Source organism: Cydia pomonella, chromosome 24 (assembly GCF_033807575.1).
Source record: "Cydia pomonella isolate Wapato2018A chromosome 24, ilCydPomo1, whole genome shotgun sequence".
Lineage (NCBI taxonomy): Eukaryota > Metazoa > Arthropoda > Insecta > Lepidoptera > Tortricidae > Cydia > Cydia pomonella.
Window position 1 is genome coordinate 6,960,852 of NC_084726.1, and position 142,007 is coordinate 7,102,858.

At 36.6% G+C, this 142,007-nt stretch overlaps 4 protein-coding genes across 8 annotated transcripts; all 4 read right to left on the reverse strand.

Annotated features, from left to right (window-relative positions):
- Nucleotides 1-380: 380 nt before the first annotated feature.
- Nucleotides 381-61,183, reverse strand: LOC133530898 (homeobox protein OTX1-like). Its single transcript, XM_061868967.1, has 5 exons — nt 60,784-61,183; nt 32,902-33,214; nt 8,623-8,777; nt 3,471-4,217; nt 381-2,303 (listed from the first exon to the last, which is right to left on the reverse strand). Exons 2-5 carry the CDS (start codon nt 33,131-33,133, stop codon nt 2,013-2,015), a joined length of 1,425 nt encoding a protein of 474 aa, XP_061724951.1. The 5' UTR covers nt 33,134-33,214; nt 60,784-61,183; the 3' UTR covers nt 381-2,012.
- A 17,643-nt stretch (nt 61,184-78,826) lies between these two features.
- On the reverse strand, nt 78,827-83,953 carry LOC133530870 (uncharacterized). Its single transcript, XM_061868927.1, has 2 exons — nt 83,450-83,953; nt 78,827-82,920 (listed from the first exon to the last, which is right to left on the reverse strand). Exon 2 carries the CDS (start codon nt 82,703-82,705, stop codon nt 78,827-78,829), a length of 3,879 nt encoding a protein of 1,292 aa, XP_061724911.1. The 5' UTR covers nt 82,706-82,920; nt 83,450-83,953.
- On the reverse strand, nt 82,794-85,836 carry LOC133530871 (uncharacterized). The gene is made up of 3 exons (XM_061868928.1): nt 84,885-85,836; nt 83,794-83,929; nt 82,794-82,920 (listed from the first exon to the last, which is right to left on the reverse strand). The coding sequence occupies exons 1-3, from the start codon at nt 85,834-85,836 to the stop codon at nt 82,794-82,796; spliced, it is 1,215 nt and encodes a 404-aa protein (XP_061724912.1).
- A 36,198-nt stretch (nt 85,837-122,034) lies between these two features.
- LOC133531208 (uncharacterized) lies at nt 122,035-131,229 on the reverse strand. Of its 5 annotated transcripts, XM_061869345.1 has the most exons (9): nt 130,871-131,144; nt 128,249-130,438; nt 126,810-127,018; nt 125,693-126,048; nt 125,245-125,376; nt 123,633-123,889; nt 123,374-123,545; nt 123,101-123,197; nt 122,035-122,832 (listed from the first exon to the last, which is right to left on the reverse strand). In XM_061869345.1, the coding sequence occupies exons 4-9, from the start codon at nt 125,808-125,810 to the stop codon at nt 122,805-122,807; spliced, it is 804 nt and encodes a 267-aa protein (XP_061725329.1). In that variant the 5' UTR covers nt 125,811-126,048; nt 126,810-127,018; nt 128,249-130,438; nt 130,871-131,144; the 3' UTR covers nt 122,035-122,804. The 5 variants fall into 5 exon arrangements, 2 of the variants coding, with proteins under 2 accessions (XP_061725329.1, XP_061725330.1); XM_061869346.1 differs by lacking the exons at nt 128,249-130,438; nt 130,871-131,144 and having other exon boundaries at nt 126,940-127,018; XR_009801500.1 differs by lacking the exons at nt 122,035-122,832; nt 123,101-123,197; nt 123,374-123,545; nt 123,633-123,889; nt 125,245-125,376 and having other exon boundaries at nt 125,962-126,048; nt 130,919-131,229.
- Between the last annotated feature and the right edge of the window lie 10,778 nt (nt 131,230-142,007).

Genomic DNA, 142,007 nt, shown 5'->3' on the forward strand with positions numbered 1-142,007 from the left:
TTATTGTAGAAGGGGTAGCCAAAGCCCTTTTATTGTTATCACTCCCCTGTTGAAACATTAAGCTGAATATCGACAATTGTCCCAAACTCGAATTTCTGTTGCAGTTAAATAGGTACGACTACTAACTGCGGCGGTATCATGGTCGCATTTTTATCACTTGTCATGTCATGCGTCACTTTCGCACTTACATACTAGTTAGAACGTGGCAGGCATGGTGACGGATGATAAAAAACCGACCATCTTAGCTCTAGGAGGCTGGGGAATACAGAAAACACTAATCGAATATAAAACGCGGGTAGGAAGATGCTGCTTTGTATAATGTGTATTGCTACTCCACTGCTAAACCACTATTGACAATGTTAGGAAATAAAACAAGAGGATTGTATTTTTATATGCATATATTCGGATTCAATATTTCAATAGCTATTTAATTCATACAACTTAACTTAAAAAAAAAAATACACTGACTCGTATGCACCTAACTTAGCTATGTCCAAGCTTAATACCAACACTATAAATTACAATTCATTACATTATAACTACAAATTTGAAATTAATTTCAATTGTTTCATCAACTAATAATCTCTTTGTGATTAATTTCATATTAAATGCGAATTGGATCACTAAAAGTGATTTAAATTAAATATAATATAAGTAAGGAATGTTCATGATATTTTTGGTGTGATGTTTAAGGCAAAATACACAGTACTGCGCTGTCAAGCGCCATACACAGTACTGCGCTGTCAAGCGCCATACAGAGTTACGGAACTAAGGAGCACCGAACGATGAACGCGGCACTGTGTGTTTTGAGCTTAACAATTAAAATACAACAAAAAACTTAATAAAGTTTCCGGTATTGCTTTCTTCACAAAATTTGCAGTAAACGTTTTCCATTTAGATTTAAAAGTTTAAAAAGTTAAACTTTCAATCTTTCCATCAAATGTTGACAGTCTACTCAATAAAAATTAAGTACGATTACTTTGCAATAAAGATTGAGAACATAATAATTCATATTATCATCTCTATTTGCCCAAAGTAATAAATTAGGAGTATTTAAGTATTAGACAATCACAGTTGTCCACTGGTCATAAAAATAAATCTTAAATTTAATCTAAACTATATAAGTCACATATACATCCGGAGCACACACATTTACAAATTGTCTTTAAAAATAAAACTCTTAACTTATTTACAGGATTAAAACTATATTTATTTTATTTAGCGAGTTCTGTACTAACATAGCCTATTTTCTTTAAATATAATAAGTGATATGACTCAGGTTATTTTTACATAGGAAGGAGGCAAGTATATGAAAATGAAATCTCTATACATTAAACTAAAGTAGATGGGTAATAAAAACAATATGGCAAATTTCGATACAATATCAATTAGGCCTTGTGATAACCAGGGTTTTTATTTCGTTGATTCTCGTTATTTGGTAATTTTTATTTAAGCACTTTTAAATTTATTAGTAAATTATTGTTCAAGCGAGAATTGAGATTATCGCTGACCAGAAAGGTGTAATTTTAGTTCCAAATTTAGCGGTACTTCTAAGGAAATTAACAGTGTCTGTAATATAAATAAAGTATCTCGTTAATTTAAGAAAAAGTAACGCAAAAGTTGTCGTTTTAAGTTGATTAATGTGAGAATATTTAAGTAAGCGCAAAACGTAATCCCTCCCTCGCTCGAAACTTTAACTTACAAAAGAAACTTCGTCTCAATTTCAGCGCCGCCGGAAAACCGCGCGGCTCCGCTCCGAGTTACCGAAAACGTTATTTTTGTTAACAATGATATGTCCTATAAACGTATATTCAAAACTCCTTAAAAGCTACTCAATATCCTGTTAAAAGAAATAATTTAGAACACGCTCACGAATATTGAATACCATTTTAAAGTTTAATGAAAATACGCGTCGAAAACAAAAAATAACGGGAATTTCCGCAAGCGCGCTCGTTTTTCCGGCGGCTAACACAATATATATTTACAAAATAACCTAGGAAAGACTAGATACACTAAACCATGTTGATACCGTATTTTTCCGGCGCGAAGTAACTGTTACCAGTGTTCGAGAAATTGGTGATTTGTGAAGCTTGAAGCATGCTCAGGTGTGGGGAGTTCTGTGACTGGTTCTCTGGGGATTCCGGGCCAGAGGAGAGTATGTTGTGGTGCGAGGGCCAGGCGGCGGGGGGCGAGGGGTTGCCGAAGGACACCTGGTTGTAGAGCTGGTTGCCGTTGGTGGTCAGGTTGTGGCCGTGGTGGCTGCCGTGCGACTGGTTGACGGAGGAACCGTTGAAGTATTCCATCTGTGAATTAAAGTGGACTTTAGAATTTTTACTCTTCTACAACTTCTACTAAACATAGTGAGATAGTTTCCAAGTTTTTCGGTATAATATCTTATAACGAACGGCAAATAATATGACACACTCACGTGACTATATAAATATGATTATGCCAGATATTTTTGCGAGATAAGTTATGCAAAATATGTTAAATTACTGGTTTTTCATTGGGAAAATGTTTTGAATAAATAAAATAACTTAAAATTACTCTTCAATTATTAAGTAAAGTCACTTTCCAAATAAGTTGGTACCTAATAGTAATATTTAATTTAAAACAGATAATTTTGATAATTTACTACCGTTTTATTGATTTTCAGCTCTAAGAATAAATCTACTAAGGTGATAAATCATTTAGTATGCAAAGTCTATTAAAAATAAATTTAAGAACTAGTTATTTTACGATTCCTGCGGTTAACTTGAAATTAGCGAAAACCAGTAGCAGATTTTAAAGCAATCTTTTATTTATTACTGTAGTTAAGAAGATTTTTTATTGTTCGACGATAAGAAAGCTATTTTATATTTATATTTATTTATTCCTTAAATTAACACTTACAGTCAAGCTACACATGTTAAAAGGAGTGACATTATATACGTATTGATACTAACAATTTACTTACTGCTAAGTATACATTGATTGAGCTTGGCGTCGTTATTGACTCTAGGTATCGGCTACTAACTGCCAAAAAACTAGCTTCAGTGCATTGGAATATATCTAGTTTGCTGTCGCTGTCCAATATATCATTCAAGAGAGACAATGCGCGGTGCAGCGGTGAGTGAGATAATGAGTGAGATAATGCAATTGAAATTCCTGTGGGTATAAATTAGAAGACAAAATTTCCATTTAAAGTAAAAACACAGGCAGAATTTTAGATTTACTAAACTGAAACATCGTAGATATCCTACAAGTAAAAGTTTTTGTGAATAAGGTAAACATTTAAATTTCAAGAAATTTTGTGTAATCGTCTAATCCTTGGACCAATCAAATCTTAGAATTATTGTTTTTATTTTCTATGTAGGTATAACTTGATCAAGATTTTTAAATGGCCAAATGTACTCTTTAGGTCTCCAAGCTAACAGTGGATGGTTTCATGGTTATCTATATAATAATTTATTATAACATGTAATTCTTACCTGACTGGGATAATACGGGGAGTTATAGGCGCCCTGCCCATACCCCTGATGATGATGCGACGACGAATAACTTCTTATATAATCCGAACTGCCCGGCCAATGGAAACTGTTGTAGCTGTCCGGGTGGTACACGTTCCCTGGCCCATTCAGGCTTTGGGGGGTGATGGGAGGGGAGGGGGTGGTCATTATAGAGGAATTCGACCCTAAAGGCGTTAGGTTCCCGGTTAATCTCGAGCTGTACTGGTCTTTAACCAAGCTGCTACCGAAGGATTTCTCCGAATAGTCCACTTTTCCCGAGTAGTCCAGTCTTTTCGGGCTGGAGTATAATTCCTGTTTCGGAGTGACTCCGTATCCGTGGACGTTTGAGTCATCTTTTCCGCTTAATCGTAAAGCGTCGTTGGAGTAATGGTGGCTTATAGACGATAGTGTGTTGTTTTTGGTGGATGAGTCGTAGTTTGGCGCGGACTCTTTCTTGCAAATGACATTTATTGGGGGACTCACAGAAGTAGTAGGGGTTATAGGAAGGTTTGGTGATGATGTAGCTATACTGGATGTGTTTGTAGTGAGACTGTTGCTTGAGCTCGTTAAGGACTTGGAGGTAGTGATTTTTGAGGAGGAAGAGGTGTTGGAGGATTTGAGGCTAGAGGAAATGGAGGTTTTGGAACTGGATGATTTGCTGGAGATCTGCGTGTTGGTCTGCTGCTGCAGCTGCTGCCGGCATTTTGCTCTTCGGTTCTTGAACCAGACCTGTTGGCAAAATGTTTTGTTAGGAAATAATAGGCTTGTTTTGTATTACTCTAAGTGCTCTTAACTCCTGATAAAAAGCCAAAGTCAAATAATTGTTTTATTATATATCATATATATGTATGTTGTTTATATGAAAAATAATTTCTGTTTAAATGTTATTCCGTTATTCCATCTACGCGTAAAACAAAGTAGTTTTGCATTATCTGGCATTCTTAGGCGGAAAAAGTCTACCAGCAGCGGTATCATGGTCGCATTTTTATCACCTGTCATGTCATGCATTACTTTTGCACTCACATACTTGTTAGAACGTGACAGGCACGGTGACAAATAATAAAAAGCCGACCATCTTAGCCCTACGTCTACATAAAAGTAAAAGTTTATTGTTATGTTACACTGTTACATAGATTTAAATTCTTATTTATCTTTTAATTTACACAGCTTAAAGGCGGAACTTAGGCTACAATATTCTTGGAATATCTTTATTTTTCTGCGTGTTTTATAAATTTAATCTGCAGCACTCGGTACGTCTCGTTAAGGTGCAAATAATAATCGTTTAGTTGTAATTCGTGCTGCAAATTGGACAATATTAGCATATGTGCACAATCTTTAACAAATAGCAACTTCGGTCGCCGATCGTACAAATGTGGTGCAAATTAAACAAACTACCGCCCTAACTCACGCACTTCTCGCCTCATGAATCAGTCGCAAATCGCTGCGCAAACAGGGGCGAGTAATTGATACGTGCTACCGAGGACCGAGGGCACTCGGGTCACGTTAATTGGTTTACTCTTTAACTAATGCAGTTGAAAAAAGCGAACAAATACGAACGAGATATACCTATTTTATAATTTGATCGCAGTCAAATTATGGCATTTCTGTGAGGCTCAAAACAGAGCAAAGGGCTAGAGGGTAAGTAGGATAAGAAGTCTTGTTACATAATATAACTTTTTACAGGAAAAATTTACAGGATAAATACATTAAATACTTTCTCCCGAGGGTACTCGGGTCACGCTAATTAGTATATTGTTTAACAATTGCAGTTGAAGAAGCAAGAGCGACGTGAGGAATTCAAACGGAATGTATATATCATTTGAATTTTTAATTTCACCAGCCCAACACAAGTGCATCTGATATTAACTCTATACCTACCTACATGGTTCGCAATCAAACTTAAAATAGTTATGTTATATTATGTAATTTGTCTTGTTTTTGTTTACGAGTAGTTGAATAAACATCTGCGTAATATAGTTATAATCCTAAAAATGCTGAACTAACTTCAACATCAAGCCGATCGGTTCCGAACCTCCCTCAGGTTACATGTCATAACATGTAATTCGGTGGTGCTATGGCATAAGCTTCATGAGAATCATGAGGGACATTTGATAAATTTCGCTCAAGGGAGCATTTTTTATTTTGATGTCGTTTTTTTAATTTTTCTTAGATTTCGATAAAATTCGGTGGATAGGATGGTGGTGAGATCCTTCTTCTGTTAAACATAAGCGCAATTTCACCGTTTGTCCTAAAAAATCTTCCACTAAGTTACGGAAGACGATAGGAATTTTCCGTAACTCAATGGGAATTTTCATACATTGTTTTTAAATTTTATCCCACATTTGGATTTCGTGTTTTTATTCTGATCAGAATAAGGCGCTTTTCAAAACTAACATTTTTTATCAAAATCTAAAAAAAAATGTTAAAAAATTGGCCGTAAAAAGTGTGCCCTCGTTTTGAGAAGTATTTAAAGTATTTTTGTTAGGTCCTCCTAAAAAAACAAGTTAAAGTGTGAGGGTAGAATAAGTTTTGTAATAGGGAATATTTTCTATTTAGTCAGCATAGAACATATTTTAAGGCATTGTTTATGTATGTATATAATACCTACCTAGGAATTATAATAATAATTTAAAGTGCCCATATTAGTGAAATGGTAATCCTTCCGCCCCGATTCAAATAAAACTTTCAATCATTTGCTCTTTTCGTAAAAATTACTTCTTTAGTCATTCAGCTGCCACAATGGGTACAATGGGGTACAAATGTGCACAATGGGTACAAGTTTGGGGCACTAATCCGTTCGGGCCGTGGTGGAGCACGGATGGAAACGATCTTTGGCGTGATTCGGGTTTTTTGGAGGTTAGGTTTCGATAGCTAGTCGTAAACGTTCAACGAGTATTCGTAACTAGCGCGTTGAAATAGCTATTGCCTTGGGCCTTGCCAAGATGTCAATAGAAAACGTCAATCGAAACTTAAATAGGTAGAAATATTGACGTGACTTTTTGTAGAATTTATCAACCCGATATAGGTATATTTTCTTTTGTTTTGCGTTTGTCGATTTGAAAGTTTGTGATTAGATAAATAGCCGTGACAGAACACCATATAACTTGTGGTAGTTCAGGTAGTATCGGTAATTATTGACAGAAAAAGGTCATATAGTACGAACCTGCTTCTTTTTTCTAAATCTAATAATGGCTGTGATGGTGACGACGACATACTATTGTTTGTAGAAAACAACAAATATTTATAAGGATTTGAGAGCGTTAATTAATTAATCAAGTATAATAATTTTTCAGTCAATCTTTTTTTTATATTATAATATAATTTGTGCTGCGTTTATGTTTATGCTGTAAGTTTATATTCTGTAGGTATATAGGTTCAAACTTTCTTGCTATCTCTGCTACATAAATAGTAAAACTAAGTTCAAGAAAATTTCCGAGCTAATAAGTACTACAGAGGGGCCCTAATCTTTTATCCAACAACAATAACTACAAAAGACTGCACTATGACTCACAAGATCGTTATAAAAATAATTAAACTCATGTTTGTCCAATTATGTTGTCGATTAGATCTTCTATCGTCATCTTATCTCGCTAACGAGGCGCTGTCGGCGGCCATTTTGTATTGTTTGTTATGTTGGCTGAAATGAAAAGCTGCGCGCTTTGTATTAGACTATGGTTTTACTTGTCGACTGAACGAAGTCAACTAATGGGCTCCACAGCCGTCACCGATAATTGCATGCGATTTGCGATAGGTACATTATAAAAATAATATGATTTGTTGCAAGCTTTGTGGAGCTCTTAAGGGTGGAAATCAGGTTTAGAAAGTTTGGGTTACGTGTACTTGGTAAACGCGTAATATGAATAACATAATGTTTAAGTACTAACACATTCCACATTCCAACGGGTTATGAACATAGTACTAGTAGTCTAGTAGTAGGCTCAAACATCACGCTCAAGCTCAACCGACAGTGGGTTTAATACAACAGTCGCACCCCTTTAGAAGCAAGTTTAATTACTCTAGAAGATCAGAAAATTTGGAGTGAACTCCGCGGTCATAAACATCTTAACATGAATTTATTGCCAAAACGTTAAATGACATGGGTTATTTTATTTAAAGTTGTACACTATACTATCTTTTTGTCAAATTTGTGATTTATACGTTATTTCTAACTCAGGATCATGAGCTCTTTCGATCCTAATAGGTGAAAAAAATTGTCCCAAAATTTCCGTAAATCTTTTGATCTTTTCATTCCGTTACCGTCATACAAAGTCTATAAAAAATGGTAACGGACTGGAAATAAAAACCTTGAGATACTTTTTTCACATGTTCAGATATTTTAAAGTATTTCTAGTATATCTGTGAGTATGTTTATTGATACAGTTCGATGCTACGCGAGAGGGCCGTGACTATCTCAGCATGTAAGAGCCAATCCGGTTACCTCACTTTATGGGTGGTTTCCCATTATACCGGATTATACTTTTTATCTACAGGCTATCTTAACTTAATTGAGAATATCGAAAGAATACAGACAGGGACCGTAAGTGAAAGCTATAAGGGCTGTTTTGGAACTAGCCTACTTAAAGTAGGGGGGATTTAACGACTCACCACACTCTCGGTATTTTAACGTTATTATCTATAATTATCGGAGTAAATAAGCTACCGTTTGAAGCTTCTTGGTTTATCGATTGGGATGAGATTTAAGAGATAATCTTAATAGTGTAGATAGAGTTCTTGGCTTTCAACATGTCTCGTAGGAAATTAGATTTAACATATTTTAAATTAACATTCAGTTTCAAATTTGAGAAGTTCTATACTTTTTTTTTAATTTGATACTATTGTTTGGCAAGCCATTTCAGTTAGTAGAAAATGGCGAAAAATTAAAAAATATACGCGCGAAAGGTTGTCATCCCATAGAAAATCCATACGTCAAAAAATTCCGTAAGATTCGATATGGATTGGATATGTTTGTGTCAAAAGTCACGTTTTTATTTGAAGAAACGTAACTTATGACACAGATATGTAATCCATGTCGTATCTTTAGCAAATGTTTGACATATATTAAAGTTCGAATCAGGCCGCTATTTCGCAAACTGAAATTACGAAAGTAAAACTTTTATAGTTTTTAGACAGTTACCTGAACTCTAGACTCTGGCAGGTTGATCTTGAGCGCCACCTCTTCCCTCATAAAGATGTCGGGGTACCTCGTCTTCCCAAATAACGCCTCCAAAACGTCGAGTTGCGCGCGTGTGAACGTCGTTCGCTCGCGCCGCTGCTTTCGGGGATTCACTCCTGAGAAAAGGAGACATATTTATTATTATTTATAAATCAAAATATGGATAAATAGAACTAAAAGTGATTTGCTGTGATACGATAAGTATAAAATTTTTATGAATTTTGGGTAAAGACGGTTAAACAGGCAGACAGACATGATGAAACTACAAAGTTTTTATTGTTGACTTTGGGTCTGACTTACGGCTTATGGGTACCTATGGGACCCTACAAAGGTACGTCAACCAATTTGATTCCTAGGCCACTATAGAACCATGCCATAATGACTTCTACGACAATGCTTATTGAGTGATGCGTGTCAAGTATCTAGTAGTTAAAGCGACAAGGTTCTATAGTGGCCTAGGATTCTAATTCGTTGACTGTACAGAAGCTCGGTAGCAAACTTGCGAAACAGCTTAAATAGGTATGACTTGCTTGAAGTGTTTGAAATGGATTACAGCAAAATTATGAAGTCTTGTCGTATCTTTTGTACCTACTAAGCTAACTATTGTGCATACGATATATTCTGGCTTTCTCTTTTTATAGTAAAGGCAATTTATCAAGCTAAACAAACAAGCTACCAAAACTTATTGAGTGCTTGTAAACGTGTAATCTTGACAAACAATAACATTCCTTAACTGAAAATGAAAAAGAATTAGTCTATGGCATAGACTCTATACTCTATGGTACACAAAAGTCGAGACAAGCAGTCTGTCTTTGACCATACATTCAACGTGCATAGACAAAATTAATCTTTTTAAACGTAGTTTCTAGTTGTAGAGATGTCGATTTTTTCTAAGTTTGGATGTAATTTGAGTTTGAAATATGATGGTATAGTTTTTAATTGTGGGTAGGATTACATGTATTAACATATGACCCGCTTTCGAGTCTGTTTTGTTGTGTGAATAATGACAGATAAATTCCTAAGTTGAATTGAAAGACATTTTTGTTACGAGTAGGTCGGAGATTTAGTATGTATACAAAACTAAGACGAGACACATGCGTCTAGCAACAGTAGACCTTTTGTCTATGGTTTTAGAGTTTTGCGAGGTATGGTAAAATGTTGGTAGGGCTTTACACAAGGCACGAGCGAAGATTGCGTTGCGCGTATACTTTGTCAGTTATAAAATGAAAGTGCTACCAAAGGAATGTCTGTGATAAATTAAAGCATTATGGTTCTATAGAGTTTAATAAACTTTAATAGTGTACCTAATAGGTAGATTGCAAAAGTGTGTCCATTTTAATTTGATCAACAACAAGTTACTTATTTGAAATAGCCGACGTAAACGAAGAAAAAGTTGTGACATAAAGATGAAGAGTAACAAAAGCATGAATCTAATATTTAGTATGGATTGGGCTTGGGCATGAGTGGTGGGGGGAACTGACAGAACTTCCTTTCTGTCTGCTTCTTAAAAGTCCTAAGTGACGTAGACGTTTTTTGTTGCCCACCGTTTTTATGGTGGGCAACAAATAACTCGACCAAATTATATAGGTTGTTTTTGGTATGTTGTTAGGAATGCTAAAACGAGTTTTTAATTTTGTCACATTGCGTATGTTCTGTCACGGCGGTATACTTGTAGCACATCTATACGATCCCAACATCTATGAACAACAACGATCAACATTATATTATTTGAGGAAAGTTTTAAATGTTAAAATTTAAAAATTAAATAGCGTAAAATTAACCGCACATGGCGTTGGGCATTCCACAAAACGGTCTTCTGTAGGTAACAAATAAGTGTTTATTTTGTTTGTGTTTGTTTAAGTATGTATATACTTATATGTATACTTAGAAAACACCCATGACTCAGGAACAAATATCCCTGTTCATCACACAAATAAATGTCCTTACCGGGATTCGAACCCAGGAATATCGCCTTTCATATATAGGCAAGGTCACTATCCACTAGGCCAGACCGGTCATCACTATGTCGGGGGCGTGAGTAGTATGACAGCTACCTACCGTTAAATTTAAAGCTAAGGTTATCAAACGTTATCATACCAAATTACGGCTTCTTATTGTTAGCTTTATGAGAAGCGTTAATAAATACGACACATTGCAGTTGTTTGATACTTTCAGTCGTTTCAGCTCTAGCTTCCATTTAGGCAAGTTCCATGTTTGGATATTTGTTAATAATAAAAAAACAAGACAGAATATACTATTGTTTTTACAAATTTCTTCCTCGCGTTGTCCCGGTATTTTGCCACGTCTCATGGGAGCCTGGGGTCTGCTTGACAACTAATCCCAAGATTTGGAGTAGGCACTAGTTTTTACGAAAGCGACTGCCATCTGACCTTCCAACCCAGAGGGTAAACTAGGCTTGGTTGGGATTAGTCCGGTTTCCTCACGATGTTTCCCTTCACCGAAAAGCGACTGGTAAATATCAAATAATATTTCATACATAAGTTCCGAAACACTCATTGGTACGAGCCGGGTTTGAACCAAATGCAATTCAAATGCTCTTACCACTAGGCCACCAGCGCTTTTCTTAAAGAATATACTATTGTTAAAGCTACTAAATTATATATATAAAAATTGATTATACGACTAAATATCAAATTACAAAGGCTTTTTAGTCAGTTACAAAGATATCAGTAAGTTCAAATTAGATTCTTATTTATGCAGTTTGAACACGACAGGTACTTAGTTTACGTACTACAGACATGACTTTTTTGGATTAAAACAGTTTGATTAAATACAATCTATGGGTTTTTAACCCCGTTGCTGATAGTCTGCAATAGTATTTTAACACATAAAATAAGTTGTAAATTCTAAAATTAATGTGTGATTCGTAACACAGTAGAGGAATTCGGTCCGTTTTATTATAACTATAACAATAAAATGGAGAATCCGAATACGCACAAATATCCATATTTTAGTAAACATGAAATTAATAATATTCATCGAAAACTGGTTATAGTGTGATGTAGTCAATTGGAAGTCATTAATTATGATTAGTTTTTTAACAACTTAGTGTGTAGCGTTTTTTGTTAGGTTATGGTAATTTGCCAATGTCAATGTTGTTAAAACATAATATGTCATAGACAAGAAACGGTTACATGTGTCTTAGCTTTACTATTACTTTCAGAAGAGCGTTGATCGAAGCGGCGAGGTAATATTGGAACACCAACACTATAGAGTCAGACCAACCCAACTTTACACAGACTGGAAGTTTGACCATAAAATAAATGTCAAGCTTCTATTAAATTACAGTGGCACTATTGCTACTTAGACGGGCCGGTAAAATCAAGATACCAGATAAGTGAGAATTGTGAGAGATGTAATAAACTAATTATATGTAGAAAAACAATAAATATAACCAATTAATTCAACAACGAAAGTGACATTTCGATTATGAAGACTAAATACTCGATAATTTTAACACAATTCTCCAAAACTGGAAAGGTGAACGACCTAAGCTAATTTATGAGTGACAGCGTAATAATGTCATCTTGGTTGCCTAATAGAGGATAGAGGCAAAGATCAAGTAAGTTATGATCATTTTACGATCACTTTCGCACGTCGTCGATTATCTAATGGGCTACTTAATGTGTGAACTTGGGCTGATGGCACACTTGACTTACGTTGGTAGTTTTAATTATGGAAGGTAGACGCAAGGAACAGAATCTCCTTAGGCAGAACTGTTGCAAAAGTGTCCAGCTGTCAGCTATAAATAATAGTTCCAAATCTCTCTAGAGTAGCGCTAGAGTAGCTAAGAACCTAGGCGTTATTGACGTAGTGAAGTGCGCTGTCTAGAATTAGATTTTTTTCTCAAGTATTCTAGGTATTCTAGCGCCACCTATTTATGGCTTTTGCCGGACACTTTTTGGTATATGGAGATTCGGTTCCTTGCCTCTACCTTCCATAGTTTTAATGGGGACCTTTATAATGTTGCCTTGACATTCTTGGACTGAAAAGAAAACCAACGAAGAGGTTTTACATATAGTAGGAGATAGGAGGAGTTTGTTTAGAACTATAGATATAGAAGAGGAAAGAAGCTTGAACACTTGTTACGACACGACGAATTTATCAAAAACATATTTGAAGGGAGAATTGAAGCAAAAAGGAAGAAGGGGAGACTAAGGAGAGGTACTTACATGAATCAAATAAAGGACAAACTCAACGTCGTGTCACATCAGGCTGTCAAAGACCGACACACATTGAAATTGTTGCACCTACAAGAGACTCTTAAATGAATGAAAGACGACTAGACCTGCCGGCCTAGTGGGTAGTGACCCTGCATATCAAGGCGATGGTCCCGGGTTTGAATCCCGGTGAGGGCATTTATTTGTGCGATGATCACGGATATTTGTTCCTGAGTCATGGGTGTTTTCTATGTATGTATATGTACATTTTTAGGCGTAGAGTGGACTCACTTTTAGGATGGCATAAGCAAGTAGACCAAGTCACAAACAAGCTTAGTAGTGCCTGCTATGCTTTAGAAATTCTTTCAAGTACGTATAAGTATGTATATACATACTTATACGTACTGTATTGTCGCCTTGTACCCATATTACGCTTTGCTTAGTTTAGTCGAGATCGACCTGGATCGATACACAGATGTGTATGATTGCCCAAATATAAAATAAAAGTAGGATGATGATGATTCTTCGTTAAATCAGAATAGTCCTCTTAATCATCGAAGCCCATGAAAGTAGTAGGTTTTTAGAGCAGATGTTGAGCGGTAGATTGCTTTGAAATAAGTTGATAATAGGCTTTAGGGCGTCTTCGGTTACCGCTCATGAAATAAAACTATGTTTATGAATCGGTCTACAACATTAAATAACTTCATTCACTCGTTTACCAATCGTATATTTATAATTTGCCCTCTAAATCGCATTAAACGGTGCTACTCCTAATCCTAACTACGAAACTACATCTTTGCAAGCTTTTTAAACTGACAGGCTTACCATTTAAACTCAGCCTACACCTCGAGTCTATGGAGCGTGAAATTGTTAAGATTTGCATACACGGCGTGTGGGTTTGTTTATCGTAAACCGATTCCGTGTTTGGATAATTGATAGATTAATTACAATTTGCATTTATGATTTAACATTTAGAAAAGGTCTAAATTTAGCATTTTAGCGATGCTGCCAGAGTCTGCTCAACTCTTTAAGCGTCGAACGATTAACATATCGAGTTTTGAGTTTGGATAATTCATAGATTATTCATATTTGTATTACCTGCAATTTTATGATGTACAGTCAGCCAAACTATTAGCTTAGCACCCCTGCATATAAATGGGTATTTATTTTATTTATTTAATCTTTATTGTACAAAAGAAAAACAATCTTATAATACAAAAGGCGGACTTAATGCCACGAGGTATTCTCTACCAGTCAACCTTAAGGCTAAGCAGAGAGATTGTGAGCGGTGCTACAGTTACAACAGCAAAAACAAATCAAACAAAAATACATATAATAACATATACATACAAATATTATATATATAAGAGGCGATACATATGAACCTACTAAATAAATACATTAAGGGTATGAATGGGTGCCAAGCGAATAACTTTGCTGATTACCTATATACCTACCTGCTTCTTATTTTATAAACAAAATATTGAAATACAATAGTTTGGTGATGACACAAGGTGCGATCTGGGCCCTGAACAATATTTTCCATATATACATGACTAGTAGTTGTACTAGTAGTGTGTGCTGTACTGTATTGTACTACAGTTAGTTCAATAGTTTCTTTGCTGGGACCTCTTAGAATCAATGTATTTATCCTACGTTTGGATAATGGCAAAGAGGCAATTCAGCTACAATAAATATTTGTTTTACTCGTAGAATGTAGTGAAACTCTCAGTAAAGGCGTCAACATCAGATACCGATTCGAGCTCTTTGTCCGCCGTATGACAACCATTTTAAAATTAGCCTATCAGCCAATCTCCCAATAACCAAACACGATGGAGAAATTCGACCCAAAGCGAAACCACCATATTATCGGCTCCATCGCTTTCGTAACGAGACACGAATATACCATTAGCACCATAGACAACCCCGCCGTAAACAAGCGGTAGCTATCAGAAATCGGGCATAGAGATAAAAATCTAAAAAAAAACTACGTCATGTCATGAGGATTAGCCCCTATTGTGAGCTACGACAATTGAAATACATCCGTCCTTTTCCGACCCACGTCAGATTTGAAGTTAGAGAGGGACAGATGTCAGTCTATTTATTTTCACTTCTCTATGGCTAGGTAATGTGACAGTTTCGTATGAAATGTTTGTTTGGACGTCGTTTGAATGGACGGTTCGGTTGTATTATTCGATTTTAATCCCGTATCGGTCTTGTAACGATTTTTCGATGCGCGCGCTTGGTACGAGCTCGCCAGCTCGGAGGTATGCGAGGGAAATTGTTTCAGGAAAATGCGGTTTGCGGTTTCGATATTTTGAATACATTTCACTGTTACGTCAGTGCTCTAATAGGCTAGCATTCGTTTGTTACTTTACGAAAGAATACGAGCGACGAATACAGCAGACTATTAGTTTCCCATACATGTTTAAGATATTATGTATAACGGCCGATCTTTTCAGTTTATCATTAAATTAACTTTAATGAACATCTCCATTCATTAAAAAAAAGAAACAGCAATTTAAGGTTTGAATCATGGAAATAAATTCATTGGCCATATCATGCATCATCAAACATGTTTAAAATCATAAAAATAAACAACGCAGTAAGCATAATTAACTATTGCACATTGTAAATTACATTATAATATACCAAACAGCTTATTTTATACTAATATGTGTACGCACTTAAATCCGTTTAAGTTGACCAAATATAGCAAAAATGTATAGATATTATACCCACAAATCTAGTAGGTATCTATATCTACCCATTAAAAAAACTTTTAAAGTCATGACCATTAACTCCAAAAATCTACAGCACGCGCCATCACCACCTATTAGCATCGGCAAACACATTATCTCCCGTTTTTCACGGAGTTTGACCGACCCTCCCTATCTGCTAATGATGTGTAAAATATTCTCAAACGCCCTCACAATAAGACCCGCGATTTGAACAGTTTTAGACCTTAATACTACATGAATAAGAATGTTGATAGGCGAATTTAAGAAACAAACTTAAATGCACCTGTTTTGGAGATTTTAAACTTTAAAATTAGCTAAATAAGGGTGTTGATAGGCGTTTCAAAAGTTTGTATCCGCACAGCTGCAATCGCTGACATCCGCCATTTTGAGCTCTAATGTCATGGACAACTTTTTATAGAGGGAACGTCAACTGTCAGTTTGACAGTCTTGAAAGGGTGATGGTCGTTTGTTTTTAATCCGGGATTGTTGTTTTAGATCAGGGAGTTGCCAGGATATTTTAAATTAGCTGATTAAGATTTTGCATCAGATTAGAATTCACTTTGGTCCGAATAATTGGACTGTTGAATGCATCTGCTGTTAATCTCTGTGCATTTTATAATTGATAGTGAATATAATACAAACAAATCTTTTAGGCACGATTAATCATTGCTTACAGATTGAAATTATACCTATAGTCTGTCAAGCAATTTCCGTCAGTAGGAAAGAGCGGCAAATTCACGAAGTATTAGTCTTCGCAAAAAAAATGAATGTTGCGCCTTTTTCTACTGACAAAGTTGATTAACAGATAAATAATAAACCTAGGACCTACTGACTTTTAAAAATATTTTCTTAAATTAAATTTCTCATTCCTTTAAACCAACCCATTACAATGGAATTTAAGTGAGAAAAATATGAACATAGGTGGTTATACTTAATTCAATTCAATTACAATTACATGTTATCATAAAATTCAATCAAAATTTAAAAAAAAATTGCCACTGTGCTATGGAGCTGAATCCATCGCCACAGTATCGGGGGATTACCTCCTGAATCATCGATTTCCTACGGGCTTGAAAGGAACAGTCCCTAGATATACTTAAGGTGATACAAAATATCTAATCAAGCTCTCTATCTAACGATAGGTAGAGACGTGTTAAAATATTTGTGACTCTGTACAGGCATTCACATATTAAACATATTTAAAAAAAAGTCAATTTTATTATAACATACCAAATTTGACGTTTCATGTAGCAGTGCCGTCTGCAATATTACCTACTGCTAATGTATTACAGTGTAGCACTGGTACAGGAAATGTCAATATCAATGATGGTGCCTGTATTTCTGATATTTGCTGCTGCAATGCATTCGGCAGTAATACTGCACCAGTATCTAACGTTAGTCCAGTTTCCATCCGTTTGTTACATTTAAGCCGATAATTATCAAAAGGAAGGAGTCCGTCTATAAATTAACTTGAATAGGACAAAGTGAGGGAGTGCCATTTTAGTTAAGACTAAGTTAAGTTGGCAGCGTTTTTGATAGCCCAGACTGTGCAAGTGTTAAGTAAACGTCATAATTTCATAGGAGCTTGACGTTTAAAATAACTCTTGCACAGTCTGGGCTATCAAAAACGCTGCCTACTTAGCTTGATCTGGCTCTAGTAATTTCTATTTCCATTCAGTTCACTTAAAGTTCAATATAAACAACAGATTTCAGCCTATGAGAATCGCCCCAGGTGCTACCTAGTGCCCACGCCAGCGTAAACGTACTCCCAAAATACATAGCCATTTATCCAAGCTACACCCACCGAGGGTTGCCAGCCTATAAATCATGTTAACACATAAATTGCGTTGGCAACACAGCCCTAGGGGACGCGACAAGTTGTGACAGATTAGCAAACGAAAATAACCAAAACTCCTGCGAAACTCAACCGTGTTTTCGGGTCAATAAAGTTGATTTTTGGTTAAGTGTTCAGGTTGGGATACTAGGTTTTATTACCATCATAATGTTGCCAGTGTTAGGGCTCTAACTGAATTGGTGAATTGAAATTTATCTAATAAATTATTGCTTATTTGTTGTAGCGGGGGTAATGTGTGGAAGCATTAGATTATTCTGGGTTACATGTTAATGGAGGTGTTTGCTCGGTTTCGGTGAGAGTCATTGGTTGGGGAGGATTTTTAAGACGGGACGTTATGTTTTCTGTTTCAGTTTAGTTCAAGGGGGAGCTCCAGTCAGCGTTTCCTGCTGCAAGAACTAGGAACAGGAGATTACTTAGAGTGACAGAGAAAAATGCCCGCAATTGACGAACTTCGATTTTCGCGGTTATAGCCCAGATGCTAAGTCAAAGTATGCACGCAAACCAGCTCATAAAGCAGCGACCTCTGCCACTCTGTTATGTGTTTTCTGTTGAAAAAAATCATTAAATGATATAAAAAAACTCATACATTAACCTCTTTTCTGTGTATGATAAGGATACTGCCGAATTTTTAGTTATATTTTTGCATTTTTTACTCTATACAGCAGAAGTCCAAACCGAGATTTGAGCCCACGATTGTAGACCACCACACACATAATATGTATGTAGGTTAATTCTAAAATATCTAACGATATCTGAAGGGCTAAGATGGTCCGCTCTTTATCATTTGTCACCATGCCTGTTACGTTCTATGTTCTAATAAGTATGTAAGTGCGAAAGTGACACATGACATGACAGGTGATAAAAATGCAACAATGATACCGCTGCTGCAGTTATTCATATTGTGAACTACTAAGTTCACAAACACCCGTGATATCAAAATTTTGATTCAGTTTAGTGTAATGGATCGTAATTACTACTATTATCTTACTTAGCTAATTACGCACTATACTTAAAGAAATAAAACTATTATTGAAACGGTTGGTTCCTAAATAAAGGTTTTTAATATGACTTATACGTGCACCTCACGGAATAGTAATCTAGTAGTATAGATAAGGGTTGAAATACACTTAACATGCAGCCAACAATTTCAAGTGCAATGTGAAAGTATCTATGTTTATCTTCACGCCCCACGCCGCACGTGCCGGCGCGTGCCTCGACTTTATCAGGTAGTGCACTTCGGCCAATTATGGATGATAATAAGAGCTACTGTAGGGCATTATGATGATTTTATTATGGTGAAACGACGTCGCCCACTCTTAGTTCTTAATAAGTTTTTGCCAAATATTTCAAGCTTTTATCGCTGACGGTACTTTTCTTTTCACAGGCAACAGGCACAGCACAGGCACACACACACACATCACAGAGTTTTTTTCGTTGAAAAAATCCTAAAAACCCCAAATACAATTTGTGTACGTTGTTTTATCACAGAGTTCCTAAGGCTACCTCCTGTCTCAATCGTCAGATCAGCTCGATGGTACCCGACTCACATATATATGTATGCAAAATTTCAGCTCAATCGGAAACCGGGAAGTGGGTCAAATTTAACTTGCAAGATTTGATTACAGACAGACAACGGGACAGCTGAAACTAAATAAAAACTTGTAAAAATGGCGACCTACTAGCTCTCCGAAATATGTCACGACTACGACACGACACGAAGCGAAACCATCATATATTCAAATTCAAAATTATTGTACGTCTTGATATTTAAGTTCGTAGATTTCCTATGATTACCTCGATAAGGCATACATGTAAAGCACCAGTTATCACAGTCAAGTTATTTAGGTGAAATGTGATACAAAACAAAACCTTTTACATATATTTTACTCATATTTTCAAGGTTCTATTCCTTCTCATTTAATACAAAACACCTGAAGCGTATTAGACTGCTGTTAACTCTATGCGATTCTGAATACGATCCTCACTTTCACCCCTATAAAATCTGACTACCATCCCTACCAGCCACACTAACACCATCTAACACCTACCCTCACGCTCCACAAACATACCATGTTGACTTTACAATCACTAGCCTGTAGCGGTGGAAATGAGAAAATAGGCATGTAAAATCTACAGGCTTTCCACTTCCCATGCTCTCTATTTCTGGTTGGTTCCTAGCTGATTGAAAAAACACTTGCGAAAATAGAAATCAAGTTTTAGAGGCAGTGTAAAAAAATATCGAAAAAACATCGTGGACGTTTGCAAGTCCCAAGGTGAGCGTAGACGAGTTGATGGTGGTCTTTTAAAAACATGTAGGTAAAATATTTTGTTGAAAATTGTTAATGATTAAATTGACTGTACCTCTCGAGTGCCGCGATTTATTTTTCAAATAATTTCCTCGTACGCGGATCCGCGTTATACGAGCGCTTAATACAGCCATAAATGATAAGAAAGAGAATCTTCAGGTACGATATAGCCAAGAAGAAGAAGCTAACAGTATTGTATAAAAGTGTGACATAGCATGTATAATAATTATAATAACATTACTTATAAGCGCCTTGGTTTATTAGACTGTAAGCTTATTTGCGAATAAAATCGAAAAAGAAAAAAAAAAACAAGCTTTATGCTATGCTTGATAAAACAAACTAATCAATCCATGACCATCGTAGCTATACTTGGCGCAAAACTAAGTGGCGAGTCAGGTCATAATGCCATCTCTTTCACTCTTGGTTGGTCTTAACAAAGGTAAAGGAGATAGCATTATGATCAGTGGCCAGTTAGTTTTGCGGCAAGTATAGTAAAACTGGACAAATGCTAATGCTGTTTATTTACAATACACTACACTACAGTGCTGCAAGCTTTTTACAGAGTCAGCCTTTATTTTTTCACACTTCAGTGTTGCAAGCTTTTTGCAAAGTCAACTAACATTTTTACTTTTTACACTCGAGTGTTGCCAGCGTTTTTACCATTAACCGTGCGCGTGCCGCGGCCTTTCTACAAACATCGCACTCGGGGACTAATGGGGCAAACAATGGTGCTCAAAATAAACAGGGCACTGACTCGACGTTTGAGAGGTGTGAATTTATTTGGAGTAGCAATTTGCAATATACATGAAACTGAATTACAAAGCTGTTTTATGAAGCCTGCCACGGGATAGAATTTGTATGTTATAGTTATTTAGTTTAAAATAAGAATCAAGGGCCAATATCAGAATATTCAGAACCTATCTAGTTCTCTTTTAAAGTGTATCTAAATATTATTAAGCGTTCATTAAAATATGTATTTATTGAAACAGTTTTTAAATTAATTGTATTAGCTATTGTACCTAACCTACTAACATGTAAATCAGTGATATTTAAAAAAATTGTGAACGCCTTGCAGAGATGTAGTATTAAATATTGTTATTTAAGGGTTCGTCACATTTTAATTTTGTTGACTAATGAAATGTTTTAATGTCATAATAACAATATACATAATACAAAATATACAGATGATTACTATAACTAGCTTATATGTAAAATAGGCCCTTGAGGCATTGTACCAAGGATGCTGGCGGCATTTCCTCGTTGTATCGCAATACTGATACGTTGTGCGAGGAAGCCGCCAGCTCTTCGGTCACCAGTTACGTCAACCAGACGTTTCGCGATTTCTCCAAAAAGCTTGTGCGTGCTGGGACCCCATGGACCTAGAGTTTCAACGCCAAATGGTACAAAAAATGTTGACTAATTAGAACTAGGACAGGTTGATTGCAAAAAAAATTCGTTTGATTAGAGTGTGTGAATTTCCATATTGTCATGATAAGTGAAATCTTGCAAGTTTGCTTTCACTCACTTCAGGACAGGTGATTGATTTGTAATTGGACATGCGCAATAGCGCATGTTGCGTGCGAGTGTCAATCAGTGCAACAATCAATAAGTCAATTAATAAATTGACTTTGATTAACTGATGTATTGAAAAAAAACCTACTTACTAGATTGTAACTCAGCAGTAAGTACATTTCGTATTTGTTGATTTTAGAAAATTACATTTCACAGCACGGAAAGGCCCATTTTCAGCAGTTACCATCACACAAACATGGTTTATCCTAAGGACATAAGTACAATTACGTAGGTTTATCCTTTTTGTATTGAATAGTGTAGAACCTGTTATAAGCTACATAATTTTAGAGTTGCTGGAGCTTTAACTTACTGTCAATTAAATAAATTTCCAATAGATATTGACTGGGACTGGAGACTGGGTCGCAGTAACATAATAGTAGGTTATAAAAACTTTGGGAGGTAAGATAGATGCACTCAAGGACTGGAATAGTCTACATGTGGCAGCAACAGATGTTGAGAAATGGTGGATCTACATTGCCCTTTTATTTCATTTTTTTACCCATTTGTGTTATCTATCTTGATGTGTATGCGTCTATTAAATTATTTGTAAATAGTATGTTACTAACCTTATCTAATTTTAAGATTTTTTGTACTCTACTAACACTATATGGATCTCCCAGATTCGAACTAAATAAATAATTGAATTGAATGAATGCTGGGATTAACCTAATTTTACGGTTTCAACTCACGTGTTTTTAAAATAAGTTTAACGTTATTATGTCCTACGATATTGCATTGCATTTCGATTAATGCTGGGAGTTTACCACCTGAAAACCGTATTGTAACCGTTAAAGTTGGGATTTCAGATATTAACTATACAAACCACCTTACAGTATTTATACAGTAAGAAGTTTGCTTTAAAATAATATTTATATACTTTAACCACGTTATAGCTATTTAAAACTATTTTGAGATTCACGTCAGACATTACATTCGAAATCAAACACACACATATAAGCCACATTTTCCACCCTCCCTTTCTCTTTGTTTATACTCTAATCAAAATGCACAATCGGTAATCAATTGAAAACAAACTCGGAGCGTAACACGAAAAACGAATCAAGTGAAAATTGCGCTGACAAAACATTGTCACTTCGGGGGCAAATGGCAACAGGGGCACAGGGTAACCTGCGGCAGCGGGAGGGTTCCCACGGTATCTTACTGATACATGAAGTGTTTAGAATGGGTGATGGAAACACAAACGTTTACTATTTATGTTTATCTTGTTAGAGAAAATAGTGTTGTCTAATTGTAAGGTGATTTTTATCACGTCTAGCGTAAACGTGCACAAACGGTGAAAATGTCTGATAAAGTTTTTTGTTTGCTTGTAAAAACACAGAATTAGAATAAATAGTTAAGAGTCGTTGATATTTGTTTGTTCGTAGCGTAACTACGTAGTTACGCTCCCATTTTAAAACGACTAGTTAGATTGCTTTGATAATATCTGATTGTTAGATAAGGTTAGCAAAACTTGTGTTTGCTGTATTTCGTTTGTTTTATAAGCTATACAATAAACTAAATTAGTTAATAATAATACTTATACCTCATGTCATTGTATGTCCAAAGTTTCATTACAATCCAACATGTAGTTTTAATTCCGTTCGTTGTATGGGAAGGTGAAATTCAGCCGAGCTTGCTGCGGACGTAGAATTGATTTTAGGATTGAAGAGTAGGCTATATTTAGGTCGCCCGTTGATGTCTAATTCATTCATAATATTAACAATAATTTTAAACCTAATATGGAGTCCGTCTAACTAGGTTAAATCTGCAGCGACTCTGCGACGTTGACGTCATCATTTTTTGACATTTAATGGTGTCACTTCCATACTCTGCCGCTTGTCAAATTGCCACAGAGTTACCTTGGACTGACTCTACAACTATACTCTTTTCAATGATAATTTTTATTAATATCTATTTCATTTTTTATATATTATATTAAAAGTACCGACCCACAAGCGAATCGATTCATTTCACCAACATGACAAGCCTTAACATTATTTGCATCAACTATTGTAATTAATATGCGAATCCGAAAGATAAATATAAGGTAAGATAAGTTAATTGGAACAGGAGGCATTAATCCATAATCGTGTGTCCGCGGCGGATGCTAATCGGTCATGTTCTCGATGTGTCTGTATGTCTGTCTTAGCGGCTGTAACTGTAGGTTGATGCTGTGGGAAAAAGGGGGTAATGTATTTTGACGAATTAGGGTAGGGGGTAGACTATAGTCAGACGCTTATTGTGTTTTAAACAATGGCTTTTTATCCGACATATACATAGAAGGGTTGAGATTTAAGTAGTATGTGTCTGTATGTACTTATCTAAGTTTTTGTGGTATATAGCGTAAATGTAACCTATAGAACTGACTTTTATAAATCAGTGTTTTTTTTTCTAAAACACTTTATTTATTAATCAGTAACATTAATAATTAATCAATAAATGTGTGCGTCAATTTATTTGTAAAAATTGTGTATGTATTTGTGTTTTTTCTTACAAATATATCGGGAATAGAAAATATATGTGTAATGATCGGAAAAGTTTTCGTTTTTGGTATACATATTTAAGTATCTCTGAACCAGAAGTGTTTATTTCTACAATATTGTTACCGATAAGGATAGGATTGGAGAACAAAACACGTAACGTATGACTCATCTCACGAAATTTCATTATCCCTGAATACCATATTTTTTATTCAACCAAAAAAATCCTTTTAAGCTACTAAAACGCGGCTTTTTAACTGACCACATTAAAATTGTTTATCAAGCCGGTAGCGAAAACTTTTTCCAATAAATATCTCATAAAACTGACGTTTGAAGATAACGGCTGACGGTGACAGGGCCGTTGCATTAATGTAAAAAAAAACAAAACAAACATGGCGGCGCAAGATGGCCGTCAAAGGTGCCGCCGGTAGCGGTATTCGTAAATGATAAATTTAATATTTTTATACCGTTCGGAGAGGTTGTGATGCCACTGGGTTGGTTTGGTGTGACAATTTTTATGACTTGTAAATCGCATCGTACTAAATATTGAGATTAGTAAACGAGTGCACTGACCATCTGATAATAATATACATTGGCAAGTTTGGTGGAGTAGGTACTAGCTAAAAATGCAGTTATGAAATCTGTATATCTTCGTAAATATGCAAGTTTATGTACGAGTTTCAACTGTGGTTACCTACTCAAAGGGTACGTCTGAATGTCCGCCAACTTCAACAACGGCTGATCCATTGGCTAGATATATGTGAAGTGTGCGGTGAGTTAAATACAAGCAACAATAACTAAACGCGTGGGAAAAGTGACCTTTCATAGCTTGAACAGCAGAACTTATTTGACAGCAGTCAAATAACTATGTTCCATACCCGCCAGGGCGGCGCCACAGTCACCGAGCTAACAACTAATATGTTTTAGCGGTAGTATCAACTCCAAACTGTCCCCAAAACAGAAAATGTGGTCCGGCCGTGCCGCGATTTCACGCATGACACTTACTTTCAATTATTATAATATTCATTTGTCAATCCTAAAGTTCGATGGCACAGTTCCAAAGGTAACTTTGTACGGTGTTTTCTATAACAAGTCAAGGTAATTGAGCGTTTGAATTGAACTACTGTACGGATGCTACACTTCATAGACTGTTGCAAATTTGTAACTTTATTTCAATGACGTTAAGATCGAATATTGGTTAACTCGCGTGTTCTGCTTATGAACTCGATTAAATATAGTTTGACCCCAAAACTCATAGGAATTATTTAAAGGGACGGGTCAGAAACAGCTGGCAGTGTACATGGTCATCCCATGGTCGCTAATCTTATTTGGTAAACAAACTATGGTTCAAAGAGCAAGATAATAAAGTAGCGATTTAATTTGTAATAAAAAAGTTACGCAATGGTATCTCAGTGTGCTATATGTAAGGAGTAATGAATATCCCATCAAAAATATTAATTAGAATGTAAGAGCAATAATCTATATTAAGAATAGCTTTGCTTTTGAATTCACCGACCAAACTATTTGAGTTTTAAATCGGATGTCAAGTTTAAATATACAATTTGAGGAGAATGAGGAGGGTGAAGGAATGACACTCTGGTTTCTTTTCTTGTAATTGGCTTACTACCGCATGTTTAGGCAATTTTTGGACTACATAATATAAATAGTTCACTAGACTTTCAAATGATTTCAAGGCTACATAAATATGTTGTTTGAAATTGACAAACTTACAAACTTTGAGTAAAGGTATTAGGTACACAAATATTATCTTTAACTATAGGGATATTGTCCCATATGAATACATTTACGTTACAAAACATACTTTAAAAGACATAGCGATATCTTGCAGCAAAGAAACCCGGTAGCTTCGTATCGATCGGAATCCCGCCAAGTGTAATCCGGCGGTCGGTGTGTGTTACCGTTTGTGTCAACGCAGGACGGTTCACGCTTTCACGTGCAAAGGTGAGCCACCTACCATCGCCCACACTTACCACATCGGTGGACCTTATTACAAAAGGCATAAGGTCCACTGATGGACAATTAACAGTGTTGCTGTTTGTACAACGAAATATACCATGTTTTTGAACCATTTATTTACGTTCTTATAAGTATACTTTGAAATCTCTGTTAAATTTTGTCAATATCTATTAACAAACACAAATGTCAGGCAAGATGACAGAGAAGAAAAAATACAAATGGTAAAAGGCATACTCTACCGGTCAATTATTGGGACAAACAGAGACTTATGTTGTTGCAGGAAAGATTCAATTTCTAGGAGATACTTTAACCATGCTTAGGTGGATAATAAAAGTTACAGGTCACACTGAACGTCTTTCGGGACCCTGAAATCGCTAAATCAGTTATGCCGAACCCCGAACTGATCTTATAACTTTTTCGTGAACCTAATTTGGAAGGAAATATTAAAAAAAGGCATTAGTTAATAATTAATATAAAAGTTAATAAAATTACCATTTGTTTTTGGTATGTTATCAGGAATATGTGTGTGTGTCAGAAACGTGTTTTTAATTGTGTCGCATTGCGTATGTTCTGTTCCTCACGGGCGCACGCGGTACCTATAGCACAGCTATACGATCCTATCATCTATGGAATAGCCACAATCAAATACAAAACCACCTTGAAATTTAACCCAAGCCACACATAGCTAGAATCTTTTGTCATAATCTGTCATTTTGACTTATGTTTTCGTAAGAACGGGATAAAACATAATTAAATGAAATGGTCTTATTCATAAACGTCTGTCAAGTCTAACAAGCCGTTGATAATCGTTTGTGTTTGACAGAAAACACAATTTAATAAAGATTCCCTTAGTTTTATTAATAAGGGCGTAAGTATATGGGGATAAGTGTTATAAAGCACGACCAACTCACAGGTCTCATGGTAGAATTTTTATCATTTGTTATGTCATGCCTCCCTTTCGCACTTACATACTAGTTAGAACGTGGCAGGCATCATGACAGATGATAAAAAAATTGACCATCTTAGCAGGCCCGCTTATCATTATCTTGCTAGGCCTTGTTCCAATTTATACCTGGGGTAGGCCTTCCCTGTTCTTCTCTTCCATTCTGCACGATTGAGTGCAAGGTTGGCGTCTATATTGAGATCTTTCAGGTCTCGCTGAACCGTCGTCAGCCTGGTGGCAGGTCGTCTTCCACTTCCTAGCTTCGTCGTTGGAATCTCGAGGGCTACTTTAACCATGTAGTCTTCTGGATGCCTCTGTACATGACCATACCACCTGAGACGTTCTGCAGCCCCGCTTAGTTAGTGCATAATATAGGCTCGTGTCGAAAAGAGCGTTATCGGGCGAATGACACCGGGGCCGAAACTAGGGCAGTATGCTACAAGCGAAGACAGAGAAGCCCTACTACCTAAGGCGATTAGGCCCATTAGGGAGCGTTTGGCAGATATCAAGGAATTTTGACAATTACATCAAAGCGTGAAAATGTGACAAATAATGACAAATTTCTACAGCGTGTATTTTTGATACGAATACATAATCAAAGGGCAGTTAGTTTAGGCCTTAATGAACACACTTTCATAGGTTTTATAAAAAATGGATGACCTTTATTTTTCGATGTAAAATAATTTAGCAAACAATGTATCACTACTTTATTTAACTCAAAACGTCGCGTTTAATGGCGCGACGTCACAACTGTCACAAGTAGGGTTGCCAACCTTAGTGCACAGTTTTGCGGTACATTTGCGATCAATTTGCGGGACTCCTTCGCCCGGCTTAAGTGGGAAAGGTATACCTATTGGCCGTCAACGTATTGAAAGGCATGAAAAATAGAACCAAGGTAACTTTCTAAATATTTTTAGCACACTAGCATATAAATTTTATGGCATAAACAATAAAGAAAATAGTTTAGGTTTTAGTATAGATCGGTTTAATCCCTGAAGATTTCTAATTAAAATCACGCGCTGGTGCAAACCGTACCTCCGTTTCAGTGCTTATAATCTAGTCTAGCCAGAAAACGGGACAATCGGCGTCCCGCACAGACCCTTTCCCCTCCCTTCCCTGTCCCTTTGTGGGACGCGTACTTTAGGGCTCCAGAAACGGGACGTCCCGCGTGTTGCGGGACGGTTGGCAACCCTAGTCACAAATGACCATGATGTACGGAATACATTGCCGCTCGAAAAAAAAGAAAAAAAAAATGAATTATAAGTATTCTGGTACTTAAGACTAAATTAAAACAATGTACGTATAGTTCAAGTTTGTGGTTAAATCAAAAATACACACTGTATGAAAATATGACGTGTCTAATGACACCTTACTTTGTGCTATCTAAGATGGTGCAGCTGGTGATGGTGATGGTTCGTGTCATCCACGATTTGTCAAATCGAAATCTAACCTTTAATAACATGATATTACGAATCAAGGCAGGCGTCTTCGTGAATGACACGATATATGGACTCTAACGGTAATATTTCTGCTGTTTTCTATCTACTGTCACTTAAATTCAGTTATCTACAATTCTATTTTATCAACACATTATCAATGTGGTACATTGTATCGAAAAAAAATCAATTTATCTCGACATTTGGAAGTCACACACACACGGTAAACCTTGGATGAGAGAGATTAGAGAGAGTGTTTTGAAGAGCAGGAATGTTTACTTCTGTCAGTTGCCCAAGAAACTCTAGGCCCATTTTTTATACTACGTCGGTGGTAAAGAAGCATACGGCCCGCTTGATGGTAAGCAGTCTCCGTAGCTTATGTACGCCTGCAACTGCAGAGGAGTTACATGTGCGTTGCCGACCCTAACACTCCGCACCCTCGTTGAGCTTTGGCAACCTTGCTCACCGGCAGGAACACAATGCTATGTATTTCGTTTAGCAATATCGGGCTTTAGAAATCTCTTAAGAGCAATTCCTAGCTGAGCAACTTTTCAAAGATATGTTTCTGTCGCGCTGCGGTGCGCGGGAGTGCGTGCGTGCGATAAGGACAACTGCACCTCGGATTGTCATATTTGTATACTGCGCCTTTTTTGCTATTTCCGAGGCGCTGTAAGCTTATTCAAAATAAAATAATCCAAAAAAAGCAAAACATAGCGGTACAGATATTGATGATATTGATCTTATTTGAAAAAGAAAAAACATTGCTCTTGGTTAAAAATCCAGGGAGGAAACAGTTGAGAGCGTTTGCATGGAAAATCGCAACTAGGAATTCCTCTTAACGTTGTATTACCTGCAGACAAACTGTATAGGCTTCATCTTTCAAGCTACAATCGTACATCTATACATCATCTTAATAAAGTTCCTGGACTCATTCTGAAAATACTTACATCTACGAAAAAAAGATACGAGACAGTAGCGTTCGTAAATTATGACTAATAAAAATATATCCGACCGGAACGATCATAAATTCACAATAAAAACTAGCAGCGGCTACTTTTTATTTACGGTATTGTGTAAAAGTAAACAAATAATACTTTTCATTTCATATCAAATTGATTTAAATTAGTTAAAAAGCACCCCCGATGCGATAAAATGTATATTATAGTATAATCAATTAATTTCATTCCGCCCAAGAGATTAAAAAAGCAACTGGCCGTATAAAATTCTAAGGGATGCCAATATACAATGAGGAAAAAATAAATTTCGAAAAAAGAACGCCCAGCTGCCAACGTAGCGCGAAAGAGACGACAATGGGAAATAATGGGGGCGAAAAGGACGAGTATACGGATTAAAAAAAGTCCGCGGATTAATTTTATTCCCGTATTAAAATGTGTATTCAGTTTTTAAATGGAAAAAATGGCGAGCCGTTAATTTAGTTCGGTGATTTACAGCGGACTCTGGAATTTGGAGGTTTGAGGAAAATTCAAATGTTTTCTTTTTAATTATGATTTGTAAAATTTACCTTGGCAACATTGCTTCTAACATCTGACACAAATTCCTATCTCTCAAAGACAAGATTTCAAACAAAAAGATGTCAAAAAATAAACGGTTATTGTACTCTCAGCGTAAAAAACGCACCCGTCGATTTAAAAATATCACAGTTTTCCATAAAGCAACCCTTTTTGGGATTAAGCCCCACTTTTTATGGGTTCTGACAGTACCTATAGATAATAAAACATGTACCATAAATTCTTGGTAACGTATTGCAAAGGGCCTAATTTTGCAAAACTGGAAAAAACGACGAGGATGTGTCAGTCAGGTTAGAAGCTCTAACCACTACAATATTTACTGGAGATATAATTATAGTCAATAATCGTTTTACTACGTTTAGTACCACGTACCATTACCCCCCTACCGTACCGTTGTCGTTACCAGTAACATTGTTCTTCGTAAAAAATAAAATATCCGAGCATAAAAGCCTTCCCGATTATTGGTTCAATATCCTTCGCACTCTTCTGATATATTTTTTGTACCGTTTATTTATGTGGACATATACAAGATTTACCTTTACATGAACACATATACATGTATATATGTAGAGAATAACACTAATAATTATGTTTGTTTTATGGATACACAGTTCAAAAATACCTTTTAATGTTGCCAGCACAAATATCAATATGTCCAATTAAAATTCTCTACTGTAGATTTTGAATACACACATAAAAAGAATTATAATTTTAAAACAACAATTACAGTCTCATGTTTGTTCACGACTGTTGTGTGAGTGGCGTCTCCTGACGACTACCACCATACCTTCTCATCACCGCCACCCACCACCATATCTTCTCATATCCTGACTACGACCATTAACTACATATTCTATCATTGATTGTTTAATTTCTTTCGTAAGTTTAACAAGTACCTACAGTACAATCAGCTGCAGAAATGAATTTCTGACCCAAAACAGAAGTGTGTACGCAGGGAGGTTTCGTTGCAACTGATTATTTGTGTACCTACCTAGAAAACCTAACAAATAAAACATGGTTAGAAATGATGATAACCGAATAATGTCGTCACTGCACCTGTTAAACCAACGAAAGGGAACGATTTGAATTTTTAAAAGCGTTTCAATACGGGGAGCCTAAAGGAGGATTAGAGCCCTTCGCGGAACGGCACGGTTTGCGGCGGTCGATTATTTGTGCATAGAGAATAGAACGCTTGTACCACTATGTAGTAGTTATATCCTGGCAAACCAATTTTATCAGTAACTGTAGACTAAAATACTAAACTCATTCTTTTTTTTGGGGTTATATACCTAATAGCATTCAAAATTACAGTACCCTACCCTCTTAGTCTATGCTCTACTGACAAGCCACTTTTACCAAACTAGGTGAAGAAACAACTTGCTGGGATATATATAAAAAAACTCTATAATACCTAAATACATTCGACCAAAACTGTTTAATCAAATATGGCTGACTTTCTATATAAATCATAACCTGAAAATCTTATTTATGTAAATAAAAAAGTATCACTTAATCTATGTTCGGCCTTCAAGTACGGAATAAAAAGAAATTACGAAAGTTTTAGTTTTTTTTACAATTACAGCCAAATATTTTAGCTACTCGTTTAGATAATATACTTTTTCATTAGTAGGGTAAAAAGCTATAATATTTGACCCTCACTAATCTATAACCCAAATAATTTATTACAAGCATGATTATGTAACAACATTTATGCTTATTTCTCTCTGACTCCGCCTTATTTATCGTATATTTACGTTAAAAATACTACACTACGTAAATACCCACGCAACTAACGTAACAATATCAAAAATAACAAACACAACGCTGCTAATTAAGGCCAAGTAACTTCCTCCGTTTCCCCACATTTCGGGGGGGAGGGGAAACTGGCAACACTCAGGAGGGGGGATAAGCGGCTTACGCGGGGCTGTTTTGATTATTCCGAAGGATGTCTTCTTGAAACGTAAATTATGCAATGCTCTCCCGGTTGTTTTCGCTTGTCATGTCGGTGTTGCCATAGGGAATGCTAATGGTACCCCTACGAGTTTTTAGTTCCGTGAAATTTGGGAGTCTAAGATGGCTAACGATTTAGGTTAGGTTAGAAATTCTTAATGGATTAAAGTTTATTATATTCAATGCGAGTTGCATTCAACAGAATGTATTAGGGATTATAGTTTGCAAACGATATCAGACTACATCAATATTTAAAGTAGATAGGTAAAACAAGAGTTTATTCGTTATGCGGAAGATCTTAATCCTATTAACCCACATTCATCTACCAGGTGATACAACACCGATATTTTTTGTTTTATATGGATAATTTACAAAATATAAATAATCATGAAAATAAGATTTTTTAGTTTAGGCTTAATGTCAATGCACGAATTCATTATTTTTTACTTGAATGAGTTCTTTGTGCATTCGAGTACTTATTACGATATCAAAAATATGAGAAAATCATTTGTGCCACCAGAAAGTACTTAATGAAGAAACACATTGCTTCTATTTCTTATTAATATAATTAAATACGCAATACATGTTGTACACGAAATCTGGCCATCAATGTGAAAAAAAATATTCCCAAAAATAATTTTAAGCACTCAATCCTAAAGAAATCACTTAAATTTTAAATCACGCAACTCACTAATAAACTAATGCTAATCTTATTGTACCAGTCATAAATCCTACCATTTCTACTAAGCACGTTTGATTTACAAGCCTCCTTCGAGCCTCGAGCTGGCAACAGCGGAAGGTGTCGCCATATAAATGGTTGTAAAACCTTAAAGGATTGTAAACTGACGTGGTTTGCTGTAACATAGGAACGCTTTCAACAAATTGCTCGTTTCTAGTGGATGTGGTTTTTGAGATTGAGTAAATTAGGTTCGTATGTAAGGTATCAGGTTAATATCTTATATATGTACGTAGTGTGTAGAATGCCAAGATGTGAGATATAAGTTCCATTTACTTGTTACAGTTACCAAAGAACATAAACGCGATCAGTCTCATTATGTAGAAGGCTACAAGGATGTTCCTGACGGTGTTGTAGTACCTACGCTGCACACAGTGTCAGTATATTTATATAGGATACAATGATTAAGGTCTTCCCTCTAAGTTCACTTTTAAGTTGTTGGGAGATATGTTGTTATCGTATCGTCCAATGAAATGTGAGGCACTCGTCAGCCAGAGATGGTGGCCTAAAGATTAAAACAATTGCAGCACTCACCTTGAGGAAACCCAACAGCCTCAAGCCCATGATGCGTCAGCCCAAACGGGCCTAGCCCGCCCAACGGTCCAGGTCCCATCCCCATATGGTGCGCGCTCGTATGATGAGCGTAAGGGTTCTGCGCCAGCGGCGACGGCTGCTTCAAATAATGGAAGTAGTGGTGAAGCGGCGTGGCAGGGTGCGCTTGCGACGCCGAGGCGCTAGGCTGCGTCGAGTTGGTGAGCAGCGCCATCTGTCGTTTTGTAGTCACCGTTGCCGCGCGCGCGTTTGTGGCATTTTTGGGCGTTTATTGGCGGTCTGCCATTTTTTCGATCTGGAAAAAGGTGAATCGCGTTACAAAAATTTTTGAAGGAAAGATCAATGTAGGTAATGGGCTTTCAAAAGTAGACTAGGCGCATATTTTAAATAAATAAATAAATATAATAGGACATTTATTACACAAATTGACTAAGTCCCACAGTAAGCTCAATAAGGCTTGTGTTGAGGGTTTAGAGCTTTAAAGAGTGCAAAAGAAATACAAGTGCCGCAACAACTCCAAGAGCTGCTAAATATTAAATTCGCGACATCTACTGACAAATTGGTTTGCTAGACTATAGTACAATTAACCGAGTTCGTACGAGTCTACTTACTTGGTTAGCTAAAAGTCTCTATTAATCTAAAAATAACCTAACAGCAATATTAAAAGCAAATATTTATTTCTAACAAGGCAACGTAATTATATTCCAATAAAGACCAATTTTTCACGGCTCATACACACGACATTGAAATTACACGTTCGATTGAACACATCAATTTCAATTGCATTTTTTCCATAACTCCACAATTGCCCTTAATTTTTTCTGCATTGCAACACAAAGGTCTAAAAGTCAAACACGTGGGACGTTAAAGATTGAAAAACGCCTCATTCGTCACGATTTCGGCGTTCCAAATTCAAAAATTGCAACTCTGTAAAGGTTTTTTTGGGAGTAGGTACATGTTTGCCGACATTCTGTCACGTCTTTTTTGTAGTTACCTGGTCTTGGGTAGTACGAGGGGTTGTATTGTCAGAGAGTGTGCTGACATACGAGATGTAAGCGATGAAAGGTGGGCATGATACTCGTACTAATCGAGGTCTACCTATTCATAATGTTTCTAATGGTCCCTCTGTGTATAATACATTCCGTAGTGTATAGTTAAAATAGCTTGGAAGGAGTGAGAGTCCGCTTACAAGTAAATAAATTAAGTTCGTTACGGTTAGGAGTTATTAGAACAATACAAAGTAAATTAGTTTATTTCCTGGTACGTTATTTCATAAACTGAGTAGTGAACAACAAACTTTAGACCTGGCAACACTTAACACTTTATTATTTATGCTGACGGTGCGTTTATAATGCTTGGTAAGCCTAGGCTAGGCCATTTACTGGAAGTACTTCTTTGGTTACTAGGTAGGCTAGGAGTCTAAGACAGATGTAGGATTCTTCATAGCATTTCATCAAACTAACAGATTGCAAAGATCATCAGGTACCAGGTACCTGTACAACTAGTCCATATATACTATCCTAAATGAGTCGTGTATTTCTAAAAGATTTTCAGAAAACTAAATTATAATGAAAGATTTACATCGGGATCACCAATTAGTTTCTTTAGGGATCCGGTTTTTAGGATAAAATGACCATCGTGGTCCGTTTCTACTTGAGTTTATTAAATTAGCAAAAAAATTGAATAGGTCCGGATCCAGAACTAAATTTAAAAAAAGACAAAATAAAAACTTAAGCTTAGAATACATTTAAAAGTAGACAAAAAAAATAGATAAAATTTAAAAAAAGTTTTTTTTTTTTCTGAGCTCAAAAGCAACGGTCGCAGACGTTTCTGTTTTGTAATTTTTTTTTATATCATAGTTTCTGCTAAGTCTGAGTAATGAAAATTTGTATCACCATAACACGGCAATTCATTAGTAATTCTCTGCTTCCTTTTCGCAACAACCGCGTGACTGTCGCCAACATGTTCCCAGAAACCACATTGTCACCACGGCACCTTGAATTATCAACAAAAGATTATCCTAAACCAATCCCGGACAAAAGCTTCCACGAGCACGCAAATATCGTTCCTTAAGTTTATACGTTCAAGATATAGAATCGCTTGGGCGTTTATGAAGGATTTCTGCTCTGGTGAAATTTGGCAGATCTCAAGGTGTTCATTTGTTAACGCTAAACCCGAATGGCGGTGAGTTTGAAGTGTTTTCACGTCACTGGACTTTCTTTTTTAGGTTGACTCACTTCTAAGGAAAGTGGTTTTCGTGTACAGGTACGATGGTTTTGTAAACACACATTTTTTCTCATTGGTCTGGATTCCGTGAATATTTAGTATATGGATGACTTACCTACGCACATAAGGTAAACGTCCTAGAGTTTGACAGCCTAATCTAAAAGTTGACAGTCCGTTTGTCACCTTTACTGCTTGAAATTAAAGTGAAGTCCAGACGGGACATTTTTTCGACAATCTGATTAAATTGTCCCGTCCGGACTCCACTTAAGATAGGAGGAGGCCATTGGGTCAGTGTCCAGTAGGTATTAGGTACTGAGATATTTACATTAGTGTCCCTACTTCAAAATATTAAATTATACCCAACATACCTGCTTTAAAGGAATTGACTTTCATTGCTTTTCAGTATGGGCACGAATCTTATTAAATGACGACTCACGCTAGAACGGTCCGGGTGGAGGCGTCCGACACTTCATTTTCTATGATGGATGAGCGGTGATCACTGATCAGTGATCAGGTGATGCTTTCTTTAGAAAAAGAAGTGTCGGATGCCTCTGCCCGGCACGGACCCGGACCGTTCGCATAAAAAACCTTACAGTACATATGGTGCTACTTTACCGCACTAGTGCGATAATTAGCACATTACGTAACTACATATGTCGAAAATTGAAAGGGTCATGTTGTACTGTAAAATGTACAGTCAGCATCAATAGTAGCGGATGAAACAACGCGCCAAAAGTATCTGATATTCCGGATAACTTTTCCAAATATAGATAAATCTCTCATATTTACGTTCAAAAGTAAGTCATTTATAGTCTTAATTGTTCTACATATAGAACTATCACTTTTTGTTAAACTGTTACAGAATGGTAGATACTTTTGAAACCTTGTTTGATCCGCTACTTTTGATGCTGAATGTACTACCTATAATGCAGAATTAACATGGACCGTAAAATTCACATTACGTGTATAAATAATCTTTGTCTAAACTACATTGTTCAATTCAGATTTGCAGTAAAGTTCTGAACTTGCACTAGTATAAGTATTCATAGCCTAGACTAGACATAACTTGTAACTTTTATCTACTATAGGTAGTATCCGTATATTTTACGACGTTTCTAATATAATCGAAGAGCAATCAAATCGCTTGGCTTAAGCTCAAATCGTTAAAACTGCCTATAACATTTTATGACGTATGATATTTATGTGATGGCTCGTTTGATATGACTCGAGTCTCGAGTTAAATAGTCTAGCTGAAAGAAACTGTAATAAAATGAAGAAGACATTTCTAAAATGAATCTACTTAAATACGCACACTGCAAATGTACATTGGGCCTTTAGAATATAAAAGGAATGTTTAAATTTTAAATCTATGTTTATATTATAAAGGAAAATTTTAAGTCTGTGATATAAAGTTTAAAACTACTCTCCGATTACTTAATTCCCTCTTTTACTTTAGTAACAAAACAATCGAACGCTGACAATTATTAAAGAAAAAACACTATCAATTCTCCCCCACACAAAAGGTGTCAATGGCGAAAATCTATTTGTCAAAAACGCAACGCGTCATAAATATCGCGGGCAAACATTCGCCATATTGTTTAAAAACAAACATTTCGCGCCCTTCGCTGATGTCTTGTTTGCGCAGTTGGTAGCTCCGCGCAAGGTCTTTTTTGGGGGTGCATTTTGAGACATCGAGATAAAAATTGCTGCAATGATGTGGGATAAGCTACGTCATTTGCACTAACCGAACTGAACTGGAGTCGGGTATTAATGTTAATTTAATTATCTAACTTACCTATTTAATCTGCGAATATCTTATTTATTTTTAATTTTTACAATCGTACGCCAGCCTCGACGCATGCGACTAGTGACATTGTGAAATTACATGGAACTTACCGACAGGCAGTCGCTTGTCAGTTACAATAATTTCTAAAACTGCTAATATTTGAGTTACCGTTACCAAGACTTACTTTAAGCAAGTGGATATGACGCAGGCAGAGAAAATTGGAAATCTTTACATTTGGTCACTAAAGCGTACGTAGTATATAGGTGATGTTAATTTAGACTTTTCTTTTTTTATCAGTGTAATTTTCCAAATAAATGGTACTCAGTAGGAATGTTTTCAGTGATAGAAACGTTATCTATGGCATGGCACATCACTACCCCAAAACTGCGTAAAACCGTCGTTGTTATGACAAAAACGTTAATTTCGGGCGTGATAATTGCCCACTGGGACGCCATTGTCAAGGATTTCTCGCTTCGGAGGACACTATTAACTATTTGTAAGGATTTTTTTTTATTTCCGAATAACTATTTGTCACAGGGGACCCTTTCGGCACTTTTTGTGCGACGCAATGAATGGGTTTGGGAAATGTGGTTTGAGGGAAAATTTGAATCGAATGAGGTTTTAAGGTAGCTTTTGCGTCACTTTTTTTTAACGCTTAATAGGAACAATGGCTCATCCATCACGGTGGTCGTTAAGATTCAGGAAAATAATGAAATTAATGTGCATATTGAAAGAGTTTAAGTAAACGATTCAGTTCAGCGGTAGGCAGTAAAGATTAGTATGTATGATGAATCGCTCAAGTCCCTAGAAAAAATCCTCAAGAATGCAAATTAAATTTTGGCAACCGTATTATTTTCTAAAAAAGCGGTACGTTTTTTCCGAAAACTTCGCTCTTTGAACCTACGGCACTTTAAGTTAAACAAAGACCTAGTCCACAAACTAAGACAAACAAGAAAGTACCTAATCGATCGCTCGCCCTTGTCCCAATTATTTAGTATAGCTGAAGGCTTCTAACACTTAGCACAGATGGCATGCGTTTTTAGACAAGAATTCAATCGATCGATCAAATGCCGTAATGTAATGCAATCTTATGCAATTATCGGTGACGTTTGTCAAGAAGCCATTACTTCACATTCATTTATCATCTCATCACAGTCTGGGCTCATTTTACTCAAAGGAAACATTCCTTTATTTTTAACTCTTAGAATATCATAACTGCATGAAATTTTTTGTATTCGCCTGTCTCGCCCGAGAGTCAAACCGACTAAAAATTTCAAAAAATAAGCACTCGCTATTTTATTCAGTTAGTCGATACACTTGTCAAATGTTAAAATTTCTCTAAGAAACATAAGGTATTACACTCGTCCGTTGTACAAAATATCCATAAAATGTGTCGTTTCCAAGCAAAAAGGCCCGCTTTGTCGCTTGCCATAAGGACGCTTTGACAGGTTATTCGTATAAAGATACAAGCAAATTTCTTCCTTATGATGGTAAGCAACAAAGTGGAACCTTTGACTTGACTTCACCACAAACAGAATATTTAATACACAAGAATATTTTAGACAAGCAAATAGTAAAAAATATTTGAATACAGTTTTGTTTCTTTTTAAAAATAAAAGATTTTTTAAGTAAAATGAGCTAGCTTAAGGTTTTAAAGCACTTTCCCTCCAGGGCCCATTAATAATTTCCAACCTGTATCGTGTCTTACGTTAGTAGTGATAGTACAGTACGTAAGTAGTCATTTCCTTGCTCTACAATATTCTCCTGGGTCGTACGACAAGAACATTAAAAGATGGGACACACTCCTGTCAGAAACAAGATGAAAAGATAAAATGTTTCTTCACAAAATAAAATATTCTTCTCAAAACAAATATGAATTTATATTCTACCAAATATCAAGAATCCAAATTAAACAGCAACTAAACACTTTTTTGTAAGAAATAAAATGTTATTGGACACGAATTTGGGGTGCGTTCATATCATGACCATTGTTGCCCCTGACAGTTCACTAAACACCTCGGAATCCCATTCAAATTTTGAAATTGGAACATCTCTGTTCGAATTTCAAAGTGACAATTTTATTGTGTCGCTAGTTTTTTGCCGTCGTAAGAAATATGCCCCAATACAAATGTACAGCTAATCAAATAAAGCTGACATATTAATGACATGTTAATCAATATGACATTTAAAAATTACGTACATGTTATTAAGCTGTAATTACATTAAAAGACAAGTACACATTTTTTATGTTTCTTGTTATCTAAGGTCCATAATTACACCGGTCAAATTGAGGTCTTTTACAATCAAACAAAACTAAATGGGGTGGCGTAATGGAAATAATTCCCAAAAGATTCATTCGGAGAATAAACAATTAGTTGTAGGAGGGAATCTAATATTCAACCAGACAAAATACTAAAAGTAAATCAGTTGACTCCCCTGGGAGGCAACCCGATGCCTCATTAGGGGCAATGGTACAAATGATTATGTTGGCAGAATTGATGGGGGTTTGGCGGGAAGTGTGCGAGAAATAGCGGGAAGGAAAACAGTTCAGAGATTGCTTTTCTACGCGCGAGTATCTTTAGAAACAATTTATTTTTATGCATCATCTACTTTTGAAATATAATTATCAAAGATTCATTGTTACCTGTATCAGCTCGATTTTTGTAAACCAAGGTGAAAATAACATTTTTCTACTTGTCGACTGTAATGGTTGAATTAAGATTTCGTGTATATGGTTTCCTGGCCAGGGACTGTCTAATTTCAAACATACTTTATTAGGATCATACTGTCTTTGTCTTACACTAGTATTAACACAAAAAAAGGGATGAGTTTTTTTCTTCTTATTTACTGACAAATTGGGGTTGCTAGATTATAACTATTCCTATTCAATTTTTTTCGTAGGTGTAAATTGTAAAAGTGTATTTACAAAACTTGTTCAAAGATTATTTGAACTTGAACTACTAATAGGTATTATAAACATACCCCGGGGTTTTCGGTGCGGGAATGTTTTACACTAGCCAAAAAACAGGTTAAAACTATAAAAACCAATACTATTTTAATATTTCACAGCGCATTTGAAGCTTAACTTCTATTTTTAATTCATAGTTTGGTTATTATTTTACAATAGACAGTTATAAATACAAGAAAACATTCCCGCACCGAAAACCCCGGTGTATGATTATAAATAAATAAATATCATAGGACATTTTTACACAAATTGACTAAGAAGGCTTGTATTGTGGGTACTCAGACAACATAGGTATATATAATATAAATACATAGAAAACTACCATTTTTTTTAACCATGACTCAGGAACGAATATCTGTGCTCACCACACAAATAATTGCCTTTATCGGGTTTCGAACCCGGGACCATCGGCTGCATTGAGATCATAGGCAGGGTCACTACCCACTATGCGATTAATTATAAATGTATTATTGTGGATTATGAATGCGATAGTTACTCACTGGCCAATTCGAATGTACACTTTAGTTTCCGTGCGTCACGCTCGCGTCAATACATGTACGGACATACATGTGAAATGCACGAAGACTAAATAATGACATCAAATGTCATTCTGAATTCAGTGTACTTACTTTCGAATTGGCCTGTTTGTCTGTCAGTTACTTCTTCATGCTTAAACCGCTGAACTGAATTCAATTAGGTAGATTTAATTTTGTATCGAGATAATTTGGAGTCCCGGGAAAGGACATAGTTATTATATTATTGGAGAGGTGAAAAAGGGAGAAGGAATTTATTATGGAAAAAGATGGAAGTACTAATTCCGCGTAGAGAAAGTCGCGGGCGGAAGGTAAAGCTAGTTCCAACTAAGTATTTTTATTACTTAAATCTGTTCAAAGATCAAGCATGATAAACTGAGACCTTCCCTCCCTTTTAGCATGTCTCGAGGGTTGGTAGTCCCAGGAGGTCTTTAATGTAATGGCCGCTAACAGCCTGTGGTTACGGAGCCATAGGTTTTGTAATAAATTATTCGATATTTTATCGCCATACTTTCCTGACCAAACGCTTGAGACCAATTCCTAGCTGAGTAACTTTTCAAATCTCAATTTTTTTAAGCTATGTATGTTTTTGACGCGCTGCGGTGGACTAAAATTTACGCATAAAAGCTCAAAAATCGAGGTTTCGCTTTCGACTGTTTCCTCCTCCAAAACGCATCCAATCATTATGAAATTTTGGAAACTGCAAGAGGAAGAAATAATCTATGCTGCTATGTTTTGATTTTTTGAATATTTGTTGTCATATTTGTATACTGCGCCTTTTTTGCAGCCAATTCAATTGAGCCGTTATTGCGATTTTTGAGGCGCTGTAAGTTTCTTCAAAAAAAAAAACAAAAAGCAAAACATAGCGGCACATATATTGATGACATTGATCTTATTTGAAAATATCATTGCTCTAGGTTAAAAATCCAGGTATACCTATAACAGTCGAGAGCGTTTGTATGGAAAAATTACAACTAGGAATTCCTCTTAAAACTGTTATACTGTTACAGTTACGCTGAATAGGAATAAAAGGTATGATTTGGTAAGATAGGTAATTGTTATGAAGTAGTCAAATTGGAATTACCAGAGATTATCCCGAAAACAGATCTGATAAAAGTAGGTAAAGTACTTACTGCATTTCAAAATGAAATTACTTAGCTCGTAGGTGTTAATGCGATATATTTTAACAGTAGGTAGGCAGATAATCTAGCCAAGTGAATTTTATGCCTTCGTAGGTTTAAAAGTGAAGGAGTTACGATTCAAGTGAAATTATGAACTTTATGAAGACGTTTACACAATGGGTAGGAACTAAAATCTTTTAGAATATCTTGTTTGCCGTCCTCTAGATTTTCGGCAGAACGCTGTACGAAAGATACTCATTGTAAATATTAAATGTAATTTTTCTCTAAGTAAAAACTTTTGAGATCTCTTCCTACTATTACTTAATTTTTTTAAAGTTAGATATTTTCATCGCAACACAGTTTATTACCAAGAAGTTTATAGACTGAAAATCATTTTTGACGTGACATCAGGGCCTAGGTGTTCTCATTCAGCCGACCGTTCATTTTCCCCCGCTTATAATACAAAACTAATCGCCATCCAATGTAGCCAACATAAGGCTTCTAATTCACTTCGCATATTCAATTTATTAGCTCCCCCATGTTGGTACTGGCACAATGGGCACGCGCCTTGGCCATTCGTGCTCTAATTGAGAGTTTTCGAGTTTTCGTCTATGGTGCGCGGAGATAAATGGAATAAGTTATTGTTTATGGTTTGCGAGGGTCGGATATTGCTACTTTTGTAATTGCTACATGTGGGCATGAAATTTGTCGATGATTGGCATTGCACAGATAAAGTTATGAATGTTATGATGGCCAATTCGAAATCTTTTATTGCTTATAGTTAATGTCTAATTTATTTCTTTGTGTTACCTATAGCGCGGTTAATTTGATTTCTATTAAAAACATTTTATTTATTTATCTTCTAAACAAAAATAGTACAGTTTAAATTTGTATTAGTTTCGCCAAATGGTACATTTAACGGTGAAACCATTTACCTCATTACGTAGGTATCTACTATGATACAAAAAAGTTTTGAAGCACATAGTAACGATACCAATTATACCAGTTAATTAATAAAATTGGATGCGTGTTAAAATAAATATGTCCTAATACCTAGTCATGTTTTCGACGTGTTTAACGAAAAATACGTACTATTACATATTAGTTCAACATAACTAATTAAAATAAAAGTAATATAAGATGACAAAAAGTTTAGAAGCATATAGGTGTGTACTATTTTAGTGAGTAGATTGTACTAGATATAAGGTATAGGTAATTATGATTTATCAGAGCTGACTCCAAAATCGTCGTATAGGCATCAGAGTTCCTAACTCGGTGAAACATGATTTCTGGATCTAGGTCGCGTACTGTGCGGTTCAAGAGGAATTTCCTCCCTCGGACGCTCCGGGTATGGAATGAGCTCCCTTCCGAGGTTTTCCCGAGGGTCTACAGTATGGGGTTCTTTAAAAAAGATGTGTACAGGTTTTTAAAGGGTCGGCAACGCGCATGTAACACCTCTGAAGTTGCAGGGGTCCATAGGCTGCGGTGACTGCTTATGATCAGGCGGGCCGTATGCTTGTTTACCACCGTCGTGGTATTAAAAAAAAACAGGTATCTGTTTAGTTTAGCTTTGTAGGTAGGTATGTAAAGAAAAGCTGGCTATGTTCTATAATTATAGGTAGTATATTATGAAGGATAAACTAGTCAAGGTGATTTTTAGGGTTCCGTACCCACAGGGTAAATAAAAACGGGACCCTATTACTAAGACTCCACTGTCCGTCTGTCTGTCTCTCATCAGGCTGTATCTCATGAACCGTGATAGCTAGACAGTTGAAATTTTCACAGATGATGTATTTCTGTTACCGCTATAAGTAACAACAAATTCTAAAAACACAATAAAATAAAAACAAACTTGATATTTTTGCCGTTTTTTTGCGAAATGGTACGGAACCCTTCGTGCGCGCACTTGGCCGGGATTTTTAATGTATTTTTGAATGTTAATTTAGGTTCATACATTTTAAATTTTTAAATAAATAGAAAATGTTTTAACATAGAGGCCATTGTTTGTTACCATTGCAAAATGGATTTAAAAAATGCGTAATGCTTGCTAGTATTAAATAATAAAGAGTAAATAGGTTTATCGTAGACAAACTTCAAAACAAATTTTATTTCAACTCTTTATCACAAATTTATATCTACGGACGATTGCTCTTTAATCCTCATTTCAACATGCTCTTCGTTTTTTTTATTTATAGTAATTGCACTATAAAATACCCAACAAAAAAGGCTGGCAGCACATAAATCTAGTTGCAATTACAACTCTCCCGCGTAAAGTCAACACGCGATACCAAGAAATATTCGAAAAGCGAACACTGGCGGCATTCAACCAAGTAAACAACATGAAAAAACGAAAATCGATACCAACCGTCAGCGCGACGCAACATACGCTTTACACGAGAAAGAACAGGATAGAAGAACTTACAGAGGGTGTTGCAAGGCGTGGCTTTAAAATCACCCGCCTAGCAAACAAAAAGAGATAGCTGCTTTTAAGTTAGCCGCTTCCTAAGTGGGAGCAAGATGGGTATAGATGGGTGTTTTATTGGGTTTTCGAGTGATTCTGGAAATCTAGACTCGATAAGTTTAAATAATGCAAGAGCTTTGGATCTTTAGATACATTTGACGTACCTATATTAAAACGACGTCGAACATTTTCTTACTTTACGACTAACTCGTAGTGAAATACTTAAGTTTAAGATGTCACTGATGTTGAATAAAATATTATATGGGCCTATTTGAAATAAATTACAGCTTGCTAATAAATTGTCACCGAAAATATCAGATGGAATTTCGAATTTGATTTTAATGTTGCCTCGACGTGACTTTTTAAAAAGCTGTGAATACAATAGGTATTTTATCGGGTGAGTTTCGCATGCATGAATGCAAGTGGAACGTGATAGCAACAAATAGTAACGCGCGATTGTGTACAATAAAGAACCTACCTATTCATCTGTAATTTATAGCGTCGTGTGTGGGCGGTATATTTAATTGTACGAGATGTGGTCCGCTTTAACAACCTAAATTTAATGCCAACCTACGAGAAAAAATAAATGAATGTTTTTATGACGCTTGATCGCAATTATAATTTCAAATAAAAAGTACCTATGCCGTAACAAGATAAGCATTTTATGGCCGTGCTGTAAATGAATAAATACCTATACAACTGGGATATTTACTATTTAGTAGGTATTTACAGCTATATTATAAAACAGTATTTAAGTGTCAGCATCCAATTTTAATGTGTAGGGGAGAGTCGGATATATCGTACCAGTTTTACATGAAATTGGATATTTTGCTTTTGGAGGTAGTTACAAAGTGTTTTACTGTGCATATAAAAGTTCAGTTCCCTGGCTATATTCATTATGAAGGTGAGCATTCTGAGATTAAATGAACAAAGTCAAAATGCATTTCTTCGGAAGCACTGCCATCGGTACGATTTACCCGACGAGTTGGTTAAATCGTACCAGCCAGAATAAAATGCCAGAATGCTATATTACGATTTCAACAACTAGCTATTTTTATTAAATAATCAGTGTAAATAACCAAAGTATAAAACTAGCCAATTTTTAACACCTACGCAATTAAACCGTTTATATGTATGTATATACTGTTAATTTGGTTTTTTTTTATCTTGATCATAAGTTATGGTACTACAAACACACATTAAAAGTTAGATCAATTCCAACGAAAAAAATATTTCTTCTCTCTTTTGTTCGATGGTAGTCATATGCTATATCTGATTAGATTATAGAGCTTAATTCCATTAAAACACTGGTGCATTATGTGTAAATAAAGTAAGTTGTTTAGTGGGAAAACTAAAGGTACGGTTAACCGGGCGGGGGTACGATATATTAGCCGACTCTCCCTTAACCTAAATGTTGGTTTAAGATTTCCTTTTTTTTCTATAACATCACAAACTGCAGACTAAATTCTGAAATCTAACGAAAAATCGGAAAGAATCCTTTTTTACTTGACTTTCGTTGACTTTACTTTCTTCACTAAAATAGAAAATATAAACTTTTGGAAAACAAGGGTACCTAAGTAAATTAATTTTTATGGGGCTACTTGTCTTTTGAGATACAGCATTACTTACCTACATTCAGAAACAGAAGCCCTACCGCGAACCACGTTTGACGTGTTGCCTCCCTGTCACACTTACCTACGTACGAATTTACAAGTGCGACAGAGAGGCAACACGTCGAATGTGGTTCGCGGTAGGCCCTCAGATACCTAATGTGACATCTGTTACGTGTTGTCTTTTTTTAGGATTTCTTTTTGGAATACTTTTTTTACCTATGCCTATAGCCTACCTACCTATTTATAGTGTAAGACTAAGACAACTCGGCAGTGATTTTGATAGTTAGCACAGACAGTGCGACATAATTTTGATAGTTAACACAGACAGTGCGACATAATTTTGATAGTTAGCACAGACAGTGCGACATAATTTTGATAGTTAGCACAGACAGTGCGACATAATTTTGATAGTTAGCACAGACAGTGCGACATAATTTTGATAGTTAGCACAGACAGTGTGACATAATTTCATAGAATATTTGACGTTTAAAATAACACTTGCACAGTCTGTGCTATATAAATCGCTGCCGAGCTAGCTTGGTCTAACTCTAAAACCAATGCCGGATTTATAACTGCTACAGTAATTCTCACAAAAGGTCATCTATATCTACTTAAATTAGGATTTTGTTAGAAATATACGATTGCCCATCTTTTGTAAAGATTATTAATTTGCTTTTACTCCTTATTTTATTTGTACCATCTACTTTTGAGTTGTTAGTACTTACATTACTTCAATTTTATAGACTCGTGATGTCAACATAAAAAAACCATATAAATAACATCCTAGTTTCATAGAAACCGACCAAACCACTGCCATCTACCCTCACCAGAATGGTGACTTTTTTTAAAAGGGCGGCTAATCCGCAAGGGCCGTGAAAGGGCGTACCACTAATTATTATTATTTCCCAACAAACACATAAACATCATTGGCAGTATGCGCTCGAACATCTGCCTCTTGTGAAATAAAAAAGGTCATTGTCTATGGGCGGTTATTTTTTTCAAGTTGGCACTGTTTTGTTTTGCAAATTGCGCACAGTAGGAGGAAGGTCTCTTTATAGTCTTTATTTATTGTGTGTCATAAAAATTACCAAGTCATAATAGACGTAAATATATTTTGAAATTTGAAATAATAGAAAGTGTAAATATACTTAATATAAATAAAATATGATCATAAATTGTAATAATGATAAAATGTAATGATAAAACAGTGTACTTGTATTTATTTTTAGTCAAAATAACGGCTATTTATTCATATTTCAATAAAAATATTAGAACCTAGTAATCTCAAGTAATAACCAATTTTGTGCTATTTGCTTACGTTCCTTTTTAAATTAAGGTACCTACTGTAGTCCTAATTAGGTAGGTATGTAATCGTATAATAATTAAATACATATATCACGATGAGAATAATGAAGACATGACAATTGCAGTGCAATTATCAAAGCGCAATGTTCAGTTATCATCTTACAGTTACGTAACTTTGTTGTGGGTTGGGTTGGCTACAGTTGCTACCTAATATGTTTACGTCTCTCTGTAGGTAGGTAAAAGTGGGTATGTATGAAAAACTAAGTTATCGCTAAACTATGCACGTAGTTTAATTAAAAAAAAAAATTAAATCCATTGTCATTTATATCCATATTTCTTAAGTTAGTATAAATAGTAGGATGACTGATTTTACAAGTAGATCAAACTATGTGTTGCACGTATATGTTATTGTCCAGTTAATTATTGAAAGTGAAAAATGCACAGGCACTGATAAATTATCTATCTACCAAAATAAGTATTTATAAAGTTTAAACCTAATAATATATCTAAATTCTCCGTATTAACCAATAATCTGGCAATACAGTCGCATTACGCGTGTTTCATACCGAATCACGACTTTTTTTATCAAACAAAGATTCGTTATTATGATAACAAGACAAAATTAGCAACAATGGTACAATAAGAAACAAAATAATACATAAAACGAACTAATTTCAATCCAGTAATCCATGCCACAGATATTAAATTTGAATGAATTAGTTTTGACATGTATCTTTTTTAATGTTTCTTTTTAATATAGATTAAGGTAGGTAATGAAGTAAACGTTCTAGCCACAGATAAGATACGAAAGTGTCAAGAAGTGGATTTTTATCAGATTGATGAGTTTTTGTAATCAAGTTACGAAATGTAATCGGTTTTTTGGGGTGTAATGTTCAATAGGATGTGTGTATTACTATCTGATTTACTCAACATTTTATTATTATATTCTCGTCATGTTAATAATCTGTAATGTAAATACGCTATAAATAGATTTGAAAGTTTTGTGCATATTACCTAAATATGTACCTACGTAAACGTATCCTAATGATTGACAAGCCTTTTCCGTCAGTAAAAAAGGGCAAATATAAAAAGATGCGTTTTTTTTACTAAGCGAGTTTGCCAGAGTATATAATTAAAAATAAAGCATGTAAATGCTTGAGTGATAGTTTAATTCGTTAGTAGGTAGGTATGTACTGGTTATATCATTGCTAGTCTACTTACTTAATTTAAATTTATCTGACATTAAACTTAATTCTTGGGTCCGGCATATTTTTAACCAACCTGTTATTTAAGTATTGTTATCTACGGCACCTTGCCGAGGGGTGAATTTTTATTTTAGTTTAGGTTTTCCTAAAAAAAATTATTATGTTGTATTGTATATTGTAATTACATAAATAAATATAAAAAAAAGTAAGAGATACCTATCATTTCAAAGATAGTCGAGAAACAATAGTTGACAACATTGATTTTTTTCAAATGGGCGATTTTTATTTATCGTGTTTTAATTTCACCTGAAAACCAATTTTTCATTTAAATATCAAATCTAAAAGTAGCGAATTCCAAATGGTCGTAAGTGTACTATGGCATCACTACTATGGCGGGAAAGCTAAAATAATATTTTACTGAAAGAAAGAGCCCGCAAAGAAACGCAAAACACAGAAACGTGACAACTGACAATGGCATTTGAAATTAATGACAGTCTATACAACCGGACCCAATTCAAATTTTATACATAAAATATTTTATCTTATACAGCCAAAGTAATGACGTCACACTTCTAGTTTACATTATTTCTCGACTTTCTAAGAAATTAATGGAAAAAAATTATTACCTACACACAAAAAGCATATTTACCGCATTGGTTTTCGATTTATCCTACTTTACAAGTTTTTTAGATATGTTGTTAATCGTTACAAGAAAATACCTGATGTATTAGATATAGCTAACGTAAGTACTTATCCAGCAATGTGTTTTATACAATTTTACAAATTGCATGAAATACCATTTTTAATTATTCAACCTAATAAAGCGGGAAAAGTGTTCTAAATTATCAATATCTACTACTTTATCATAAAACGGTAAAAAGCACTACAGTTCACTACACTAACACAACATTGCATTCATTAAACAACATTTATTTGTTTCGGACTTCAAATAAGACTCGTAATAACGATAAACTTCTGAATTCAAACAGATGACTATCACCCCGCATCTAAAAAGCGATCTCCGGATCTGCTCGTTACGACTAATGATGTGCAGGTAATTGGCACTGCACCGGTCTGAGGTATGATATAATCATGGTGCGGTATGATATAATCCAAGCTGACGAATATTTTTTTATACGCTGTAGCATACGATTCAGGGATTGGGGAAAAACTAAAAAACTTTAGTTTTAAAATACGGACAGTAAGAATTAATTTTTTTTTTATTTAATTAAAAAAAATGTGACAAGCAAATTTTATTAGAAGGCACTGTTAGCAGGCTGTTGCTTTACTGTTGCCAGTCTAACCTACAGTTGGGATATATACTACGTGTATTTTTGATTCGACCGCATCAATCAAAGGGTAGTTAGTTTGGGCTTTGGGTTGATTTTTCTTTCATAGTTTTTATAAAAAATGGACGAATTTTATTTTTCCATATAAAATAATTCAGCAAGCAATGTATCACTACTTTGTTTTAACCCTTTTCCAGGCATAGTACGATTTATCGACCACATACGCGCCATTAAAATTTCAACTTTAGCATTCCGATTTAAGGTGCAAATTAGATTAAAGTTTCAGGAAATGTATGTCTTCAAATGAATCAACAAAGCTGGATTAATTGGAATATATTTGGATTTTTTTGGAAAACCTTGTAGATTGGTGCGGCCTGGAAAAGGGTTAACTCAGAACGTTGCACGTTGCATTTAATGACGCGACGTCACCAATGTCACAGTGACTATGATGTACGAAATGCATTGCCGCTCGAAAAAAATCAAAAATTAATTATGCTCTGGTAGTTAAGACTAAATAATAAAAAAAAAACAGAATTGTTTATAGCACAAAAACCTACGTCTAGTTTAATTTTGCGGTTATATAGTAAAAATAGACACCGTATACTTAGAATGAGGGTCTGAATAAGTAATTAATAGTGTTCGGTACGCAAAAATGGATGTCAAGACATAATTTTGAATCATAATAAGGTTTTAAATCCTATTTAAGAACTTGTATCTGGTCTATTTGGACTTAATAACGCATCTCTATATCTTTAACTTTCTGTACATAATTGGGTTCGAACGTTTGTTCTGAATAATTTTTGAGGACATGGGCACATTTTTATTGGCGTCCTGTCCTTGGGAGGAAATTTATTACTTGGTTCTTGGTTATTACTTACTTATTACCTTAATATTATTACTCTAGACATAGTCACAAAAACATTCATTATTTTTCTTTTAAAAATAAAATTATATGTAGGTATTTAATCAATAAATTTTTAGTAAATAATCAATCCGGCATTTTAAACGGTCTTTCACAACCAAATAGTAATAAAGTAACATCATATTGATCTACAAAGTTCTATTTGCAGGTAGTCTACTTCCCTGTATTGCATTTTTCTATACTACGAAAAACCTATAACTATCTACATTCCTTTCGCGCTGGTAAAACATAAAAAATATAAATTGAAAATTAAATTATTTGTAAATGAATAAATAGTTAGGTACTCGTAACTGACAAAAACATAACTCTGTTTCGCGCTAGTAAAAGAAACCGTTAAATAGCGAACAATAAATATAAAAAAACACGTAAAGCAACACCCAAGCTAGTTTATTAATTAAATATAGAATGACGTACAGCCGGTTACAAAACCAACATGGCGCCTGCGGCTATGAAACGGTGATTAACTTGCGCTCGCGCATGGGAAACTCTTAATTGATGTTTTATCGTCACGATGACGACTACTGTGATATATTAGCGCTGGATGAGCGTTGAGCACGATATATGGGTTACATATTCGTTTATGATGCCCGATTTTGCTTATAGAATATCTACGTATGTATCTAAATATCTCATATTGATTGATTGGTTAATTGAATGATTATTTATTTATCAATGGTGGGCTTAAAAGAGATTTTAATACTATTTAAAATATGTAAGAACATAAGATCTCCACATTGTGCCTTCTTACTGGCAAACAAATGTAAGTCCATTTGGCATAACATCTGACAAACAAAAATATTTGGAGACACTATTTTTCTCGTATTAGGATCGAAAGAGCTTGTGATTTTGATTGAAAATAACATAAAAAATCCATAGACTCAGACTAAGACAAGTCGGCGACGATGTCGATAGCACACGCAGTGCAAGTGTTATTTTAAACGTCAACATCTATGAAATTATGACGTATGAAGTATAAATAACACCTGCACTGCGTGTGCTATCAAAATCGCTGCAGACTTATCTTGGTCTAACTCTAGTAACCTTAAATGCAAGTTTTACCCCCAAAACTTGAAATGGAAAAGCCAACGCACCTTGTGAAAAAGTTAGCTTTAAAAAAGAGTTATACAAAAAAGTAATTTGTAGGAATCATATTTAAGTACCTATCAAAGATAAATATCTGCTTTTATTTGTGTGATAGGAGTAACATTTATGTAAATAACAAAACACTTATTTACAACCCAATATTTATCACAAATAACATCCATGTTTTCGTCTTCCATAAAACTATCCAAGTTAGTATAAAAAAAAATTATTACTACTACTTATTAATTTTATATCAGGGTATACGATATTTCCCTAAAACATTTTTTTAAATTATTGGCCGAATGAAACTATTATTGCCACGTTGGCTGTCATCCACAATTATAATCAAAGTCCAAAAAAGTTTTTACTCTTTTTAGGGTTCCGTACGTACCCATTTTTAGATATGGATGTCATCAGTAGTTTAGGGAAGTTTTCAGTTTCATGCTTTCGCTGTTCATCCGTTGGCATATCATGATTATTTCATGATTTTCAAGACATGCAAGAGGTATTGAACTTCTGTCAAAAATTATATAAGTACTTGAAATGAGAAGGTAGGTACATCAGCTACCTACTTAAGATATTTTTTCAAGGTTTGCGTTACGTCACGCACGTCACGCACGATTTTATAATAATACATAAAAACATTTTTTATTGTTTTTTTTTTATGTATTATTATAAAATATTAGCCACAGAAGATGGGATCGCCGCCGAAGCCGATACCGATTGTGAGAGCGTTTCTGATTTACCTTTAATAGAATGTATTAAGAAATGGAACCAAAACCCGTTCATAGATGATTAAATTTCTTGATTCCTTGAAACCACAGTTTAATGATTTATTAAAACAGACAGATTTTTGATTAAAAAGTATATATATTACCACCTGTCTTTCTTTTCTGAATATTAACCTAAAGATTTTTACAAAGCACTTGTTACGTAACGGAATTGAAGGAGGGGGGGGGGGTCCCAGATAAGCGTGACGGTCCTGTTACATGAGGGGAGGGGGGGGGGGAGTCAAAAATTTTGGAATTTTGCGTTACGTAATTTGTGGACGCCCCCTATTTTAGATTTAAGCTAGTTATAGTAATCCTGTGTATATATCCATTATGTAAATAGTCATTGTAACTAAATATGTTTTATTTTTTGGGAAAAACAAAAAGTTTTTTTTATTTATACTACGTCGGTGGCAAGCAAGCATAGCCGTATGCTGGTCATTATCGTATCACTGGTATCATTTTAAACTAATTAAATTAAAGATGTAGATTTCATTTAAATCTGTTCAGAAGTTATTGATTCCCCATACAAACCTACACCTTTTATCTTTTGTGATAATAACTATCTCTATACCAATTTTCATCAAAATCGGTTCAGTAGTTATGGATTTCCACCTCCCTTTTCACACCCTTGCGAGATGAGTTTTGGGATAAAAACTATCCCATGTTCTTCCCCGGGACTCAAACTATTCTTATACTACTGAAAGTGAAAATACCTAGACAGCAACTACGTAAAATAGTAAGATTAATAAGGACATAACACACTAAACAAACACCTACACAATATGGGTAAAACAGACAGCCCCATGTGCAGAGCGTGCATGGAAGAAGAAGAAACAACAAAACACATTCTCCTAGACTGCAAACAGGTAGAAGTATACAGGAACAAACACCTAGGGACTCCGTGCACACTAAGAGCGGCAGTTAGCAACCTGAAAGCCTTGCTAGGCTTCGTGGAGGAGCTGGGGTGGTTAGAGTAGCGCTACCTCGTGTCACGCATAATAGGCATAATGGTTGTCGATTTGCGGAAAATAAACAGAAGCAATAACTAACTATCTTTATACTCGTACCAAATTTGAACTACTTAAATTGGTTCAGGGATTTTGGCGTGAAGAGGAATTTTGAAAAAAGTATTTTTTTTTGTTTTTACTTAGGAATGGTATCAATATGATACCATAAATGAATTCGGCGTCCCCAATTTATACGAAAACGATACCAAACTTGATCTAGTATCTTAAATAATATAGATATCAAGATAAAGTAGAGACCCCCCCCCTAAAAATGTGCATAAAAAATCTTGACGGCTCCGCTTCCTAAATCCATCCTTGGGTCCTATGCACCTATTCTGCCAAAGGAAATCTTTTGTTCACGCAACGCCGTATTTTATGAGCTACACCTTCCACTATTTTACTTCTAATAAAACTAAATAGCTAACGAAGGAGGTCCCGGGTTCGAATCCTGTTAGGGCAATTATTTGTGGGTTTATCACAAATATATTTTAGAAGAGCTGGCGGCTTCCTCGCATAACGAATCCGCATTGCGATCCAACGAGGATATGCCGCCAGCATCCTTGGTACAATGTCTCAAGGGTCCATTTTAGATCTAGTTAAGGTAATGCCTCTGTATACACGTTTAAGGAAACTAAATGGCATATAGTTAATTTTCAAAAATCATTTTTTTTTATTAGTATAAAAAGTTATAATAAGTTATTATATGTTGCATATAGCCTTGTTGTAACACGGGCATTACATTTAATTCAACCAAACAATTGACAACTGTAACATATCAATGTAATTTCGAACATCAATCGTCCGAGATAGTATTTACGTTTAGTAGCAAATGTACACACTCGTACTAAACACTAATCAATATGTAAACAGGCGCTAAGGCAAGTGTATACGCTCGTAATGGCCTTATAAGATAAAAAATAATTATTGATTATCTCCGAAACGGAGTTAATTAGAATAATTTCTTTGAGAAAGTTACTTAATTTAAGCTCAGGAATGCACCCTTGAAATTAATGGAAATAAAATACGATGTATATCTTTTATGTAAAGATTTTCTTTTAAATAAACAAAATAAATAAATTCCAATCGTATTCCCATGTTATGCGTATTCCTTAATGATAGTATACCTTTTACCATGTCTCATTCAACAGCCATACATCCTTGGTGCGTAACTCGGAAGGAACAAAGCGCGCTGACTCAGCACTTCTGCATCCAATTAAAGTCGTGAATGGCAGGTTTGAGGCTTTTGTATGGCTGTGTATGACTTGTATGGGTGTTGGTTTGGTGTCTGGGTAAAGTTAGATTTAAAAACGACGACCGGTATGCAGAGATGTGAAAAATACTTTATAAAAAGTATTTAAATACAAAATACAAATACTTCCTTGATATACTATTTCAAATGCAAAATACAAAATAGTTTTCAAATTTGTATTTAAAATACTAAATACAAAATAGGTATTTTCAAAATGCTTTTTTAAAATACAAATACTTTGCGATAAAAGATACTCTTAAATAGTGAATACCTAGTCTGAATTAAAAAGTTAGTATTGCTCGGAATTTACAAGTTGGAAAGGCTTTCTTTATTCTTTAAAAATAGTGTGTATATCAGTCCTCTAGAGTACAAATTTTGTGTCTCCTCATGTTTACCGGTTAAATGGACTTTTATTTTAAGTGATGGTTTTTAACGGTCAATTATTAAAAGCATTAATTTAGATTTGTAATGTTTTACAGCTAGTATATACCTCTCGTTGGTTGGTGAAAACGTCTCGTTTGTGTTTCACCAGGGCAGAAAAGTTTGTTTACCTCTCGTGCCTTGAAACCCTTGCAACGCTTAAGATTCAACATTTTTAATCTCTCGCTACGCTTGTGGTCATTTGCGGCGTTACTAAACAGATTCACCAGTTCCATGTTAAAATAATAAATAAATATTGTAGGACATTATTACACAAATTGACTAAGTCCCACAGTAATAAGCTCATTAAGGCTTGTGTTGTGGGTACTAGACAATGATAAATATTTATAAATACTTAAGTACATATACATAAGGTCGATATTTAAACGATAGATACAATAACAGCTTCGACAGGAAAACATAACTAAGTATGGAATAATAGTATTAAGCAAACGCGGATCGGTCCGCGCGATCTTGCCAACTATTACATAAACCCTAGAGGTTTTCAATAGTGGCTTATTGTGTTAAACCCTGTTTCAAAAAAATCATAGTGAATAAATACACAAAAAAAAACAGAACTCACCCATGACTCAGGAATAAATATCTGTGTTCATCACACAAATAAATGCCCTTACCAGGATTTGAACCCGGGACCATCGGCTTCATAGGCAGGGTCACTACCCACTAGGCCAGACCGGTCGCCATAAAAGAATGAGAGAGTTGCAAGGATTGTAACGTCAGAAGAGATTGTAACTCCTACTTACTTCACCTAATAAAAAGTATTTTGTATTTTGAAAATAGAAAATAGGTCCCAAAAACTATTTGAAATAAAATACAAAATAGTTTTCTTTAAAAGGTATTTAAATACAAAATACAAAATAGGTATTTTGCATTTTGTATTTGCATTTTAAATACAAGTATTTCAAATAAGTCACATCTCTGCCGGTATGGCCTAGTGGGTAGTGACCATGCCTATGAAGCCCGTGGTCCCGGGTTCGAAAAAACGATTTGTGATGAATACAGATAGGTATTTGTTCTTGAGTCATGTTTTCTATGTATATATGAGTATAGTAAACACCCCTATAATGCAACAGGCACCAGTAATGTGATGGTATAGACAAATCCTGTAAAGCAAGTATTTATCATCAGTTTTTAATCGCTGGCAACATTTTACTATAAACAAGATCATTGATATTTGTTAGTTCGAAAAGTAATGGCGCCATACATCCCATGACTGGAGCAAAAAACCATAGTTTTAATTGGTTAATAATATTGAAACGAATTGTAGTAGCTTTCATTAAATACATAGAAAACATAAAGGACGAATTGGACATTCAACTTTTAAAGCATAAAGCGGTAGACATTTTACAGATGTCAGTGAAATATAAAAAATACTCCACATTAACTTAAATGTCCCAAGATTGGTGCCGTTAACTTATGTATTTATCTATATACGTATGTTTATCGTGACCTAGGATGCCTAAGTGCCTAATATTAAAGAAGACAAATCAAGATAATATAATAAGGTACCTAAACAGTTTTACGGTAAAATGAAATAGGTGTAGTGAATAATCCTTTCCGGTCGTATTTTCACGGAAACGCACGAACGTGTCTTGCTATTTCAGTCGGTTTCGATACAAAAAGTGCTTGTCTCTTTTCTATGACAAAACGTACTGAGGTTGATTGAAGTAACATGACAAATACGAACGATTCCGACAAAATACGATGGGAAAGGATTATTCACTACATTTGTAGTAATACTCGAAGTATAAAAGGCCGACAGTATTTTGTTTATTTTTTACGTTTGTTTCCTTTATTTATCATTTATGGGTTATTTTAAAATCTCATTCCCCTGGTCATACCTATTCGCATATTCCCAGGAAATTTCGCTTTATTAGCATCTCATTTTTGACGAATGTGTAACTCGTGCCAAGTTCCATCTACAATATAAACAGCTAAGCGGAATCTCCTCGGAATTTACGAATATATATAGCCAGAGGAATGATATTCCAGAGGGATGAGAGTAAAATTACCCTTGTACACTAGCATTCATAATTTTCATTGATTTATTTAGATAGTTTATAAGGTTTGTTTATTAAATTAAAATAGTACATTACGATACAAGTGCGAAAAATAGGAAATTCGAAACGAGTGGCGATAAATTAAAACACGACCGAAGGGAGTGTTTTAAATCGACACGAGTTGCGAATTACCTATTCGCACATGTATCGTACAACGTTTTACAGTACATATGGCCCTTTAAATGTTCGACACAGTAACATAATATGCTACTTCTCGCACTAGTGCTATAAAGTAGCCCCATATGTACTGTAAATATACTTCTCTACAAGCTGAACTCAATACGCAATTGTATTAAGAATATGAGAAATAGGTACCTATTTTATTTAACATTATTCAACTACTATTATTTACAACAAAAATTGTAAACAATACTTTCAACTCTGTAAATTGTAACGCTTCCGTGAAATTAATTATACCTACAATGACGACATAATCACTCTTCAACATAACCAAATTAATTAATATATTTGATAATATTTATTTACAGTACATATGGTGCTTCTTCACCGCACTAGTGCGAAAATTAGCATATTACGTTACTGTGTCGAACATTTAAAGGGCCATATGTACTGTAAAACGTTGTACGATACATGTGCGAATAGGTAATTCGCAACTCGTGTCGATTTAAAACACTCCCTTCGGTCGTGTTTTAATTTATCGCCACTCGTTTCGAATTTCCTTGCACTTGTATCGTAATGTACTATTACATAAGCATTGTTTAACAGTTAATTTAAAACATGTAAAACTTTGAAAGGGGCGTGGCCTGGGCAACGCCCTCTCGAAGATGGCTGAAGTTTATATTTATATCACTATGTATGCGTTGGTGGATAAGTTTAGAAATTGATTATTAACTCTTTCTTTTGTTGTCTAGAAAAAAATATTTACATATACATGTATGTATAACACCCATGAATATTTCTCCCTCATATATACAACTCAATTTCTTAGTTTTTAAGTCTGAATTTAAGGCTTATTTGTATTAAATGTCACTGTCTGTTAACTCTGCCATTTCATGTGATGTTGAATAAAAAATTTCTATGTCTATGTCTATGTCTATAATTATTATTTAAGTTTGGATAAATGCCTACTTGTAATATTTAAACGTTATACATTGTGATATTGCTAGTAACTAGCGTCATTTACATGCTAGAGAATCAATTAGCATAATTATTGTTGCTATAGAAATGCGGATTATTATTAGTCAATAATATACTTTTTTGCGAGGTTTTCTCATTTCTTCTTTCATTTTAAAGGAAAAAATTAACCGACCCAGAAAAGTTTATTTTAATCGATGCTCACATAACATTGGTGGTTAAAGTAAGTAAAAAAAAAACGCTTAGTAGATAGTATATCTATCAACAAAGAAATGCCAATTTCCACGAAAATTTGCAGATACTATAATCTCCATTAAAGTACAGATTACGATGCGTTAATGGCAGATTAACGTGGTTTTAAATTATCTCTCGTAAGTACAACTTCTCTAAGTGCAGATTAAAATTAAACTATAATTCAAACAATAGCCGATTTTGTTAATCCTGAGTTAATGATAGTTTTACCTGCGGCTGAAGGTGGTCTAAGAAATGTTGTATTTTTTTTCAATAAAAAAAAAATTATGTTTAATTAAACGTCATAGTTCTTTCATAGTTTCTGTTATTGTTGTTTTAGTATTTTTGTGACTTATAACGCTTCCTTTTAACTAAGGCGGTAAATACCTAATTTTAATTTATAATGCTCTCTCAACACTAAAGATGTGAAAGTATTAAAAAATTGACTTTATTTTTTTACGAGCGGGTATAGTTCCATAAACAAATTAAACATTGCACAAAATTACACAACTCAATGATTAAAATGAAAAACTTTATTTATCAGGTACTACGTTGTTCAACGTTGTAACAAAGTTTTATTGTGAATTGCACGAAAAAACATCACTATAAAAAGTCCACTCACTAAAACCATCCAAGTAGCAATTTCCAAACACCGCGCTTTAAAAGAAAAAAAAAATACAATAGACATCAAACCACTATTACGCTACGATGTTGCCAGTGGTGGTTCCACCCCTGGGCGGGGTAGCTTAATGGTTTTCTGCGAGGGGCACGTTTGAGAGGTAGGAGTAATTGCTATTTTATGTAGGTACTCGTACCTAATTTGACGGATGAGTGTATCTAGTTTTTATTTATATGTATTTGAAGGAACGGCAATTTTTTTTTAGTTGCTACTGTTACTACCCAAGTGGTTACCTGCGTCTATGGCTTCTTGACCTTCTTGTAACTCCGGGGTACTCTGCGCGGTTTTCAGACCCTTTCAAAACCTGAACTAGGGTACTAGAACAACCGTTTTCGAAGAATAAAAGTAATATACCTACTAAATATATAGTATTCAAACAACATAAATCGTTTTTAAATTAAATTAGTAACTAACTCTGCGCTAAAATATTTTGTTAAATAAATATTATTTTTTAATCAATCATATTAATCTAAATAATGAATTGTTGTTTAATCAAAATACATAATTAGGAAGGTGTAATTAATTTCTGCTAATTAATAAAAAAAACTAGTCACAGTGTGTAGGTACCCAATTAAAATAACTAAAGATAAAGACCGACGGAACGCTATTCATAAAATACTTAAATATAAAAACCGCATTGGTAAGTCAATAACTATTTAGATCCCTTTCTAATCTATATTATTATTATAACAGAAACAAAAATATGCAATTTAAATTAATATTTTTCAGAATAATTACAATACATTGCTAAATCTAAATTTTTACCTTATAATATGAAGGTTTGTTAAACTGCACAACTTACTTTTTCAGTTTTCTCTGCCATACCTTTTATAAATACTGCTGATACAATTTACTCAGTAACTACAAAAAGTTAAAGCATTATCTTTCAAGGGTTTAATCGATTGATAAGTTCATTTCACAATTTGCTCTATTTATCAATCTGTCCTAAAAATCTAAATTACTCACTACTTTTTCAATACCACTGGGCACTGACTGATATCAGTAGATGGCTCTAAGATAAACAAGTTTCTAATCTAATTTTGATATATTAATTGCAAAACAAAATATAATCTCAAATGGAACACCATTAGTTTTTCCATATTTTTCATTTTTCAATATCATTGTAATTTAATCGTTGGAAGCTTTTTAGTCGCTTGTAGCTTTGTATTCGTTGTTATTAATATATTTTAAAGTAATTACAAACTTACAAATAATTATTTAATCGTTAAGTTGTATGTCCATTTGATTATATTTACATTGCATCTATGTCTATTTTATATTAAAAACAATGTCTCATTTTAATAAAAAAAAAATACAATTATCCCATACCGAAAATCAATAATCTCAAACTAATCTACATGAACATTACTAAATGAAAAGTATTACAGTAAAATATTACAAACTTATATACCTAATAAAAAAAGGTAGATCAGACAAATCACAAATTTATAAGAAAAAACACAAAAATGCTTATTTTTTTACGCAGATACATATTTTTTGTAAAATAAGCCCCTGTTATTGTACTGTTTTGAATTTTTTTTTTGGTATTATACATTTTTAGATATTTTCTGATATAATTCGTATAACGAAGGCGTACACAGTAGGCGTATCTCTAAAATCGAATAAAATGAGGGTAAGAGAATATAGGGCGGTACCGCGCGAGAACTGCTATAATTTGTAAACCTTGCAGTTTCTTAAAAAACTTATCCAGAACATGGATTTTACTCATTAATGCCTAGAAAAATTATATCTTTTCTATTTGGAAAACGCAATAGTATGTCTATGCTGTAGTGTAATCGTTTTATTAGGAAACTTACCTTAAAACCACCAAAATCCAATCTTTTTACAACACTAGTAATACCGCTGCACTGAAAAGCGTTAATTACCGACACTGGCACGCACACTCACGTTATCGTTCGTAAAAACTTAATCTTATCGAAATTAAAAAGAAGCACAATTTTAATCTATACGTCCTTTCAGTCTTGGAGTAATTTCTTTATCTAAGTCGATGTTGAAAACTTCGTTTTATAAATTGAAACTAGTTAAAATGTTGCTTAAAATAAATGTAAACTACTAAAACTACGTTAAAGTGAGGATTTGTTCGATTTTTATGATCTATTGTTGATAAAGCGAGCGGCACGGCGTCCCCTCGAACGGCCGAACCGAGACTGCCGCGCTCCGCGCCCTCCGCGCCCCTCCCCTCCCACCATACGAATTTTCAGGTAAAAAAAGTAAACGAGTGTCAATTGTCTATTGTCAACTTTTTTCTTAAATTATAGGTAGTTTTATGGTGCGTAGGTGGTCTTTTTGTTTAAATTGCGCGAGTGGCACGTGTTGTCCCTGTCTCGTCTCGGCCATTTAGAAAGCTGGTCTCCTACGCGGTGGAAAATTAATTTGTTTTTATTTCGTTTTCATAAATATGCTACGGTAGAAATACATACTTTTAAGAGTACGAGTAGGTACCGATAAATCGCTTATATAATAGGTACCTGATGTATGAAATAAAAAAATATCATTAAGTGCTTATATATACAATATTATTTATTTCTGTTAAAAATTTAACCAATAAGTAAATGGATCTTAACAAACAAGTAAATTTAAAATTTAAATTTAAATGTTAAAAAATAAAATAACAAGTTCAAGCAAAAAAATTGAGTATTTTTGCGATTACGGGGTTATGACCTTTTGCCTGTAAGTGCTTGATTTTTCTGCAATAGGTGATATGGATAAATCATCTGCAATTAACTAGTTAATTTTGTATTGAACTTGTGGACCATGTGTTGTTGTATGTTACTTGATAACAGTTAGATGGTCGTACGCTTACGTAAGTAGGTAACCATTTGGACCATTTGGATCGCAGGAGCCGCTCGCGGGCGGCTGTCGCTGGTGGGGTCGCGGATGAGTACGTAAGCGTTCCCGTAACCCCACCATTAGGGCGGTGAGGTGGCATATGGGGGGTTTTTAGTGGGTATACCGTGGGCCTCATTAGCCTAGACGGGAGTCCCACATAACCACTCGGGTCACCCCCGCACCCAGGTGGTATGCGGAATGCATAATTTTCCCCCCTGAAAAAAAAAAGAAAGGGTAACCATAACATGAATAAAAAGTCCATCTAGAAGTTACCTCAGTAGTAGCGGTTGCACATGACATCATGACATAAAAAGGCCAAATGCGGCTTTCTCTGAACCAATATAGGAAGAAGTGGAGCCACCCAGATCTTGCAGATGCAGGTTGGAGATGCAGGAGGTGGTTTAGATGCAGGTTGTTTCAGCTTCGGTGCTATCTGAGGTTAATAACTGAGGTCAAAGATGATTTAGTTGAAAATGATACCAAACGTGACTCAAATACTTAAACAGTATAGAGCATACAAAATTCCATCTAAATCGGTTCAGCGGTTATTGATTCCCCATACAAACTTCCAACCCCCTTTTCACACTCTTAAGGCTTGATTTCTCGGGACAAACTATTTCTATACCAAATTAAATCGGCTTAGCGTTTTAAGCATGAATATGAATTAAATATATGTATATTGTATTTCATACGCTTTACTTCGGAATGGTGTAGTCAATGTGGTACCATAAATGAATTCGGCATCCCCGATATAGCTAGTAGCTTAAATGATATATATCAAGATAAAGTTGATACAAGTGCGAAAAATAGGAAATTCGAAATGAGTCGCGATAAATTAAAACACGATCGAAGGGAATGTTTTAAATCGACGCGAGTTGCGAATTACCTATTCGCACATGTATCGTACAACGTTTTACAGTACATATGGCCCTTTAAATGTTCGACATAGTAGCGTAATATGCTAATTTTCGCACTAGTGCGGTAAAGTAGCACCATATGTACTGTAAATATTTTTTCTTGTTATTGTGTTTTCGGCGTGGCAAGCGCTGGTGGCCTGGCGGTAAGAGCGTGTGACTTGCAATCCGGAGATCGCGGGTTCAAACCCGGCTCGTACCAATGAGTTTTTCGAAACTTATGTACGAAATATCGTTTGATATTTACCAGTCACTTTTCGGTGAAGGAAAACATCGTGAGGAAACCGGACTAATCCCAATAAGGCCTAGTTTACCCTCTGTGTACCCTCAGGTCAGATGGTAGTCGCTTTCGTAAAACTAGTGTCTACGCCAAATCTTGGGATTAGTTGTCAAGCGGACCCCAGGCTCCCATGAGCCGTGGCAAAATGCCGGGACAACGCGAGGAAGTAGAAGATGATTGTGTTTTCGGCGTGATGCGTGATTGTGATTTACGTACTCTAGTTGCCTAGTTGCAGCGTTTTAAGCCACGGACGGACAGACTGACATGGCGAAACTATAAGGGTTGCTAGTTCACTACGGAACCCTAAAATAACAGTACCTTTGATTCACTCAGTACAGTATTACCTATAGGTCAGGTTACCAACTATGTTCATGGTGAGGGACCAGCGTTTGTCCTTTAGGCAGCCTGTCCATTGGAGTGGACTAGCGGAGCGAGGCAGCCAAGCGCCGAGCGAGGTAAAATCCACCAATAAAAGTACATAAAATCTCCGCTCCTCCTTGCGCTATTGGTGGATTTTTACCTCATTTACCGCTAAGCTGCCTCGCTCCGCTCCAGTGGACAGGCAGACTTAACATATTATTATATCGTATGGCTTTTCCTGAATGAAGATTTACAAAAAAAAAAGAAATATACATATAATTAGGTATAGTTTTAAATCTAAATTGAGCAGCCAATCCCTTGCATCTGCTGTAAGGGCAATCAGGTCTTGCATGCCTAGCACTTAACATATAGGCCACTACCTAACGTTGGGCTAAATGTATGTTTGCATCAAAATTGAATAATAAAAGAAAAATCCATATTAGAAAATAAAATGTCCTTATCTTAACCTTGCCTTAATCGAATACTCCATTAATCATTCGCAATCAATATCGGACATTTCCGCAAGAATGTTATCAATGCTGTCTCTATTCGACACGCGTAATTTATATGACAATATCATCATTAATTAATGCCTATTATAAAAAAAACCGGACAAGTGCAAGTCGGACTCGCCCACCGAGGATTCCGTACTTTTTAGTATTTGTAACAGAAATACATCATCTGTGAAATTTTCAACTGTCTAGCTATCACGGTTCATGAGATACAGCCTGGTGACGCTGGTGACTGACGGACAGATAGACGGACGGACAGCGGAGTCTGAATAATTAGGGTCCCGTTTTACCCTTTGGGTACGGAACCCTAAAAATTATATAAGTTTTGACATTAGTGCTTTTAATAAAAAAAAATTTTTGTGGATCGTTCCTGGTTTCGGAATGACATATTTAAGTAATTATTTTTTTCAAGTATTTATAGCTACGTATTTTTTTCGGAGACTCGCGAGCCATGTTTTGTTTAGAGCTGTCCCAAGTGATGAAATATTTTATAATAAATAAGTTTTTGGCAGACTTTCATTTTTGGTACAAGCTTTTATCGCTGACTGTACTTTTTTCCACAGGCAACTAATACACATCGAGACAATTCTAAAAACCCCAAACACAATTAGGTTACGTTGTTTTATCACAGAGTTCCTATGGCCACCTCTTGTCTCCATCATCAGATCAGCTCGATGGTACCATAATAAAGTCAAAGTCAAAATATTCTTTATTCAAATAGGCCTAGCAACAAGCACTTTTAAATCGTCAAATTTTACAAATATCATCTTAATCTAAATATCAGAGCAATTTATTGATGCAGTTATTATTGTTCTAAAAAAAACATTGTACTATTATAGATATGGTAAACTTAATAATAAGAATTTCACAAAAGGATCGATAATATTGCATTGTCACCCGACTTACAGATGTATGCAAATATTCAGCTTCATCGGAAACCGGGAAGTGGGTCAAATTTAACTTGCAAGATTTCCCATACATACTAACAGGGCATGGACTAGCCTTCTGGGTGCCCTACCAAGCGATATTATAGTAATTTTTATACTCTGACACAGCGATTTTGTCGGTAGAAAAAGGCGGCAAATTTAAAAATATAGGCGCAGAACATTTTGTCTTCCCTTAGAAAATTTGAATTTCGCGCATTTTCCTAGTGACAAAGTGGGTATGTTTGAGTATATTTTAATATGCTTTTATCCACTTGTATTTCGTTGCACCAAATAAATTACTTGTTAACATTTTTGGAGTTTACTTTGTGTTGCAATATGATTGTTAGTTATATGTTTCTTTTGCCAAAAGCTGGGCTCTGGTAACCCGCGACGCGATACAGGCGAAGCCTAGAGCGGAGACCCCTTCTGCATTCTGTAATTAGAATTTCTGGAAATAAAGGTTGATATTATTATTTACTTAATATAACGATAAAATATAACGTTATAAATATAGATCTCGTTGCCATAAGTATTAAATACCTAGACATAAGAAATATTGAGTGCCCTTACAGGGTGTCATGTACCTACCATCTTCAAATTGTAACACCTAATGTATAATGAGCATGACTGCAATACAATAAAGAATACTTAAAAAATAACTTTCATAGTTTTTAACTCTTTTCGTTCTGTGCCCCTAGTGTAAATTTATTCGATAGCGAAACCTGACGTACGCGTTTGCGTTTAGTCTCATTTTGTATGGGATTTTGAGTTTTCAAAACGTCCCGCTTGGTGCACTGTTTCTACATTCCATACAAAATGAGACAACGCAAAAGCGTACGTCACGTTTCGCTATCGAAAAACTTTACACTAGGGGTACTGAACCTACCTATTTACATACATCCCCTTCAATCAATCAATCATTTATTATTTCGTCATCATAGGTATAAAATACATTTAGTATAGGTGATAGGGTGTTTTACATGTAGCAACTATGATGTACCTTTCCGGCGTACGACATTTTAAAACATAACTACCTAAATAAATTAATTTACAATTAAAATACATGTTACAAACAGAAAAAAGCAAATAAATAAATAAAATGTCAATAAACCTTACATACTACACCTACAATTACTAATAAGAAGAAATTCAAAATAAACATGAAAAAAAAAATAGTGTTTTCCCTTTTTTTAATCGTAAGCCATAAACTACGGCAAAAATAATTACTCTTTTAATGCAATAAACAAAAATTTGCGACACAAAGGGTTAAAGCCACTTTGGTGGTAAGCTCAAGATGTGTATTTCTAGTTAGACACCCGTGAGGCCCTTGGTTTTTTGGTAGTATCTGAGCTTACACACGAGTCCACCTAATACTTTATCGTACACCTAATAGGGTTGTTTCCATCTACAAATCTTAGGGCAGAATTGTATCCCAATAAATTGTTTTGGATTATAAGAACATGTTAAACTACTTTTAGGGGACCTGTAATGACCATATTTTGTAAATATTGAATTTTAAATATCTTTTGGCACGCGTCACGTGACCAAACTCGAAACGTCATTGAAGATTCTGATGACGTCACAACTCTCGGATTGACAGTGTTGTTGTTGACAGTTAGGCGATAAACAACAAATGATAAATGTCAGTTGACAGTTCGTATCTTCTACGTGTGTATGTAGTTAAGTGTCAAACCGTAAACTGTGACGTCACACAATTTTCAAAGAGCGTTTTGTCGCGAAAGCATCTGTCAAAATATATTTTGTTAATTTAACATATTTAAAGCCGTTTTTAGTATAAAAGTTGAATTTTAGGGCAACTTTTAGTTAATATAGAACGTAATACAAGCGTTTCAAAAAAATTGGAAACAACCCTATTGTCAAGCCATTTCCGTCAGTAGAAAAAAACGGCAAATTTAAAAAATGTAGACGCGAAGGTTTATTGTCCCATAGAAAATTTGAATTTCGTGCCTTTTTCTACTGACAAAGTCGTTTGCCAGGCTATATTTAAAGAATTAACGATCGGCAAAAAAATACTAACTTATCCTAAAAATTAATTGCATAGTAAAACAGCATTCTGATGTGAAAAATAGAATTTTTAGAAGGACAATCTACAGTTCTCACGAACCCTATGACAGCTAATCTTTTTAAATAAACAGGTAGTTACCAGATTTGGACCAGAGTCTTCCCAAAATGCCAACAAACCGGTATCACAGATTACCTAAGAATTAGAGGAAATTTCGAATTTCGAATGACATTTAAGAGGGTTTATAGACGCGTTTTTTTAATAGACAAAAGAAAGATTAGGGCTACCAACATTGACAATATTATCATTTGGGTAGCGACGTACCATTGTTTCGTTGCGAACTTTTGTTCTTAAATAATGGACGATAATCGTTGGTGTTGACAGCTTTGTATTTTATTCAGTTTTGAGTAATTATAATTAAGGTTTACAATAGTATGAAATAGATAAGTTATACAGTTAATAATAGAAGCTTTCACACTTAAGCTACTTAATAGGTGGGTTGTTTAACTTCAATGGGTTAACTATTTAGGTGGTCTAGTTAGTCAGGTTTATCCAAGAAACAGTTTATACACAGTCCAGTTTATGATAAATAGTATAAATAAATTTGATATGAATAGCGAACGAAATGTGGTTGAATATCTTTTGAAATCGAACGATCTCTGTTTCTAATTGAAAGTTTTAAATTATATTAAAGTAATTATAATTCTATCAAAAGCATTTACATGTAAAATGTTGCCAAGACGAAACCATAAGGCTCGCACTGTCAAAAAGTAATCAGATCTCTTATAGAGTCAAGCTTCTAACTCTACAAGCCAAACAAATTCTACACCTTAGTCAAAAAATATGGCTTGGCCGTTTCGCTACCGTCACATGGGCGTAAGGTGAGAAATTTATTCAATATTCATTTTTATTTATTTAACTACACTTCTTGTAGGAACGAAACGGTCAAACCATATATTTTGACTAAGGTGTAGAGTTTCTGAAGTTAGGGCTTGTAGAGTTAGAAGCTTGGCTCTACAAGAGATCTGATTAATTAATGAATTAACATTTTACAACAAAGGCAACATTTTACATGAAAATGTTTTTGATGGGATTTCACTTCGTTTTCTAAGTTGCTTGTGTGAATCTGCCATCCCCTAATTTAAAGGGTTCGGGGTAATTTACTGTTAAAAATCTTGAAATACGTATCTGGGGGCATCTTTATATACAATCTGCTTTTTTACTGATTCCCCATACAAACTCAACCCCTTTTCCCCCCCAACGCCCTTTTCCTCCCCCTTTTCACCCGTACGGGGGTAATCTGCTTTTTTGATTCCCCATACAAACTCAACCCCTTTTTCCCCCAACGCTCTTTTCCTCCCCCTTTTCACCCGTACGGGGGTAATTTTGGGGTTAAAAAAAGGAGACATCAAATGTTATTGATAACGCGTAGATTCCTTAGTAGTTTCAAGGCCCACTCAATATGTATTTGCTCGCGGGTCACCAATGGATCGCGACTCATAGTTTGGGAAATGCTATCGGTATACCATTCTAGAGCCGGCAGCCGCCACTGATAATATTAATAATATACAAACTAGTTCGGGCCGCCATTTGTAATAATTGATATGACACCCATAAATATGGGTGCTTGAGGAATGATTGGATAGCTAGAGTTAGACCAAGCTAAGTTGGCAGCGATTCTGACAGCTCAGACGGCGCAAGTGTTAAGGAAACGTTATAGTTTCATAGAAGTTTTACGTTTAAAATAACACTTGTACCGTTTGGGCTATCAAAATCGCTGCCAACTTAGCTTGGTCAACTCTAGCAAGTTGATATTTTTCCGGTATTAAATTATACGATATGTATACATACTTGAATTACCTGAATATGAATTCAGGCAGGTATATTGTACTTATAAATATGTCATAGTGAGAGGCCCGAAGCGTCAACTGAAAGGGGGAAGTTGGAGCTTAAAACGATCCAATAGTAAAAGTGTCTTAGATAAGCGAAATGGCGGGCCGAAGGCACCCCATCACCCCGACCCCCAAGCCTACAAATCCCAGCAGCATAATGTAAAGCGAGGCCGAAGGCCGAGCTGCGACAGCGCATTGCTCCCACGCAGACCATTTCTTGCTAGCAAAAGTACAACTGCGTTACTTTTACTCTTCGGCCCGCCGTTTTGCTTATCTAAGACACTTTTACTATTGGGTCGTGTTTAAGCTCCAACTTCCTCTCAGGAGACGCTTTGGGCCTTCGGCCCTACGCCGAGCTTGGGCTTCGGCCTTCCCTAGCCTCGACGCGCCTATAGGCACTTAATCAATTTTTAACCCTCCATCAATATCGTAAAATTAACAGTTAGTAATAAAAATAGTCACTAACGTTTGCTTTTAATTTTTTTTTTTTTTCTCTTTATTAGGGTAAACAAACAGCCACTACAAGTAGTTTAATCAACGAAGCTTAACTTATAAACTGCCCATTTTATGAAATATTTAGCTAATCCAATGCTAATCATAATCTTCTTAAATGGTAAATCTATTCAACAACTTAACTATTTCTACCTGAATGAACGAACTCTCATGATTATAGTCACCGAGTCTACATTATTCATTCATGTTTAAAATACTTCAACTTTCTCCAAAAAAAGAAGACCTGCGATACCCTGCTCTGATTATTTTCACTTGATGTATTGTGAGCATTGAGGTTAAAATATTGTATATATGACGACCGGTTTGGCCTAGTGGGTAGTGACCCTGCCTACGAAGCTGATGGTCCCGGGTTCAAATCCTGGTAAGGGCATGTATTTGTGTGATGAGCATGGATATTTGTTCCTGAGTCATGGGTGTCTTCTATGTATTTAAGTATTTATAAATATTTATATATTATATATATCGTTGTCTAAGTACCCTCAACACAAGCCTTATTGAGCTTACTGTGGGACTTAGTCAATTTGTGTAATAATGTCCTATAATATTTATTTATGTATTTATTTATATATATATTATAGGGGGCTTACTAATGAATGGTCAAAAAAACTTTCCCAACTTGCCCAAAGTATCACATCCCAAACTTGTATACCCAAATTATCATTTACCAAAAAAATGTTTGGAAAAATAATTTATCCCATCCCAATTTTACAGTTAGCAAATTTCTTTGGGACATTCTTACATAAATCGACTAATTCTCACGATAAGCCAAGAAGGCTTGTGTTGTCGGTACCTACTCAGACAACGATATAGCAAAATACATAGATAACATCCATAACTCAGGAACAAATATCTGTGTCCATCACACAAATAAATGCTCTTACCGGGATTCGAACCCAGGACCATCGGCTTCATAGGTAGGGTCACTACCCACTAGGCCAGACTGGTCGTAAGGTTTTGTTAGATAATGAGCTTTTTAAAATTAGTGAAGGCCATGAATACAGGAATATTTCTAGAAGCCTTCGTCTTTTCTTTTTTTTTTATACTACGTCGGTGGCAAACAAACATACGGCCCGCCTAATGGTAAGCAGTATCCGTAGCCTATGTACGCCTGCAACTCCAGAGGAGTTACATGCGCGTTGTCGACCCTAACCCCCTCCCGCCCCTCGTTGAGCTAATCGTTGATAATGATGATGCCTTTCATTCATGAATGTAAATAAATGTGGTTAAATTTACTTGATGTTGAATTTTTTAATCTTTAATATGTTCTCACTACTGAGGTGAAAAGTTGTATGTGTCACACGAGAGCAAAGTTATTTTACATCTCGTGTTTCTGAGTCCCTCGCTACGCTAAAGATTCTAACTAAGAAACACTCGCTTCGCTCGAGATTCAATTACTTATAGAATCTTTCACTTACTCGAGACTCAAAATCAACACTCGCAAGAAAAACCCACTTTCCTCTCTTGTTGCACCAATAACTATTTCTTTTGTTTTCAAACGACACATGTTTAAAACTAAATTCCTAGCAATCCGGTTTAAATACCGATGGGTGCTACTGTGCCGCCATATTGGGTACTTTATAACAACCATGTGCGATTGGCAAACCGAGTTCTTTTATTTTTAAGCACTTTTATGTAGAATCTGTGCGGAAAGAGAAGAGTCGTGGAATGTATGGGGCCCAATACATTCCACGACTCTTCACTTTCCGAACAGACTCTATGTTAGAAACGCATAATATTCCGAACTAAACTTTTACGATTATTCAAGTAAATACCTATACAGAGAAAGTTCTAGAGGTTCGCTGGTATCTATTTTATAGAATACTTAGTTATAAGCATTATTATTAGTTTTAACCCGTTGAACACTAAGAACGCTTTTGCTAATTTGTACCAATATTGTGCTTGTTTTAGGGTTCCGTAGCCAAATGGCAAAAAACGGAACCCTTATAGATTCGTCATGTCCGTCTGTCTGTCCGTTTATGTCACAGCCACTTTTTTCCGAAACTATAAGATCTATAGGTACTGTTCAAACTTGGTAAGTAGATGTATTCTATGAACCGCATTAAGATTTTTACACAAAAATAGAAAAAAAAAAAATACATTTTGGGGGTTCCCCATACTTAGAACTGAAACTCAAAAAATCTTTTTTCATCAACCCCATACGTGTGGGGTATCTATGGATAGGTCTTCAAAAATGATATTGAGGTTTCTAATATATTATTTTTCTAAACTGAATATTTTGCGCGAGAGACACTTCCAAAGTGGTAAAATGTGTGTCCCCCCCCCCCCCCCCTGTAACTTCCAAAATAACAGAATGAAAAATCTAAAAAAATATATGATATATACATTACCATGCAAACTTCCACCGAAAATTGGTTTGAACGAGATCTAGTAAGTAGTTTTTTTTTAATACGTCATAAATGGTACGGAACCCTTCATGGGCGAGTCCGACTCGCACTTGGCCGCTTTTTTTTTTGCATATGACTAATGGTGGTCAAAAGATCTTTGATCAATTTACTTATCCCGTCTTCAAAAATCAACTTCCAAATCCATCACCTAAAAAATAACCCTCAGTTTCCTTTACCACTAAAACGACCACTATAAAGAACCCGATTCGATCGTTCGATATTTAAAAATCAAATTTCAACTGCGCTGCGTACATTTTCAAATGTCATACCTTTCACACCTATCCAAACGTGTTAATTTAGAAAAACGGTACAAGCTAATCTAAACCATTACGGTGAAAAGATAGGGTTGATTTTCTAATGGTGCTGTTTGGAGTTATGTCGTTTGGTTATGGGGATGGTGATAGTAAATGTCATTGGTTTTGTTCGGCTAATGAAGGAGGCTCCAACATGAAACGACTAGGTTTGGAAGGATAAGATGATGCTACCGACTTTGTGATTTTAATTGTGATACCTTTTGTGTGCCTTAGATGTATGAAAATAAATATTTACTATTTTGTTTGTTTTACATATTACAAATTTTAGTATCAGAGGCGTAGCGAGGGGGGGGGGGGGGGCTAGGGGGGCCATGGCCCCGGGCGGCACATAAGAGGGGGCGGCAAAAACGGTATTTAAAAATATAAAATTAAGATATCAATATTTTCAAATCAAGCCACGAAATGAACTAACGCACCGCGAGAGCGAACGGCATGGGGCGGGTGTGCGGGGGCGGTCAATCGCTACCGGAGTGCGGCGTTCCAAACCACCGACGAGCTTACTCGCTTGTCCGCTGGTTATAGGTATAACCTATAACACGCCTATAACCCTATATGACGTCACATCAAATTTAACACGGCGCCTTCTGCGCGCGATCTACAGCCGGGCGCCCTCGGCGCCATCATTCGTTCAAAAATAGTTGGGCGCAGCCCGATAAACGTGGCGCGATACGCGCGATTCAATGCCGGGCGCCTTCGGTGCCCTCATATTGAAAGAGTCGGGCGTAGCTCGACGTAAGTGTCGCGCTGCGGGCGATCGAATAACGGGCGCTTTTCGGCGCCCTCATGCAAAAGCATCGGGCGTAACCTAATGCATTGGGCGCTTTGCTGCTGTAGGTACAGAAGGCGCCCGCCCAGCCACAAAAATAATGTAAAATTACTTTAATAGTTATTTTCTGCCCTCCGGGCGGAAAGCGTTAAATTTGCTCCCGCTGCGCTAAACGAAGTTGCCGCTTTCCGCCTCCGTAAAATAATTAAATACGAAATTATAACCCCATAATTAATAATTAAATGTAAGGCAGACGACTACTGAAAATCGCGCTCTAAAACGTATGAAATAAGAAAACATTCTCACCTGAAATAATCATTTACCTTTACATGAAGAGGGAAGAATAGCTTTGCGATCCTAGCGAAATAACGGTATTTTATCTATGAAATTACATTTCGGGAGAAAACGTTTTCCACTAACTAAATCTTAACAAATCACTTTGATTTTGATGTCCATCCTTCAGCATAGTTTATTATAGGTTTATAGGTTTCGCTTTTTTAAGAATTATTTATATGTTTATTGTTTTTAAATTTTGAAAAAAAAGGAAAACCTATAAACTTAGTTTTTTCATTGTGTCAATAACATACTAAAAAATAATGGAGAAGAGAAAATATTTAGAAGTGGAAAAACGTTTTCTCTTTTTGTATGGACGATCCCGTGCTAGTACGGTCGCCAAGCCGCTCCGAGGCCAGATTTAATTGACTCAGCTCGGCCTTACCCACAACCGGTATCAATGTGTTCGGACAGTTCTCCTGATCACCGTACATGCGGTAGTAAAGCGGAAAAATGGTGGAGGGGATAGTAATGACGTCACAAAGATGGCGGCCGGACCTATTCTTTTTGGCGGTGTATCTCGAAAACCACTTAACCGATTTTAATCATCGAGGTGTCAAATAATAGCTTATATTATGGAGATTATTTCCTTTTCTACAAACATTTACGTGAAACCTATAGGAAAAAAAATAATCACAAAAAACAGTTTTTTTATAAAATTATTATTTTTTATTTTGTAAAAATCTCCGTAAATATTAGCATTTCGCAAATTTTGTTTAATATAAAACATATTGCTTCATTATCAAGGAATATAATGAGCCTTAAAACATACAGATCGAGTAATAAACAATGAAGCTACACTCATTTATTTGCGCATGGGTAACGATAACTGGCTTTTACCGGTCGAAACTGTGGTGACTGTTACGATACGTATTGAATGGAATTTATAGAGTATCGGTTTTAATTACTGAAATTATAATTAAAATTATAAAAACCAGACACAATAATGTTACCTTACTTCGACGTTTAGTCTCTTTTTTCGTCTTAATCATAGGTAGGTACATATTTCTTTTTACTTAAAAATTTTATACAGGGTGAACTTTTAACCACCAGTCATACTCTGCGCAGCGACTTTATAGGTCATACTTAACAACTTTTACTATGGGACCAATTCCGAAATCGCGAAAAAAATTTTGACTGTCCCATATAAAGGTGCGACCAACTTTACCAGACCAACACTTTTCCAAACTGAGCTACAGCTGTCCGATGAAGTTAAGTACTTAGGACTAACTCTCGACAATAAACTCAATTGGAACAACCACATCAACAAACGGATAGACAAGGCGGGAGTTGTCTTCTGGCAGTGCAGAAGGATGATTGGTAAGAGGTGGGGACTCAACCCGAAAATTACCCTCTGGCTCTATAAGACGATAATCCGCCCCTTACTCTGTTACGGTGCTCTGGTTTGGTGGCCAAGAACAAACCTAGGCAACGTACGAGACAAACTACAAAGACTTCAAAGGCTCGCATGCGCGGCCACCACTGGCTGCACGAGGTCTACCCCGACTGCAGCCATGGAGGTCATGCTAAACCTTCCACCGCTGCACCTACACATACAGCAAGAGGCCAGTCTCTCAGCGGTAAGGTTGCGAACCCTCAAGATATGGTCTAACATCACAGGAGCTCTTCACACAAAATGCCTGGAAAAGGTGTATGACGAATTTCCAGTGCTTAGGTCAGGCACGGACCGGATTCACAAACAAGCTATCTTCGATAAAAGGTACAAAATACAGTTATATGAGGACGACAATCATGAAGGACTCAATCCCCGGGAGCTGAGATTCTTCACTGATGGGTCCAAAACAGACAGCGGATCGGGCTCTGGAACCTTCTCAGAAGACCTGAACATGTCAATCACCACTCCGCTAGGAGCCCATAACTCGGTATTCCAAGCTGAGTGCATGGGCATCATAAACGCGGCGACTGCCATCACTGCAAGGAAGGTAGTAGGATCCTCCATCCGCATACTCTCCGACAGTAGAGCAGTCTTAATGGCTCTAAATAGCCATATAGTTACATCCAAACTTATACACGAATGCCACGAACGACTAATGGAGGTATGTCATAATAACAAGATCACCCTACAATGGATCAAGGGACACAGTGGATCCCGAGGTAACGATGCTGCGGACGAGCTTGCCAGGCAAGGATCGAATGCGGGGGCGATTGGTCCGGAACCGATTCTTCCGATACCATTTAGCAAGGTACGCTCAATGCTGCTGGCACGTACAGGGAAACTACACACAGAACACTGGCTGAACCAGACTGGATGCAGACAGGCAAAAGAAGCCATGCCTGGCATCAACGGAAAACTCACAAGGGCGCTCCTGCAACTAGGGAAGGTCCGACTGAGTATGGTAACCAGTGTCATAACAGGTCATGGACTATTTAACAAACATCTTTTCACAACAGGTGTCACAGACAGTCCCCTGTGCCGAGGTTGCATGGAGACAGAAGAAACAGCCTCTCACGTGGTGCTGGAATGCAGCGGAGTGACTCCATACAGGGCTAAACATCTCGGATCTCCGAGAGACCTCCCCGAGGTCCTACTCAACATCAAAGGTTTGATAGGATTCCTCGAGGAGCTGGGCTGGCAGGACTAGCCCACCCCCAACATATCACGCAAAATAGGCGCAAGTCGTCGAGTTGCGGAAAAATCGCCCGAATACAATACAATACAAGGTGCGACCAGACCGCAGCTTAAAAAACGGTCACGATACGGAATCGCAGTGACGCGTCGTATGCGTACCGTTTTTGACGCATGCTCCCCACACCGCTGTTTAAAAAACGGTGACGGTACGGAATCGCAGTGACGTGCTTCACGCGAATCTTTTTTGTTCGCAAAACAGTTGCGTCTTTTACGTCACCGGTACGGTGTCTGCCATAAGATCTCCGTGTAATATTTTTTGCGATTTTTACGCAGTTCAATTTACGGTGCGTCAGCTTATTTTAAGCAGCGGTGTGGCGAGCATGCGTCATGGACCCGGGTACGTCCTTAAACTACGTCCAAAAGAGAGGTATGGGCATTGTGAATGTCATCTCGCTTTGTGTGGTAGGGCACAGCCAGTGGGTGTCATTCCAGATCCAAATTTTCTTGCGTGATTCGGCATTGGTCCCATAATAAAAGTTGTTCAGTATGACCTGTAAAGTCACTGCGCAGAGTATGGCTGGTGGTTAAAATTTCATCTTATACCTATATTCGACACAAGTAGTAAGTACTTACAGACCAACTATGATACACATTTTGCCTGTGTAGTGATACATAGTGAATAAATTAATACCTGATTTAAAAAATAAAACAAAAATAACAAATAGCATGTTATTTAATTCAGTAATCACTAATCAGTCTTAAACAATGAACATCATACTTTTAGATTAGACAACAAAATGTATATTTATACTGTGTTTCGACTTGAAAGATTTTACTGCTTTAAAACATAAGACAAACCTACCAACCAAATGTATAAAAAAAAATGTTTTTTGTGATTATTATTTTCCTATAGGTTTCACGTAAATGTTTGTAAAAAGGAAATAATCTCCATAATATAAGCTATTAGTTGACACCTCGATGAATACAATCGGTTAAGTGGTTTTCGAGATACACCGCCAAAAAGAATAGGTCCGGACGCCATCTTTGTGACGTCATTACTATCCCCTCCCACCATTTTTCCGCTTTACTACCGCATGTACGGTGATCAGGAGAAACGCCCGAACACATTGATACCGGTTGTGGGTAAGGCCGAGCTGAGTCAATTAAATCTGGCCTCGGAGCGGCTTGGGGACTACTAATAGTAAAAGTTGTTCAGTATGACCTATAAAGTCGCTGCGCAGAGTATGACTGGTGGTTAAAAGTTCACCCTGTATAAAATTTTTAAGTAAAAAGAAATATGTACCTACCTATTCGTTATTCGTATTCGCGGGCTGGGTTTCCGCAACTCGACGTCGCAATTCGCGCCTATTTTGCGTGATGGTGGGTTGACGGCACTACTCCTGCCAACCCAACTCTACCAGGAAGCCTAGCAGACCCTTGATGTTGCCGACGACTTCTGGGAGAGACCCCGGGGAACCGAGGTATTGTGCCCGGTATTCTGCCACCCCTGGGCATTCAAGAATGACGTGGGCGGCTGTCTCCTCCTCCTCCATGCACGCTCTGCAGAGGGGGCTATCTGTAACACGTAGGGTTAATAGGTGTTTGTTTAGTGGGGCGTGGCCGGTTATGGCCCCAGTCAAAAGCCGGAGCTGTGGCCTCTTCAGCTGTCTCAGCCTCCTCGACAAACCGGGGTCGATTGTCGGGAAGGCCTCCTTCGCCTGCCTGCACGTGCCTAGGTTAGACCAGTACTGTTGGTGTTTTACCTTGGTGTTGCATCTCAGCATGTTCCGGAGCCAGGCATAAGGCAGAGGTACGATTGGCTCCGGTCCTGCCACCCTCAGTTCCGAGCCACCTCTCGCCAATATGTCGGCTGCATCGTTCCCTCGCGAGTTGCTGTGTCCCTTAATCCACTGCAGAGTTACGCTGGTGGTGGTGCTTACCTCTGATAGAGCCTTGTGGCATTCGTAGATTAGCCCTGAGGTCAAAGTATAACTTTGCAGAGCTTGCAGTACTGACCGACTGTCAGAGAGTATGCGGATGGGGTAGTCCTCTACTTTCCTTGAGACGATTGCGTGTGCTGCCATTATGATGCCCATACATTCCGCCTGGAAGACTGTGTTGTGGGCGCCTAGTGGTGTTGAGATATGTATGTTTAGGTCCTCTGAGAATACTCCCGCGCCAGTGCCTGACCTTGTCTTTGATCCATCCGTGAAGATTCTCAGCTCTCTCGGGTTAAGTCCTTCACGAGGTTCTTCGTGTAACTGTATCTTGTATTTCTTGTCGAAGATGTATTGCCTGGGTATCCTGTCAGTCACCGCTTCTATTAGCGGTTCCTTACCTATCGCCTCGTAGAGGATCTCGGTGTGTGGTACCCTGGGTGGTCTCCAGAGATTCGATTTTTTGAGACGTACCGCCGAAGCTAGCGCTTCCTGTTGTATAAAGAGGTGCAGCGGCGGCAGGCCCAGTAAAGCTTCCAGGGCCGCGGTTGGTGTTGTCCTCATGCAGCCCGTAGTCGCCAAACAGGCCAACCTCTGGAGTCGTTGTAGTTTAGCTTCAACTGTGGATAGTTTGGTGCGTGGCCACCAGACTATTGCACCGTAGCTTATTATTGGTCGTATGACTGCCTGGTAAAGCCATAGAGTTATCTTGGGGGTTAGCCCCCAGGTTCTACCCACCATTCTACGACATTGCCAGAATACGACTGTGGCTTTGTCAATTTTGCCGTTTAAGTGATTACTCCAATTCAATTTGCTGTCAAGTATTACCCCTAAATACTTTACCTCTGCAGATAGTTGGAGTTCAGTGTTTCCGCCGAAAGCTGCCGAGTTCTTCTTTTTGCCATCAGATATTGGTACTTGGGTAACGTTGAAATGACACTCCAACACATTAGATTTTTTCCATATGTATTAAAATGGTTACATCGTAAAAATTACAAATATCGAACAATCGATAGCAAAACATGCGCGTGAGCGCGATGAAGATCGTAGGGTCTCTGCCGGGCAGCGCCGCGGCGGTGAGAGGGGAGGGCGGCTGCGCCTGCCGGGGCCCGTTCCCCGCGCGTCTCCTCCCGTGCGTCAACGCTTTATGTATTGGCGTTAACATCCTCCGGGGCCTTGAAACCTCCTGGTTTCAAGATCGTTGCTTGGTCATCGTCTTCTTGGTTAGAAGGTAGGGGACAGAGCTTAGAGACAGCTCGTCGAACCCAGGTCCCCAAGTTTGACCCCTTGTCCTGTGGCTCTCCATTTCACACGCTGTTGAAGATCAGAAAGGAACTCCCGAGTCCATCGCTTCCAGAAGTGTTGTCTAAGGGCTTCAAGATGATGGTAGCGGTTGAGGTTCATCTTCTGTGTAGGCGGAGATGGCAACGAAGCCAATGGCCGCCCGATCAGGAAGTGACCAGGTGTAAGCGGTGAGAGATCGGATGGGTCGGAAGACAAAGGTGTCAACGGCCGCGAATTCAATATAGCTTCTACTTGAGTGAACAGTGTGGTTAACTCCTCAAAGGTTAAGTTAGAAGATCCTACTACACGTTTAAGGTGAAATTTCGCGGCTTTAACTCCCGCCTCCCATAAACCCCCGAAATTGGGAGAATATGCCGGACTGAATTTAAAATCTATGCCGTTGCTGGATGCGAACCCATTGACGGGCTCTTGGCTTGCCTTAAGCATACGTTGTAGCTCGCTGTTTGCGCCAACGAAATTGGTACCGTTGTCGCAATAAATAGTTTTCGGTTTTCCGCGTCGCGATATAAATCTGCGTAGGCTTAAAATAAAAGAATTTGTGCTCAGGTCGCTAACGACTTCTAAATGAACCGCCTTTGTGAAAAAACAAACAAACAGGCACAAATAGCATTTTGATACTTTCGCGCCTCGACCCTTTTTGTTCAAAATGGAAAAGGGCCCAGCGAAATCAACGCCGCAGGTCTCAAATGGTGGAGCAGGAACTACACGCGATTTAGGAAGGTTACCCATAATAGGTTGCATGGTTTTAGCCTTTAATCTTTTACACGTGAGGCAGTTGTGCACAGTGCTTCTAGCCAAAACTCTACCCTTAGTTGGCCAAAAATGTTCCCGAACTCCACTGAGGAGTAGCTGCGGACCACAATGAAGTAAACGCAGATGTTCACTTCTAAAAATTAATCTAGCGAGCGGATGTTTGCCATCTAATAGCTTTGGATGCCTTTGATCGTATGAACACTGAGCATCATGCAAACGGCCACCAACTCTTAGTATACCGTTATCGTCTAAGAACGGGTTAAGAGATAAAATGCTAGATTTAGCTTTCAATTTCTTATTTTGTCTCAAAGAATTTATTTCATGAGTGAAAGAAACCGCTTGTGACAATTTCGTCAACAGTTGTAAGGAAGTGTTTAACTCTTGTACGGTAAGTGAACCCTTTATATTTTTATTTTTGCATGCATTTATGAAGCGTAATACGTACGCGAACATATTTATTAAAGTGCTTAATTTAGAATATTTGTTAAAATCTACCACCGTAGGGGAATGATTAACTTTTATATTTAAGTTTGTTTTTGTTTCAGGTATGTCATCTTCAATGGACGTCATTTCCGGCCATGCATTATCTCCTTGAAGAAGAAAGGCAGGCCCAGTCCACCAGAGAGTATTCCCATTTAATTCCTGACACTTGATACCCCTTGATGCTAGATCCGCCGGATTGTGGTCGGTAGGTACGTGTCTCCATGCATGTTTATCTGTTAAATCGCGAATTTCCTGTATGCGGTTGCAAACGACAGTCTTAGGCTGAGCTCTGATCACTGCATAATGAGGAAGAACGTAGCCAAAGTCCGGTCGTGGGACCCTGGTTAAATGCCCCAGTTGTTCATACTCATGAATAAGGTCCATGTACATTTGTTTAATATAAGGCTTACTTTGTAATTTTCTTTCTAAATTAAAGAAACGTCTTTTTGCGATACAGTGAGAATCACCAAGACTTTGCTCTGGTGACGCCTTGAGTGGCATTTTCACGGAAAATCTGCCATCGGGAAGCCGAGTAACATCATTATTAAATTGATCTTCGCAGAATTGTTCATCGCTAGACAAGAGTTTGTTTTTTGTGGGTATCTCTTCGAGTTCCCAGAACATGGAAAGCCTATCTTTTATTTCTCGAGTGAAATTACATTTTATATTTTTGCTGGTTTTATGGGTGCGTTCACCGATCGGTCCGGCAACTAACCAACCCAAGTGCGATTTTACTAATGTAGGTTTATTTTTTCCTAACTTGACGAGGTTTTCTTCCACCAAGTCGTAGAACACGTCACCTCCGAGAAGCAAGTCAACATTAGAGGGACGGAAAAAGTCTGGGTCTGCAAGTTCTATATTTTCAGGCAAATTGAGTTTAGTATAGTCTACAGGCGCGTTCGGGAGAGTGCCCGTAAGTTTAGGTATAACCAGACATGACACCGATGTGTTAAATGAATTAAGTCTTGACTTGACACTTATCTCACAATGACGTTGAGGAATATCAAAGTCGTTGTCATTGATGCCACAAATGGTAATGTAATCTTCATTAGATGCCGGTAGGTTTAACATGCCTTTTAACTTTTCAGTGATAAACGATGACTGACTACAATTGTCCAAAACAGCACGCGCGCGGACTGTATTATATGGACCAACTATGTCTACGATTGCCGTGCATAACAATACTTCCCCGCACAAAGCAGCATTAACACGCACACAAGGATTAGGTAATTTCGGCTGCTCGCTGGTTTGCCCATCATTGCGAGGCGTATCTACCTTATCTACAGAATTGTCCTGACGATTATCACAATGATTGTTACTATTTGCTTCATTGTTGTTGCTACTGTTATGCTGTATATGTACTAATGCATTGTGTTTTCTGTTACAGATGGTGCACGGACCCCTGCGGCAACGAGACTGGTGATGACCCGGCCGGAAGCAGTTAACACACAATTTCAACCGCCTCACAGTACTTAACCTTGACTCTGGGTTCATTACTTTAAAATTAGGACAGTACTCAAGCCTGTGGTCTTGCTGACATAAAGCACATTCAACTTTATTACCATTCGTTGACGCAACATGAAGCAATTTTGTTTGTTTACCTGACGAATTTTTATTAATTGTGGGACGCTCGCTACGACCTGCATCAACTTTACTATATTGTATTGTTTCTAGTACATCTGCTCGATCGCGCAAAAACTGATAGAACTCCTTTAAAGTTACTAAGTCTGACAAGGTACTTCTATGTTCCTCCCATTTGCGACCTGTGGCGGCGTCCAATTTTGAGGACATGTTGAATATGATCAGTGTGTCCCAGTGCTCAGTAGGCTCACCTAAGCTACTTAATGCACGCAAGTTTTTTGAAACGTGGTCAATCATGAGCCTCAATGAAGTATGCGATTCCTTTGTAAATGCTTCTAAATTATACAAAGATTTTAAGTGATTATTGATCAAAATTCTTTTATTATTAAACCTCTCGCATAACAGTTCCCATGCTAAATTGTAATTATTTGCCGTAAAATCAATTGACTTTATTGCGACAGCAGCGCCACCTTCGAGGGAAGAGCGTAAGTAATGAAACTTATTCATGGGAGGAATATGATCATTGTCGTGGATTAGCGATTCGAACATATCCCGAAATTCCAGCCATTTTAGATGATCTCCGTCGAAGGTAGGTAGCTTGATTGTTGGTAATTTTATTTGTTGGTAATGACCAAACGCAGCACCATCATTAGACTTGACAGATAAATGAGAGGAAGCCGCGTCATTATTTTCTACGGGGTTCAATATGATCCCGGAGGTAGCAATTAAATTACAAATCTTACTTTCGATTCGTTCGCGTTCCTCAATTTCACCTTCAAGCTCTGAAGGCATTACAAATACTTCGATTTGTGACTGAATGTCATCAAACTTTGTTGACAGTTCTTCAAATTTAGTTAATCTAATCTGAAATTCACGGGTTTGTAACGTTGTTGCATTTTCTGATTTAAAACTAGACACGTAATTTTCATACTTTGTTATTTGCCCTTTGATGCTGCTGCGCTTTTGTCTCAAAACAGCTAATTTTTGTTCCGACTCAGTCATTGTCACTTTATTATAAACGCAAACAGCGAGTTTAAAACCAACGTAAACTTAAATAAAATAAAAGTGCAAGATCTGACCAGCTAGTCCTTCAATGGGCACAGCATCTAGGGGAGGTGATCTGTGACGCGTCCCCAGCCGCCAAGATACTCGTAGGTACTTGGCGCACGTACTTGCGGGACTCGCGACGATCCCGTGGAACACGAAACGTAGGAAACCTGGAATTTGCGTTTTAGCGAAGTAGTTTATGTTTACAGCAAAAGCAATAAGTACCTGCAGAGATAGTTATTGTTTTTTCCTCAAAAAATTAGGTTAAGATTATTGCAATTAACCAAATTTTACCAATAAGTGCTTTTAAGAACTTAAAATACGTGCATTTATGCAAAAAGCCTTCACACAGGTGCGGGAATGTTATAAATAAGATATAAATGCACACGAATAGCTTTATTTTAAATCGAAGTAACTTATTTACGTTAATTAGCACTAAAGAAAGTTATTTATTGTAAACTTTTGTAGATTTACTTGAGAGACCTTTTGTTTATATTAGTAGGCAAGCTGATTCTTTTGGAAAATGAAAAAAGTGATTTTAAATTTGTATAGAAACCGAAATAGACGAAATAAAAATAGCCCCACAAAATAGGTAAGTACCTAGTAATGCAGCTTTTGTTGCCTATCGACAACCAAAAACACGTAATACGCAACTCACTGTTCACTCAAATAGAAAAAAGCGGTACAAGCTGTACTTACGTTTTTATTACTGCATATACTTTACACCAACTTAAACCTGGTACACTTTCGTCACAAACAACCACCAACAACGAATACCTATCTTCAAATATTTCGTTGCTCAGGTTTGAACTTTCAATTCAACCGCTCGGTGTCTGTGACCACAAGTTTCGATGAGTGGCGTCGTCGAAGTTTCTAGATAAATCACGTCGGGGTCACCAAAATGTTTCCGCCGAAAGCTGCCGAGTTCTTCTTTTTGCCATCAGATATTGGTACTTGGGTAACGTTGAAATGACACTCCAACACATTAGATTTTTTCCATATGTATTAAAATGGTTACATCGTAAAAATTACAAATATCGAACAATCGATAGCAAAACATGCGCGTGAGCGCGATGAAGATCGTAGGGTCTCTGCCGGGCAGCGCCGCGGCGGTGAGAGGGGAGGGCGGCTGCGCCTGCCGGGGCCCGTTCCCCGCGCGTCTCCTCCCGTGCGTCAACGCTTTATGTATTGGCGTTAACATCAGTGTTGAACAGTTTGGGAAGGCAGAAGTTTCCCAAGTTGCGTTTGTTGGTGAACATAACCAGCTCAGTTTTGTTGGGATTGACTGAGAGTTCGTTGTTAATACACCAGCGCTCCACGATGGCTAGTGCAGAGCGGGTAACATCGCATACCGTACCTGAATGATTGCCGCTCGTCAGTATCACTATGTCGTCAGCATAGCCGATTGTGTAATAGTGATTGTTGTTTAGTGTGGTGATCAGGTCATTCACCACCAGGTTCCATAGTAGTGGTGATAGGACTCCTCCTTGGGGGCATCCTTTTGCCACTAATGCTTGTTGTGTTTCGCCCGTCCCGAGTTTGATGGTTCGCTGGCTCAACATGTTGTTTATCCATTCTGTCATAACTGCATTCGCGCCATGTCTTACCAGTGCTGCTGTAATGCTGCTGAACCTGGTCCTGTCGAAAGCCCCTTCTATGTCTATGAAGGTTCCTAAACACATGGATCTGTTCTTGATCGCCACCTCAATCTTACTTACCACTGCATGAAGTGCCGATTCTGTAGATTTGCCAGGGCTATAGGCATGTTGGTTTGGATGCAAGGGCACATTAATTAGCACCCTCTCCCTAAGGTACCTGTCACACAACCTCTCTAATGTTTTCAGCATGAAAGAGGTCAGACTGATGGGCCTGAAGGATTTGGGGTCCGAGTAGTCGCTTTTACCTGGTTTCGGTATGAAGATAACCTTGACCTCCCTCCATTGCTTCGGCACGTATCTGTGTGCCAGACAGGCGCGCAGAACGATGGTCAGCTTCAGAGTGAGATGCTTCCCGCCCCATTTAAGAAGCGCAGGGAAGATCCCATCCATACCTGGAGATTTGAAGGAGTCAAAGCTGTTTAGGGCCCACTGCGTGCGCTGCGGGCTGATTACCTCATAAGTCTGTAGCCACTCGCCTTCCGTCGGGGTGGTTGTCTCCCTCTCGTTCCAACTTACTGGGTGCGATATCACGCAGTCCGGGAAGTGCGTTTGCACTAGGACCCGTTCCGCCTCCTCCGGTGAGTTTGTGAGAGAGTTGTCTGGCTTACGCAGGGATCCTAAGGTTATGGTCGAGTTGGTGGAGAGGACCTTCCTTACCCTGTTGGCCTGCGTGGTGGTCTCGATGTCTGTACAGAATTTGCGCCAAGAGTTTGTGCTTCTGTACCTGAGACGTTTTTTGTATTTGGCCTTGGTGGACTTATAGTTGTCCCAGTCCTCGTCAGCGCCTGTGTTCATAGCTCTGTTCAGTTGCCTCCTCATCTTGCCCCTGAGTCTCTCCAGCTCAGGTCCCCACCAGTTGTTTTTCCCTCTGCTTCTGGTCGGTGGGGTCGATAAGGGGCATGCTTGATGGTAGCAATCCAGAATGGTGCTCGTGAGAATGCTTACCTGTTCCTCTATGCCCGCTGTGCCTTCTATTCTAAGGGGACCCTCCAGCTGTTTCAATGTTGTAGACAATCGCACCGTGTAAAGGTCACGATTCATCTTGCGTGGGTTCCGCCTGGGCACTGCTGCTCGTGTTTCTACCTGAATGTCAAATCGAATCCACCTGTGGTCTGAGCACGATACCTCCTTCGATACATGCCAGCCCGAGATTAGTCTCGATGCTTTTTCGGTTGCTAGGGTCAGGTCAATGATTGTCCTGCTGCGTCTGTTTACAAATGTCGGTTCTGAACCTGTGTTAAGGAGGTTGAGGTTTGTAGTGAATAGGTACTCGACGAGCTTCTTACCTCTCTCGTTACCTGCTTCCATCCCCCATAGGGGGTGATGCGCGTTCGAGTCGGTGGCCACGATGAGCTCGAGCCCTGCCTCTTCACAGTAGTTGACCAGCCTTGCCATGTCGTGCGGTGGTGGTTCTTCAGCCTCCGGCATATACACAGAGGCTACTACCACCTCCTGCAGGCTGGAGTCTTGCGCCCCGTGCAGTTTTATAGCGCACAGGTCTCTGGAACAGAAGCTCGTTAGAGGTTGCGCATGTATGTTATTGGTTGTGTAGATGCAAGCCCGGGGGTTGTCCGGGCCCGAGTAGACTGTTAGCTTACCTCCTAAGTTGCGGAGTCCGCAGACAGAGCCCCTTCTGACCCACGGCTCCTGGATCAGAATTACGGCTGTTGTGTTGTCCTCCAACCACTTCCGGATCTGCGCCGTCGCCGTTTCGCTGTGGTGGAGGTTGGCTTGGAGGAATTTACCAATGGGCGAAGGGAGTTCCTTCACAAGGATCACCCTCCTCCGCCGACATCGGCTCCTCCTCCTCCTTGTCGATGGCCAACTTCCCTAGCCCCTGCGCGCATTCCCCCTCACTCTCCGAGGAGTCACGAAGAAGTTCTTCTTCGTTCTCCTCGGAGACGGAGGGGGGTTGCGCTGGAGCTTGCGACTCAGGCACCTGGACTTCGTCCATGGGTTCCTGCGTCGCCCCGGAAGTGTCCATGGGCTCGGACGGTGCAGCGGCTTCGCCACCAGTGGCGACAGTGCTAACAGGGGGCGGCTGCTCCCTGAATTTTCCTCGTGCCCCCTCGAACTTCACGTACACCGACCCCAGCATAAAGCCAAGTCGGCGCCCGCGGTCCACCAAGGGTTGCACCACTGTCTCCGGCACGCTGACGACAGCGAACGTTTCCGTTCCCTGCACCTCGCGCCGGTTGAGTAGCCAGCGGTCTATTTCCGCCCACGGGTTCTGGTACCGAAGGGCTCGGCCTACTTCGCCAAAGTCCTTCCAGACGCCCGGGAACAGGATGCCGCATCGTACTCGCTTTGGCACCTCGCTGAGGCGCCTGACCACCACCTTCTCCCCCTTATCGAGGGTGATGGTGGCCACGCTGCGCTTGAGCCATGCCAGCGTAGCCTGATCCTCGCACCACAATCTCAAGGAGCCATTAGCCCAGGTAGGCTTGCCCCTGAAGATCGGTCCCGCGGGAAGGCTTTCGGTCGGCTGCTTTGCCTCCTGTGAGAGCAGGGCTAGCAGTTGCCTCTGGACCTCCTCCGACTGTTGCGGGCTCAGGTGTCCCGAGGTGGCAGTGGTCACTGCCATCAGTAGGTCCGCCTTTGCAGCCTCCGCATAGTCGGCATGGGGGGTTTCACCTCGCGGTCCAGTCTTCTGCCTCTTAGGCTCGCCCCTGGGAGATATGGTCTCGTCAAGACGAGCCCTCTTGGCAGACGACCGGGCCCCTTGGTTACTCCCACCCTCGGCCCTGGTTCCTTTCGCCCCTTTCCCCTGGAGGGGGGCGCGGTTTGCTGCTGGTGGGCCAGCTGCTGCCCGCTCCCCATCCTTTCCAGGGGCGCCTTGTTGGGGCTCCGGGGCGGTGTTGTTCAGGGCCGCTTGGGCCCTTCTGTATCTCTGCCGTTGCTTCCTGTTACGCTTGTGCGGCTTAGCCGCGGCTGTAACAGGTGGAGGCGGGGGCACAGGAAGTTCAGCCCGTTTACCGGGCTTTCGCTTCCGCGCCTTCCTGGACTCGTGTACGGTCCAGCCAGCCTCCAGCTGGGCAGAGATAGGGTCCAACACCACCTGCACCGGTTCAATCACCGGGTCCTGCTCCGTAACAGGGGGTTTTCCCCCTGTTGGCACAGCACCCCTGGATGTCCCCGGTGCTGGAGGTAGGGGCCGGGTACGCTTTTCCGATACGGGGGGTTTCCCTCCCGTTGGAATGGTACCCGTGGATGTCCCCGGTGTTGGTAGTAGGGGCTGGGTGCGCTTTACCTTGGCGGGGGGTTTCCCTCCCTTCGGTATGGCACCCTTGGATGTCCCCGGTGTCGGTAGTGGAGGCGCAGTACTCTGGAGCACCGGGCCTGCTGCTTTGGGCGTCAACGCATCAGGTTTACGTGCCTTCGGTTTCCCGGCGGCTCTCCCACCTGGTGCGGACTGTCCCTTGCATGGCGGTACTGTCGAGACTGCGCCGCCACGGTGTGTGTGTGTTTTGTGTGGTGTGGTGTGTGGCGGAACTGTCGGAACAGCTCCACCATCGTGTGTGTTGTTGCCTGCCAGGGTTGCTTGTGCCTCCCTGTAGGCACGTGTTAAGGAGGGAGGAACTGTCGAAACAGCTCCTTGACCCTGTGGTGTGGTGTGTTGGGTGGAGGTTCCCGGTACAGCCGAAGCTGCTCCGTCTCCCTCCGGTGTTGGGGTTTGGGATCTTGGTTCATCCATTGTTCCTTTTGCTTGTTTTCACCTCTCGAGCTTCCCACCCTCCATGGAGCCCGCACCTTTGGGGATGTCACTTTGGACACCAGGAATACCCAAGAGGTATAGGTGTGTTGAGTTGGTTCTCCTGCGCGACATCGGGAGCTGCAGACACGTGGCTGGAAGAGACGATCCCATCTCCTCCAGTGGTTCCACGCGCCCTTGCCCCGTCAGCATGGCCGAGCCCCAGGCATCCTCCCAGAGGACGCCCCTCCCCACACCTCGCCTGCGGACCGTACCACCTCGACCGTACGGGACGCGTGTCCATTACCCTGCAGTGGCTAGTTGCAGGGCCACCGTTTCGCCGGAAATTCGGACCAAAAAGGGCATATTGGCCCACAGGGGATAACTAACCCCGACCCCCTGCGGGCCTCGGCCCCTAGGACTCCTGCATCCCCGCTGACGGCGCTCTACTGCGCAGGACAAACGCAGGTAGGTGATGTGTAGTCCGCCTAGGTCACCTACTCCCTAAGCGGAACCGGGAGATCCATAAAACATAGCTGCCAATTAGATCGAAACCAAATTGCCAGCCATGTTCTACAGGAAACTCCAGAGTGTGTCATACCCCCTTCGGGTTTTTAGGTCCTCGTGGGTTATGACGTCGCCTTCATACTCGGCTACTGGTGGTCCGGGGCAGATGGAACGTGCGACGCCCGACCGACCACCAGCATTACCAGGGTGTGCGACCCACCCCACAGGTGGGATGGGTTCGTCCATGGCCTGCGGCGGCAGAGCCATAGACGACGGGGACGCGTATGATAGACTTGAGGGAGTGAGCCCGCTGGCTCAGCGCCGCACACCTGAACCCGCGTGACTACTCCCCCCTACACCCCATGTACCTACCTATGATTAAGACGAAAAAAGAGACTAAACGTCGAAGTAAGGTAACATTATCAAGTCTGGTTTTTATAATTGTCATTATAATTTCAGTAATTAAAACCGATACTCTATAAATTCCATTCAATACGTATCGTAACAGTCACCACAGTTTCGACCGGTAAAAGCCAGTTATCGTTACCCATGCGCAAATAAATGAGTGTAGCTTCATTGTTTATTACTCGATCTGTATGTTTTAAGGCTCATTATATTCCTTGATAATGAAGCAATATGTTTTATATTAAACAAAATTTGCGAAATGCTAATATTTACGGAGATTTTTACAAAATAAAAAATAATAATTTTATAAAAAAACTGTTTTTTGTGATTATTTTTTTTCCTATAGGTTTCACGTCAATGTTTGTAGAAAAGGAAATAATCTCCATAATATAAGCTATTATTTGACACCTCGATGATTAAAATCGGTTAAGTGGTTTTCGAGATACACCGCCAAAAAGAATAGGTCCGGCCGCCATCTTTGTGACGTCATTACTATCCCCTCCACCATTTTTCCGCTTTACTACCGCATGTACGGTGATCAGGAGAACTGTCCGAACACATTGATACCGGTTGTGGGTAAGGCCGAGCCGAGTCAATTAAATCGTGTTTCTAGAGGGCTTTTGAGATTTGGCGACCGTACTATGCTATATACTTCCCTCTTAAAGCTTATGACCGTAGCACACAACCACGGCTATCCTTTGAATATTTTTGTGAATATTGAATATATACAATGGGAATCCGACAGATGTTAAAAGTGTATTCTTGATCACATGTTTAGAAACTAAAATGTCATACAAAGTTTTCTAAAATCGGTCTTGTTACAAAGATAATGACAATTCTTGTGAAAATTCGTTTTTGAAATAACTCAGTCACCTTTATGGCTGCGACGACGCAAGCACTATGTGGTCTTACTAAGAGGCATTAAAGTTTTAAAGGAAACTCGCAAAATTTATCTGCAACTAAAAAAAAAACTATTTATTCATTGTAAAGTTTTTTTGCCAACATATAAAAATAAATAACGTGTCGTGTGCAGAAAACACATACACACACTTTTTTTTGCCGAATTTGATCAAAGACAAATAAATTTTTTTGCTCTTTAAAACAGGAATACGTGGTCAAAATCTGACGGGTTTCTCATTCATACAGTGTAATTGTATACACTGTATGAACGTAATTAAGTAAATCATGTTACATTGTATTTATTTATTTAAAAGAAGTAAATATACAATATTTCTGTGTGATTATTTCAGATGTTTTTTTTTTCTTTTTTCATAAGTTTATGAGCCAAATTTTCAGTAGTCGAGTTTTTGAAGATATTCTTTGTATTTTACCTTTTCCAACTAACTTTGTCTTGTACTTAGTCGGTCACAAGTTTTAGAAATAAAATGTTATACAAAGCTTTTAATAAAAAAAGTTTGCCATGATTTGATTTGAAAGCTTGTTTTATACTGATAAAAATGTAATTTAATTATTTTAAAATGTAAAGCTCGTTTTATTAATTTACTACTTGTTTACTTTGAGATTGTCGTTAGACGCGAATACACACGAAATAAAAAATAAAATAAAATATAACTTTTTTTTCGAATATTACATATGTTTGAACCCGGATCCGTCTTTAAAAGTCATCTCGCTCTGTGTGGTAGGGCACAGCACAGCGGATATCGTTCCAGATCTAGAGCAGGGCCCAACTGGGGAAGTACCTCCACCTTACAGAAAACCGCAACCAAATAACACTAGACCCTACTCATAGTGTTGCCGGTGAGTAAGGTTGGCAGAGCTAAATGAGGGTGCGGAGTGTCAGGGTCGGCAACGCGCATATAACTCCTCTAGAGTTGCAGACGTACATAGTCTACGGAGACTGCTTACCATCAGGCGGGCCGTATGATTGTTTGCCACCGACGTAGTATAAAAAAATTTTGAACACTTAATGCAAAACTGTATCTATAACTTTTTTATCAGTAAAAATCTATGTGACAGAACTTATGACCTGACTAAGTGATGTTGATCATAAATTAGGGCGGCAAATTTCTGATCGGCCCCGGGCGGCAAACACATACGCTACGCCGCTGTTTAGTATTAATATTTGAATATATTTTCAATACTATAACTGGCGTTAGATTGTGCCGAATCGAAACAACTGGCTTTAACTATTTGCCTTTAGCCGGCACACTATATTTCAGCAATAGGGAAATTCTAACCTCAAAATCTGAAAGAAATTCCACTTTTACCTCTTTCTAAGAATTATCCGTTGACTTCTGTTACGTGGTAGGAGCTTTAATCTCTTTTTGGACAATGATTTATAACTCAAGATAGATTATACGTAGTCGTTCCAAAATTGAAGGGCATAACTTGTGACAAATTGTACGAGTTGCCTTATAACATATCTTCAGTTATAATAAATCATTGATAAGATGTAATTTTTTTATGTGGGGCATTATAACTATAAAAATAAAAACTGTTACGTTACGATATTTTCCTATTATCCTGTTCTCTGACGAAGTCTGTCTGGCAAAGAGTTGAAAACACCCTGTATTTTAAAGACCACCCCACCCTGTTTTTTTTTTTTGTATATTTTTGTGTTGTTAGTTAATGACGAAATAGAAAAAAGATCATAATTTCGAGCTTTCATTATAGATCTTATACAGCTTAGTTTAGTGTGGAATATTGATTGTTTATATTAAGTAGATGTATTGTTAATTGTTTCAATTTGTACTTACCCTACTTATTCTAATAAAAATTTTTTTTTTTCATACTGATACTGATACTGATACTTGGGGTAACTCCAGCCAGCAGATCCTGCAGCAAGGACTAGGAAGGGGAGACTACAAGGGGGAGGCGATGTTGATACAAAATAGCACTGTAAGCTCGCATGACTCTGCTGATTCAACCTAAGAGCCAGCGAGTCGGTGGATTATGTCAGCGTCACATGCCACCGGCTAAGCCTCAAACGCGAAATCAAACAAAGTACGCTCGCACACCGGCTCATTACGCAACAACCCCTGCCACCCCACCGTAGGCACCCGCAGCCTGCCTGAGACACCGGAGCACCCAGTAGATAGGACTGGAGTGTAGGGTTTGCAGTCAGGATAGTAGGAGAGACAGGAAAGTTTTAGCCGACCCGAATACAAGGCATCGTTAAGTCAGCATAAAAATTTTTTTTTTTCATTTATTTAACCTGGGAGTTTTTGCTTTACGCTAAGCCACCCCCGTAATTCAAAATATTACATGTATGAATATAAGTACCAGTACCTGGGCGACCGAGCTTTGCTCGGTTATAACTATTTATTGTAATATGGTGGTCTATAGGTAATAATCTTAACTACATTTTTTTACTAAATTAAACTTGTCTAAAACAATAAAAATTATATAGGTATAAACTTGAACAAATAAAAAAAAAAAAAAAAAGTTAATCACCGGGCGAGATTCGAACCCGTAACACTCGTTTAGCAGTCCGCGTCTTAACCCGCTGGACCAAACGGACAGTGGCCGGTAACACGAAATTAGCGACCATATTCTGCGTCGAAAGAAAAACGCATGAAAACTCGAAAACACGCGTTTTTCCAAACATAAGACTAATCTAGATAGATTGTATACCCCCAAAAACCCCCATATACCAAATTTCAGCGAAATCGTTAGAGCCGTTTCCGAGATCACAGAAATATATATATTTATATATATACAAGAATTGCTCGCTTAAAGGTATAAGATTTAACAATGAGGAAAAATAAATATTAAGCAGTTCCTTAGCATCATCAGACGATGGTGAGGCCAAGGTACTGTTACACCATCCTACGTTACTACCATATTATTACCACTGACACGCCCGCGCCTCTGGGCAGCGCTCCGGACACATTCCGTCAGTACGTGTACTAGGGTTGAAAATTCTCGAAAAAATCAAATCGTTTTTTTTCAGAACGCTTTGAAATTTTCGTTTTTTTCCGTATTTTTCAGTTTTTTTGGGAAAGAAATGAAACTTTAATACTACTTATTACATTTATCAATCACTGTCACTGCCATCATCTAAATCTATCATACCCGAATCAATGACGTCGTCGACATTAAATATAAATGGAAAAATTCACAAGTTCTTTTCAAAATCCGATTTTTTTGTTTTTTCGGAAAAATACATAAACTAAGTGACATTGTTTATTTCCGAATAAAACTTAAAAAAACATGGCTTTTAGAAAAAAAATGGGAATTTTTCCGGGTTTTTTCAACCCTAACGTGTACGAGACGTACACGTACTGTGTACGACATCCTCAACCATATTGCAATCTAGGCAATTAGATGAATCTGATAACTTCATAAGATATTTGAATTTATTAGAAGGTATGTGTCCAGTATGTTTCTAATAAAATACTAAACCCTTTATTAGTGTTAACTCAATTGATAATAAATGCTGTCATTACGTCAAAGGATCAATTATAAATAAATAAATATTATAGGGACATTTTTACACAAGTTGACTAAGTCCCACGGTAAGCTCAAGAAGGCTTGTGTTGTGGGTACTCGCACAACACAGTCAGATATATGATATACAAATACTTAAATACATAGAAAACATGACTCAGGGACAAATATCTGTGTCCATCACACAAATAAATGCCCTTACCGGGAATCGAACCCAGGACCATCTAATATGAACAACGTTATTAATTAATTAATAACGTTACAGTATGTTAGTGTGTTCTGTGTGATCCTAATATAAAAAGATGAGTCAGTCGTCCGTCGTATCCACACGTCGCTAGCGCGCGGCGCGGCGAGCCACAAAAGTGAGATATATGTTAAATACGATATTTTTTACTTTTCAGTGCCGCGCATAAATTTATATTTTTGTCGGTTGTTTATCTTTGCCGCTGCCGTGCGCGCCCTTCATAGGAGCTACGAATGTACGGATAGATGTTTATTTTATGCAATATATATTTATAAATAAATAAATAAACAGTTGGGGACAATCTTACACAGATCGACCTAGCCCCAAACTAAGCAAAGCTTGTACTGTGGGTACTAGGCGATGATATACATATGTATATAGATAAATACATACTTACGTACATAGAAAACACCCAGGACCATGGGACCATCAGCTTCATAGGCAGGGTCACTACCCTAGGTCTGATCGGTCATCTGCCATATATAATATAATAAAAGCGTACGCACACTCGGACAAATAAACAAGCATTAGTAGTCGTGCGGTAAGACCTTCAAAACCGGAGGTCGTGAGTACGAATCCCGGTTCATAATAAGTAATTTCTTGGAGCGTCACTAATCGAAATAATAAATCGGACTAATCTCCATAAGACCTATAGTTTCTCTCTGGGTTGAAAGGTGCTAATTGGGATTAGGCTAGACGCCAGAATGGATAGTACCGATACAATAATAATGTGTAATATTTATTAGCATATTTGTGTGTCTCACTGCTGGGCAAAGGTCTCCCCTCTAGCTTTCCTCCCTGTGCTGCGCGAGATCCCGCCTATCCCGCTGAAACGCATCCAAGTCGTCCCGTCATCTCTTTCTCGGTCTGCCTCTGCCACGACTACTCTGTGGATGCCAGCTAGTGGCTATTTTGGCCCATCTGTCATTATACATCCGGCAGACATATCCAGCCCAGTCAGGTTTGGAGTGAAGCTCTGTGTTCCTCACCCTATCAGATCTAGGACACCCAGGATACTCCGCTCCATTGCCCTTTGGCAAACCTTGAGCCGTGATTTTTCCGCCTCAGTTAATGACCAGGTTTGGGCACCATAAGTGAGGATGGGCAAGATGCATATACTCGTAATAATAAAAATATATTAAGAAACCTGACCTAGAAACCAATTCTGCATTTGAATTTGAATTTGAATTTGAATTTTGCTATGGTTTTGATTTTATTACGACTCACCAATAAGTGCGAGCGAGATGCCTAAGGACATGATTCCCAGTGCATTTCTCGTGAGTCATATTATGCTCTTTCCCCAGCACATCGATACGGGTCAATATGACCACCGTTCCTGACCGTAAAGCCACCCAAATATGGTCCAATATTGCTACTATGGTCTAAAAAGATTCAATACGTAATTAAGTACCTATCAATAATCTTTTCAGTTTTGTTATAGACAAAAGTTCTTTCTTCAATTTATGAAAACATTTTGCCTTTGAAATGCGTCATTCAAATAATACTTTTATACCTAAACTAAGACATTATACCTTGTTCCATTTAAAGAGTTAGCTTTCGATTATAATTCGGTGAAGGAAAACATCGTGAGGAAACCGAACTAATTCCAATAAGGCCTATCATACCCTCTGGGTTGCAAGGTCAGATATCAGTCGCTTTCGTAAAAACTAGAGCCTATGCTAATTAAAGAGATTAGTTGCCAAGCGGACCCCAGGCACCCATGAGCCGTGGCAAAAATGCCGGGACAACGCGAGGAAGAACTAGTTTGGTTAACTTGAACTCTAGTTGGCTAGTTTAACAGTATCTATGTTTGGACTTTGGACATTTCCATAAGAAAAGGTTACCCTTTCTTAATGTTCCCGAGCGTATAGTTCGTGTCATCCACGATGACGCGCAGATTTGTCAAATCTAACCTTTAATAACTTGACAATACGAGTCAACGCACGCGTCTTCGTGAATGACACGATTTACAGGTTGTTTATTTAGTCACCTGCAATAATTTACGGGCTAAACCTATAGGTCATACTAAGCAATTTTTACTATGGGACCAACCCCGAAATCTCGAAAAAAAAAATTACTTTCCCATAGGAAATGTCGGGTGTCATTCTGAATCTAACAACGTTTGTCCTAAAGTCACTTGCCCTAACTGGTTTGTCCTAATGGGCACATGCTCTAACGATCAATTGTCATAACGATTATTTTCCATAATGTAATGGTTAGCCTAAGACTCATTTGTCCTAAGCATTTGTACCATAACTATCAACATCCCTAATGTTTTTTACCATATTCTTCGAAATCCCTAACAATGATTGGCATAAAATAACATGCTCTAACTGTTTGACCTAATGGCTATTGCCCTAATGATCAATTGTCATAACAGTTACTTTTCCTATTGATCAAATATCATAACAATTACTTTCCATAATGAATGCTTAGCCTAAAACTCATATGTCCTAAACATTTCTGGGGTTGGTCCCATAGTAAAAGTACTAAAAGTTGCTCAGTATGACCTATATATTCACCCCCTAAATTATTGCAGGTGACTGAATAACCATTCTGCATAAAACTCAGCACAGGTTTACCGCCTCCATAATTTAATACCTGAATGTTAGTGCACCGGTGGTCCTAGGTACAGAAATATTATAATTTTATATCGCCCCTCATAATAATCCAGTAGCTATAACTATAACAGTTAAGTAGGTATGTTGAACCTATAGCTACCTATAGGTACAGTCGCCTGCGATAGTATGATGAAGTGCTAAATCTGATGATAATATATTAGACAGAGCTAGAGTAGGGATCACCAATTAGTTTCTTCAGAGGTCCGGTTGTTAAAATAAATGAACGTCGCAGTCCGTTTCGACTTGAGTTAAATAAGCGAATTCGTATTCGTACTCTGCGAACTGCATCTCTCTCTCTCTCGCACGTCAGTTCGTCAGTGCGTTGTCGAACTGGCAGCAAAGACTAAGCGCGGGATACATTTAATTAAATGTCGTACTCAGTAATACAAATAATACACGCTGCTGTTTACTTAAGGTCCACATAAAATAGGTCGGCGGTCCTGATCCGGTTATAGTATTTACAGTAAATATGGTGCTACTTTATAGCACTAGTGCGAAAATTTGCATATTACGTTACTGTGTTGAATATTTAAAGGGCCATATGTACTGTAAAACTTTGTACGATACATGTGCGAATAGGCAATTCGCAACTCTTTTCGAATTTCCTATTTTTCGCACTTGTATCATAATGTACTATTTTCACAGTTTGGGTACGGTGACATCTCAATACAATTTCGTTGGCACAGAATACGTTAGAGCCATATCCATTTTAAAATCGTTTTTTAATGATTACTAAAATAACAAAAAACATACTATAATTGACGGTTTATTATAAAAGAATAGTCAAAAATTTTGTGCCGTATCGTATGCCATATCTGCATTTTATAGGATAATTTACACTCTGTTAACAGAAAATTTACACAAAAAATGTGATATATCCAAAATTTTGTGTCTTGTCATACATTTTACACTTAACATTTACTCATCAAAAACGGATATAGCAATAATAAAAATGCTTTTATTTCATGATTACCACTATATTCAAAGTATTTGTTTGGTACTATAAATAGTAAACATATGTGACTAAATGATAAACTAATTGAATATTTCCTAAATATAAAAATTTTCTATAATATCATTTTTGTTTTTTTTTTTCGCTCTCCTGCAAACCAATGTACTTACATACCAACCAACCAAACCAATACCAACCAACCAATGTACCTACTAATTGGCGTATGACACAAACGTATTCTCACCCGACGATTGATAACCTTTAAAAATAAGTAACATAATAGGGACCATAATTAGGAGACCCTGTATATCCACCAAGGTTTTTTTTTATTTGAAAAAGGTAAGTATTTGACCACAATCTCACCTGATGGTACTCGTAAGTGCCGATGCAGTCTAGGATGGCACATGCTTACCTAAAGCACAAAATAAAAAATAAACAGAAGGTCCGTTCCCGCCGTTCTCGAAAATACTTACCTAAACTTGCCCGACTCACTAGGGTTGCTTCTGTATTAATTTCTGTTTAAATAAAGAAACCGGCCAAGAGCATGTCGGGCCACGCTCAGTGTAGGGTTCCGTAGTTACTCTTCCGTCACAATAAGCTAAACTGGAGCTTAAAGTATAGTAAATTGTTAACCAAGGTAAATTGTTTGTTGAAGACCCCTCTTAGTTTTGAAAGACCTTTCCAACGATACCCCACACTGTAGGGTTGACGCAAAAAAAAATTCACCCCCACTTTACGTGTAGGGGAGGTACCCTCAAAAAAATTAAATTTTTATATTTTATTGTACGACTTTGTGGGCTTTATTGATTTATATATTCATGCCGAATTTCAGCTTTCTAGCACTAACGACCACGGAGCAAAGCCTCGGACAGACAGACAGACAGACGGACATGGCGAAACTATAAGGGTTCCTAGTTGACTACGGAACCCTAAAAAGGAGTAGGTAATATAAGTTTACAGACATACATACATTGATTCGTTATACATACATCTTATCATGTTTACATTCCTTAGAGACTGCATTTTGACGTAAGTACATGACAGTAGGTACCTAAGTAGCGGCGGGTCGTCAAAAGTGAGCAACGCGCGCACAGCCCGACTAAGCTCTGCCCGAGAGTGCCCGAGAACGCCTGTAAATGTAACGTCTGTGTGCGTAAAAGTCACGTCTGTGTGCGTAAATGTCACGTCTGTGTGCGTAAATGTCACGTCTGTGTGCGTGCGGCGAAAATGGCACTTTATACTGAGCGAACTCTCTGCTCCGGCGCACGCCGCCGCTATTTACTTTGTGCCTAAAGGTTTGGTTATGATCTGGACGTTTTCTAAAATGAATATTGAAAACCTGATTCTTAACAAATCTGGACTTTCTTGAACTCATTCTACTCAGAATCGATAGCGTTTTCCATCCTACCATAAAATGTCCCAAAACGTCCGTTCCATTACGTCACGATTTAGTGTTAAAATAAATTTCACTTGTATGAGCGTGACGTAATGGAAACTACAATTTCCATACAAATTTTTGGGACATTTTTTTATCATCCAGATTAAATATGCGTGATAATGAGTTGAAAGAACCCAAAAACACCAGGATTTGTGAGAATCAGATCTTCAATATTTTTTTAGGCAAAGCTCATCTACCACATTGTAAAATAGAAATATGTAAGGTTACGTGGGGTAAGACGAATATAGTTTATTTTACTCGGGGAAGACAAGCAGTATGAGGATTCCATACGCGTGTTTGTCTTGACCCGTCTTACCCCACTTTACCTTATGTGAAAGTGAAAGGTATGACAAACTTTAGCCCAACTACGGTTCATTTATAATAAGCCTCTTTTTTGGAAGTCGGTTCAAAAGTTAACCTAGTTAATGTTAAAATGAATCGATTGGCAGCTTATTTAACACAAACTTATTTTTACATTTTGTCTTTAAATAAAAGTCGCATAATATAATTTTTCTACTCGTCGACTGTAATGGTTGAATTAAGATTTCGTATACCAAACTGTAATTGCGTACTTTTCATGTATGGGCTCCCAACTCAACTATAATAGTATATTATACAATCGTGATATAATAGTGAGCTTTTTTCAGTCAAGTCCCGTGTTTAAGCAACGAAGCGTGCGTTTATGTCTTTTGTAGTACTTACCAATTTTCATTACTTATTTAGGTTTCATACGAGTAGTTAATTTTTTTATCTTTGATGACTCGTAGAAAAAGTATTGTATACAATAGTGATATAATCAAGCTTTTCACTCTCGTGCCTCGCTAACTCGGTACTCGACTGAAAAGCTCTCTATTATATCACGATTGTATAAAATACTATTTCATTGTGAATCATAAAACACATTTCTAATAAGTAATCATATAAGAAACTACGTAATGTCGTAAATGTCGTGTCGTAATGTTAGCTAGGTTCTGGACCTCGATAAAACTTGCACAATACGGTTCGGTTAGTCGTATAATAGGGTTGTTTCCAATTTTTTGAAACGCTTGTATATAGAACGTAATACAAGCGTTAACTAAAATTCAACTTTTATACTAAAAACGGCTTTAAATATGTTAAATTAATATAATATATTTTGACAGCTACTTTCGCGCCCAAAACGCTCTTTGAAAATTGTGTGACGTCACAGTTTACGGTTTGACACATAACTACATACACACGTAGAAGATACGAACTGTCAACTGACATTTTGTCATTTGTTGTTTATCGTCTATCTGTCAACAGTGTCAATCCGAGAGTTGTGACGTCATCAGGATCTTCAAAGACGTTTCGAGTTTGGTCACGTGACGTGTGCCAAAAGATATTTTAAATTCAATATTTACATAAATATGGTCATTACAGGTCCCCTAAAAGTAGTTTAACATGTTCTTATAATCCTAAAGAATTTATTGGGATACAATTCTGCCCTAAGATTTGTAGATGGAAACAACCCTATTGTTAGTATATTTGTATGTTACGTTTAACTCAAAAAAAATAGGCATAGGTGCTTTTGTTTTCATAATAACTACCTAAATAATTATAACAGCAAGGTCACTGGCCTCGGATATCAATATGGCGTATTTAAAGTTCAAGTTATCAGTAAGCATCCCAAATGAAACATCAGTGACCCACATCAAAGGTCGTTTAGTCACACTCCGCCGCACAAAAACTACGCTCAATAAAGTTAACAATAAAGTTTGTTCCGGGTACATTGCTGGCTTCAAATAAGCTAATAATAGGTAGAGCGTGTATACTGCTGATAATTATAAATTGTGTTTCAATAGTAAAAATGAATGATTTTTTTTTATGATAGAGGAGGCAAACGAGCAGACGGATCACCTGATGGTAAGCGATTACCGCCACCCATGGACACCTGCAACACCAGAGGGGTTGTAAGTGCGTGTGGTGTTTTGCATAAGCATTATATAAATGAGCTAAATAAAAAAATTTCTAGTAGATGCTATGCTTTATCGATATTGTCAGAAACTTGCTCCGAAAAAATTGTTATCAGTGCATATTATGGAACAGTCTACCCATTACTGACGTACGGAGTAATTTTTTGGGGAAATTCTGTTGATGTTGATAAAACATTTATATTGCAGAAAAGATGCTTAAAAACTGTTTTTAGAATGTACATGGATGAAACGCTACGTGAAGTGTTTAGAGAGAAGCGCTTTTTGACCCTTACCGGTATTTATATATTAGAATTAAGCCTATTTGTAAAAAAACACCCTGAATATTTCACAAAGCGTTCATGCAAAGAAAATATCAGATCACAATATAAGTACAATATGGTACTTCCGAGAACTAGCACCTCAATATATAAAAAAAGTACGTTCATATCTGCTATTAATGTCTTCAACCATCTGCCAAATGAAATAAAAAGCCTCGAAGGAAATACTTTTAAAAGATGCTTAAAAAACTTTTTAATAGACAAAGTTTTCTATAATTTAAAAGAATTTTATAACTATGTAAACCTAAATGTATATTAAAATATAGTTTAAGATAAAATATTAAAACCTAGTTTAAGTTAAAAATAATTGTATACCCGAGAAGGGTAAAACTGTTGATACTCATCAAAAAATGTACCTAAGTCATATTCTTGTACCTACACAGTTTGCACAATAAATATTTCTGATTTCTGATTTCTGATAAGACTTCGATCTTAAGATCAGGCAATAAAAAAACAAGGGCACTTTTAAATTTTAGGCATACTTGAAGCTATCATTAGTTTGGAAAATTCGAAGGAAAAGGGTAAGTAGCTACTGACTTCAGTAACTTAGTGTTATTGAAACGATTTTTATTAAATGTTATTGACCGAGCGTTATCGAAGGTTTTCCATTTCAGCTTAGGCAGAAATGCTTTGTATCCTCAACCGATTATCGTGAAAAATTGTGAGCAGGTTCGAAGATTATTTTTTTTATACAATTTAGTCTTTCTTTTTTTTTTCAAAATGGCGGAGCCATACATTTATTCCGTTTTAAGCTATAAGAAGAGGTTTTTCTATAAAACGCAAGTCTCAAGTCTGTAAGCGTTTATAGGCCACGGTAACCTAACTGTGACGTGCATGTTTACCGCATAACTTACATGACTTATTATAACTTACTAGTCTATGATTTATTACAAAAAGACGCTTCTTTCGCATTCTCTATGACACCCAGCAATGGAACCAAACTCTTTTAAACCAAACGGTCGTTTTTGTAATTGGAATCCGAACGCCCGGAAACGCATAAAAAGCGCGGCGATTTCAAACTCAGAACATGAATGGACGTCATTTTTTACCTCTCACAGTTGTCGGTATGAAAAATGATATAATTTATATCTGGTAGCCGCTACCCGTTTTGTGGCGTGATAAAATATATAAATAAAAAATAAATTTTATAATATTTTTTCTTTTCTACTAATTTAAAATGGTTCCTTATCAACGCGCGGCGCGATGCGACAATAGGTGTAGTGTTGGGAAAAGGATAGGCTTAATGGCTTATCGATAATTTGTTATGGTTTTAAGATTTGTTATAAGTTGATTTGCTGCTATTTTAAACGCGTATTATTTAAAATTTATTTACCTTAGTATCAATTTCTGTCAAACAGTCTGTATATCTGATATCATTGCTTTATTAATAAAGGAGTATGCATTACGAATATTCTAGATTGAATATCAGGCTTTAACTGTGGAAAATCACAAAATATTTCCGTGGAATAACAAAAACACTAACGCACACAGGAAAACGAGTTTTCTATACAAATAAGGCTAATCCCAAAAAAAACACCATGTGAAATTTACTTTCACAAAACAATTTCTATTATTATCTAGTTATAATTGTAATTATCGTTGCAATTTAGGTCTTAAATTATTCTAGACAAATGCACTCAATGCTTGCTTATTGTTGAGTGCACTAAGCTGCTAATTATGCAGTTTGCATGCAATGATTACTCGTTAGTGTTTGAAAACAACACGATAAGGTTTTGCTATCAAGGGAACAGTGTAATTAACGTTACTGCCGGTGTTTCAACATAATAATATTGATGCGTGGTGGTATGATCATAACTTATACGTATTCAGTTGTTATGGCAAAGAATTTATAGTTAGAGGTTTGATATATAACAGTAAGTATAGTATAAGTACCTAAAGTGCAGTTCAATGGAAAAGACAAATAATGTAAATAAATAACCTTCATTTAACAGTTTTTGAAAGACCCGTGAACAAGATGCATGTAACTGCGTCGAAATATCGGGAGCTCAAAAACACTATAAAATGTAAGCACGGTTTATATTCCGATTTACGTCTAGTAACCTTCATGTCTTCGAAAACTTGAACTTTTTGTGGACAACCATGATTTTATCAACAGTTTATACTTATTCATAAACCTTTTATTTATATCAATACAATTTCAATTAAATTAACCATCGTAAAACTTCTAGGTTATACGTCAAATGCTAACTAAATCTGTTATATTTGTTTACATTATTTGTCTTTTCTATTGAACTTCACTTTAGGTCCATTCTTAATATCGTTTTCAGTTTCGCGGAATTAAGAATAACAAAACATCATTGAAAAAGAGTTTATTCCCTCATCTCATGGTTACATAGAGCAAAATACGGCCAATACGATTTGATACACAATAACCACATTTATCTATCGATCACCAACGATCCCTATCGTTAATCCCTCATCCCTACTATACACACATACACAAAAAGGACCCACACAAATCAAAGCTCACACCGTACGAGCACGAATGAAATATTCAAATTTGGAAGCTGATTCCGTTTATGGCTACTTAATTTGGGTGATTCGATTTGAATATTTAAAAAAGGAACGACGGCATAGACATTCCAGAGGCGGCTGAGGTGGACATTGTGTTTTTTTTTCGTTGGACCTTGGATCGTGGCGTATGGAATATGTTTGTTGCGAAACTACTTTATAAATTATAATATAAAAGTGATATTAGTTTGCATTATGTCCTAAAGTGAGCTTCTGACCCGTACTCACAAAATAAACTGATGTCGTGATGCCACGCTAAGTTGAACTTTGTGTGAATGCAGGACGAACGTTATTATAGTTTATATGTTATAAATCTTGACGAAGCAGTTTGGCGCAGGGTATAACCACAAAAATCGAAGTTTGTCAATTGCGGACATTTTTCTCTGTCACTCTAATTACGTCTCAGTGAGAGTAAAAGAGAAAGATCGCCCTCGCAATTTGGGAATTTCTGTTTTCGCGGTAGGCCCCCAGATATACCTAATTATTACGGAAGGTAGAATGCGTTTAAGCTAGCCACGCGCTAATGCTGGCACTCTGTCGGTTGTTAGTTTGCTCTGACTCTATTCGTCCTTCGTCATGTTGCAAGCTCCGAATTCTGTTGTTATTTTAAGAGCTATACTCTGACCACGCTAACTTTGCACAAACTTGGGCGTAAGAATGCATACAATAATTAAAAAAGCCGGTTCCGTACTCTTTAGTATTTGTTGTTATAGCGGCAACAGATATACATCATCTTCACCTGTCTAGATATCACGGTTCATGAGATACAGCCTGGTGACAGACGGACGGACAGCGGATTCTTAGTAATAGGGTCCCGAACCTTGAAAATTAAAATATTAAACGTCTACCTATCTTTACAGCATAAATCTTAGCGAAGTTTTTACCCACAACACGCATTTCATATTTTGTAACAACAGTCATATTTAATATGGGAATTACCAAAATTATTTCACCCGAAGCTAACTTTCCATACCTACCTAAATCAGTCATCCGAATTGAAAATATTTCATTTTTATAACACCTGAAATTTTACATGTGATTTCGAAGAATTTTGCTTCCTGAAGACTGCAATATATTTATATAAATTTAATATCGCTTATTAAAAGAAATACAAAAGAATAAAAATAAAGTTGTAATTTTACCAATTCTACGGTACAATAGGTGAAATGCCATTGCCATTCACCACTAGAAAAAAATAGCTGTCAGAAATATGAAATGTTGTCAGTACGGAAGGTGGAGGTAAGGAAATAAATCTCCATGTACCAAAAAGTGTCATCAAAAAACCTTAAATAGGTGGCGCTACAATACCTAGAATACTTGAACAAAAAAAAAACAAATCATAGACAGCGCACTTCACTCCGTCAATAACGCTTAGGTTCTTAGCTATTCTAGCGCTACTCTGGAGAGATTTGGATTTGGATTTATAGCTGACAGATGGACACTTTTGCAACAGTTCTACCATAAGAGATGTCACTCCTCTTAATTCCACACTCCATAGTTGTCAGTTATAAATTAAAAATAAATTACATTTGATGTATATTAATCATAGTCAACGTTTTTTAGATCTGTGATTATTGTAAAAGTTAGGTGCAAAAGCCAGATTTCATAAAAAAATGTACATGCTCCTTGCACCGCTATGCAGCTGTGGATGATATACAAGAAATGGTGACAAAATATTTTCAATGCTTTATTAATGCTAATATCCAGAAAGGAAAATGAGGACTTAATTATTAATGCTAATATTCAGAGAGGAAAATGAGGACTAAGTTTGTATGCAAAGGCGATTTCTCGCGGGTCTTCACCTTTCGTCATCAGAATCCTAAATTATAAACCGCGTTTGGTAAGAGTCTGACTGCACTAACTATGAACAATTTTTTTTAGGATTCTAGTTAGAATGCCTGTTTAGGACGACTGATATATACCTAGGTGTGTGAAGCATTTCAGTACTGACTACTTTAAATTCCAAAATAGCTGTATTTATATACCTAAGGTTAAATGATTATTGATTACATTTAATCTTCGTTCAATAAGTCGCATTTTTCACATCTAGATTACTTAAAATACTTTCTTTCTCCTTCCCCTACTACTCAAGTGACAGTGACAGATAGAGCGACCGACCAATTGGACTATAGTTTACATTAGGTTGTAAACTAGCCGCCGCGGTAAGCTAGAATTAGCACCGACTTTATGACTAGTGCTGGGACACGGTTATCGATAGTTATTACTTAGTGATCCGTTTGTATAATGTCGTAGGTCTTCAATTAGGTACCTATCTATTTGTTTTCCTCGCGTTGTCCCGGCATTTTATCACGGCTCATGGCAGCCTGAGGTCCGCTAGGCCACTAATCCCAAGAATAGACGTACGCGCTAGTTTTTACGAAAGCATACCATCTGACCTTTCAACCCAGAGGGTACCTATACTAGGCATTGTTGCCTTGTTGGGATTAGTCCGGTTTTTTCACGATGTTTTCCTTCACGGAAATGCGACTGGTAAATATCAAATGATATTTCGTACATAAGTTTCGAAAAACTCATTTGGCGCGAGCCGGGTTTGAACACGCGACCTCCGGATTGCAAGTTACACGCTCTTATCGCTAGGCCACCAGCGCTCACCTAACTAGCTATTAAAGTGAAAATGTTGATCTCAATAAATATATACCTACTCCCTTATTTGTTTTGAGATGAAGGTTAACATAACATAATATAGGTAAAAAACTTAACTGGCGAGGTTGCGGAAGAGTACTTCGGCGTTCCTGGGACCTCGTCCTATAGCACGGAGGCGGCAACAGAGGGGTTTTAGTGGGTAAACCATGGGTCTCATCAGCCTATATGGGAGTCCCACATAACCATCCCAGGCCCGTCCCCGCGCCTGGGTGGTATGCGAAAAGCATTTCCCCTCTTAAAAAAAAAAAAAGGTAAAAAACTTAAGTAAGTCACCTGTTGTATGTAGTTGTGACGTGTTCGAATAGACAATACATGTTTAAAAGACACACACAAACAAAACAAATGTCTATTCGAACACGTCACAACTACATACAACAGGTGACTTACTTTAGTTTTTTAACTATATCTATATACTATTTAGATACCTACTACTTGTCTTTGTTATTATTATTGACTATACAAATTGTACAATGTGTAATAATATATTAAATTACTTCCATATTATTAGGACCTTAAAATTCTCTTAGGTATATATGAATAGAATTCATTCATAAAGTGGGTATGCACTTTTGCAGCTCACTGTACATACTTCGATTTCCCCTGGCCAGAAGCATGGCTCGAAAAGAAATAGACTCCTATATATTTTTTCAAATATTTTGAGTATAAGTCAAGTTCCTAAATGAAACTTAACAAATTAAAGTAGTATGACCACACATTATCACTGGAAAGTAAGTTTAAACGAACGCTACAGATTTTATTTTTCAGCTCCCGAGACTACCGATATGTTTCAGCAGGTTGTATACCAAAACGTTCTATAAACATGTTCATGTTCATACGCAGGGACGTGGTTGTCACTCAAATATCGATATCGATAAGTATAGTCTAGTCAATGCTCTTATAAAACTCACGACAAACGCATCGATTGAGTCGAGCCGACAGATTACGACAGATTGCGAGACCAAATAAAGTTCGCATTACGAGGGCCTTGTTTTATAATTGACGCTCGATTTACATTTATGTAACTGATCGGTTTGTTTCTAGAACAATTTTTAATTCGATATTCTTGATAAAGTAATGATGGAGAGCTCTAATAATGTCAACTCCAAAATAAATAGGCAGGTTCGGAGTAAAAGAACGAGATTATTAACCAAGGGATGAAATGGTGCCTTTCGCCAGAGTTAAACACTCTACTTTTTTATTTCGAACACGAGAAATTAAAGTAAATGTGAATTTAAAATACGGCTATGTATAAAAAAAAAATGTTTAATCCAGAAAATTATTTCCATATACATTTATACATCATACAATTACATTACATAATAAAATAAAATTCAGTATAAACTTCAGTAGTATTTATTAAGGCTACTTTCAATTAAGCATTTAGTAAAAAAAATATCGTTATTTATGGAATGGGGAGTTAAATATCAGAATGGAAATTGTAGGTAAAATAAATACATTAAAAAACCAAAATTGTAATTGCTTATCGTAAAAAAAGAAAAGAGCTTATGAAGTACAGTGCTCTAGAGCAGAAACGTATCATTTTAGGCACACTTTTTAGAGGAACAACGACCCACTTTTAGAGCATGAGAAATGAAAAGATCTTTTACAGTACATATGGGGCTACTTTATAGCACTAGTGCGAGAAGTAGCATATTACGTTACAGTGTCGAACATTTAAAGGGCCATATGTACTGTAAAACGTTGTACGATACATGTGCGAATAGGTAATTCGCAACTCGTGTCGATTTAAAACACTCCCTTCGGTCGTGTTTTAATTTATCGCCACTCGTTTCGAATTTCCTATTTTTCGCACTTGTATCGTAATGTACTATTTTATCCCTGTTTGCCCTTTGCATAGTGATAGGTCAAAAATAGAGGCAAGTCTTGTTCAACATACCTAGTCAATGTAGTCGGTCTGAGATGAATGACTATTAAAAAACGTGTTAAGCAGAAACGTCTGCAAACAATACCAAAAAGCTTACAAATAAGTGAAAAGTTTATGTTTCATCCAGTGGTTCACTGGTAGAGAATGCCCTAAGGCATTAAGTCCGCTATTTGTACTTTTTTGTATTGTGCGATAAAGGTTTAATAAATAAATAAGAAGAAAAGATTGTGTCTATAAACTTAAGGACGGAGGAAGGAGTTGATCTTATATATTACAGATCCGGCTTTGTCAACATTCAATTTGCAGTAGTTTCAAAGTATAAACAAATATAAAATAAATTCGTACCAAAGCATGTCTAAATCTTGCTTGGTCAAAATGTATGCACTAATCAACTCATTACTCCCACAAACAGCCATTCATTAAATATCATATAATTATGAGCTATCGACTACTTATCAGCTGTGAGCCATGCGTCCACCTCGGCATCCGACGCGAGAGTGAACGGAAAACAGAAAACGTGCCAGACGCTCATCTGAGCCGAGCGGGGAGGGGCTTACAGATCTACCAACCTATCCATGTTACAAACACACAATAATAGACCCTGTATCAAGGAGATAAGGGCGTTAACAATTCAGAAACAAATTGGTACTGCACGCATCCCGCCCCTCTAACGAAGGCCAACCATTGGCTTATTTAAAAATCGATTCCATTTTATAAATATGTAACCGTTGCGTCTTTCCGCTCTCCAAACGGCTTTATTCCGCAAACTTGCAACGATGAATTCAACCTTATTCTCTAGATGAGACATTTTAATATCGAATATCCAGATAATAGTGATGTGCTGTTCATTATCGATATTGAGTCAATTGTTTTACCGACATGTCTACGTCTTTGTTTTATTTAAAAGAGGCCCACGAGATGTTTTTTTCTCGACAGTTTCGTGACAGTTTTTTTATGCGATGAAATAAACAATGAATGTCGTACTTACGTGGGTGAAATTGAAACGGTCATAAATAATGGTGTATTTATGATTTATGGCAAGGTAAGGGGATTAGGGCACAGTCTAGCGATGGATATTTAATGTAATAGATACAAGGGGCTTATTAATGGGTAATGATCGTGATTGTGTTCGAGTGAGGCTGACTAGACGCCTATTAGAGAGTAGAGTACGTATTAGAACGCTTATTATTGAGACTCAAATACTTATTATTGAGTTTTCGGCACTCATAAACATACCTTTAACGTTTTAAAAGGTTTCTGCGAGATATTATATGACTTAAAGGAAATCGATTTAATTATTTCCTTGTATTGGGTTATCAGATACAGTGAAACCTGGGTAAGGATATCGAGGAACTAGCACATTTGTTGCGTCTTAAGAGGTATTCCTCTTATTCATTGTCTGGAACAGCCAGGTATATATAAATAAGTATATGTCTCATTTACAGAGGGTTCTATTAATAGAGGTGACAATAGAGACTATTTCAGTCATAGTCGTGCGATTGTTCAATAATATAACGTATTTGTTAACATTTTGCTCGAATTCTTCTTTAACAAAGTAGTTGTTAAATAATAATAAAAAGGTAAGATTGCTTATTCTGCAGAACATAAAGATTCACTTTTAAATTTATTCTGAATAATTTAACAAATCTAGATGTAAGTAAGTGCAAACGTCAATAGGAGAGGAATTTCTTATTGGAAATATTCATTAGGTACTATTTATTTAGTCCTTACTAGAATCCAAAAATAGTTTATTTAGGTTATTAAGTACAAAAAAAAACTAAAAACAAAACAAAACTAAAGACTAACTTAAGTCTAGTCAAAAATACGAGAAAGACAACTAAATATTGTTTTAATAAAATAAAGCTTAATTCATATTCTGAAAAAGTCAGCCTTAAAAACATTGTAAAAATATCTAAAATGTAATTGTTAACGAAATTAAAATGTCCCTCAGATTTGTTGTCCATTAAGTAATGAGGCGCCGGTGGGTAATGGCGCGTTTTGGGGACTATTCGGATTGCCTCGGGGGTTCCGCGCTTTTATGTGTACCAACATAGTGGAAGGGTTTTTGAAAGTTGTTTATATTTGAGTTTCCAGTTTAGATACATTTGTAAAATAAGGTTAAGGTAGCGCGTTAAAAACCTCTTTAATGCCCAATGGTATTTTTTTTATATAGGAGGTAAACGAGTATACGAATTGCCTAATGGTAAGCGATTGCCTTCGCCCGTGGACACCTGCATCCACAGGGGTTGTAAGTGTATTGCCGACCTTTAAGATGGGAAGGTTTTAATCTGGTTAGAAAACAACAAAATTAAAAATGAGTTAAAGGTTCATGTTCAGCGCCGTTGATAAGGACTATGTATTATTTCAATATTCTTTAATAATATTAAACATTGTTAATAATAATAATGTTTATTGAAATTAAAATTCAAATTCAAAAATTTATTCTACAAGTTGACCTCAAGGGCTCTTTTACAAGTCAATACAACATTATAGTAACATCATATAGTGACATGAAAAATACACAACAACATTTATAAATACAACAGCCAATACCTGGGTAAACATTACATTATAATAATCTTAAAATAAATAATTACTTACTACAATACAATAGAGTAGTGTAGTCTCTATGGTTAAAAATACATTAAATCTGGAGATGTAAAAGGTCCCCAACGTCAGAGTCTTCTTCTTCTTCCTCGCGTTGTCCCGGCATTTTGCCACGGCTCATGGGAGCCTGGGGTCCGCTTGACAACTAATCCCAAGATTTGGCGTAGGCACTAGTTTTTACGAAAGCGACTGCCATCTGACCTTCCAGCCCAGAGGGGTAAACTAGGCCTTGTTGGGATTAGTCCGGTTTCATCACGATGTTTTCCTTCACCGAAAAGCGACTGGTAAATATCAAATGATATTTCGTACGTAAGTTCCGAAAAACTCATTGGTACGAGCCAGGGTTTGAACCCGCGACCTCCGGATTGCAAGTCGCAGGCTCTTACCGCTAGGCCACCAGCGCTTTCAATGTCAGAGTACTAATACAAATAAGATTTAGAGGTGTAAAGTCTCTCCAAGTGTCAAAATAAAATTTATACTAAATAAATAAATCGCGTCTGGACTGTTAAGCTAGCAGTCTCATAAACTAAACCTATTGTTTATAGGTACTTCTTATTCTTACGTATTAATGATGTGCGTATTTTCTTATGCGATAGACATATTACCTCTTATAAATGCTACAATCAAACATTGTTAAATTAATAAAAATATATTAATTTAGTTAAAATAAATACCTGCTTAATTAGAAAATATTTGTGTAGCCAATAGTTACATTACAACTTCATGCTTAATTTTAACACGAAAGTATTGATAGGTAAACATCCAGTAATAACAAGTCAAACAAAATATGAGGCCGAAACCGAATCTTCGGCCAAAACATGATTTTTATGCTGAAACCGAATCTTCGGCCGGAAAGTACCGAAAAAACAGTTTAAGCTCTTTTCAACAAACCGAACCTTCGGCTAAAGCATCATTTTTATGCCGAAAACTGCCATCACCGAACACGAAACTTCGTTCGGACACTAACAAGAACTAATATAAAAATATCATTTTTTTCTTTTTTTACAATCTTATACAGATCGACCTAGCCCCAAACTAAGCAAAGTTTGTACTATGGGTACTAGGCGACGATATACATACGTATATTGATAAACACATACATAGAAAACACCCATGAGTCAGGAACAAATATCTGTGTTCATTACACAAATAAATGCCCTTACCGGAATTCGAACCCGAGACCATCGGCTTTATAGGCAGGGTCACTATTCACTGGGCCAGACCGTTCGTCAATCAAGCCAACATCATCGGTACGATGTTTAAATAAATAGAAGTAAAACCGCGTATTAACAGCAACTTTATTAAATAAACTCAGTTTTAATATAGCGCTGTTTGTTTCCTTCCATTACCGAGGTTCAAATTAAAGTGCGGCTTACGTTTGCAAATAATAAATTGAAATTTTTATCCGCCAGGGTTCCATCGGAGTACGAAATCATGTAATAAATACTTTTTTATCTTGTTAGTGTTAGTATTTATAAACTAGTTTCCGACCGCGATTTCGCCTTAGTAGAATGATGATTTTAAAAAACTACTTATCCTTGTCCTTTCTCAAACTATTTATCAGTTCTCTTAATATAAAAAGTTAATCTCATCGTATGGTTAATAAATCTAGAAGTAATAGACATACGGCGGTCCCATCATCGCGGTTAGAGCGAATATAAACAGGAGTTGCCATATGAATATTATTAAATTTCACCCCTCTCAGTGATGCAACGAACGCCGCTTCTACCAATACAGATATTATCGATAATTTTGTGTTTTTTTTTATGTAAAGTTAGACCAAGACAAGTCTACAACAATTTTGATAGCACACGCAGCGAATGTGTTATTTTTACGTCATTATTTCATAGAAGTTTGACGTTTAAAATAACACTTGCACTGCGTGTGCTATTAAAATCGTTGAAGACTTGTCTTGGTCTGATGAGCTGATTAGCTTTGGCTCTGAATTAATATTATTTATACTAATTAGTGGTAAGCGCTGTGGGCCACACATATTGTAAACAATATAGTAATTAGTATTATAAGTATTACTTGTAGTGGCTGTTTCTTTGTTTACCTAAATAAAGAAAAAAAATAGTTCCTGTACAATTAGACTGTCACAGGTGACAGATACTTCAGAATGCGAACCGGTAGATATATCTTATGTACTCGTATACACCTTATATGTGCTCAATTTGTTAAATATCAAAAAGTAATAGATCAAAGGCCAAACCTTCAGGTAGTGCCCGGTAAGATGGCGCCACTTTTTGATATTTAACAAATTGATGATATTTAACAAGAACTTTATGAACAGCAATTTTAGTTTATTTATGTATATAGTTTTGTTAATTAGTGTACAGAAAATTATACTCATTTTTTTATTATCACCATATTGTTCTCAACAAGGTTATAGTGATAATTATAACGTGTTGACGGGATGTATTTTTAACGTGATACGCAACTGCACCCTAAACTATGAGCAACTTTTGTTACGAAGCAACCTTGAGCTCGCAAAAAAAAAAACTTACAGAGATTAAAGTCGACACGATACACAAGGGAATGTACATATAGAAACCAGGATATTTTTTTGTGTTTTCTGAGTCACGCAATGAGAAAAGTTGATCATAAAAATGAGTACAATGGCGTTCATCAAGATCATACCACCTAAAAAATGGTGTTGTTGACGCGATTGTATCACCTAAAATATGTCACCCAGTAATCAAAACATCGATAACTCACACTACTGCGAGCACCGCACTATCACTACGCAAGAGATTTCGCGCCAATTTTCTCCGCGGGGTTGCTAGTAATGAATATTTGCGCGTTCCGGACGTTCCAAATCGCACATGTGGCTAGATTGCGTACGCGAAGCACCCACTTTGGACGTATTTCACGCTTGCGTGGCAGGGGCACGAAGAGCGATTCGGACCCTTCTTTTGAAAAAAAAAATACACTTTATGGCGTTGTTGTAGAGGCGTTTTTTCGAAGGCATGTTGAAATTTGTTTTGAGTATCAGATTTCGGTAGTTTGCCGGCATGAGGTCTTTAGTGTTTTTTAGTTATTTGATAGTGAAAGTATAATGGAAGGGGTGTAGGAGGTTTAGTTTAGTAATTATTTTGTAACAGTTATTATATTCTTATTAAGAATTAAAAAAAACTGTTAACAGGCATGAATCCTGATGGACAGTACTCCTGAGTTGTCACATGCGCGTTGCCGACACTTTGGCCTTTGTTTAGCTTTTTTCTTGGCTCCCTTGTCCACCCGTAACGTGACCAACCCCAAGTGTTTTGAGAAATAAGATTTCTTTATTGCGCTTGGAATTGATAAGCAGAAATAAAGAAAAACCACAATAAGACTTAGAAATTCGTTTTGCCGTTTCGGCAAATAGCGTCCAGTTTGTAAAATAATTCATTCAGTTGCAGCTTGGAACGAAATGGCATCGAAAATAGAGGTTCGTTGGCATAGAATGACGATAATTATTGGTTGCCAGAGCTCAACGAGGGTGGGAGGGGGTTAGGGTCGGCAACGCGCATGTAACTCCTCTGGAGTTGCAGGCGTACATAGGCTACGGATACTGCTTACCATCTGCCGGGCCGTATGCTTGTTTGCCACCGACGTAGTATAAAAAAAACAAACCTATGTCCTTCCCGGGGTCTCAAACGCTCTCTATATCAAATTTCATCTAAATTAGTTCAGCAGTTTAAGAGTGAAAAGGTAGGAGACAGACAGAGTTACTTTTGAAACAACCATATGCGTGCAGAAAAATAAGAAGGTCAAACATCCCTCGTCAATGTGTCTAACGAACCCACAGACTACACAGATTTTTCTGTCACTCTAATTACGTCTTAGTAAGAGTAAAAGAGAAAGATTCCCGCAAAGCAAATTTCGGTTTTCGCGGTAGACACCCTGACACCGCATTATCAAGCATCTACAAAAAGAATAAGGTACAATTTGACTTATAAAATGCTACAAGTCGAGCAGCACAACCGAGTAGCGAGTTGAATTCTACACATTTTATATTCTAATATAGCCCAGGTCCTTACACCCTGAAGTCTTCAATTTTGTTAATATTTTTGATTTACACGAGCGCTCTGGTCGTAATTGTGGCCATAACTGAATTAAGCGGTCGCACTCCCATACTAAATTGCACCGGTGCGCTTATGTGTGCTGGGCTATAACCGCGAAAATCGAAGTTCGTCAGTTGCGGGCATTTATCTCTGTCACTCTAATTATGTCTTAGTGAGAGTAAAAGAGAAAGATCCCCCCGCAATTAGCGAATTTCGGTTTTCGTGGTAGGCCGCCTGATTTCGATTGTCTTATGTGCTCCGCGAACACCGAAATTCGCAAATTGCGGGCACCTTTCTCTGCCACTCAGATTACGCCTTAATTGGAGTAAAAGAGAAAGATGCCTCCAATTTGCTAACTTCGGTGTTCGCGGTAGGCCCTCCGGTCTGGAGGTTGACCAACCTTACCATCTCAAAGTATTTCCATTCCATTATTGTGCGTATCGAAAAACGCATCAATTCAAATAAATAACGTTCGGTTCACACATGTTAAATGAGCAGGGGTCGCGAACAATTTGCAGTTTTTTTAATACATCCATTTTAGTTTATTACATCTCGCGTCGAATGATGCTTTCTGGATGGAACTTTTAGAAAACTTTAAAAAACGTGCAAAATGTGACCGACCCCTGCCACCAAAGACAATAAATTATTTCCTCTGTCGGCCAGCGGTCGCTACCGAACCTACCGGCCAGTCTTAATTTCGAAAAAGATTTATTACCAACCGCTACTAAAAAACACCCATAAAATATTACGTTCAATTTGTACAAATTAAATAAAGAACACATTTTTTCGAACGATCTTCCATCAAACCGCTATTTGGTTTTAGACTTTAGCCCTTTAACTGAAAGTTTATAATTGTGTGAAGTGATTTTGTTATGATTTACAAAAGCGTGAAATCAATGTTATTGTTTTTTTATGGTCAGGTTGGTAATTATGCAAATTTATGTTATAAACGCGTAATGCCAACTTGTGAGCTTAATTTTATTTGGTACCCAAAATTTGATAGCAATGCCGCAAAAATATAGTAGAGGTGGGTAAAAAAATCTTACTATAGAGAAAAGTAAGCTTAGAGTTTTTACTCCATACATCAGAGGGCTTACCGCGAACCACGTTCGACGTGTTGCCTCTCTGTCGCACATGTTAATTCGTGCGTAAGTGTGATAGGGAGGCAACACGTCGAACGTGGTTCGCGGCAGGCCCTCAGTTTCCTTACCAAAACGCTTATTATTTTTGTAGTCGAAATCTACCTTCAAGAAGCGGATTTATCAGTACTGCTACTTGACAATAGATGTCGCAACGAACGAAAAGTCAAAAAGGTGTAACATCAGGCAGATTGTATCCTTTTATCACAGAAAACAATATAGGAATAAGTAATAGTAGTTTATGTGACTGCTACATAATAAAGACATTAAAATACGAGTGCGGGTTGTTACGACCGTCATTGCGACATCTCGACTGATACTAGTAGTGACAAATCAAATTCCTTTGTTTTTCACTGATGTTCGAAATAAGAATGCCGTTATAAAATTGATATCGACGTTATCATTAGATTATTACGCAATAAAAACATTTTCTCAGATACCTATAGATCGTGTCATTCACTAAGACGCGTGCCCTGACTCGTATTGTCAAGTTATTAAAGGTTAGATTTGACAAATCTGCGCGTCATCGTCGATGACACGTACTATAAGTGTTGTAACAAAACAGTTTATCTTTATGCTGATCATCATTTGCGGTTTTTGAACGCTTTAAAGAGGCTGAGGTGAGGAGGAGGCTGTTATATGTGTGGAGATAAAATTGAAAGTACTGTTAGAGTTGGACCACACTAAGTTTTCCTGCCCAGTGCTACGTCAAATATGGCACTTTTATAATTCGTTTTTTTTTTTCATTTTCGCATTACAAAGCAGGTAAGCGATCTTGACGTGTCTTTGTTATAAAAAATACTTTTGAAAAATAAGTGTAACAAATATGTATAGTGCTTCTTATTGCATGGTTACCCTAAACTATTACTACTACAGCAATCGGGATACTTGCAGGTACTCTGACCTAACCAGTTCATTACGATGCTTCCTCTTTGACAGCCTCAACCCAAGTGAACGAGCCTGTCCAACATTTACCGTGTCCCCACCACCTGCTAAAACTACCGTGTTTTGACATAATGTTAAATCGTGTTCAGTATAATGTTATTTTTCCAACTACCCCTGTATTAATCGGGGTAACATAATAATGTTGTCACGGTATAATTATTATTTAACTGCTATCTTAAATGTAAACATAAATAAATCATGACATTCGGCCATCCAACTTCGTGCATGACTCCGGCGCACGAACCTTCTCACTAAAAGCTAGATCGATTTAAATCTTACACCAACCGTGAAAAATTATTTAAAGCGTCAAAACAGTTTCTAATGAAGTAAATTGAAACTTAACTTATCACAATTCATACATTTACATAATCAGGAAATGTGTTAAATAAAATTATAATGAGATACATGAAAATAATATCATGACATTCGGTCTTCTGTTTCCCCTTGTTCATATAACTTACTACTATGCCGTGACATAAGCATTTTGCTACGTTAATGAAAAATCTTAATACCTGTTGTTAATTTCGTATAACTAAAAAAAAAACAGACAAAGCTCAGTTTTTATTATGTATAAAGTTTGTTTTGTTTTCTCAAAAAACCAAACATTACTTCTGTCCGTTAAAACTTGTCTTTGATTTAATTCAATACCCGTTGTTTTACAGGCAAAAGTGGTTCGACTTCAGCACCATCTGTTTCAGTTCTACATTTAACAATCAAACCTTTCTTGACCCAATATTGTATTATACTACATTGCGTTAATGTAGACTTCATCTTACTCCATTCATGTATTAATCGTTACGTAACGTAGCAATAGGTTAGAGATAATATTTAACCCCTAAATGGCTTTAACTCTGAAGTCGACGTGACAATCTTTATAGTCATTAGTCCTGTGTTCAGCTCAAAACTATTAAGTTCAGTTGAAATTTTACACATTTACAATATTATGTCTCTGGATCCATATCTGCACGTGAAGTGTCAAACTTATATAAACGTATAATTGGATTGTTATAGGGAACAATACCTATAACAATGTTCAAGTTTTTGTACTTTTTTATTTAAAAGGTTGCTCTGATTGTTAATAATACTACTCATTTCATAATGGGTGTTCGTATGACAATAACACACGACAATTTCTTTATTCAAATGCCACCTTGAATAACATCGCTTTCAGAGGCTATTATACAACTCTGCTAGGGGTGATACTAAAGTGTCCTTGAGGTAATTAAATTTTGTGTCTTGAAATTTCAAAGGATGCCAAACATTTTGCAAAAGTTTCAGTTTCAATAATTGGTTGTATTTATACATTAACATAAGATTCCCGTATACTGCTTTTAAGGTGACTAAAGCACTGCTAGATACGCCTTTGACATCAATGTAAAATGACAAGTGTCAATACTAAAAACTCAAGTTCATTTAATTTAAACAATGATTGAAACTACCAAATCAAACTATTGTCATATCCAATAAAATCCATTTTTTTCTTTATATATATTTTTTTTTTCTAGGACTACATCTATGCCATAATATATTGTTCATGTCATTGATCGAAGTTCACATTTTTATTAATATTATCTTGCCTTAAACCTCTACGAGCTTTTTTTTTCTTCCAATATCTTGTATTACTTTTGTAAACAATATAAATTATGATAATTAGCAAACCATAACAGATATATCTTTACTAAAAGGACAATAACCCCAAATGTGCCTCATGGCATTAAGTCCGCCTTTTAATAAATAAGGTTTTCTTTTGTGCAATAAAGATTAAATAAATAACTGTTCTGTCAAACCTATATCTATAGCTTATTTGGGCGTTACTTGTTATTATCGTCAGGTAAATACTATATTAACTAACTATCCTCATTAAGCTTATTACATACAATTTATAGCGTATTTACCTTGTAACGCTACTAATAACTCTACAGATACGTCAAATCTCTATCGTCTATGCACTCTTTTCTCACACATCTCTTTTTCATTCGTTTTTTTTTTATAAATTATACATCGTTTTTTACTACTTCCACTTTTGAATTTCAGGAACTACGTAGCAGTTTAAAACGTTTTCTGGATATCTGTATCATATTTTTATACTTTCAACTTGCGAAATATGACCATGTACATTTGCGTTCAACTCAATTATCTTATCTGTCCCGTCGTAATTATCTAACTTTAACATCGCTACTAACTGATGCTGTTACCACGCATACTCCCATAGGTACTACAAGTACAAATTATATTGAATCGTTCGAACTGAACACCGCGTTTGCTAAGTTTCAAACGTTAGTTATGTAAATATAACTTCCAACCAATTCTAGATAATCACCATTCAATCTGCAAACAAAAGATTCGTCTCTCTATTGATCTTTCTGAATAATTGTTCCTTTATCTTCCCTGTTTCCCTACGTAATCTATATTTAGGGCAATTATCATCATCTACACTCAAGTGCCTACTTTTTTTCACTTGTTAGCCTTTGTCACAAATCCCATGGATACAACAAATCGTTTGCAATATGTCCGATCTGTTGTTTACTTTACAATCTCGACTACTCAAAATCTGTTTACCTGAGATACTCTTGTACTGTCTGAAGTCTACTCTATACTATATTTGTTCTATATTTAAGTCGTACAGTAAAACATATTTATTATACTATAACATTTGGTATTTTGGTAATCTCCATAGGTAGGTATACATATGCTTATATAGGCACTATCCTGTTACTGTTTATTTGTTAGCACTTATCACTTCAACATTATGCGTCCATCTGCATTCATTAGTTTTATTAATAATAATTAGTTTTATTTAACGGAATATCTCGTTTAATCCATGATAATTACCTCTGATCTCTTATTTAATGCATTTCTATACATTTAACACCTTTTTATTCGAATAATAATTAAAGTTACTTCAAAATTATGATAGTTAGAACTTCGTGTGCATAAAATATACTCATACAACAATGTCTCTATTGTCTAATGTCTGTACAATATCTCAAAATGCAATATGAATATCGTCTAATCTATCGAAACATGAAAATAATTAACAATTATTTAAAATTTCACATATATATATAAAGATATTTCTGCTAATACTGATCATCAACAACATCGAGTTAATTATCCCAAAAGTTTAATCAATTTCACGAACTCGCTGTCACAAGAGTTTGCGACTCAAAAATTCAGTCAAAAACACTAAACATCCATAGCCAATATAAGATGTCAAATGTTATCACAATTTCATTTTACTATTTTTAATACTATCATATTTAGCTTGTTGGATACTAAAAAGGAGCTACAACTCTAACACATGTATCTTTCCTCAAGACTGCGTATAAGTAGTCATTTAGTCAACTATGTTGTTCTGAGTTGATTAAATTGAACAAAAGTTTATTTTTACATCGATAAAGCGACGTGTATACTATAATATTTACAAAAGCTCAACTAAACATGGATAGGTTTATTAGCATCCACTTCATTTGATAAACTCCTGATCATCAGCTAACTCGAATCAGTCAATCGTGTCATGTCTTTTAAGTATTTGATAGGATACAATCATCTTTCTATACTCCTATTTTGTTCCATATTCCTCTCGATATCAATTATAAAGAAACAGCTGTATGTTATAACATACCCAATCTCTCTGCTCTATTGTTTTTGTCTTTTTTCAATAATTTTAATAATTCCTTTCTTTTACTACGTTCAACACTTATTTATTAGTTATCCTATTGTTCGAACATATGCGTTAAATTTTTTCAGGCATCATATATTCAAATCTTCTATTATACCTCTATCTTGTCGCCTCTCTTTTTTTTTAACTGTTTGGGTCATTATTTACGTTTCTGTTTCTCATTTCACTATCGACTCACAAGAGATCACGAATTGTTCTACTATAAGTAAGCTAACAAACTACAGCAAACTTTTGCAATACTGTTTCGTGTCTTAATTATTGGTTGCATTAAGAAAACCCAGAATTCATTTATGAAAATACTACTAGCTTGTAGTTAATTTCATGTTCAAACTGGGTAACTTGATACTTTAGTCTGTAATGACATCACCTGTACACAGTTTGTCAATAAAATATTTCTATTCTATTTTAACTATGCATTTTGTCCACCTCTCAAAAAGATTACTCACACTGCTCTGGTCTATCCATTATAAGTCTCTTTATCCCGTCAAATGACAATTAATTTCTGTTATATTTATCAATCTCGTATAAACTTTCGATATCTTTTTCTCTAGTATACCGGCTTCTGCTTACCTACCTAAGTACCTCGATACTTTTCAATTTCCTGCTTAAAGGCAAATCTCTTTACTCGAAAGAAAGAAAGAAAACCTCGATCTGTGTTAGAACTCAGTCACTTTACGTACTTGCTACTGTATCATTACTCACGACGGTATAAATTTCTGCAGTTCAGTTTTGGATCACTATATCAAACTCAAGAGCCTTAATCAATGCTCAAGCATTAAACGCATTCATGTTCAATTACGTTCTTCATCTGGCTCAACACCCGAAATTCAAACAACTGTTTTTTCCTAGAAAAAAAGAATTTTTTTTTGTAAAAAATATTAATTGTAACACACATTTCAATCGAACAATAGTCACAGACATACAGTACCCAGATAGCATTTTAGACTTGGACCCGCCTTGCAACAAGTTTGACGTATCACAAGTGAAGGGTTGTGACAAGTTTGCGATGACAAGTATGTACACTTGACGCAAGCCTGGATCAAACCTCCTAGTTTCCCAACAACAAACTTGCAAGAAGTTTGTTTTGCAAACTATGTGCAATAATGACATGTTCGATTTGCATCGTGTTTGTTTCGACAATTTATATGCAATATTGACATTGTAAACCTTACATATTTTTTGTTTTAACAAACTATATGCAATACTGATATTATCAACCTCGCATGATGTTTGTTCTAACAAATTATACGCAATACTGACATGTCAGATTTACGTCTTTTTTGTTTCGACAATTTATATGCAAGGCTAACATGTCAAATTTGAATGATGTTTGTTTTCATAAACTATATGCAATAGTAACATCTCAGCTTTGCATAGTGTTTGTTTAACTAAAGGATTTTTCGTCACAATCGAGTGCGATGCTGGCGAGGCGTGAGCGAGGCGCGTCGCTGAGGTCCGAATGTTAGCCTCACGTCGTGACACGAGGCACAACGGTGTGTCGGACTGTCGGTGTCGCGCCCGCGCCGACGCCCCGCCGGCATCGCGCTGGAGTGTGACGAAGCCTTAAACTAACTAAATAAAACAAATTATTCATGGGTAATTGTGTAAGATTTTATTACAGTATTTATTAGGTATGGAACACAACATATTATTTTACAGTACATATGGTGCTACTTTCCCGCACGCGTGCGGGAATGAGCACTTTCTGTGCATATGTCGAAACTTTAAAGACCCATATACAGTACATATGGGTCGTTGTACGATACACGTGCGAATCAGTAATTCGCATCTAGTGTCGATTTCAAACACTCCCTTCGGTCGTATTTTAATTTATCACCACTCGTTGCGAATTTCCTATTTTTTGCACTTGTATCGTAAATAACTATTAAAGCACTATTGGTTAAACTGACTGGTGTCAGTATGCAATAATAATATATAAAGAGTACCAACATACGGTATTGTTACTTAATGCACAGACTCGTTATTTATCCCTTAATAAGACCCCAGTTATACACTGGGGAATACATCTACAGTAAAAAAACCTAAATAATTAAAAAAAACACGTGGTAAATATATGCACTCTACCTATTAGTACACTTGATTTAACATATATTCTCTATTAAAACAGTGATATGATAACTCACCTTCCTTAACAGGCGTAGTGCATAAATTGACCACTTATTGCCGTGGATTTCTTAACACCAAAATTAAATACTGATGAAAAAAGTAAGTATAAGGTACGAAAGCAATATATATCAACTATATAATAATGGTTTTCTCAATTGAAAATGCTGAAGGATTCTTCCATTTTCTCATATTAGCTATGTTTAAAATATCGCCTCTGCCTTTATAAGGGTTATGCTTGTCTGTTTAGTCTTTCTGCCCTGAAACAAATAAATAATATTATAATGACATGCCGTTTTTACCACATACCAATCGACTTGAGGTATATATCATAGACGCATTAAGGTTACCTACTTTATACTTATTTTTTTAGGATCAGAAAAATAACAGTCTAACGTGGGCAGTTATTTCAGAAAATTGCAATGCAATGAAGGTAAATGGGTTTGTTTGCCATAATTTACTTTTCTATCGACACCGACCTTAGAAACTAGGGATTTTCAAAGCATTAATCCTTACAGTAATTCTTACCTTCTTGTTGTCCTAACTTTAGCCTGATTCAGCCAGTCGCTAATTATTTCTTTCAGGTTTTCTTCTGTCGCATCTTCGTAAACTTTCTTGCAGATTTCTGAATAAAAAACGATTTGAATTTACTTGTGCTTACGAAATTTTAAGCAGGCGTATGGGAAAGGTATAAATAATACTTTTTTAATATAATTATTAAATATGATATGAGGCCGTTAATGTCAAAGTCGGTGTTGAGATACTTTAATGTTAGGAAATTTGGTCACAAAATATACTTACGAAAGATTATTTTACAGGTTTCTGTCTTTAAAAATGGTTTTTTATTGGAGTTCTTCATTTGTTTTCCAGTTAAGGAATATAGCTCGGCAACTTCGTCTTGTAGTATTCTTTTCAACATATTAGTGGTTAGACTTCGAATGTTTCTACCGCCAATACCAGCCAAAAATGATACCTATTAAATAAAAGTTACAAAATTACAAGATAAAAAACAATACATAAGTGTCGGACATAAGTAGACAAGTGTATACTGTATACTCACAATTGCCTGTTTGTTCCGGACTATTTGTAACTGGTCATTGAAATGACAAAAACTCGCATCATCCTTTACTGGAAGAGTAGCTAATAATTCAGAAATTTCTAAATTATCTTGTGTATATGCATTAAAGCTATCTGCTGTATGTGTCCCTAAAAGTATGTCAACTTTTCTATTCAATTCAGACATTTGTTTGGCCAAGTCAGTCACGACCTGGATTAAATGAGCCTGCTGCATGCCAAATTGTTTGCTTACGGAGCAGCCTACAACAATAATATGTAGTTAGATGGTGTCACAAGGGAGCTAAATTACATTTATGGAGAAAGCGTACATAATAATCCTTGACAAAGTAAAGCTCGCTACGCTCGGGATTCTAAAATAGAATGCACGATGAAAATACTTTTTCTCCACTCCACCTCGGAAAGGCGCTCTTAATATCCTTTAATAAGTGTGTGGAAAGTTACGTTTTATCCACATGGGGGGAATGTAACTTGATACAAATTCTAACAACAATATTATTCATTTTCTGCGATAATTTTGAATGATAAATATTGAATAGCAATAATTTTGATTACATTTGCATTATTTAACAGCTTGTATTTTCCTCGCATTGTTGTGGTGAAAAATGTTGTATTGCACTCGGCGGCAAAGTTTGTTCAACCTCTCGTGCTTTGAGGCCCTCGCACGCTCAAGATTCCACTTTTTTAACCACTCGCTACGCTCGTGGCTCAATTTCGGAATATTTCGCTGCCTCGGGTCTCAATATAAGCACGAGAAGTTAAACAACAACTTTGCCCCCTTGTATAATAAATAACTATTGCTAGGTGCCATATGTAACACATGCCTATACTTTTTACGCCACCTTTGAGGAAAATAAAAGACCACTAAGACAATCAATACATCCACCATCCACCTGACATCTGTCATTCAACATCCGTTATTTGACGTCCGTCTTCAGACATTCGTCATCCGCCATTCGACAGTCATCCATCATCACAGACTAGATCCAAACACCGCTATATGAAGCATATGGAGCTCAGATTAGAAGCTAAGACCGCGAGGTCACCACAAATATAGGAGCTCTTTTGCTTATAAAATACTGCGCCGTGAGCCGCACAATTGAATTGATTCCTGTTCTAATTTATGCTACAACAACATGAAAATGATATTTGTTATTAATAAGGTCACAAATTAGTATATGGGAGCGCCCGTGTGTGGTGACCTCAAATAGTGTCGCATGCTCCGCGTCTAGTGGGTAAAAGAGATCCGTGTCCATCATCTTTCGTCGTCATCGTCATCATACCACAAATCACAATGGCCGCAAAGGTAAAAATTAAATAATGTAGCCCTAGATATTTTCACAGCACATATTCATATCACCACATTTCACAAACCAAGAGCAAAGTTTTTGCTACTCATGCCGATTTTAGTTCGTTGTCATGCTCACGATTCTGAATGATAATAGCTCGCTACGCTCGTGATTATATTATAGAATCGGCACTCGTTGCAATTACTAACTTTGCTCTCCTATTGCACAAATAACTATTTCTGAATAGGTGATGTGAAGAAATATTCTATCTACATCTAATCTAAAAACAATAACGAAAAAAACACATACCAGAGATACCGTTCGAGAAATTATTTGTGCAGGCTAGAGTATGAGTGGGACTACATACAATGATAGAGTTTCCATCTATTGCCCCATGGTTGTTAACTTCTGCACAGTTGTTAAATTCTTCAGGCACAATGTCTGCAACAAACACATAAAAGGCAAACGTTAAAGCAATATATAACAAAAAATTTAGTTTCTACAAATTATTTCTAAATCTGCTAAAAATGCGTATCAGATAAGCTGTCACACACGGTGGGTAGAGAATGTAGAGATTTAGGGTGACTCCCTTAAAAGTAGCTACCAAAGCTATTTTTATTCACCCAACACGATTAATAACCAAAAAAGAGACAGAAAAACGGACTTCGGTTTAAAAAATCAGTTTCAAATTTTATTTCTACGTAACCTCCTCGGGATCCTTAAAATAGACATGGTCAATATACAATAAACCAATTACCATATGCGTGGTCTTCAACTCCACTAGAACACAGATGGCCTTCTACAGCTGGGTTGTGTTGACAATTCATCTCTTTAGAGGAATTACTGGCATTTTTATTTGTGTCTGCTACTAACATGGCACTTATTTTAGGTTTAGGAGGAGTTGGATATTTAACTAAATCATTTTCTTTTTTTTTTTTAATATTTGCTGGGTTTTTGACATCTTCATAATGGGGTATTCATCTTCTGAGTTAGAGTCTTCTGGCAGGGATATTTTTTTTAGTCTTCTTTTTCTTTTTCTTACTTCCTCATCAGAATCCAAATTGGAAGTTTCTTCTGCTTTTTTCAAATGGAGACGGGCTTCGCTATAATTTTCTGAAAGTAAAAATGGATTCAGGAAAATTACGAAAAATATATATACGAGATGGTATTGTTTTTAGGGTTCCGTAGCCAAATGGCAAAAAACGGAACCCTTATAGTTTCGCCATGTCCGTCCGTCTGTCTGTCTGTATGTCCGAGGCTTTGCTCCATGGTCGTTAGTGCTAGAAAGCTGAAATTTGGCATGGATATATAAATTAATAACGCCGACAAAGTCATACAATAAAATCTAAAAATTTTACGTGTAGGGTACCTCCTCTACAGGTAAAGTGGGGGTGAATTTTTTTTTTTTTGCTTCAACCCTACAGTGTGGGATATCGTTGGAAAGGTCTTTCAAAACTAATATGGGTCTTCAACAAACATTTCTTGATGAAAGTGAATATATTCGGAGATAATTGCTCCGAAAGAAAAAAAATGTGTCCCCCCCCCTCTAACTTTTGAACCATTAGTCCAAAAAATATGAAAAAAATCTTGGAAGTAGAGCGTAAGAAAGACATTAAATGAAAACTATAGCGGATATGATCAGTTTAGCTGTTTTTGAGTTATCGCAAAAAGTTTCCCCTTCATAGTAAAAAGACGTACACCCACAGTTCATCCCTTGGTTAACAATCTACCATACTTTAAGCTCCAGTTTAGCTTATTGTGATGGAAGAGTAACTACGGAACCCTACTCTGAGCATGGCCTGACATGCTCTTGGCCGGTTTTATTTCCTTTTCAGGTAGGTCCGGAACCCTAAAAATATATCAAAATTTCATACCGTAGTATTTTAGAATTTTTATTTTATACTGCGGCCATTTATCCTCGGGTTCAGCTTTCCTTTTTAACAATTTGTCTTTTAATTCTTCTGTACGTACATTAGGGTACGAACATAAATTTTCATTTATTACCCAGTTTGATGCAATTATTCCTGGTGCATCAGCCTCGTCCACAAATGTAACGATGGCAAAATGAGCCATTATAAAGAATCTGAAAATACATTACAAAATAAGTACCTATGAAGCATAGCTAAATTGACCAACGAAATAAGTAAGTAGTAACGATTTTGTCAATAATTCTGGGAGTTTTTCGACTATAAGCGGTTGCGGTGAACATACAGGATGGTTTTTTTAATGGGTCAGTATTGGCAGCTACTATAATCCCATGCCCCTATAAGAAGATTATCTTAGCAGGCCTTTAGATTTTTTTAAATTATAACATTGCAATTTTTATTTTAATGTAGGCAGCAACAAAATTGGTTAAAACAAAGTTTTTTAGTGCCATCTGTCCTGCTTCCATCAGGGATTTCATAGAGACCAAGCCATGTTAAGGCAAGGGCACTAGGAAAAACACAAATCAAAGAAAACGTTTCCCATACATTGTGAAAATGCTCTTTTATTACTTCGGTCAATCACTCACATACCTACTCATATTATACGCTTTTTAAAATCATAATTTTGTATGAAGACATCACAATGGGGAAGGCAAATGTTAAAGGTTTTGATAGATGCCACCAGCATATGTTTCCCCAGTATCTAGTTTTGTTCTATGGGATTTCAGCCAAATCCCAAACTAAAATTTGACGGGGAAAACCTACGCTGGCGCCATCTGTAACAATACTCTGATGCTATTGGATTACTAAAAATCACGAAAATCAAAGTTACTATTTTTTATACATTTTTTCACTTATGAAGACATGCTGCAAGCTGTAATGAATCACAGAAATATCCTTATGCGATTAAGTGAATAACCTTGTATTTTTAGCTAATGTATGGAAAATGTTTTCTTTGATACTAGGTGGCTTTCCTAGTGCTCTAAGGTTGGTTTCTTGATCTTAATCCGTAATAGAAACAGCGAATGGCATCAAATGTGTATTTTTAAATAATTCAATTTTCTCCCTGACTGTGCATGGTTTCAAAATTATTTAAATGTCATAAATTAAAAAGCTAAAAAAGGTTTCCTAAAACTATTATCGCGTAGCGGCACGGGGGTTTAGCAGCTACATACACTTGCAGCAGCTACATCCACTTCTACTATAGGACTAATATATAGGACTAATTTCAATATCGCGAATAAAATGTTGGGTGTTTCATACACTTCGGCTCTGCAAAAGCAACTTGTATTAACAGTTTGACCAGGGGCATATTTCTCAAAAGCTTGTAACTTGTATTAACAAGTTACAAGCTTTTTAAAAATAGGCCCGGCTTGATATCCACATACCTGTAGTAAGTAATCATCCACTTTGACAAAACCCACAAGGCTAGTAAAGGATAGGACAGGAACAAAGGACATTATGGATGCATGCTATGAATGCAGCATTTTGATTGCGACATGGTGATCATGAAAAGAGAGAAGAACAACTTTTCCCACAATATCCGACACAGGTTTTTCACATAGACTCATTTTTTCTTTTACTATATTAATTCCTATACTAGAACTTTCTATTAATGGTGTACCAAAGAAGTTTTCTTTAGTTGCAAACTCTTTACAGAGTATAACCATGCTCTGCACATTATTGGAAAACACTATGTTGCATACTGCTACAATATTACCATGTTTTAAATTGTGCTGTTTTTATTACAAAAGATTGAAATTTAATTGAGCTGAACTGCTGTAATTTATCACACCCTGGCAAAAGCAAGCCTGATGAGTGAGGTTTTAAAAATATTGGATAAATAGAACCACAAGGTAATATGTTTTTAGTCCAAAAGTTAGAATTACTCATTTCCCCGAACCTCTTAATTATTTGCTGAAGAGGTTTGGCCCCTTTTCTGATATTCTTTTTGAAAACCTGTAAAAAGTTTTCAAATGGAAATGCTGCACAGGAATCAAGTGCACCAAATTCATATACATCATCACTGAGGTGTACAAGACCATGTAGATTATAAGTTGCCATTTGGGCGCCATATAAATTGATGAATGTTTTAGCAGATTTCTAGCATATTCATTGTATTTAAAGCAATATTCCGGATTTAATAATATACTCATAGAAACAGTAAGGCTTATAAAATTGTTATAATATGATAAATATTCAGACTTTAATTTTGAAAGTACTAACGGCCCTGTGTATAGCAAAAAATGGCGAAATTCAGTTGCCTTCCACCTTTTGACGTCATCCAAAGAACGTGGTTTCCTATTGAACTCTAAAGGCATGTGCTTGGCAAGAGCAACCAGATCAGCACTGATGTTATTTAAAATTTGACGAGGCAGTTTTATTGGTACTGGTCCAAACATCCATATATAAATAAGACTGCGCACAACACCTAGGCAAACAAGGTGCATATAATCCAATGGGAAACTTTTAATAAAATTTATGCCAGGTACTGATATTAATGGCGTTTGAGTACGGTGAAAATCTTCATCATCCATCTTGAGAAACTCTTCATGGGTTCTTAGAGTTGCATCACACTCAGGAAATGTCATTCTGTTTTCCAAATAAACACCAGGCTGTCTGCACTTTGTACATGAATAATAACCTGTGTGTCCTTTGACTCCTAATAGAAAAGATTTTGCCGGAGTATCACAAACAAAACCTTTAATAGCAACTTTAATGTTTTTGCCGTTAATAGTCAAACCCGAGTTAATCAATTTAGCAACTTCAGAAATAAATTCTTCCATAAAAGATGTGCAGCTAATAGGTTTTTTAGGGCCACAATACACACCAATATTAGGGAACACAACCGATTTTATTGCAGGAACATTATAGACAGAACCCAAAATTGGCCAAAACTCCATTGTACTACTTTTAAATAATGGTAACCCATCAATGCTGATTAATAGAAGAATTTCATTATCATTTTCACTAACAAATTTCAATATTTCCCTCAAATTTTTCTCCAAACCTATATGAGAGTAATGTCCTGGCTCAACAACTCGACAGATAACATTTGCCGGAGTCTTAAGTAATGATCTAGCATCAGCTGGCAAATCAAAACATTCATGATCTTTTAATATATTCAGCAATTCATTAGTAGCAACATGGGTTATTTGATTTTTGATAGCCCAATGTCTCAAACTATTTTTAAATGATTCATTCATATCAATTGGATTAACCTGGTCATCACTATCACTATCTGATAAAGGCTGTTCATTAATAAAATTATTAAATGCTGAATAATCATTATAAGCTGGAGTATTTTGTTGACTTGGAGAGGAATTGAAATGGTTTTGAGGAGGATGGGAACAATGTCAAGAGGAACCCGGGCTATTCAAGTCAAATTCGTTCTCTGCCATTAGCTGCACCACCTGACGAGAGTTGTGATGAGAAAACAATATGTTTTCCTCTGTGTGGCTGTCATTGGTCGAAATATTATTTGTTTGTGTGTTTTGTGCCATTTCTCGTTTTATTCTCTTTAATTGTCCCTGCCTAGACATTAGGACAAAAGGTTTTCGAGACATGTTCAGTTCTTCCTAAAGAAAATAAAAAATAGAAAATAAGTAAATATCTCTAGAAGCCGTCAGATTTTTAACTCTAGTCACCAATATCATTCCATATCGACTCATAGTAATGTTTTCGTACGCCTAGCATATCTTGGCATGTGACGCGCGAATTCATACTTCAAGCGTGACTCGAAGTATAAAGTAAATACGCTACAACCTGTAGGCCTAGCATATCTTACGTTGTACCCTGAACTCGCGCGTCAAAAGTCAAGTTATGCTAACAGGCCTGCTTGCCCTTTAGCCATCAACACACACACAGTGAATCCTTCCTTAAAGCATCACCTCTGGGGTTGAAGACGTCTAAAGGCTAAAATGATATCTGCTTTCGTATAGATAGGCCGTATTCTCGTTAAAAACAACAAAATCGTTACATAAGGAAATTAAAGAATTTAACCTACTTACCTACTATGTCCAGTAACAATAAAAACTTTATCACAATATTCACAATACCAGCTTCATGCAGCCTCAGCCATCTTGTCTCGACCGCCTCTGCTGCCTCTGCTGGAGTTTTTTTTTTTCTTCATAAGGATTTTGGGCGGTAAATTGGTAATAGTAATAGCACAATACGGCCGGCGAACGGATGGAGCTGTCAGGTAGACGCTAACCGCGCTATATACTGGACCATGATATTAAAAAACGGTCAAAGTTTTGTTAGACAAAAAAGTGCTCTATTTTTTGATTGTTAAGGTTTAAATTTAAGAACCTCATAATACGTATTATTAAAGCAAGTAGCGAAAGTTGCGTCAGTTCAACAACGAAGGATGATTCACGACGCTTACCGAACACTTGCGTAGCAACACGAATCGAACGTCCATTTTATGTCTGACATATTATTTATCGTTTAGTAGTACTGAAGTTAGGGGTCAAATTATATTAGACAGTGAGACGATTCAAATAATTTTTTTTGAAATGTGAACTGCATATCGTCTTTGTTTTGGGTTTGCGAATTGGCGGCATGGCGGGAATTCGTACAATAACCAACTAATCAACTATTAATGTATTGTATTTGTCGAAAGAGTACGAAATTTCGCTTGTTTTGTTTTAATTAATAATAAAATAATCATAGAAATAATATTCATGTATGGAATCAGATATTTTTAGCATACTTACTTACGCCATTCAATAGATTTTTCTAGTACCTTGGAAAAATATAGTTAGCAATGGTCTTATTTAATTTTTTAAAGGAATACGGCAAATATTAATCCTTAAAAAAATAATAATATTTAAGTAGGTACATTAGTAGCAAGTTCTGGTCAAAGTACAACATATTTTCGGTATCTGAGGTACAATAAAGCAACTTTTTAGACAAGTAAGCTTCGTAATAGCACTTCCAATTGAGATTAGGCTGAAGTAATCCTACCATCGAGTAGCTAATTACTTATTTAACTTTAACCCATATATTATATTCTTTTTTTTTATCTGTTAGCAAAACATGAAATCATCATCCTTGATGTAGGTACTTAACATTCGATATACTGACTTTTCATAAGACAATTTATATTTTGATTTTTTTCTTGAGATACCGACCGCTTTCAAGTTTCGTTGATAGCTTGATTTTGATGATTAATAATAACGTTTCAAATAATATGAATGAAGTAGGTATTTCAATAACCGTGGCAATGTGGAAATATTGCCAACTGTCCGAGGTAAAACTAGGACCAAGGTAAAAGAGTTACTTTAAATCAATACAAACTTAAATCTGAAAGATCATCATCCGTTTGCAGTAAAATTGAAAGATCATGTAGGTATTGTGTCCTTTTGATGATAATAATTATGTGCATGTAGGTACGTAATTTTACTAATTAATAAAATAATTTTATAAAAATTAACTTTGCAGCAACTTTGAAAAATAATTAAAGACCATGTTTCCAACTTAATGTTACACCAAAGTTAACAGCAACTTTAAACCAAACACGGAAATAGTATTTTATACAATCTTAATACAATAGAGAGCTTTTCAGTCGAGTACCGTGTTTAGGCAACGAAGCTTGCTGAGTTGCTTAAGTGAGGTACGAGATTGAAAAGCCTGATTATATCACTATTGTATACAATACTTATTCTACGAGCTAATAAAAATAGTATTTCTTTTACTATAAAACCTAAATAAGTAATGAAAATTGGTAAGTAGTACAAAAGACAAAAACGCGCGAGCCTCTGCCCGCCCGTCCCCCGTTCTATGGGAGCGCGGCGGCACGTGATTGGTCTATTTTTTTTTTATAGTTGATTACAGCGTATCGAAAAAATTTTGTACACTTGAGTTGGGAGTCCATATATGAAAAATATGCAATTATAGTTTTGTATAAGAAATCTTAATTCAACCATTACAGTCGACGAGTAGAAAAATCAACTTTGATACTTGAAACATCATCAAAGTTTGCAGCAATTTAGAATTTTTTTTTTATTAAGCTTGCAGTTTGACGTTACACCAAAGTTTGCAGTAGCTTTAAAATAAATTTGAAAGATCATTTTTGCAAATTAACATATCAGCAAAGTTTGCAGCAACTTTGAAATATCATGCTTGCCACTTGAAAAAACGTCAAAGCTTGCAGCAACTATAAAAATAATAATAATATCATGTTTGCAACTTGAAGTCACAGCAAAGCTTGCAGCAATTATAAAACAAACTTGAAAGACCATCTTTGCAAATTGAAATATAAACAAAGTTTGTAGAAACTTTGAAACAAATGTCAAAAATCATATTTGCAACTTGCAGTATCTTCAAAGTTTGCAGCAATTTTGAAAGATTATATTCGAAACATGAAATAAAATGCAAGATTGCGACAATACTGCAACATATTTGAAGCATTATATATCAAATTTATAAGTTGCTCCAAGATTGATACAAGCTTGCCTTGTTACATTTGACGTAGCAATTTATAATCAAAGAAAAATCATATTTGCTGCAAGGTGATCTGCTATCTGGGTATCTGTTCTCTGTGTACAACTTGTCTCTCTTTTCATTTTAGCATCTATTAATAGTATTAACCATTTCAATCGGACAATGCTCACACACATACAATATGTTTTCTATGTATAACTTATCTCTCTTTTCATTTTACCATCTATCATTAGGTAGATGTAAACCATTAGGTTTTGTTATACTTTTTTTTTTACTTCATTTCATAAAATAAAATATTTGATACTCTGTATTATAGAATTTAACGGAGATCAAACTTAATTTCGATCTAACTTGTAATCAAGACGCTGTCTTACATTTTACCCACTTATACTTTATATTCTCTTCTCACAAGGCCACTGTAAATTCTATATCTAAAAAAATCGCGTAAGTATATCTCCACACACGACAGTCGTGAAACTGCCAGCGTCGATAAAAATCTATAATTCTTATCTTCATAAGAGTGTAATTTCACTAATTCATCCTTCGTTTGATTCATCTCTCCAAAATTTGAGGCGTATGCTCAGGGTTATTTTAATTTCAACCATATATAAAATAAAAAAATATATGAACCATTTCAAGAGAACGAACGTTCGCTACAAACGTTCCGTTTTTTTCATATTTCACTTACAGCTCTCACAAGTCACTATTGTGATTCTGTATCTCCGTTTAATCAATACATACGTATGCTTGTTGGAATTAAAAATCAATATAAGCTACAAATTACTTTTTTTTTTATTATCATTCCATCAATAACCAGTTGCATTCTCGTCATCGTACTAAATACTGTAAATATTACTTGCAATGTCACGTTAGAATATAATTTATGAACAATCAAAGAAAAGATTAGTCATCTTATTTGGACTAAAAAAAAACATCCGTCTCGTTCTCGCGACCACCATAGTCAAATCTTTAGCAACTAGTCATACAGAATTCACCATTCGCACATTCGCATTTTATAATTCGCAATTTCAATGTGTACACTTCCGTCAAAAAACAAACAATTTCATCTAATTCTCAACATCCGTGACGAACCCTCACGTCAAACAAAAATAAAATATTAAGATGTACTCTCACGTACTTTAATGTTTACTTTCCGTACGCTCACTTCACACAAAAATCGAATTTCAGATGTACTCTCACGTCAAATAACTTCTAACTACCTTGACGTATGCTCATGTCAAATAAAAAACAATTTCCTTGACGTGCTCTCACGATAAACAAAAATCAAATTTAAAACGCACGCTCACATCAAAATTTAAGACGCACTCTCTCGTCAAATAATTTTCAACTTCCTTGACGCACACTCACGTCAAGCACAAATCATATTTCAGACGAACTCTCACGTCAAAAAATTTCCTACTTCCATGACGCATGCTCACGTCAATCGATAATCAAATTTTAGACGCACTCTCACGTCCAACAAAAGTTAAATAACTTGATTGAACAATAGTTATTTGTACAACAAGAAAGCAAAGTTTGATATTTCTTCGAGTGCTTGTTTTGATTGTATAATAAAATACGTAAAATATGGTGTTTTTATTAAATTTTAATCTTTTATTTCATTAATTAATTATTACGAATGAAGACTCGTAGGGTGTTTTGGAACGATGCGGTCTGACTTATTTCGGGGGTCTATTATAAACCGTCAATATACCGTTGAATTACGTATGCACTTTTTTTTTTGTTCAAATATTCCGAACTTGTATTAGGCCCCGCTCGTTGAAATGACATTCGACTCTAAAGGTCACTTGAATGTTATTTTGTCTCACTCGGTGAGCAAAATGTGATTTTGCTCACTGTTTTTAAGCAGCAAATTACCCTTGTCGAGCTGCTGACGTGATAAAATATTTTCATCAGTGAAACAAACAAATTCGTTATAAATTATATTTCTTTCGCTCTTTGTTGTCTTTAACAAAACTATCATCTGGCACTGACACTGAATAGTTCTGTATACAACAAACTCTCAATACTCGCTCTCATGCTAATAAATATATTATTTATTATTGTCATACAAAAACTTGAGTTAACTTCTCTTAAGTTACCTTCGCTTATGTTAAGCTACCATAATGCTCTCTCACATTGTTATTATATATCGTGTACCTGCGTAACTTTAAATCATACTAGTAGACCATATGATTGACCAGCAATTTTACACAGACTCTGCATGAGTTTAATTATCATAACTTCTTTCCAAGTTCTATATTGTCGTTTAATACTAAATAAGTGATTTAGAATCAATGCATTTAAATTTACACACTGTCAAAATCCATTGTCACATTATACATAAGTATAGTGTCATTTAACCCAATTAAATTATCTCATTAATAAAAAATAAAAAAAGGATTGTCTATTTCAGGCTTCTAGCCCATAACAAATCTCTTTATGTTTCATTAAGATCTCTTAGATACGCTCATTTAAAATTACTAGTACCTGGGCGACCGAGCTCCGCTCGGCTACAACTATCCATTGCAATATGGTGGCGTATAATAGGTGATAATCTACATAAACTTAAAAAGTAAAATGTGAACTGACAATTATTATTATTTACAATCGAATTCAACCTTACAGCACTTGTCACAGAGTAACGCCATCTATTGCCAATTTCTCTTATTACATAGCTCATTTTTTTACCAAACCAAACCTGTCCAAAACAATAAAAATTAAAAATTATATATAAACTTGAACATATAAAAAAAACAAAGGTTAGTCACCGGGCGAGATTCGAACCCGTAACACTCGTTTCTAGCCGTCCGCGTCCCAACCCGCCGGACCAGACGGACAGTGGCCAGCAACACGAAATCAGCGACCACATTCTGCGTCGAAAGAAAACCGCATGAAAACTCGAAAACACGCGCCTTCTCAAACACAAGACTAATCTAGACCGACTGTACACCCCCAAAAACCCCCATATACCAAATTTCAGCGAAATCGCCAGAGCCGTTTCCGAGACCACAGAAAACTATGTATATATACAAGAATTGCTCGTTCAAAGGTATAAGATAATGCAACGTCAGAACGTTATGTCAAACTATCATCTTCTAATTTACATACGCTCATGTAAATTTACCATAATGTACGCTCACATTATGAAGAACTATCATCATCTAATTTACATACGCTCATGTAAATTTACCATAATGTACGCTCACATTATGAAGAACTATCATCATCTAATTTACTTACACTCAAGTAAATTTACATAATGTACGCTCACATTATGAAAAACTATCATCATCTAATTTACATACGCTCATGTAAATTTACCATAATGTACGCTCACATTATGAAAAACTATCATCATCCAATTTACATACGCTCATGTAAATTTACCATAATGTACGCTCACATTATGAAGTACTATCATCTAATTTACATACGCTCATGTAAATTTACCATAATGTACGCTCACATTATGAAGTACTATCATCTAATTTACATACGCTCATGTAAATTTACCATAATGTACGCTCACATTATGAAGTACTATCATCTAATTTACATTCGCTCATGTAAATTTACCATAATGTACGCTCACATTATGAATCTGCTATTCTATTTATCTCATCTTTCACGTCCAAACTCTTAATATTACCCTCTTAATATTACTCATGTTATTAAAACTACATAAGTATATACTACACAAAACGCTTGTTTACGTTGTTGTACACTAGCTTACTTTAAATAAGTATCTGTATTTACTTAGGTATATTTTTATGCTAGCCCGCTTTCAACTGTAAGGCTTTCATTAGCATAAATAAACTATGAGTCTCATACAATTTTAGCTAAATTGGAGTAAAATTTACAGATAACATGTGTAACACTGTCACCTGTATAACACTGTCACTGCCACCATTAAACGTAGGTATTTATTTCGACAAAAATATGTCTATAAATAGGTACTTATTATTTCGCATTTTAGTGCTGTCCAACGAGGTATTCTATTTTACTACTACCAATTCACTGATTTCGTATAGATTTAACTAAAACTGCTGCATTGAACATAAATCATGACGTGTACAACAATGAAATACATAAATGCTTTTAAAAATTCTTATCAAAGAATAAAATATATAGGAAAGCATAACCTATTCCATGTGTAAAAATGACAAAACTAATTTATTTCTGGTCATGATGCCTCATATACTGATGTCTTAAAGGAACTTTTATTATCACAATATATATTTAATTAACTTTCTTGGGCCATCATATGATTTACAACAATCATTTAATATTATCTGTCTAAATTATCATAAATTCATTATCTATCACAATAAACTACCAGCCAATTTATTGTTTTCAGTTGCTTGCAAAGAAGTGGTAAGATATACTTCTTAATGACTATTTTTACTCACGAGTTTTAAAGCTACCTGCAACTTCATCATGCATTTTTTTTTTAAATTGCTAATACGTATAATAGTTACTTACAAGCAGTCGCCAAAAACATATATCTGAAGCATGTAAATCGTCCTAAACTCATGAAATAAAATACTTTTTATTTCTATAACTTACGTTTCATAAAACTTAGGAATCAAAATAAATCTCAAAATCCCAATGTGGGTTAGTGGTACGTTAACACTTCTGATTTATAGTGCTTCTTATTGCATGGTTACCCTAAACTATTACTACTACAGCAATCGGGATACTTGCAGGTACTCTGACCTAACCAGTTCATTACGATGCTTCCTCTTTGACAGCCTCAACCCAAGTGAACGAGCCTGTCCAACATTTACCGTGTCCCCACCACCTGCTAAAACTACCGTGTTTTGACATAATGTTAAATCGTGTTCAGTATAATGTTATTTTTCCAACTACCCCTGTATTAATCGGGGTAACATAATAATGTTGTCACGGTATAATTATTATTTAACTGCTATCTTAAATGTAAACATAAATAAATCATGACATATGTAACAATTTTAAATCATATACGATTATTTACTCTTTTGCTTTCATTAGTAATATAAACAAATTTTTTAAAGCGGTTTTCAATAAAAAGGCCCATCAAGATTTTTACCTTTTGTCTAATGCTGAAAAAAAAAGAACTACTTATATCGTCAGATGACAAGCAAAACTCACTAATTCCTAAAAAATAATTAGACGAAAATCAACCTCATTGCAGTATTAATATAGTTCATTATGGCTATGAACTTGTGGTGGTATTTATTGAGTTTTGCTAATCACCTGACGATATGGGATATGTATTGTTACTGCCAAATCAGTGCGAAGGATAGTTTGGTCGAAGTGTTGATGTCCTAAGGGACTAGAGAGACCAAGACAAGTCTGCAACGATTTTGATGGCACACGCAGTGAAAGAGTTATTTATGCGTCATAATTCCATAGAAGTTTGACTTGTAAATAACACTTGCACTACGTGTGTTATCAAAATCGTTGCAGACTTGTCTTGGTCTGACTCTATTGCTGTTAACTTTTTTGCAGGCGTTAGTTTGAATGAAAGTGAGAACTCTTGAAACCTGCCAAACATTAAAAAAAATGTATTATTTATTATGAGATTGATGTTAAATGACAGTGTCAAAAGTTCCAATAGTTTTTAACGACGCCACAGACAGACAAACATTACCGTCAAACATATAATACCCCCCTTTTTCGGGGGGGGGGGGGGGGGGGGGGGGTTTAAAAAATAGTAGTTTCTGGTGTTAAAAATTCAATTCAAGAGCACAGAGGTGGAGGAGAAAAAAACACTTGTAAAAAATACTTTTTATTAAATTGACCTTAGTAACAAATAATAAATTAATAAAAACTAGCTATAAAGCGTGAAGCCGCCACCAAGCCCACCACTGGGCCCACAGCCTTAAGGGCAAATACCCAGTGAACATACATAAAAGTTATTTTGACTATAGTTCGTTTTTTTAGTATTAGAAATAATCGGACAGACAGACGGACATGACGAATCTATAAGGGTTCCGTTTTTTGCCATTTGGCTACGGAACCCTAAAAAAGGTAATCAATCTTGACATGTCCTTTTATTGAAAAAAGCTTTTTAACCTTTTGAACGCCACGCCTATCGCACGCGGCGCGTAATCGTTAACCTTGTCGGTACGCATGAAGGTTGATATTGGGCTGAAGCTGCGCGCGTCATATGACGTCTTTGGTGGTCAAAAGGTTAAAAATCAGTAACTATTACTTATGAAACCAAAATAATATAAATAAGCATATTATTATATGATTTATAATTGTTACATATTGGCCGTGACTTATTTTTCATAAGTGTTTTTCAACGAAAAAACACGTCAAAATAGCTTACCTTGTTTCTAATGCTAAAAAGAACAAACTATAAAGTGAAGCCAGAACAAAAAAAAAGAACAAACTATAGTCTATTTTTTTTATCCCGTAGACTAAAATGACATTTCATGTGTTGCTGGTTTTTTAAGTCTTTAAAAAAAAAATTGGGAGTTACTTACATAGGCATGTAACACCATTTTGAGGCATTTAGAAAGTTTGTATCCAGGTCTAAACACAATATTTCTAATATTTAAAAGCGATGGCATTGTAAGACTAACAGTCACCTCGAAGCTCATAATGCAATTTTTGAGTGGATGAGTAGTGAGTAGATTTTATTTATTGTTTACTTTCTATCATGTTGTGAGTAGATTTCATTAATTGTTTATTTTGGATCTAAAATTAATTTAATATTTATCGGTTATTCACAAACCGAAATCAAAGATCAGCACTATTTGTTTTAAGCTGGTCACATTATTTCTGCGTTTGACATTAGTGGTTGTCATTTTAGTCTATGGAATAAAAGAACAGAAGGCCAACCGCGAACCACGTACGACGTGTTGCCTCCCTGTCGCACTTGTAAATTCGTACATAAGTGTGACAGGGAGGCAACACGTCGGACGTGGTTCGCTGTAGGCCTTCAGACTATAGTGTCATTTTCAGTAGAAGCAGCAAATATGAAAATTTTTGTCGCAAAGGTTCGATGACCCCAGAAATTTAATTTTCACGACTTTTTCTACGGACCAATTGATTTGCCAGACTATAATGACAGGTCGATATGACAAAAGTTGCTAATATTACATTAATTATAGTATTTTTCAATCGAATGGGTACGGTGACACATGTCATCTCAATACTATTTTGCGAGATTTTGCGTTTTAAGGTTATATTATAAACTATATGGAGATGACGTGTGCATGTGTGTGTGTGCACTGTAATTTTAATATAGATAAATATATAGGTGATATAGGTTTTTATATAATGTGGTTTAGTGTTGAGACTCATTTATTATATAATACCACCAAACTTGAATGTAATTGATCTGTAAATGGTATGACATGTGGTAACTGAATTTTCAATCGTCAACTTTTGACAAGCAGAATGACAGCATAATGTCAACCGAACAATGCCATCTACATTAGCTGTAAAATTAACACATTCGCCGCTGAGCTACGGTCGTAGCCGATAGCATAGGTTTCCCGGTATGTAGAGGAAACGCTTCGTAGAGGCAAAACGACAACGTGTCGTGAATAGCGCTGAATGGGTTAAGCACGAGTTTGACTTTACACATCTTACACAATCTATGAATTTATGATTATCACCCAAAGATTGTCATATCACCTATATCTGTATCTTTAGGTATTTAAATAAAAGTTAACAAATAATTCGTACATTTTCATGTTATAACATTTATTGGTAACCAACCAAATACAAAACCGCCTGGATCTGTCACTGACTTTAACCTACATTATTTGATCATGTAATTAATGTATTCATCTACCCTCAACTAGCTTAAGGAGCCATTTGAGGGTAGATTTTATTTACTTTTATTTAAATACCTAAAGATTCAGAGTATACATAGAGATAGATTTAATTATAATTTTAATTTTAATTTTTATCTTAATTTATATTGTATTTTAATGTATGGAATTTATTTTCTGAATTAAAATTATTGAATTGAATTGAATTGAATAGAGCTTAAACTCTTCTAAGATGATATTTATCAGTACTATTAATATCACTATGCATTATTATAATATTATGCAATACCTATAGTAAATATCATTTCAATAGAAACTACTCACAAGCTTCAGCACTGGTCCTAATAATTGAGCATGAATAATAGGGAATATTACGCAAAACTCTGCGTAGGGGGCGCCACTACTACAATCCATCACAATCTGAGGATCCGCGAAACAAGAAAATCGAAATTTCTTTAACTAACCTCTCTATCACTCTTGCATGATCGAGCGAGACAGATAACTAAATTTCGATTTTCGCGTTTCCCGCCGCCTTGATGCATCAATGACATATTTTACAAGCTTTTATTTACTTTCACCTTTTCACCGTTGTCTGTTTGTGATCAAATCTTGCAAGTTAAATTTGACCCACTTCCCGGTTTCCGATTGATCTGAAAATTTGCATACATATGTAAGTCGGGTGACAATGCAATATTATGGTACCATCGAGCTGATCTGATGATGGAGACAAGAGGTGGACATAGGAACTCTGTGATAAAACAACGCAACCTATTTGTGTTTGGGGTTTTTAGAATTTGCTCGATGAGTATTAGTTGCCTGTGGAAAGAAAAGTACAGTCAGCGATAAAAGCTTGTACTTACCAAAAATGAAATTTTTGCCAAAAACTTTTTTATTATCTGTTAAGACTTGTCAAAACAGGCGC

Excerpts from the sequence above, each read along its gene's own strand:
- LOC133530870 (XM_061868927.1), bottom strand. The coding sequence starts at position 82,705 with ATGACTGAGTCGGAACAAAAATTAGCTGTTTTGAGACAAAAGCGCAGC.
- LOC133530871 (XM_061868928.1), bottom strand. The coding sequence starts at position 85,836 with ATGCCGGAGGCTGAAGAACCACCACCGCACGACATGGCAAGGCTGGTC. Across the intron at positions 83,930-84,884 it reads GACAACCACCCCGACGGAAG|CGTTGACGCACGGGAGGAGA; the intron begins GCGAGTGGCTAC and ends CAATACATAAAG. Across the intron at positions 82,921-83,793 it reads CGCATGTTTTGCTATCGATT|GTTTCCTACGTTTCGTGTTC; the intron begins GTTCGATATTTG and ends CGCAAATTCCAG.
- LOC133530898 (XM_061868967.1), bottom strand. The coding sequence starts at position 33,133 with ATGGCGCTGCTCACCAACTCGACGCAGCCTAGCGCCTCGGCGTCGCAA. Across the intron at positions 8,778-32,901 it reads GGCTGTTGGGTTTCCTCAAG|GAGTGAATCCCCGAAAGCAG; the intron begins GTGAGTGCTGCA and ends TCCTTTTCTCAG. Across the intron at positions 4,218-8,622 it reads TGCCAGAGTCTAGAGTTCAG|GTCTGGTTCAAGAACCGAAG; the intron begins GTAACTGTCTAA and ends TTTTGCCAACAG.
- LOC133531208 (XM_061869345.1), bottom strand. The coding sequence starts at position 125,810 with ATGTTAGTAGCAGACACAAATAAAAATGCCAGTAATTCCTCTAAAGAG. Across the intron at positions 123,546-123,632 it reads TCCGGAACAAACAGGCAATT|GTATCATTTTTGGCTGGTAT; the intron begins GTGAGTATACAG and ends TTTATTTAATAG. Across the intron at positions 123,198-123,373 it reads AACCTGTAAAATAATCTTTC|AAATCTGCAAGAAAGTTTAC; the intron begins GTAAGTATATTT and ends TTTTTTATTCAG.